Genomic DNA, 144,179 nt, shown 5'->3' with positions numbered 1-144,179 from the left:
GCCAAACATCACAAAAAAAAAACAAAACAAAAAAACTGTGGCCCCAACATACCCACGCTTGTTAAAGCTGTGAAAACGCGAAGGCTTCTTCTCACTTTTATGAGATTCTAACAGCCATATCTGGATGGTGTCAGAGAGAACCAAGCAGAGAGCCACACACCTGTCGTTACTGCCAACCAGTAATGATCCCCCACGGTGTCTGTCAATGGAGATCGCATGCAAAACTGGGAACCCCACTCCCATTCTGCACTATTAAGGAGCCCTACTTTGGGTGTCAATGGAGGCTGAATGAAAAACTAAACCTGGCCCTGGCCAGTTTTGCTCAGTGGATAGAGTGCCGACCTGTGGACTGAATAGTAGGGGCCGTGCAGGAGGCAGCCGATCAATGATTCTCTCTCATCATTGATGTTCCTATCTCTCTCTCCCTCTCCCTTCCTCTCTGAAATTAATATATATATATTTTTTTAAAACTAAACCTGCTTTTCTCCCTTTACCTGGTAGTAATGAGGTAGTTAAACAGGAAGTTTCAATAAAATCCAGTATCTAAAAGTGTGAAAATTTCCAAGTTTCAATTGAAAATTATTTTTTACAGAAACAAACAAAAACAAGAGGAGAAAATATTTTCTGCTCAATCAAATTTAAAAAGGCAATAATAAATGTAACTTAAGATGATAGAAATGTTAGAGTTTTTTCTGCTGGTGATCATAAAAATGCTTCAAAAAGCAAGTTCAAACATGCTATCAATAAACTGGAAAATATTAGTTAAGAAATAAAAACTCTCAGCAAAGAAACAGAGGCTATATAGAAGAACCAAATGTATTTAAAACCGAAAAATGCAACTAACGTTAAAATCTCAGTGGTTGGTCTCAATAGCCATAACAGAAGGGACAGAGACAGGAACTAGTGAACGAGAACATATGCTAGAAATTGCCCAGTCCGGACAACAGAGAGAAACCAGAGCAGAAAACAAGGACCATGGCTGCAGGGATTTTCGGAACTACCGCGGAATGTTCACCTTGGTGTCATCAGCCTTCCAGAAAGAGTGGAGAAAGGGGGGCGGGGGGAGCGGTGGAAAAGTGCTTAAAGAAATGAGCTGAAACTTGCCAAATATGTAAGACCCAGAAATTTATCTCCTGAGCACTTATTCTAGAGAAATGAAAACTTATGATTGCACAAAAACCTATTAACTGTTTATATCAGTGTATTCACAACAGCCTTAAGCTGGAAACAACTCTGATATTCTTTAGAAAACACAAAAATCTTGAGTATATTTTCACCTTTATTTTTTTAAATATATTTTTATTGATTTCAGAGAGGAAGGGAGAGGGAGAGAGAGATAGAAACATCAATGATGAGAGAGAATCATTGAACGGCTGCCTCCTGCACGCCCCCGTTGGGGATTGAGCCTGCAACCTGGGCTCAATCGGAATCGAACCTGGGACCTTGCAGTCCACAGGCCAATGCTCTATCCACTGAGCAACACCACCTAGGGCTATCTTCACCTTTAGATGCTAATCAATAAAAAATAATAAATATGATATACTCAACAACCAAGTTGAATCTCCAGAGAATTATGCTGAACGAAAAAAAAATTACCAAAAGCTACATCCTGTATACATCCTTTTATGTTTTTGAAATAACGTTTCGGAAACAGAAGACATGGCTGTCAGGGAGCAGCGAGAGGAGGGCTGGATGCGGCTTGGAAAGGGCACTGACTGAAATCCTGCAGCGACAGCTCTGTGTCTTCTCTCATTGCCTGTCATGGTTGTGAGACGTCATTATTGACTGTGAGATGTTACTATTGGGAGGAAGGGTCAAAGGTACATGGAATTTCTCTGTATTTTTCTTATAATTACATATGAATCTATAATTACCTAAAAATAAAAAGAGTTCAATTTTTAAAAGTAGACACGAGGTTTGCCACACCCTTAAATAAGACATGGGTGTCATAAAAGCACATAAAGGCACACTCAACATCATTAGTCTTTAGGGAACTGCAAATTAAAGCCATACTGTAGTAGCACTGCATGCTCGGTGGAATTGCCAAAATTACAAGACTAGTCAACAATTAAAATAATAAGGTACTACTATCAGAATGGCAAACATTCACAAGTCTGGTAATGCCATTGCTGGGGAGAATGGGTGCTCTCATTGCTGGTGGAAATGCAAAGTGGTATAGACACTTCGGAAGACTGTTCGGCAATTTCCTATGACTAAGCATAGTCTTACCTTAAACCAAGCAGCCAGACTCCTAGGCACTACTCAACAAACTTGAAAACGTGTGTCCATATGCTGAACTTTAGATCCCCATGACTATTTTTTATATTCAAAAATAGTTAATGAGCACCTTCTATTTACCAGATCCCATTCTAGTTGCTAAGATGAGGGAGTGAACAAGCAAACTATGTATTACATACTTTGAATTGCAATGCAGTATAGGAAATATGGTAAAAAATATTGTAATAGCTATGTATGGTGCCAGGTGGTTACTTAAACTACCAGGGGGACTAATTTATAAATTATATACATGTCTAACCACTCTGCTGTACACCTGAAACTAATATAAAATAATATTGAATGCCAACTATAATTTTAAAATAAAATTTAAGAAGAAAACTTATGCCCATAAAAATATATAATTTGCACATGGATGTTCATAGCAGTTTTATTTATAATTAGAGGCTCAGTGCACAAAATTTGTGCACAGGTGTGTGTGTGTGTGTGTGTGTGTGTGTATGTGTGTGTGTGTGTGTGTGTCCCTCAGCCAAGCCTGCACCCTCTCCAATCTGAGACCCCTCAAGGGATGTCTGACTGCCCTCTCACAATCCAGGACTGCTGGCTCCCAACTGCTTGCCTGCCTGCCAGCCTGATCACCCCCTAACCACTCCCCTGCCAGCCTGATTGATGCCTAACTGCTCCCCTCCTGGCCAGATTTTCCCCAACTGCCATCCCCTGCTGGCCTGGTCACCCCTAACTACCCTCCCCTGCCAGCCTGGTCACCCCTAACTGTCCTCCCCTGCAGGCCATCTTGTGGCGGCCATCTTGTGTGTTGGAGTTATGGTCAATTGACATACTGGTTGTGGCTAATTAGCATATCTAGTCATGACTAATTACCATATCCTGGCTAATTAGCATATCCCTCTATTATTACATAGGATTGCCCCTAACTAGAGGCAACTAATTTGTCCTTCAATAGGTATGAATAAACAGAACATGTTTCCAAAATAACAAGTAGAAAAGTAAATAATATCCATACAATGGAACACTATTTATAATAATAAAAACATAATATGCTAATTAGACCAGATGACCTTCTGGACAAAGCCGGGGCTGCAAGGGAAGCCCGAGTCCCTGGTGCCAGAGGGAAGCCAGTGCCAGCAACCGGAGGAAGGAAAGCCTACTCTTGCGTGAATTTCATGCATTGGGCCTCTAGTTCAGCAATAAAAGAAAATGAGTTATTGACTTATATACCAACATAGATTACTTTTAAAAGTATTTAGAAGCAACATTTAAAAGGCAAACTGCTATATGATTCCATTCATATAATATTCTAGAAAAAGCAAAACTCTGGAGACAGAAAAAGATAGATCGTTGTTTTCCAGATGTTTAGGGAGTTTCAGGGTGTGTTTGACTTGGGGAAGCGTAGAAGATTTGGGGGAGTATTAAATGTAATCTGTATGGTACAGTGTGGTGCTGGAGGATATCGACGCTATGCTTTTGTCAAAACCCTGGAATGTTACTGCACAAAGAGCAAAACTTAAAAAAACACCTTTGCATATAAGCATAACCGATGGACATAAGACACTGGGGGATAGGGGAGGCCAGGGGATTGTCAAGGGTGGGGAAAAAAAAAAGGAGACATATGTAATACTCTTTGTAATACTTTAAGCAAAAAAAAAAAATACAATCATTGAAATTAGAAAAAAAAAACACCTATTTTATTTAGAAGCAGAAGTTAGGGGGAGTTCAGGATGTAAGGCAGACTGTGACAAAATAATTTAAATGTATTACAAATGTATGACATAATGTCACTGAAGGGGGTGAGAGGAAATCTTATGTGACTGTACATAGCCCTGTACCCTGGCTGGTAAAGCTATTCTTATGAAGATGCAGGTTAACACTTCTGACACTAATGTGCCTGGTACTGCGACTGGTCAACCAGATAAATGGGTGCCAAATGGTGGGAACCAGGATTCTCAGTTTCAATAGCGAGAGGTTACGTATAAGCAAGGGAACACTACAATGAAACATGCGTTATTGTTTTAGAGTTGGAGGCTGTAGTGACTTATCTTTAGCTTAATATAAATATGGATAGATTAATTAAATGGTTATGGGAGTAGCCCTGATCGGGTGGCTCAGTTGGTTGGAGTTTTGTTCTGTGCACCGAAGGGTTGTGGGATGGATCCCACATTTCGGAGGCAACTAATGGATGTTTCTCTCTCTGGCTTTCTCTCCCTTCCTCTCTCTCTAAAATTCAATGAAAACATATCTTCAGGTGAGGATTAAATTTAAAAAATGATTATGAGATTACATAAGTCAGTATAGATATATTTTCTTGTTCTTTCTACCGAGAGTCACTAGAAGCAATAACAGTCCCGTAGCAAGCACACACTCAGATCTTGGTTTGTACTATATTTCCCCAATAAATGCAATCAGGCTGCATGCAGAAATAGTGAATTCAAGAGCTGAAGCTGGTAGGACACCATGATTCTGGAGCATCCTGTAGTTCCGGTATGAAATGAACTGCTTAAACAAACAGGTGAGCAAATAAACAAAAAAAGTTGAGGGCATTTCAAAAACAACACAGAGATTAATCTTACACAGCTTCCAATAGCCAAGGGTATAACAATTTGAGCAGCAAAGTAAATGACATAGAATTGGATTACAACCCAAAATAGAAAACAAACACCCAAGTCCATTTTGATATAAATAAGTGATTAAATAACAAAGAAGAGACTAATCTTTGTGCAAATGAGTTACATAGATACTCCCTCTCAGGTGGAGCTTAACTCCCAATCCCTCACGTGTGTGTTGCTGTTAGTGTCTTGCTTCCAAACAGTAGAGTGGGGAAGGCAGGGACAGCAACTGTCCAGTGAAGAGACCTGGGAGCCACCACCTCAGCCAGGCCAGGCTAATAACATCAGAGGGAGGTCATGCTGATGGCATGCGTTCTTGATATGATGTGCTGTAATTTCCTTCACTCTAATCCATACCCTGCTGGACCATAAGGAAAACATCAGACAAACCCAAATCGAGGGGTATTTTACAAAACATGACTGGTACTCTGAGATGCTGCCACAGACCTGAGGAAGCTAAGGTGACAGCATGGGGTCCTGAATGGGGTCCTGGAAAAAAAAGAAGCAAAAGGGATATTGAGGAAAAATTAGTGAAATCTGAACAAGTGGATGTTAGTTAACAGTAATGTGTTGGTATTGTGCCTTAGCTATGACAAATATACCGTAGGCTGGCAACACAGAGTTTTGGAGAGGATATCGAAGTCTGACATGCTGGTGGTGAAAATATAACATTGTACAAACAGTTTGGAAAATGGTTTGTTTCTTTAAAAGTTGAACTTAAACATTCTAAATGAAATAGTATACAGCTCCTCGATTAAAGCAAAGGCTCACACAAAATATTGTACTCAAATGTCCATAGCACTTTTCTTTATAACAAGCAAAATGCCCATAAACAAATAGAACGATCAATCATGGTATATCAATAAAATGGAGTACTCCTCAGCAATAAATATAAATTAAATATGTTTTATTTGTATACACTGGAAGATGGATGAGTCTTAAAATGCATGCTTAGTGAAAGAAGCCAGAAAAAGACAAATACATATTGTATAATTTCATTTGTATAAAACTAACAAATGTCAGGAATTGGACAGAAAGCACGTCAGTGGTTGCCTGGGACCAGGTGAGTGACTGGGGAGTGAGGTATATTATGAAGACTGCATGGGAACTTGTGGAGATGACAGAGATGTTCATTATCTTAACTGTGGTGATGCTTTCATGGGTATATACATATATTAAAATTCACCAAATTATATATGCAAAACAGGTGCAATTAATTATGTTAATTACACCTCAATAAAGCGGTTAAAAAAATAACCACAGGCGACTCTATACTAGGGTTTCTGTTCTGGGTCAACTTCCCCAAGCAAAGAGACAAAAGATTTTCCCTCCTTAAAGTCAGAGCCTTTCCCCACGGCACCGCAGAATGACTGGCATGGCTCATTTGATTTGCTTCAAGGAAAACCTTGCTCTCACCTACAGAGATGTGCTCTGCTCCTGTGTCCCTCAAAAGAAAATCAAACAATTATTCAACATCAGAGTACTCTCTATTATCTTGGTTATTCATTTCTAAGACCCCATGTGAGGCATCAAAAAGACTGGAATAGTCTGGGATCACCACTATGCATTTCTGTCTCTCCCATCCAGAGCTTCAAAAAAGTCCAAGTTATTACTTTAACTAGAGTGACCTACTTACACATATAATCTAAATCTACAAATATAACGTCATTTCAGATACATTTTGACTAAATGCTTTAACATTTCCATCTTCGTTATGTTTTATTGTAACTATTGTCTCAAATTTTAAATTTTTATAAACATATGTTGTTAGTATATTTCATTGCATTTCATTCAAACTATTTTAATGCTCTTTTGCTGGTCTGGAATCAACTCTCTCAGTGTATCAGCTAATGACAAAAAGCACTTTTACCTGGCTGGTGTAGCTCAGTGGTTGAGTATAGACCTGTGAACCAGGAGGTCACGATTCAATTCCTAGTCAGGGCACAGGCCCAGGTTGTGGGCTCAATACCCAACAGGGGGCAGGGCAGACAATCAATGATTCTCTCTCATCACTGCTATTTCTATCTCCTTCTCCCTCACCCTTCTTTTCCCTGAAATCAATAAAAACATATTTTTTAAAAAGCACTTTATTGGATACTCCAAAATAGATGTTTATTTACGTATTTCTGCTGGAAATTTGCTCTCTTTGACTTCCCAAAATTCAACCACATTTTACTTAAATTTAAATATAGTTAGTATACAAAATTATATTAGTTTCAGGTGTAATATAGTTATTTGACATTTATATACCTTATAATGTGATCACCATATTAATTCTAATCAGTATCTGTCACCATGAAAACTTATCACAGTATTATTGACTATATTCCCATTCTGCTTTTTTATCCACCCTTCACCAATATCCCCTCTGGCAACCATCTGTTTGAAATCTGTTTTTATGAGTCTGTTTCTATTTTGCTTTGTTTATTCTTTTTAAAAATATATATTTTTATTAATTTTAGAGAGGAAAGAAGAGGGAGAGAGAGGTAAAAAACAATGATGAGAGAGAATCATTGATGGGCTGCCTCCTGCACACTCTACATTGGGGATCAAGCCTGCAACTTGGGCATGTGCCCTGACCTGAAATCGAACCTCAACCACTGAGGCACACTGGCCAGGTTCATTTGTGATTTTTAAAATATTTATTTTTTGTGTGTGTATGTGTGTGTGTGTGTGTGTGTGTGTGTGTTTACATTCCACTTATAAGTGAAATAAATCAGGCAGATAAAGATAACCATGTGGTTTCATTTATATGTGCAACCAAAGTTTTTTTTTTTTTTATGTGTTTTCTTTTTTTTTTTTTCCCATTGATTTTTATTTTTATTTTTATTTTTATTTTTTTTATTGCTTAAAGTATTACAAAGGGTATTAAATATGTGTCCATTTTATCCCCCCGCCCTAGACAGTCCCCCAGCCTCCCCTATCCCCCAGTGTCTTATGTCCATTGGTTATGCTTATATGCATGCATACAAGTCCTTAGGTTCATCTCTTACCACCCTACCTCCTGCCCCCCAACCCTCCCCGGCCTTCCCGCTGCAGTTTGACAATCTGTTTGAGGCAGCTCTGCCTCTGTATCTATTATTGTTCAAAAGTTTATAATGGTCTCTATTATCCATGAATGAGTGAGATCATGTGGTATTTTTCCTTCATTGACTGGCTTATTTCACTTAGCATAATGCTCTCCAGTTCCATCCATGACGTTGCAAATGGTAAGAGTTCCTTCCTTTTTAGAGCAGCATAGTATTCCATCGTGTAGATGTACCACAGTTTTCTAATCCATTCATCTACTGATGGGCACTTAGGCTCTTTCCAGATCTTAGCTATGGTGAATTGTGCTGCTATGAACATAGGGGTGCATATATCTTTTCTGATTGGTGTTTCTGGTTTCTTGGGATATATTCCTAGAAGTGGGATCACAGGGTCAAATGGGAGTTCCATTTTCAGTTTTTTAAGGAAACGCCATACTGTCTTCCATAGTGGCTGCACCAGTCTGCATTCCCACCAGCAGTGCACAAGTGTTCCTTTTTCTCCACATCCTCTCCAGCACTTGTCGTTTGTTGATTTGTTGATGATAGCCAGTCTGACAGGTGTGAGATGGTACCTCATTGTTGTTTTGATTTGCATCTCTCGGATGATTAGTGACTTTGAGCATGTTTTCATATGTCTCTTGGCTTTCTGAATGTCCTCTTTTGAAAGGTGTCTATTTAGGTCCTTTGCCCGTTTTTTGATTGGATTGTTTATCTTCCTTTTGTTAAGTTGTATGAGTTCCCTATAAATTTTGGAGATTAGGCCCTTATCAGATATGACATTGGCAAATATGTTTTCCCACACAGTGGGTTTTCTCGTTGTTTTGTTGATGGTTTCTTTTGCTGTGCAGAAGCTTTTTATTTTGATGTAGTCCCATTTGTTCATTTTCTCTTTAGTTTCAAGTGCCCTAGGAGCTGTATCAGTGAAGAAATTGCTTCGGCATATGTCTGAGATTTTGTTGCCTTTGGATTCTTCTAGAATTTTTATGGTTTCCTGTCGTACATTTAAGTCCTTTATCCATTTTGAGTTTATTTTTGTGTATGGTGTAAGTTGGTGGTCTAGTTTCATTTTCTTGCATATATCTGTCCAATTTTCCCAACACCATTTATTGAAGAGACTATCTTGGCTCCATTGAATGTTCTTGCCTCCTTTGTCAAATATTAATTGAGCATATTGGTTCGGGCCGATTTCTGGGCTCTCTATTCTATTCCATTGATCTATATGCCTATTCTTGTGCCAGTACCAGGCTGTTTTGAGAACAGTGGCTTTGTAATACAACTTGATATCTGGTATTGAGATCCCACCTACTTTGTTCTTTTTCAGGATTGCTGCAGCTATTCGGGGTCTTTTTTTATTCCAGATGAATTTTTGGAGAGTTCGTTCTAGATCTCTGAAGTATGCCGTTGGTATTTTAATGGGAAGTGCGTTGAATTTATAGATTGCTTTGGGTAGTATGGACATTTTAATGATGTTGATTCTACCAATCCATGAACACGGTATGTTCTTCCATCTGTTTATGTCTTCCTCTATATCTTTTTTCAACGTCCTGTAGTTTTCTGAGTAGAGGTCTTTTACCTCTTTAGTTAAGTTTATTCCTAGGTAGCTTAATGTTTTTGGTGCGATGGTAAACGGGATTGTTTTTATAATCTCTCTTTCTGAAAGTTCACTATTGGTGTATAGAAATGCCTCAGATTTCTTGGGGTTAATTTTGTATCCTGCTACATTGCCAAATTCATGTATTAAGTCTAGTAGCTTTTTGATGGAGTCTCTAGGGTTTTGTATGTATAATATCATGTCGTCTGCAAATAAGGACAGTTTTACTTCCTCTTTTCCAATTTGGATGCCTTTTATTTCTTCTTCTTGCCGAATTGCAATGGCTAACACTTCCAGTACTATGTTGAACAGGAGTGGTGAGAGGGGGCATCCCTGTCTTGTTCCTGTTCTTAGGGGAAATGGTGTTAGTTTTTGTCCATTGAGTATGATGTTGGCTGTGGGCCTGTCATATATGGCTTTTATTATGTTGAGGTATGATCCATCTACTCCCACCTTGCTGAGAGTTTTTATCAAAAATGGGTGTTGAATTTTGTCAAATGCTTTTTCTGCATCAATAGATATGACCATGTGGTTTTTTTCTTTCAGTTTGTTTATGTGATGTATCACGTTTATTGATTTGCGGATATTGTACCATCCTTGCATCCCTGGGATAAATCCTACTTGGTCATGGTGTATGATCTTTCTGATGTACTGCTGGATCCGATTTGCTAAGATTTTGTTGAGGATTTTGGCATCTATGTTCATGAGGGATATTGGCCTGTAATTCTCTTTCATTGTGTTGTCTTTACCTGGTTTTGGTATTAGGGTGATGCTGGCTTCATAGAATGAGCTTGGAAGTGTTCCTTCCTCTTGAATTTTTTTTAGTAGTCTGAGGAGGATAGGTTTTAGTTCTTCCTTGAATGTTTGGTAAAACTCCCCTGTGAAGCCGTCTGGTCCTGGGCTTTTGTTTGATGGAAGCTTTTTGATGACTGCTTCAATTTCTTCCATAGTTATTGGCCTGTTGAGATTTTTAGATTCTTCCTGATTGAGTTTTGGAATGTTGTATTTTTCTAGGAATTTGTCCATTTCCTCCAGGTTGTCTAGTTTGTTGGAGTAGAGCTGACCATAGTATTTTTTAACAATCATTTGTATTTCTGTGGGGTCTGTTGTTATTTCGCCTCTATCGTTTCTGATTTTGTTTATTTGGGTCCTCTCTCTTTGTTTCTTGGTGAGTCTGGCTAGAGGTTTGTCAATCTTGTTTATCCTTTCAAAGAACCAGCTCTTGGTTTCATTGATTTTCTGTATTGTTTTTTTGGTCTCTATGTCATTTATTTCTGCTTTAATCTTTATTATCTCCTTCCTTCTGCTCACTCTGGGGTTTTCTTGTTGCTCTCTTTCTAATTCTTTGAGTTGTAGAGTTAGCTGATTTACTACCATTTTTTCTTGTTTTTTGAGATAGGCCTGTAGAGCTATAAACTTCCCTCTCAGGACTGCTTTCATTGTGTCCCATAGGTTTTGGATTGTTGTGTTTTCATTGTCATTAGTTTCCAGGATGTTTTGAATTTCTTCTTTGATTTCATTGGTAATCCAATCAATATTTAATAGCATGCTATTCAGCTTCCAGGTGTTTGAGTATTTTGGGTTGTTTTTATTGTAGTTTATTTCTAATATTATGCCATCGTGGTCTGAGAAGATGCTTTTTATGATTTCAATATTCTTGAATTTGGGGATACTTTGCTTGTGACCCAATATATGGTCTATTTTTGAATATGTGTCATGAGCACTGGAGTAGAATGTATATTCCGTGGCACTGGGGTGAAGTGTTCTGAAGATGTCTATTAAGTCCATCTGATCTAGTGAGTCATTTAGGATTGCTGTATCTTTGCTGATTGTTTGTCTAGAGGACTTATCCAGTGCTGTCAGTGGTGTATTAAAGTCCCCTACTATGATTGTATTGTTGTTGATCTCTCCTTTGATATCTTCCAGGAGTTTTTTTATGAATTTGGGTGCTCCTGCATTGGGTGCATATATGTTTACCAGGGTTATATCTTCTTGTTGAATTGATCCCTTTAGTATTATGAAGTGGCCTTCCTTATCTCTTGTTATGGCCTTCACTTTGAGGTCTATTTTGTCCGATATAAGTATTGCTACCCCAGCTTTCTTTTCCTTTCCATTTGCCTGAAAGATATTTTTCCATCCTTTCACTTTCAGTCTGTGTGAGTCCCTTCTAATGAGGTGGGTTTCTTGTAGACAGCAGATGTATGGGTCATGTTTTTTTATCCATTCAGCCACTCAATGTCTTTTGTTTGGAGCATTTAGTCCGTTTACGTTTAAAGTTATTATTGAAAGGTACTTATTTGTAGCCATTTCTTTTTGTGTGTGTGTGGCTGTTTTCTTTCTGAGCTTTTTATTATTTTTATACCAGTCCCTTTAGCATTCCTTGCATTGCTGGCTTGGTGGTGATAAACTCCCTTGGCCTTTTTTTGTCTGTGAAGCTTCTTATTTCCCCTTCAAGTTTGAATGATAGCCTTGCTGGATAGAGTATTCTTGTATTCAGTCCTTTGCTTTGCATCACTTTGTAAATTTCTGTCCATTCTTTTCTGGCCTGATGTGTTTCTGTTGAGAAATCATTTGACAATCTAATGGGAGATCCCTTGTATGTAACTTTCCGTCTCTCTCTTGCAGCCTGTAAGATTCTCTCTTTGTCCTGAACATTTGCCATGGTAATTATGATGTGTCTTGGTGTGGGTCTTTTCGGGTTCACCTTGTTTGGGACTCTCTGGGCTTGTGTGACTTTTTTCTTCCCCACCTCAGGGAAGTTTTCTGATATTATTTCTTCTAATAGGTTTTCTAATCCTTGTTCATCCTTCTGTTGTTCTGGTACCCCTATTATTCGTATGTTGTTTCGTTTCATGTGGTCCCAAAGCTCCCTTAGGCTCTCCTCCTGTCTTTTAATTTTTTTCTCCAATTGCAGTACATTTTGGCTGTGTTTTGCTTCCTTGTCTTCTAATTCACTAATTCGGTCCTCCGCTTCTCCTAGTCTACTGTTGATACTTTCAATGGAGTTTTTCATTGCAGCTATATCACTCTTCATTTCTTCTTGGGTCTTACTTAAGTTGTTGATTTTTTCATCTGTTTCTTCTAGCTTCTTCCATATGTTATCGATTTTTTCATCTGTTTCTTCTTGCTTCTTGCAGAGGATGTCGATTTTTTCCTCCATCCGGTTTATGCACTCTAGGACCCTTATTCTGAATTCTTTGTCTGTCATGTTGCATGCCTCTGTATTACTTAGCTGCTTTTCTGGAGAGTCCTCCTTCTCTTTCCTTTGGGGGTTTCTTTGTCTACCCATGTTTGATCTCACTGACATATGTAGACGTTGAGTCGTTCAGTGGTTGCTCCCTTGGTGGCAGTGACTCCTTGGTCTGTGGTTGCTCTTCGGGCGGTTGCGGTAGCAGCTGCTCTTCAGTTGGCAGCAGCTCCTCTGGTGTGTGCTGTTCACAGCTGAGGTGGCTCTTCTGGCTGGTGGGGCGAGGCTTCACATACAGCTGCTGTTCCTCAGCAGAGGGTGTGGTGCTCTGGAGGTTGCTGTAGCTTCGATCTGCTGCATTGATTTAAAGGCACAAAATACAACACAACAAGGCACCACGTACCCGGCAGTATACACAAATATATTCACGATATTAATAACCCCAAATAAAGGTGACCACCCGAATTAAGAGAATTAGGGGATAAGGAGGATGGAAGGGAAAAAGATAAAAGAGAAAAAAGAAAAGAAAAGTAGGGACCAAAAAAAGGAGTGCAAAAATGAAATTGGGAAAAAGGAGGGGGGAAAAAAAGTGAGAAAAGAAAAGACAAGAAAAAAAAAAAAGAAAAGAAAAGAGTGAAAAGAGAGAATGAAGTGGAAGAGGGGAAGAGACTTTTAATATGAGGAGAATACTCCTATAGAACCACCATTAATCCCAACAGATTCCAGCAACAGCTCCCTGGAGATGAATGCAATCTAGAAACAACCAATAATATAACGATGAAAATAGAATGAGAACACTAATCCCAAAATAAAATAAAGAGAAAATAAAATGGCACTTTAAAAAATGGTAAAATGGTAGCAGTAATAATACTGGTTAAAAATAAGAAGGTAGTAGTTAAAAGGGTAAAATGTGGTGATGGAAAAAGAAGAAAAAAAAAAGAAAAGAAAAAAAGAAGAAAAAAATTGGTTTCTTAGTTAAAAGGTGAAAAAAGAAAAAAAAAATTGCAGTAGTGAAGGTCCTTCGGTTCTTCTACTTGTCAGTCTGGCTCGCCTTAGACCTGCCAGGTATTCAGGAGAGTGTTGGGTTTCCCTGCGATACACTGTTCCTCTGTGTTGTAAACCACAGTCCTTATTTTAAAGCAAGCCGCATTTGTTTCCCAGACTGCCTTATTTTGTGTTTAGCAAAGAGTCAGTTTGTGGGTCAGCCTCTGGGTGGCAGTGTTCTGGGGTTGGCCTCTGAGGCTATAGGGCCTCTCTGTCCAGTGGAAGTTCACTGCCCAGAGCTGGCTGCGTAATAGTTAGTTACTGGCGCTGTGTTGTTGCTGGGATTGAAAATCCCTCTATAGGCCTGACCCTGTTAACTCCCAGGGACTGATCAGGTTATTTTAATCCTTGATCTCCTACAGGGTGGAATCTGGGTGTGGCTGTGCTCCTTGCCTGGGGGCTGGGGGGAGGAGTCTCACTCTCCGGAGAGAATGGCTGCCCCAGACCTGGGCTCAGGGGTGTCTCAGCACTCAATTCGCTGCCACCTCTCCCGGCCCCCCTCTCTCTTCAGTCTCTCCCCAGATTCCACTCCTCCGCACACTCTCCCTCTCTTCAGCACAGGTGAGTGTCTGTATCCGAAATGTCCCATGAACAGGATTCAGTGAAAACAAACAAACAAACGCCGGCCGCGGAAACGGGGAAGGCTTGGTTTCTGTAAGCTTCTTCTCCTACCGGGACTGCATGGTCTGGTCAGCTCTTCAGGCTGCCCCCTTTAGGTTCAGTCCTCTGTGATCACAGAACCCAGCTCTCAATTCCCCCGGCGGCGCCAGGAATCCCGCGGTTCTCCTTTCCCCCGTCAGGGGCTGTGCCTGTCCCAAGGGACGCGGCTGTCTGCCACGCGGTCTCTCTCCGACTCTCTGGGCTCAGAGATCTGGCAAACTTTCCTGCCCACAGCCCTGTTTTTTTTTACCTTTCCAGGAGAGTTCTGCTCTTCCCAGCTGCAAACCGTCTCACCAGCTGAGCAATTTCGCCAATTCGGGGTGGATGCTATTAGTTTCAGCTGCTCTCTCCATTTGCTCCGGAACAGGACCTGGGACGCGTCTGCCTATATCGCCGCCATCTTCTCCCCTCCTCTATATATGTGTCGCAACCAAAGTTTTTATTGGAAGAATAATCCATGGCAGAAGTCAGGGACAGAAACCTTCTCTTCTCATACCTTCTAAGGTAAAAATGCAATCAATTGACTCATTGTTGGCCATTTATATATTCCTTCTTAGAACTTTTAATCTTGGGTTTAGCATTCATGTATTGTGCAGCACCCAGTAGATTAGACATTTTGCTATGACAAAGGAGATATTACCAATGGCAATATCTGAAAGCAAGTATTCCTGCCCCATGACCTTTACTGAAGCTTTGCCTGTGCCTCATGTCTTGTTGGTAGGTCTTTATCACATATTGTCTTCTATATCCTTCTAGTGAAATACAGTTCAGCTTAATTACTTCCAATGGTCTCTGTTGCACACAATTATGAATCTTGAATGACACATGTATGTCCACGCTCAGATCCAATTGATGCAGATCCGTGTTTCTTGCTGGGCCTTGCAAGGCAGCTGCTCTGTATTTTGGCATCAGTGGGAGTGGGAAGGAGGTTGCTCTGGGAGTCAGGCGACCTCAAACGTCTTGTTGTAGTAGTTCAGAGGGTGTGCTTTGCAGTCAAGTACCTGAGTCTGTATTTCAGCTCCATTATTCTGTATGACTTGGAGCAAGTTACTTATCATCTCAGCATCAATTTCTCCATAAATAAAATGGGGATATTAAGATTCCCCCCTTGTAGGTTAAGGTAGGATTAAAAATTTAACCCCAAATCTTGCATAGAGTAATTGGTGTGGCTAGACATTGAGTCCAAGTTTGTCTGACTCAAAGGATTGAGGTAACTTTAATCATTACATGAATCCTGGTGGTGGTCTGTGTTTTAGAGAACTGTTTATGTGTTAAAATCAACTTTAAAAATGAAGCCTACTTTAGTAACTTTTGCTCCTAGGCAGAAAAAAAATGAGATTTTAATGCAGAAAATACTTTCCAAAATCTATATAAATAAGTTTTCCAATCTGTATATCTGGATGCAACTTCGTATTGAGGGGAAAGAGAGGGAGTAGGGAATATTCAGCAGGACAACAAATACAACATTAAACCCTTAGTCACAGCGGCTCTTAGACACCTGGCTCTGTGACATCCAAGCTGAGGCCAGGGCCCTCCTTCATGTCTGCTCAGAAAATGGTTGTTGGAAAGACAAGTGCCACCCAACCACTAATAAACCTCAAATCATTGTGTTACATGGAAAAGACTACAAATGAACTCATTACTTACTTGTGGAAGAAGTACTGCAAGAAGTTTCCACAAGTATTTCAATAATTTCTCCTAAAATTATTCTTACATGTTTCTGATACTGTAAAATTTGAAGATAACTGGTAACCATACAAATCAGTAGTAGCCTTAATTCTTCAAAGTTACAATTTTTTAATTTATTTTTAACTTCTAAAGGTATTTATGAAATCAAGGTGCCTCTTGCTAGTACTTGTGTATGACCTTCAGACAGGTATTAAACTTCATTTCAGTATTTCAATTTCATCATCTCTAAAATGGGAATAATAATAATAATAATGCTTAATTCAGTAGATGGCTCTGAAGAATAAACAAATTAAAGAAGTAAAATGATTATAAATATGTCTAATATATAGGAAGACCAAAATAATATTTCTAATTTGTGCTTGACTCAATAACATTGACAATATCAAGTTCCTATTATTATTACTGTTGCTGTCAGTACCACAGATGGAAGGCAGCTGTAAAGACGCTGCCCGTGTACGTCTGAAAGAGTGTGTAAAGAGGCTGAGGAGGAAAACATCTCCCAGAGAATAAAAGCGTCAGCATGCTAGAATCAGTTGCTGAACTATTGACCCATTCTTGAATATAAAGCAAATAAAGCAGCCCAAGGCTTCGGTATGATTCATACTCTAGTGAGAATCATGGACAAGGAGCTCATGAAGACATTCTAGGAAGTTCTACCGAAAGGTTGTGCTCAGTATACTCTTTCTTGTTCTAAATCCTTGCAAACCAATTTTCTTGAATATGTATGTATGTATGTATGTATGTGTATAAGATATATATACACTATAACCAGTGACAACCCCTATTAAGAAATAGGGTGCTTCTCAGAAGTTAACTACACATGACAATCCATGGACGTTATCAGGAAAATATGCTGTTTGAAAGGAGAATCTCTGTTGATCTCTGTCCCACCAAGGCTAAGTTCAAGTTTTATACATTATGTTTTCTGGTGATACAACATATCTAATTTGGTCATTTAATGAATAAGCATTAGGATGAAAAACAAAAATCACCAGTTACCCTTGAAACGAGGTCATTTTCAAAATATTTAGTCAATTCTAAAAATACCAAGTAATTTCAGTGGTCTAGAATACCATGAACTTCCTAAACCTAAATTATTAAAGATGGTCTTACAATAAGCTTATTCCCTCTTTCCTGTTTTATGGATATGATATTAGTATGTAGGTGTAATAACTATGTTATTGGAATGATGGCTATTTTAAAAAGTAATCTGCTTTTGTTAAGATTTTTCAGGCTCCTTTAAAAATCTAACTATGATCTATTAACAATATTTGAGAACTAAAGATCTCTTCTTAGCCTGATTAGTAAATATGAATTTCACAGTTAAATACATAAAGTAATGATGACATCCAATGTTCTCGAGGGACGTGTTCTTAAGAGTATACTAATTAAACTACATCCTTCAGACAACATGTTTCTACACTTCCCAGCAATGAACCATATCTGATTGGTCATTAAGTAATTAGGAATGCTAATGTAAATAAAGTGTCATTTAAATGAGGCTTCAGACTGGAGATGAATCATAGATTTTGTCTTCTGGTCTGAGCTATACACAGATCAATCAAATAAAACAAATAAGTAAAAAGTATATAAAGACAAAAGGAAAGGTGGTCCCACCTGTCATCTACTGCTTAATAGATACCATTATTTTAAGTAGGATTATATTTAAATTTTACTGACAATATAAAAGTGATTTTAACTTGAGAAAAAAATGACTTAGATTATGATGCTACATTTTTTTAATGCCTATTGTAATTTACATTTGTGTGTGTGTCTGAGAGGGTATCTAGTTTACATGAAATAGGACAGATGAGAGGTCCAAGAATATACAAAGTCATGAAGATGGTGAGATTAAAATAGAAAATTAAATGACACTGAACCTGAAAAAAAAAAGAGGAATTTTGACTAAAGGCTAAAACTAGGGAAATGAAGCAATTAGAAAAAAATGAGAAAAATGGAAATGTGTTTGAAGTTATTAAAAATACTATATAACGGGTTGGAACTAGAAACATTCAGGATGCTAGACTGTAAATCTGGAATATGTGTTTAGAATTTTTTAACATTTATTTTTTAATTTTTATTAAATTTATTAAAGTGACATTGATTAATGAAATTATATAGATTTCAAGTGTACAATTCTATAATGCATCACCTGTACATTGCATTGTGTGCTTATCACTGAAAGTGAAATCTCCTTCTATCACCATATATTTGAGCCCCTTTAACCTCATGACTCTCTTTCTCTCTGATAACCACCGTACTGTTGTTCGTGTCTATGAATTTCTCTTCACTTGTTGCTTTCAGTTTTACATCCTACATGAGTGAAATCATATGGTTCTTGACCTTTTCCATCTGATATATTTTACTAGCATGATACTCTCAAGATCTGTCTAGTTTGTCTCAAGTTTCAGTTTTAATCTTATTTTTGAGCAGTATTTAATTGTATATATGTACCACATCTTCTTTATACAGTCATATATCAAAGGACACTTCAGTTGTTTCCATGTTTTGGCCATCGTGAATAATGTTGCAATGAACACTGAAGTGCAGAAAACACCTCTGATAAGGTATTAATATCCACAACATATAAAGAACTCATACAACTCAACAACAAAAACAAACAATCCAATTAAAAAATGGACAGAGGACCTGAACAGACATGTGTCCCAAGCAGACAAATGGCCAACAAATATAGGAAAAGATGCTTAACTTTACTTCCTATTAGAGAAATGCAAATAGAAACTACAATGAGATACCCCCTCACTCTTGTTACAATGACTATTATCAATAATAGGAATATCAAATGTTGGAGAGAATGCGCAGGAAAAGGAAACCTCATTCACTACTGGTGGAAATGTGAACCGGTACAGTCACTATGGAAGTCAGTCTGGAGGTTCCTCAAAAAATTAAGTGTGGAGCTACTATATGACTATGCAATCCCTCTTCTGCGTATCTACCCAAAGAATTGAAAACATTTACGTGTTAAAATATGTGTTTACAAAATTTAATAAAAATTTTACTTAAGTGTTAAAACACAGGGAAAGTGATACATTGTTCAATAGTTCCCATTGTCATATATATAGTACGTATGCATATATATGTTGTCATATATATATATATGTATATAATGTTTATGTCATACATACACTATGTATATATCATATACACACAAAAAGTAAGTTGTTCTTTTTTATTGCTGCAGAGCATTTTGTTGTATAAATACATTAAAATTTGCTTATCCATTCTCATTTTAAGGGCAGTTAATCTGTATCCAGTTTCGGTTATTAAGGACATCTCTATACAAGCCTTTTACTGGACACTTTTACTCTTTTCTCTTGAGTATGTGTCTGAGTGTACTGGTAGGATATAGAGATGGATGTGTTCAATGTTGTTTGAAACTGTCACTCTTTCTTACAATGTCATGGTACCATTTTACAATTGTACCAAGTATTTACTCACTTCATACCCACACTGATATTTTAGATTTTCTGTTATGGGAATATGTGGCAATGACTCATGGTGGTAGTTTTAATTTGCATTTTTCTCATGTCTAATGATTTATATCAAATGTTCATATGATATTTTCACAAGGACACTTGTATATCTTCTTTACGAAAGAAATTTTTGTGCATACATTGGTGCTGTAATTTTTGTTAAATCTGGACAATTTTACCTCACACAATTCATTATAATTCATGAAAAAAAATGAGATGGGTCATAAATATAAAAGTATAAGTTAAATTAATAGACTTCCAGAACCTGTCTTTTTATTTATTTTAATGTTGAAGTACTTGTTGATTCATAAGTGGTAGTAGGGATGATATAGATACTTCCATAAGAAAAAAATATACTCAATACACTAGTAATAGAAAGGACTTCCTTATCTGTTAAAAATGTATCTTTATTATTGAAAGTATTACAGATGTCCTCTTTTTTCCCCATTGACCCCTTCTAGCCCACACCCGCCACCCACCAAGGTTTTCACCACACTATTGTCTGTGTCCATGGGTTATGAATATACGCATAAAAGGTTCTTTGGTTAATCTCTTCCCACATCCCCCCCCCCCGCCAACACCTTCCCTCTGAAACTCATCAATCTGTTCCATGCTTCTGTCTTTGGGTCCATTTTGTGCATCAGTTTATTTTGTTCATCAGATTCCACATATGAGTGAGATCATGTGATACTTGTCTTTGACTGGCTTATTTCGCTTAGCATAATACTCTCCAGGTCTCTCCATGCTGTTTCAAAGGGTATCAGATCCTTTTTTTTTTATAGCTGCATAGTGTTCCATGGTTTAAATGTACCTCAGCTTTTTTATCCACTAATGGGCACTTTGACTGGTTCCAGATCTTAGCTATTATAAACTGTGCTGCTATGAACATAGGGTGAGTACATTCTTTCTGATTGGTGCTTTGGGTTTTAGGATATATTCCTAGAAGTGGGATCACTGGGTCAAAAGGAAGTTCCATATTTAATTTTTTGAGGAAACGCCACACTGTTTTCTATAGTGGCTGTACCAGTCTGCATTCCCACCAGCAGTGCATGAGCGTTCCCTTTGCTCCACATCCTCTCCAGCACTTGTCATTTGTTGATTTTCCTGATGGTAGCCATTCTGACAGGGTTGAAGTAATACATCATTATTGCTTTAATTTGCATCTCTCTGATGATTAGTGACTTGATTATTTTTTCATGTCTCTTGGCCATCTGTATGACCACTTTGGAGAATTGCCTATTTAGGTCCATTGTCCATTTTTAATTAGATTGTTTGTCTCCCTTTTGTTAAGCTGTATGAGTTCCTTATATGTTTTCCATTTTAACCCCTTATCAGATGTATCATTGGAAAATATGTTCTTTCATACAGTGGACTCCATTTTCAAATTTTAATGGTTTCTTTTGCTGTGCAGAAGCTTTTTCTTGTGATATAATCCTACTTGTTTATTTCCAGCATAATTTCCCTTGCTCAAGGAAATGTATCAGTAACCTACTGCTACATAAAATGTCTGAGATTTTGCTGCCTGTGATTTCTTCTAGGATTTTTTATGGTTTCACAACTTCATTTAAGTATTTTATCCATTTTGAATTTATTCTTGTGTATGGTGTAACTTTGTGGTGTAGTTGCATTTTTTAATGTATCTGTCCAATTTTTCCAGCACCAATTATTTATATATCTACTAGAGGCCTGGTGCACAAAATTTGTGCACGAGGGCTGGGGTTCTCCTCAGCCCAGCCTGCACCCTCTTCAATCCAAGACCCCTCGGGGGATGTCTGACTGCTGGTTTAGGCCCGATGCCCAGTCAGACATCCCTCTCACAATCCGGGACCACTGGCTCCTAACTGCTCACCTGCCTGCCTGCCTGATCACCCCTAATGGCCCCCTCTGCCAGCCTGGTCAGTCCCAACTACCTTTCTGCCAGCCTGGTCACCTCTCACTGCTCCCCTGCCAGCCTGGTCACCCCACACAGCCTGTTTGGTTGTCCGGTTGTGATGGTTATATACATATATATATATATATATATATATATATATATATATATATATATATATAAATTCTTTATGGTTTAAAGTATTACATAAGTCTCCTTTTCCCCCCATTGATCTCTCCCTGGCCACGCCCACCCTCCAGCACATGCCCTCACACCCTCCTCCTACTGTCTGTGTCCATTGGTTATGCTCATGTGCATGCATACAAGTACTTTGGTTGATCTCTTACCCCCCCCCCCCACCCCGCCTCCTGCCCACATAGATTGGACAATCTGTTCAATGTTTCTATGACTCTGGTTCTATTTTTATTCATCAGTTTATGTCATTCATTGTATTCTACAAATGAGTGAGATCTTGTGATACTTTTTTATTGATTTCAGAGAGGGAGAGAGAGAAACATCAATGATGAGAGAGAATCATTGATCAGCTGTCTCCAGCATGATCCACACTGGGGATCAAGCTCTCAATCTTGGCATGTGCCCTGACAAGGAATAGGACCATGGCCTCCTGGTTCATAGGTTGACACTCAACCACTGAGCCATGCCAACTCAGTTTCCCAACACCATTTATTGAAGACAGTGTCATTCTCCATTGTGTGCTTTGATTCCTTTGTCAAATATTAATTGAGCATAATGGCCTGGGTCAATTTCTGGATTCTTTTTTTCTGTTCCATTGATCTATCTGCCTGTTCTTGTGCCGGTACCAGAATATTTTTATTACAGTGGCAATGTAATATAACTTGATATCTGGTATTGTGATCCCTCCAACTTAGCCATTCTTTCTCAAGATTAATGCTGGTATTTGGGGTCTTTTTTGGCTGCATATAAATTTTGAGAGTATTGATTCTAAAACTGTGAAATAGGCCATTGGTATTTTAATAGGTATTGCATTGATTTTATAGATTGCTTTGGGTAATACAGATATTTTCATGATGTTATTTATACCAATCTTGTTGTAGGGGTAGATAGTTTATTTTTTTATTATTTTTTAATGATGAAATGTATTTATTTATTTATTTGCTTTTATTATTGTTTTTTTTTTAATTTTTTATTTTTTAAAAAAATTCTTTATTAGTTAAGGTATTACAAAGTGTTCTCATCCCCCCATTAAACCCCCATCCTCCTCCCCCCCACCCCACTCATGCTCTCATCCCCCTTTTGTCCATGTTCATTAGTTTGGCTTATATGCATGCATATAAGTCCTTTGGTTGATCTCTTCCCCTTACCCTCTCCCTTCCCTACTTTCCCTCTGGGGATTGATAGTCTGATCACTGTTTCTCTGTCTTTGGATCTGTCCCTGTTCATGAGTCTATGTTGTTCTCTATATTCCACAAATGAGTGAAATCATGAGGTATTTATCTTTCTCTGACTGGCTTATTTCACTTAGCATAATGCTCTCCATATAGTTTATTAATAACTAACTAGACGGTATATTCTTTCACTTGTTTATATCTTCCTCTATCTTTTTTCAATGTCCTGTAGTTTTCTGAATACAGGTCTCTTACCTCTTTGGTTAGGTTTATTCCTAATAATAATATCTATATTATTTGGCTGTAATGGTAAATGTAATTGTTGTGGTTTTTTTTTTTTTTGTTTCTCGTTCTCTGAATTCATTATCGGTGTATAAAAATGACATTGATTTCTGAGTGTTAATTTTGTATCCTGCTACATTGCTGAATTCATTTATTAAATCTAGTATTATTTTTGGTGGAGGCTTTATGATTTTCTATGTACAATTTCATGTCATCTGCAAATAATGAGTTTTATTTCCTTCTTTCCTTGGATGCCTTTTATGTTTTTTTCTTGTCTAATCGCTGTGGCTAAGACTTCTAGTATTATCTTATATAATACTAGTAGCCCAGTGCACGAAATTTGTGTACTCGGGTGGGGGGGGTAAGGGCCCCTCAGTCTGGCCTTCACCCTCTCCAATCTGAGACCCCTCAGGGAATGTCCAACTGCCTGTTAGTGCCCACATTTTAACTGATAACAGCTCCATTGTTGTTTCTTTCTTATGCTTAAAACCGTTGGAATTAGTAGGTATTCAAAGTGTGTATACATTTTGGGGGGACACCCTGTATATCTCTAGTCAGCGGTGAATGAAACCAACAGCAGATTTGGAACCCCTAGACAGGGAACCTCGCTCACTCCCCACATATCTCCCCACTTCACTTTCCACCTTCGTGGGCAGCAGAAGAATCAACATTTTCTCTCATTAATTCAGAAAAGCATGTCCTGTCACCCACTCCCCAGCAGGAGTGCACTAGGCCCCAAGCAAGCGAGGCTCAGTCAGGGCAGCCTTCGCTCATGGGTGCTGGCACCCAAAGTGCACATTCCTTGTCTACAGTCGCTCCGACTATCCCACTGTTTCACTGAGAGGACGGAACTCCTCTCCACCTCTGGGTTCTTGATCTTGAACGCTGACCGAAGGCACCTCAGTGAGGGCTGCCTGCGCCCACCAGGTGTGTCTGTCTGCACCTGCTCCCGCCTCAGCACCTGCATTAACCCCCCAGAGATGATCTCGTAGCTGCACTGGCCTCCGTGGGAACAGGGCATCACCACTCCGCCCTCTCACTGTCATCTCACAGGCGCCCACCCTCAGCACCCAGAACACCCAGACACTCTCCAAAGGGCGTGAGCGCATCAGAGGGGATGTGTGCAGATCCTGTGGGGGTGTTAGGTGTGCCGTGTTGATGGAGCATTTTTCCATTTCATCCACATTGTCCAGCTTGTTGGTATATGGTTGTTCACAGTATTTTTTTTTTTTTTTTAACAATCCTTTGCATTTCTGTGGTGTCAGTTGTTACTTCGCCACTTTCATCTTTTAAATTTTATTTATTTGGGTCCTCGTTCTCTGTTTCTTGATGAATCTGGCTAAAGTTTCATCAACATTGTTTGTCTTTTCAAAGAATCAGCTCTTGGTTTCATTGATCTTTTGTATTATTTTTTCAGTCTCGATGTCATTTATTTCTGCTCTGGTTTTTATTATTTTCTTCCTTCTACTTTGGTCGTTTCTTTTTGTAGGGGTAGATAGTTTATTAATAATATTTCTTGTTTTTTTAGGTAGGCATGCAGTGCTATGAACTTCCCTCTCTCAGGATTGCTTTTGCTGTGTCCCATAGATTATGTGTTGTTTTGTGTTCATTTTCTTTTCTTTCCAGGAAGATTTTTATTTCCTTTTTATCTCATTGGTAACCTACTCATTGTTTAACAATATGCTATTTAACTTCCATGTGTTTGAATGTTTTTGAGTGTTTTTACTATTCTTGATTTCTAATTTTATGCTATTGTGATCCAAGATGAGGCTTTATATTATTTCAAACTTCATAAAAGTGTAGAGACTTGTTCGGTGTAACATGTTGTTTATTTTTGAGAATGACCCATATGCACTTGAGGAAAATGTATATTCTTCAACTTTTGGGCGAAATGTCTTATGAATGTCAATTAAATCCATCTAACCTAGGGTGTCATTTACAGTCACTTTTTCCAGGTTGATATTTTGACTGGAAGATCTATCCAGTGAAGTCAGTGGTGTGTTAAAGTCCCCTATGGTAACTGCATTGCTGTCAATCTCTTTTAAAATCCGCCAGAAGTTTCTTTGTTTTGTTTTTTTTTTAATATATTTTGGTATTTTTATATAGGGTGCATATATGTTTACAGAGGTCATATCCTCTTGTTGGATTGATCCCTTTAGTATTATGTAGTGGCATTTTCTGTCTCTTGTTATGGCCTTCATTTTGAAGTCTATTTTGTCAGATATGAGTATTGCTACCCCAGATTTTTATTTGTTTCCATTTGCAAGAATTTTTTTTTCATCCCTTCACTCACATCCTGTGTGAGTCTTTTATTCTTATGTGGGTCTCTTGTAGACAGAATATATTTGGGTCATGTTTTCTTATCAATTTGGCTATCCTATGTATTTTGATTGGAACATTTAATCCATTTACATTTGAAGTTATTATTGATATGTACTTATTTATTGCCATTTTAATTTGTTATGCCTATGTTTCTCTCTCTATTTCTTCATATTATTATTACAATAGTTCCTTATAGTCCCTTTAACATTTTCTGCATTGCTGATTGAGTACTTATACACTTCTTTAGCCTTTTTGTGTGTGTTTGGAAAGCTCTTTATTTCACCATCTATCCTTGCTGGATATAGTACTCTTGGTTTTAGCTTTTCATTACCTTAAATGCTTCATGCCAACCCTTCTGGCCTGTAGAGTTTCTGATGAAAAACCAGCTGGAAATCTTAAGGAAGCTCTTTTTTAGGTAACAAATTGCTTTTCTCTTGCTTCTTTTAAGATTCTCTCTTTGTCTTTAATTTTTGTCATTTTAATTATGATGTGTCTGGGCCTGGGCCTGTTTGGGTTCTAATTGCTTGGGACTCTCTGTGCCTCCTGAACTTGTGTGTCTTTTTCCTTCAGCAGGTTAGGGAAGTGTTGTGCCATTATTTCTTCAAACAGGTTATCTATTCCTTGCTCACTTTCTTCACCTTCTGTTACTTCTATAATATGAATATTGTTACATTTAATGTAGACCTACAGCTCCCTTAAGCTGTCCTCCTGTTTTTTAATTGTTTTTGTTTTGTTTTGTTTTTTGGTTCTCTGATTTAGTGATTTTTTTCTACCCTGTGTTCTAATTCTTTGATCTAATTCTTGGCTTCCCCTAATCTGCTATTTATTCCTTACAATGTGTTCATTACTGCTATATCATTCTTCATTTCTGGCTGGTCTTCTCTCAGGCCAGTGAGCATCCTTATAATCATTATTCAGAACTCTATATTTCAAAATTTCTTATCTCCATTTCATATAGTTCTTCTCCTAGAGAATTCTCTTGTTCTTTCATTTGTGAATTGATTTTTGTCTCTCCATTTTGGCTTTCTGTTTGAGTTTGTTTCTACATATTAGATAGATTTGCCAGGACTCCCAGTCATTTTGGAGGCTCTCTGGTGCAGAACAATGTTAGGTGCTGTTTGTGATTACCCCTGAGTACTCTGTTTGGAGGTATCAGCAGTCCATGGTCTGTGGCTTCCTCCGCTGGGGCTTGGTGCCTTTGGAGAGGACCAAGATATACATGAAGGTTTGTTTTTCTTACCCCCAGGTCCATAAGCAGATCAACACATCCAGAGTTCTGGCTCTGCCTGCAATTTGTCATTCTCAGTCTTGTAATGAGCCTCAGGCTATAGACCACAGCAGAGGAAAAACTCTACAAGATGGGGCAATTGGGTGGGGCAATTGCTTCCCCCAGGCAAAAGCTGTCTGCATGGCAAACATCTGCCTGAGAGAGATATCCTCTGCAGTATAAGGGAATGACTCAGCACGGGAATCCAGGGTGGCTGCCTTCTGAGCTCTAACCCCACAGCTCTCAATCCTGGATTCTCCTCACACAGCTCTAGTCCACTCTGCCCTCCCACAGAGTAGAGTGCAAGGTGAGTGGCTGCACACAAAATTTTGTGTGTTGGCCCTTTAAGAGGGTGCCTGCATTTCTAGCCTTCTCTCCCTGGCACACAGCAACCCTGCTGCTTTTCACAGCCAGACATTATGTGGGCACCTTTCTCAGTTTTGTATGATCTGGGCTGGGGGGCCCAGCTTGCAGCTTAGACTCCAGAGTTCTCAGTGGCAGCGCTCCACAGCAGAGATGTCCCTCCGCTGAAGTCTGTGGGAGCCCAGCCAGCCCTCTCAGGCCTCCCCAATTCTTACCGCTTTCTATGTGGTCTCCACTTGGTTATCAGGGTTCTCTCCAGCTAGTCTTCAGCTGATTATTCAGGATCATTTCTCTATAATTTAGTTTCAATTCCAGATTGGTCCCAGGAAAATGTCAGCATAGCTTCCACTTAATCCACTGCCAGTTGGAACCTTGGACTTCCTTATCTTGATTAAGCACCTCAACTAAATTTTTTAAAACCTACAACTAATATTATATTTAAGGGTGAAAGTTCCAAGCTTCCCCCATGATCAGGAACAAAACAATATCTGTTCTTACCATTATTATTAAACATTTTACTGGAGATTCCAATCAAGGCACTTAAGAAAAAAATCTATATGATAAAGCCTAAGCAACTGTTACAATGGAACGACCAGAACGACTGGTCACTATGATATGCACTGACCACCAGGAGGGAAGACGTTCAATGCAGAAGCTTCCCCCCCTCCCCCACAGGGGGAGCACCACTCATCCAGAAGCCGGACTCACAGCTGGCAAGTGTAGCAGCGGTTGCGGGATCCTCTCCCACCTCAACAGCAGTGCTAAGGAGCAGTGAGCTGAGTGGTAAGGAGCAGCAAGCAGGCGAGCAGTAAGGAGCGAGGGGTCCCAGACTATGGGAGGGTGCAGGCCGGGGTGAGGGAACCCCAGCAGTGCACAAATTCCGTGCACCAGGCCTCTAGTAAAAAAATAAAATAATAGAATGCATCTCAACTGATAAAGAACAATTATAACTACATCATTTGTAGATAGCATGATTTCATTTATTGAATACCCTATGGAATTTATGAAAAACTACTGTAACTAATAAATAAGTTAATATCAATATACAAAAATCAATTTTACAGTTGACACTTAAATAACACAGATTTGAACTGTGTGGGTCTACTTGTACATGTATTTTTTTTTCCAATGAGCATATTGAAAAATTTGTTGAAGATTTGCTATAACTTGAAAAAAACTCAGATGATCTGCATGGACTAGAAATACATTTAAAAAAATTAAGATAAAATGTAGGTGTGTCATGATTGCATAAATTGTATGTAGATACTACTCTATGTTATCATTTACTACCATGAAATATATACAAAACTATTATAAAAAGTTAAAGTATATCAAAACTTATACACACAAACAGTTATGAATCTTGCATGGCATTATTCCCAGTCAAGAGAAATGTAAACAAACAAAGAGACAGTATTAAATTATAATTGCATAAAATTAACTGTAGTGCACACTGTGATACTGTAGTAATTTTGTTGCCACCTCCTGTTGTTATTGCGGTAGCTCAAGTGTTGCAAGAATCTGCTTAAAAGGCATCGCTGTACTAATTATTTCCACGTGAGCAGTTGTCTATCTAGTAAATTGTGTATCACAGTAAAAGGTGATATTTCATGGTGCTGTTGTATTTTTCATCATGTTTAAGTGCAATAACTTAAACCCTGAATAACACCATGTGACCCATCCAAAGTGGCACTAGTGATGCTGGACGTCTTCCCAAGAAGTTGAGAAAAGTTGTGACATTACAAGAAATAGCTGAACTTCTTGAATGAGTGGTAGACTGAAGTCTGCAGCAGTGGTTGCCACCCATTTCAAGATATGAATCCAGCCTCAGGACGATTATAAAAATGGAAAATAAACTTTGTGCAGCCTTCTCTGCAGCTAGGCTAGCATGTGTGAAAACCTTGCACGTTTTGTGAAATATTTGTCATGTTGTATTGAAGATGCAGCATTTATGTGGGTGCAAGATTACTATAAGAAAGGCACACTGGCACACTCTATTATAATTCGAGAAAAAGAGTCATCATATGGTAACCTAAAGGAAAAGGAGGGCGAAAGATCTGAAGCTGGAGAAATTAATGCAGCAAAGGATGATTTGACAACTTTAGAAAGTGGTTCAGCTTTAAAATTGTCCAGATAACAGGAGACACAGCTCCTGTTACCAAGAGGCAGCAGACGAGTTCCCAGACACTATGAAAGGTGTGTGTCTGAGTGGGTTGGTTTGTTTGCTTGTTTGTTTGTGTTTAATTTATTGGGGTGACACGGGTTAACACAATTACACAGGTTTCAGGTGCACAGTTCCACAACACATCATCTGCACACTAGATTTTGTGTTCACCACCCCAAGTCAAGTCTCCATCTATCACCATTTGTCCCCCTGCACCCTCTTATACTTCCCTCGATCCCCCCTCTCTCTGCAATCTCTACACTGTTGTTAAAGTCCAACTGAGTGTGCCTGTCTCTGTTGCCTCCCCTTCCACCTCCTTCACCTCTTCCTCCGCTGCCACCCCTAAGAAAGCAAGGCTAATCCTCCTCCTCATCAGCATCCTACTCAACATGAAGATGACTAGATGAAGACCTTTATGATAATCCATTTCCACTTAATAGTAAATAATCATCATGCCGGTTAATAAGCTTGGCTGTTGTGAAGGTGCGTATGTCTTTGTGTGAAACTCTGATAACTGTACAGCAAGAATTGTATGAGACAATTTGGTCATTATCATCGCCTAAGGGTTCATTGTGTAGCACGTCATGTGCAAGATTTGTACTGAAGTATAACCTATCCTGACATAGGTAGAAGGTGAGTAATATTTTATATAAAATAAATGATAGTTTAATTTTCTTAGTTTTATGACTTTACTTTAAATTACCTAACTATATGCCTCTCTCATACTTGAAGAAACTTTGCATCAGCCTATCATTATAAGTAAGTTTTTAAAAAGTATAACTATGTTTCTAATACTATCTTATGAATATGGCTGTAATAATGTATGTTATAAAATTTTATGATTCATTCATTAGTGTATAGTTATTGCTATGCTATACCATGTAATAAATGTATCAGTTACACTAGGCTACCATAAAGCAACCATATTGCTGCTTTTTCATTATCAGTGCATGAATCATTGCACCTGTAAATAAATATGAATTTCTTTTGCACATTATATTTCATTTCTGATACCTAGTGATAGTAACTCATATAAAATATGCAGTGTTTTATGTCCTATAAGACAATAATGATATAGTTACTGATAAACAATTCATCTTGTAAATGTACATTATCAATAAATGCAATACAGTGCTGTAAATGCATTTTCTCTTTCTTATGATTTTTTAATAATTTTTTTCTCTAGCTTACTTTATTGTAAGAATACAGTATGTAATATATATAACATACAAAATATGTGTGAATTAACAATTCATGTTATCTATAAGGCTTCCAATATATAGTAGGCTATTACTAGTTAAGTTCTTTTGGGGGGAGCCAAAAGTTATCTGAATTTTCAACTGCATGAGGTATGATGTACTTAACCCTCTCATTGCTCAAGGGTCAACTGTATATGTATACATTAACATTAAAATTTTGAAAAAAAATTTGAAAAAATTAAGAAAAGTTCATGTATAATTGCATAAAAACCAAAATACTTAGAAATCAATTTAACAAAAGATATATAAGATTTGTACACTGAAAACGACAAAACACATGTGAAAAAAATTAAAGAAGACCTAATTAAATGAAAAAAAAACACATATCTTTATTATTCATTGAAAGATTTGACATTACTAAGATGGAAACATTGTTCAAATGGATCAGCACTTTCAATGCAAGCCCTAGCAAAATCCCAGCTAGCTTTCCTGCAGAAATTGACAAGCTGACTCATATGGTAATTCAAAGGATCCAGAATAGCCAAAAAAATCTTGGAAAGAAGAACTTTTCTGGAGGACATACACTTCCTGATTTCAGAACTTACAGCAAAGCTACCAAGACCAAGACTGTATGGTAGTAGCATAATGATAGACCTTTAGATCAATGATATGTAATTGAGAATCCGGAAAAAACTCTAAGATTTATGGTCAGTGATTTTCAACAAGGTTAAAGAGAACTCAGTGGTGGAAAGAAGAATCTTTTCAAAAATAATGCTGTAACAAAAGAATATCCACATACAAAATATGAAGTGGGATTCCTACTTCAGACTATATTTGTCTGAAATTAAGACAAAAATTAAATCAAAATGAATGAATGCCTAAATGTAAGGACTGAAATACTAAATTATTAGAAGAAAACATAGGCCTGTTTATGACTTAGATTAGTCAATAGTTTCTTAGATAAGATACCAACTCACAAGCAACAAAATTAAAAAATGGATTATACTTAACATAATTAAAAACTTGTTTACTTTAAAGTACATTATCAATAAAATACCCACAGAATTGGGGAAAATATTTGTAAATCATGTATGTTTATAACTATAATAATCAAAACTCTTTTTTTTAATATATTTTATTGAATTTTTACAGAGAGGAAGTGAGAGAGATAGAGAGTTAGAAACATCGATGAGCGAGAAACATCGATCAGCTGCCTCCTGCACACCTCCTACTGGGGATGTGCCTGCAACCCAGGTACATGCCCTTGACCGGAATCGAACCCGGGACCCTTCAGTCTGCAGGCCGACGCTCTATCCACTGAGCCAAACCGATTTTGGCAATCAAAACTCTTAAAAATAAAAAAATGAAAAGAAAACAAAAGATGGGCAAAATACTTGTATAAACATTTCTCTAAAGAAGATATACAAATATCAATAACCATATAAATGTTCATCATCATTAGACATTAGAAAGATGTAAATGAGATACCACTTCATAGCCACTAGATGGATATAATTACAAAGAAGGGCAAGAGCAAGTATTGGTAAGGATATGGAGATACCGTAATTCTTTTACATTGTAGGAGGGCATGTGAAATGGTGGATTCACTTTGGAAAACAGTTTAATAGTTGCATAAAAATGTAAAGTTGTCTGATGACCCAGTGATTTTACTCCTAGATAAACATTCTAAGAGAACTGAAACTGTGTTCTTACAAAAACCTCCACACAGGTTTCACCACCATTCATATTTCCCAATGTCACAGCTGGGGTATTGACTCTGACATAATCCACTGATTTTGGTTGGATTTTTCTAGTTTACCTAAAACTCTGTGTGTGTGTGTGTGTGTGTGTGTGTGTATTAATTCTTATACAATTTTTTATCACCTGCCAACACGGTCAGATTACAGAAGGGTTCCATCATCATAAAGGTTTCTCATGTTGCCTTTTTCAGCCTGACCCACCAGCTTCCCCTCTGCTTGTCCTGGGCAGTGGAGAATTTGGAGGCGGGGGTCAGGCTGTGAGGTTGGGGATCTTGGACACATAGGGCCTATTGTTGCCACCCATTGACAGAGAACATGCTGCTGTTACCTAGTGTGGGGTGGGGGTGGATCAGCCTTCTCGGTTCCTCGGCTGCCACTGCTGCTGTCAGGAGGTAGACGGTAATGGGTTGCCCCACACCCTACCTCTGCTGGGATGCTCCCATCACTGCCATTAGGTAGGTCCGTATTGGGCTTCCCTTACTAGCTCTGACCAAAACGAGCAGGCTGTCTTGTGAGTGTATTTGTTTTGTTCATTCTTGTTGGCATTCTGTGCTGCAGGCCTCCCTGGTGACCAATTGAGGACCTCTGAGAGATAAAGAGAAAACCCAAGAAACCAAGGTGGTGTCATCCTTCAACTCCTGAATTCCCGGTCTAGTCCACCTTGTTTCCAACTTTAGAGTCCTTTTACGACGGTTTGCTGAAAGATTTTTAAGCATATAGTTGTAATTAGAGAGAAGAACAGGGAAAATTGAGTCTATGCATTCTTGCCCCTGAACAGAAAGTCTTTCCACTTGTTTTGGTAAATAAAGTTTTATTGAAGCATAACCATGCACATACTTATTCTTTAAGTAGTGTCTATAGTTTCTCATGAGAGAATGACTGAGTTGAATATTTCCTATAAAGATAAGGCCCACAAAGCCTACAATATGCTACCTACTGCTTTCCAGAAAATGCTGGCTGCCTCTTGCTTTGGAAGAAAACATAGGAGCATATGCATGACAGGCAAAGGTTTCTTAGGACACACACACCAATCATGAAAAAAAATTATAAACAGGACTTCAGAAAAAGTAAAAATTTATGACCCTCAAAAGATATCTATGAAGAATTAAAAAATGCAACCTATAGGATAAAGTATTTTCAATTTAGATATCAAAAAAGCTCATATCCAAATTAAACCAAAAAATCCTAAAATCAATAATTAAAAAATCATAAGGGCATGCAATTTTCCCTGAATTTCATAAAATATGCCATGTATCTTTGAGCTCATCTTTGGTGCTATGTAAAAGTCTTTCTACAGTTACCCATGGGAATGCACAGCCTGCAGGGAAGTTCATAGGAGGCCTGACATTCAGGCAGCTAGCCATTTGCTTCAGCAGGGGCAAAACTGGCACAGTTATCACTTAAACAAAATCTTTCAGTTTTACATTTTCACATGTTTCAGATAATTTACGTAGTTGTGCTTGATTATGTTATTGCTGTCATTAGAAATCCAAGAGGTAAGTATAAAAAAAGACTATTGATCAGAACAAAGAAAAGCTAAGTAAGAACACAGTAAGAGAAATGAAGACAAAATTCTAAGAACTAGAGAAAACGTTAAAGTCTGAAGGCTGAATGAGACTTTTAGGAAGCATTTTTCTACCTGTACTCTAAAATATAAAAAGCCCCTTAGAGGAATACTGAATACTTTGGAAGAGAATGCCATAATCAGTCCATTTTTCAAACCGAAGTGTTAAGGAATCCAAGTGATACATTGATTTTTGTATTCAGAATCTTTGTTGTGAAATATAATATGTGTGTTTCATAGTTTTTGTCAACTTCTGAATGTTCTCTTTTAGTATCATTAGATTCCAGTGCCACTGTACTTGTGAATATGTACATATGTGTGTATATGTGACATTCTCATTTTCTATATGCAGGGTTTCTTTTTTTTTTCTTTAAAAAAATCATATATTTATATTGAGATTCAACTCAAGTCCTCTCTTTTGTGTTGAAGGCTTTCCTGTGGTGCTCAGGGTTTGAGGGTAGGTGTGAATCAGGACAGCAGTCTCAGCTGAGGGCTCTTGTACTCCCATTGTGCTGATTAATTATTAAAAATATGACCTCTACATCTAGTCACCTCTCTAGAACTTTCTGTTTTATTGTCCCCGTATCTTGGTCAGCTCTGTCCTTTTCTCCCAGAGTAGGGGCCAGAATAATTCCATTTCTATTGCCATGAGTTTCTCAGTAGTGCCAGGCACAGTCCTTCCAGAGAACATGGAAATCGCTGCCCCTGGACCATCCAGCTGCCTTAGGTCTCTTTGGAGTAAGAGCTTCTTGGAGAACTTTGTGGTCCTCAGAACCTAGGACCTTTTCAAATCTGTCCTCCATCCTTTATACACGACAGTCCCCTTGCAGCTCTTGAGGCTATGATTTGACTCCAAGAATTGCTACTATAGAGTTTAGAGCAATAATTCTTCCCTATTTATATACTAGAGGCCTGATGCACAAAATTCCCACAAGAGTAGTCCTTCCTTCCCCAGGCTGCCAGCACCGGCTTCCCTCTGACACCGGGACCTGGGCTTGCCTCACAGCCCTGGCTTCATCCAGAAGGTCATCTGGAAGGATGTCAATCTAATTAGCATATTTATGCTTTTATTATTATAGATATTTATATATTTAAAGTTGCCTATACAAGTTGTTCTATCTTTGTGAGGGAATTGCCTTGAGTTTCAATAGAGTTTTAAGGGAATGTTTTAAATGTTTCTCTTATTAGTGTGATTTGAACTACAACACATTTGCTAGGTCTTTTTTTTTTAGATTAAGAAAGCTTCCATTTCTATTTTACTAAGGGTTTTGCTGTGTTTTCAGATTGCACTGAATTGTTTTTCAGCATCTTTGAGATGATTATATGTTTTTTCTACTTTTATCAATGATTGTAGTACCTTTTAAGATTTCTAATGATCCTCATTTACACTTTGCAGATTCAATAGTTTCTATTCAGAATAATATTGTCTACATTCTCTTATTCTCTATTTTATTTTTAATCTGGTTTTGCTATCAGTTTTATATTTAACTAAAAAGTGATTTTGTTCATATGACTTCTCTTTTAATATCAGAAAGAATAGAAATTATCAAAAAAAAAAATCAAGCATCACTTAAGTGATGGTGGAAATCCAAGTAAAAATGTGGCTCCATTTACCCATTGCTTCCTCAGAAATATAGTCATTGTATACATTCAGTTATAATGTTATAAAATGTCAGAAAAATAATAAGAATTGCTCTGGCATAAATACTGAACATATTAATGTGACAATTCTAAGAAATAAAATATAATGCTTTGATTGATGTTCAATGAAAAAAAAGAATCTTCTAGAAACCTCTAAAACAATGGAAAAGGGCCAATCAGAAAAAAAAGAAAAGAATAGAAATGATCTCTTCTTTGAATGATTGGTATGATTTGCTTATAAACCCATCTGAGCCTAAGGTTTTCTTGTGGGGAGATATTTACATACTGACATGTGTTAATGGATCATAAAATTATATATGTTTTCTGTTGACTTTTTTTACATTTATGTAACTATTTTTCTTTTCTTTTTCTTTTTTTATTTTATTTTATTTTTTTTATTGCTTAAAGTATTACAAAGGGTATTACATATGTGTCCATTTTATCCCCCCGCCCTAGACAGTCCCCCAGCCTCCCCTATCCCCCAGTGTCTTATGTCCATTGGTTATGCTTATATGCATGCATACAAGTCCTTAGGTTCATCTCTTACCCCCCTACCTCCTGCCCCCCAACCCTCCCCGGCCTTCCCGCTGCAGTTTGACAATCTGTTTGAGGCAGCTCTGCCTCTGTATCTATTATTGTTCAAAAGTTTATAATGGTCTCTATTATCCATGAATGAGTGAGATCATGTGGTATGTTTCCTTCATTGACTGGCTTATTTCACTTAGCATAATGCTCTCCAGTTCCATCCATGACGTTGCAAATGGTAAGAGTTCCTTCCTTTTTAGAGCAGCATAGTATTCCATCGTGTAGATGTACCACAGTTTTCTAATCCATTCATCTACTGATGGGCACTTAGGCTGTTTCCAGATCTTAGCTATGGTGAATTGTGCTGCTATGAACATAGGGGTGCATATATCTTTTCTGATTGGTGTTTCTGGTTTCTTGGGATATATTCCTAGAAGTGGGATCACAGGGTCAAATGGGAGTTCCATTTTCAGTTTTTTGAGGAAACTCCATACTGTCTTCCATAGTGGCTGCACCAGTCTGCATTCCCACCAGCAGTGCACAAGTGTTCCTTTTTCTCCACATCCTCTCCAGCACTTGTCGTTTGTTGATTTGTTGATGCTAGCCAGTCTGACAGGTGTGAGATGGTACCTCATTGTTGTTTTGATTTGCATCTCTCGGATGATTAGTGACTTTGAGCATGTTTTCATATGTCTCTTGGCTTTCTGAATGTCCTCTTTTGAAAGGTGTCTATTTAGGTCCTTTGCCCATTTTTTGATTGGATTGTTTATCTTCCTTTTGTTAAGTTGTATGAGTTCCCTATAAATTTTGGAGACTAGGCCCTTATCAGATATGACATTGGCAAATATGTTTTCCCACACAGTGGGTTTTCTCATTGTTTTGTTGATGGTTTCTTTTGCTGTGCAGAAGCTTTTTATTTTGATGTAGTCCCATTTGTTCATTTTCTCTTTAGTTTCAAGTGCCCTAGGAGCTGTATCAGTGAAGAAATTGCTTCGGCATATGTCTGAGATTTTGTTGCCTTTGGATTCTTCTAGAATTTTTATGGTTTCCTGTCGTACATTTAAGTCCTTTATCCATTTTGAGTTTATTTTTGTGTACGGTGTAAGTTGGTGGTCTAGTTTCATTTTCTTGCATATATCTGTCCAATTTTCCCAACACCATTTATTGAAGAGACTATCTTGGCTCCATTGTATGTTCTTGCCTCCTTTGTCAAATATTAATTGAGCATATTGGTTCAGGCCGATTTCTGGGCTCTCTATTCTATTCCATTGATCTATATGCCTATTCTTGTGCCAGTACCAGGCAGTTTTGAGAACAGTGGCTTTGTAATACAACTTGATATCTGGTATTGAGATCCCACCTACTTTGTTCTTTTTCAGGATTGCTGCAGCTATTCGGGGTCTTTTTTTATTCCAGATGAATTTTTGGAGAGTTCGTTCTAGATCTCTGAAGTATGCCGTTGGTATTTTAATGGGAAGTGCGTTGAATTTATAGATTGCTTTGGGTAGTATGGACATTTTAATGATGTTGATTCTACCAATCCATGAACACGGTATGTTCTTCCATCTGTTTATGTCTTCCTCTATATCTTTTTTCAACGTCCTGTAGTTTTCTGAGTAGAGGTCTTTTACCTCTTTAGTTAAGATTATTCCTAGGTAGCTTAGTTTTTTTGGTGCAATGGTAAACGGGATTGTTTTTATAATCTCTCTTTCTGAAAGTTCACTATTGGTGTATAGGAATGCCTCAGATTTCTTCGGGTTAATTTTGTATCCTGCTACATTGCCAAATTCATGTATTAAGTCTAGTAGCTTTTTGATGGAGTCTCTAGGGTTTTGTATGTATAATATCATGTCGTCTGCAAATAAGGACAGTTTTACTTCCTCTTTTCCAATTTGGATGCCTTTTATTTCTTCTTCTTGCCAAATTGCAATGGCTAACATTTCCAGTACTATGTTGAACAGGAGTGGTGAGAGGGGGCATCCCTGTCTTGTTCCTGTTCTTAGGGGAAATGGTGTAAGTTTTTGTCCATTGAGTATGATGTTGGCTGTGGGCCTGTCATATATGGCTTTTATTATGTTGAGGTATGATCCTTCTACTCCCACCTTGCTGAGAGTTTTTATCAAAAATGGGTGTTGAATTTTGTCAAATGCTTTTTCTGCATCAATAGATATGACCATGTGGTTTTTTTCTTTCAATTTGTTTATGTGATGTATCACGTTTATTGATTTGCGGATATTGTACCATCCTTGCATCCCTGGGATAAATCCTACTTGGTCATGGTGTATGATCTTTCTGATGTACTGCTGAATCCGATTTGCTAAGATTTTGTTGAGGATTTTGGCATCTATGTTCATGAGGGATATTGGCCTGTAATTCTCTTTCATTGTGTTGTCTTTACCTGGTTTTGGTATTAGGGTGATGCTGGCTTCATAGAATGAGCTTGGAAGTGTTCCTTCCTCTTGAATTTTTTTTAGTAGTCTGAGGAGGATAGGTTTTAGTTCTTCCTTGAATGTTTGGTAAAACTCCCCTGTGAAGCCGTCTGGTCCTGGGCTTTTGTTTGCTGGAAGCTTTTTGATGACTGCTTCAATTTCTTCCATAGTTATTGGCCTATTGAGATTTTTAGATTCTTCCTGATTGAGTTTTGGAATGTTGTATTTTTCTAGGAATTTGTCCATTTCCTCCAGGTTGTCTAGTTTGCTGGAGTAGAGCTGTCCATAGTATTTTTTAACAATCATTTGTATTTCTGTGGGGTCTGTTGTTATTTCGCCTCTATCGTTTCTGATTTTGTTTATTTGGGTCCTCTCTCTTTGCTTCTTGGTGAGTCTGGCTAGAGGTTTGTCAATCTTGTTTATCCTTTCAAAGAACCAGCTCTTGGTTTCATTGATTTTCTGTATTGTTTTTTTGGTCTCTATGTTATTTATTTCTGCTCTAATCTTTATTATCTCCTTCCTTCTGCTCACTCTGGGGTTTTCTTGTTGCTCTCTTTCTAATTCTTTGAGTTGTAGAGTTAGCTGATTTACTACCATTTTTTCTTGTTTTTTGAGATAGGCCTGTAGAGCTATAAACTTCCCTCTCAGGACTGCTTTCATTGTGTCCCATAGGTTTTGGATTGTTGTGTTTTCATTGTCATTAGTTTCCAGGATGTTTTGAATTTCTTCTTTGATTTCATTGGTAACCCAATCAATATTTAATAGCATGCTATTCAGCTTCCAGGTGTTTGAGTATTTTGGGTTGTTTTTATTGTAGTTTATTTCTAATATTATGCCATCGTGGTCTCCGAAGACGCTTTTTATGATTTCAATATTCTTGAATTTGGGGATACTTTGCTTGTGACCCAATATATGGTCTATTTTTGAATATGTGTCATGAGCACTGGAGTAGAATGTATATTCCGTGGCACTGGGGTGAAGTGTTCTGAAGATGTCTATTAAGTCCATCTGATCTAGTGAGTCATTTAGTATTGCTGTATCTTTGCTGATTGTTTGTCTAGAGGACTTATCCAGTGATGACAGTGGTGTATTAAAGTCCCCTACTATGATTGTATTGTTGTCGATCTCTCCTTTTATATCTTCCAGAAGATTTTTTTATGTATTTGGGTGCTCCTGCATTGGGTGCATATATGTTTATCAGGGTTATATCTTCTTGTTGTATTGATCCTTTTAGTATTATGAAGTGGCCTTCCGTATCTCTTGTTATGGCCTTCACTTTGAGGTCTATTTTGTCCGATATAGGTATTGCTACCCCAGCTTTCTTTTCTTTTCCATTAGCCTGAAAGATATTTTTCCATCCCTTCACTTTCAGTCTGTGTGAGTCCTTTCTAATGAGGTGGGTCTCTTGTAGACAGTAAATGTATGGGTCATGATTTTTTATCCATTCAGCCACTCGATATCTTTTGGTTGGAGCATTTAGCCCGTTTACATTTAAAGTTATTATTGAAAGGTACTTGTTTGTAGCCATTTCTTTTTTTTGTGTTGCTGTTTTCTTTCTGGGATTTTTATTTCTTCTTTTTACACCAGTCCCTTTAGCATTTCTTGCATTGCTGGCTTGGTGGTGATAAACTCCCTTAGCCTTTTTTTGTCTGTGAAGCTTCTTATTTCCCCTTCAATTTTGAATGATAGCCTTGCTGGATAGAGTATTCTTGGATTCAGTCCTTTGCTTTGCATCACTTTGTAAATTTCCGTCCATTCTCTTCTGGCCTGATGTGTTTCTGTTGAGAAATCATTTGATAATCTAATGGGAGATCCCTTGTATGTAACTTTCCGTCTCTCTCTTGCAGCCTGTAAGATTCTCTCTTTGTCCTGAATATTTGCCATGGTAATTATGATATGTCTTGGTGTGGGTCTTTTCGGGTTCACCTTGCTTGGGACTCTCTGGGCTTGTGTGACTTTTTTCTTCCCCACCTCAGGGAAGTTTTCTGATATTATTTCTTCCAATAGGTTTTCTAATCCTTGTTCCTCTTTCTGTTGTTCTGGCACCCCTATTATTCGTATGTTGTTTCGTTTCATGTTGTCCCAAAGCTCCCTTAGGCTCTCCTCCTGTCTTTTAATTTTTTTCTCCAACTGAAGTACAGTTTGGGTGTGTTTTGCTTCCCTGTCTTCTAATTCACTAATTCGGTCTTCCGCTTCTCCTAGTCTACTGTTGATACTTTCAATGGTGTTCTTTATTGCAGCTATATCGCACTTCATTTCTTCTTGGGTCTTACTTAAGTTGTCGATTTTTTCATCTGTTTCTTCTTGCTTCTTGGATAAGTTGTCGATTTTTTCCTCCATCCGGTGTATGCACTCTAGGACCCTTATTCTGAATTCTTTTTCTGTCATGTTGTATGCCTCTGTATCACTTAGCTGCTTTTCTGGTGAGTCCTCCTTTTCTTTCCTTTGGGGATTTCTTTGTCTACCCATGTTTGATCTCACTGACGTATATAGATATTGAGTCGTTCAGTGGCTGCTCCCTAGGTGGCAGTGGCTCCTCGGGCTGTGGTTGCTCCTTGGGCGGTTGTGGTAGCAGCTGCTCCTCTGTTGTTAGCGGGTCTTCTGATGGGTGCTGTTCACAACTATTGTGGCTCTTCTGGCTGGTGGAGGGAGGCTTCACCCACAGCAGCTGTTCCTCAGACAGAGCGTGTGGAGATCAGGAGGCCGCTGTTGCTTGGATCTGCTGCGTTGATTTAAAGGCACAAAATACAACACAACAAGGCACAACGTACCAGGCACTGAACACAAATGAATTATGGTATTAATAACCCCAAATAAAGATGGCCACCCGAGCTAAGAGAGTTGGGGGGTAAGGAAGAAAGAAGAGAAAAAGATAGAGAGAAAAACAGAAAAAAGAGAAAAAAAAGAAGAAAAAGAAAAAAAAGAAAAAATAGAATGAAGTAGAAGAGGGGAGGAGACTATTCATATGAGGAGAAAACTCCGATAGAACCGCCACTAATCCCAACAAATTCCAGCAACGGATCCCTGGAGTGAATACAAACTACAAACAGCCAATAATATCAAGTGAGGCAAGGGAAAGCAGAAGCACAAAAATAACTGGCCGGTGGGGGGAGGGGAATGGGAGACAGAAAAAGAAAAAGAAAAAGCAGAACAACCTCACATAAAATCCTTAAAGAAAAGAAAAGAAAAAAAAAACCCAATATACTCAACAATCAAGTAAGGAACAACAGAACAATAGAGAAAAGGAGAGAATAAAAAATTTGGATAGTGAAGAAAGATAAGGGAGAGGTGGATAAGGATTTAGAGCAGGTGACTGGAAAAGGGATATATAAGTAGGATGAAATTTAGACAGGGCGTATGAAGAATAGGGAAAATCTAAAGCAGGAATAGGGTAAGAGAAACAGGACAGCAAAAGGGGAAAAGTGGGGAAGAGAGTTTTAGCACGGCAGCACAATTGAGGTAGAGGAAAATGATGCTAAAGGAACGATGAAAATAGAATGGAGAACCTTAGTCCCAAAATAGAATACAGAGAAAATAAAATGACACTTAAAAAAAAAATGGTAAAATGGCAGCAGTAATAATACTGGTTAAAAATAAAAATGTAGTAATTAAAAGGGTAAAATCAGGTGATGAAAAAAGAAAATAAATGGTTTCTTAGTTAAAAGGTGAAACAATAATTAAAAAAAATAATTAAAAATAAATGGGCTGTAATGAAGGTGCTTCAGATCTTCTGCTCCTCTTTTTGGCACACCAGGTATTCAGGAGAGTGTTGAATTTCCCTCTGATACACTGTTCCTCCGTGTTGTAAGCCACAGTCCTGATTTTAAGGCAGGCTACATTGGTTTCCCAGACAGCCCTTATCTGTATTTACAGAAGAGTCAGTTCGTGGCTCTGCCTCTGGGTGGCAGTGCGTCGGGATTGACCTCTGAGGGTATAGGACCTCTCTGACCAGGTGTTCTCTATTGTACCGGAAGCTGGTTTGGAATGTCCTCCACCCAGAGCTGGTTTTCCAGTAGTCACTCCCTGCTCTGTTTCCCAGGCTCCCCCAAAACAGCTTTCCCTTACAAGCTCTGTGACTGACCCCAACTGGGTAGTCCCTTGCACTGGGTTCAACAATCAAACGCACAGATTTAAGAGCCTGGGAAGTTGTGTGAACTCGCAACACTTCACCTTCCAAATCTGCGCGAAGTCTCTGCGGGCGCTCTGGCTCCTGGCACCGAGTAGCCGGCAAACTGGCATAATCTGAGGCTGCAAGGTTTGTGTCCCGTCCAACTGTGGGCTTATTTATAGCGTTCCCTTCTGCCAGCAGCCCTGGGGGTGCCCTTCCACACTCGTGGGTCATGCTGGCTCCAACGGCCGTGGTCTTTGTGGGGCGCAGAGCCCCCATCCCCCTGTGCGCATTCCACTCTCCAACCTAAACTGCAAACCGCACCTTTGGGGAAAGTCTAACCTTTCTGCGGGGAGAAGCAGAGTTCCTCTGAGTTCACGTAGTTACGCTGCTTGAGAGCCGTTGTTGCTGGGTTAGTAGCTGGTCTCTGGATGCTGGTGACAGTCACCCAAGATGGCACAGTCTCCGCGGCTGTGCCGGCGCACCTGGAGAGGTTTCAGCCTCAGCCTCTAACCATTCCCTTTATCTAGGATTTCTCTGTCTTTCCTGGCTGCAGACTGTCTCAGCTGAATCTCCTCTGCTTATTCGGGCTGTATGCTACCCGTTTCAGCTGCCCGCCCTTATCTGCTCCGGGACAAGGCACTGACACGTCTGTCTAAACCTCCGCCATTTTCTTCTCCTGTAACTATTTTTCTAAAAATATTTCTATTTATCTGTTTTTAAATTAATTGGCATGAAGTTATTGAGGATATTTATCCCTTTAATCCCTGCCTACTCTCTAATTGTGACTCTTTTTCACTCCTAATCATATTGATTTTTCATATAAGTATCCACTTATGCATGTAGAGTAGATTTTCTGTATTTCCCAGTAACCCATTGGTAGGAGATATAGACTTTTCAGTTTTGTGACTTGCAGAGTATTTGAAGTAATGTTACGGAGTAGTTGATGCTCTATCCTATATAAAGAAAGCGTAATATGCTAAGTGTCTGACCCATCAGTTGACCATTCAGTTGACTGCTCAACCAGTCACTATGACATGCAGTGACCCCCAGGGGGCAGACACTCTGACCCGTAGGTTAGCTTGCTGCTGGGATCTGGCCAATCGGCACTGGGTGAGAGGGCCAGACATGCCCTGGAGCCCTCCTGTGGTCCCTCACTGGCCAACCCTCATTGGCCCCCGATCAGGACTGGTCGAGACGACCCAGATCATCCCTGATTGCCGGCCAGGCCAAAGGACCCCACCTGTGCAGAAATTCATGCACCAGTCCTCCAGTTACTGTATAAGTGACTTAAAATAGATTAAAGGGGAAAATAATATTCAGCCTTCAGCACCCTGCAACTTCTTGATCTTCCACCCCTCCAACACTAACAGGAGAATGACGGATAATGTGGAAGATTTGCACCCACTCAACTAACCTTACTTGGGAGCACTTTGGAATGGAGATGGCTTTGTTGAGCAGCTTCTCTTGTCTTAGTTAATTCCTCAATCAAAGCCAGTTTGAATATTTTAAAGGTAAGAATGATTCATTAATTTTTACATAAATCTAGATGGTGCATTTCAAATACTATTTAACTGGTCTGTCAAAAGTGTTAGTGGTTTTAAAACTATGGAGACGTGGTAATTTCAAAGTATAGCTAGATATTTTATATTCATTCTTATGTAAGTAATTGAGCACAGATTGTATTTACCTGGAACCCAATCTCAGTGTATAATGATTACTTTATATGAACATATTTCTTTGGAGAAAACTGTATAAATAAACACTACATTGTCAGAATTCTAGAACTCATTAGTAAAAACTTTCTACTTATCAATTTGCAAGAAATGTAAGTTGATTTACTTTCTCATTACCTAGAAAATGTTTTTTATACTCCTGACTCATCTTTGTTCTTTTCTTTGTATGAGCAATGAAGTTTTAAGTCCTGTGAAGCAATATACTACAAATTATAATGCTTCATTGCATAAGCAAGTAACAGGAAATGAATTATGAAGAACAAAGTCCTTGTTACACAAGCTTCAGTAATTTTTAATTCTGAACAGGAAAATAGCCAAAAGTTGTATAAGGTTCTATGAACAAAGTAGGATAATATGCATTTGAATTGACTAAGTTTTCATTTTAGTAGAAGGAAGAACTATTCAAAGTATGTGTAGAAGTCAGCTTATTAACGTTACACAAAATTTGAATTCAATTATTTTAAATTTCTACTAAAAATTATTTTTCAAATGACAAGGACCTAGTAAAAATAAATAAGAATTTTCTGTGTATGGAAAATAGTAAAATGCCATTTCTATAGGAAAAAATGTAAAAATGACTCCAAAATAATTTTAGATATTGTACTGTCTTTTTTTTTTCATAAAGACCATTATGAACATGCATGTGACAATTCCATACAGGTGGACCTTGATATCCACATGACATGATATATTCATGAAACGTCCATACCCTGGATTCAACGCCAGGTCGTTCTGAGGTAGGGAAACAAAAATAAGAGAGATGATTTGTACTATTTTTGCATGTGTGCATTTGTTCTCTCTTTTGACTGATTTTATTAATAAATATATTTTAATATCTACATAATAAAAATAGTGTTTACATACATACTTTTTAGCAAAGAAAAATATAAATACTGAAAACACCCCCATGTCTAGGACTTCCAAGAGAATGAGGATTCCAGGCCTGAGTAGAATATGTATAAACAATCCCAGAACATCTAGTTATACCTCAAAACACACACAGTACTAAGTATCATGTAAACAAAAAATATATTAGACTCTATAAAAAGACACACACTGGCCAAAGATAGAATGATTTAAATATTAAAAAGAATCATATTATCAAAGAATTTAAAAAAAACAATATGGAAAAATGTGCATCTTCAAAATGATACCCGAAAGGAAAATAGACACTCATTGGTCACTTATCATTATTTTTTAAAAAATAGTAAATAACTGAAATTTGTGTTTAATTATTTATCCTACTTTTTAGGAAGAAAATGTATTGTAGGGTAAACAAAAAATATTAAATCAAGCACCAACTAATAAATGCAAATTGAATGATAGAAACTCACCATTTTGCTATTCTCAATTTATAACTAATCTAGACAGTTATCATCTCCAGATGACAAAACTATTAGATTATTATTTGCTTGGAAACTTGGTAAGGAATGCACCATCTCCATGAATACCTGATGGCACCTGAATCCATGGATCGATCTTAGAACCACTAAATGTGAGCCACCAACTCAGGTATTGGCTCTGACTTGATGCCATGGAAAGTGTAAGCCACCTCCCATTGTCACACACACACATGATGAACTGGAATCTGGGTCAAGACACAAGCATATTACCAAACAGAAGGAACATGAAAATAAGAAAAATGACATTAACAAGAAAGCAATCAGACAAATACAGATATTCAAATGGCAAAGAATTCAGTTTCTCCAAAAAGTAAATATAAAAGATAGAGGGTGTTGAGGGAGCAAAGCTATTGTGAAGTAAAGAATATTTAACAGACATTTCAGGAAGATACATTGTGTAGATTTTGTTTTAACATGAATTCACACATACCTACCTCATATATATATATATATATATATATATATATATATATATAATCCAAGAAATTGCAATATGTAATGGATTTGTAGTCTTTTTTTCCCTTTAGTTTCTGATCTGTTAAAGATGAATACATGTGTGTTGGTTAGACAATATGCTTATGTGTTTTGCATTATAAATCATTGCCTTATAATAATTTTTACCTCATAAAGTATTTTTAATTATTGAGAGCAATCATTTTAAAAATATTGAAGTGAGAAAGATGATTGAATAAAAAAATTGGTTTAAGAAAGTAAAGCTAGAATGAGAGACAAAATGGTGGCTGAATAGGCAGATGTGTCCTGCACCTTATCATGGAGCAGATAGAAAAAACAAATTGAATAACATCCACCCGGAATTGGCAAATTTAACATAGCTGGTGTGACAATCTGTGGCTGGCAAGGGCAGAGGATGCCTGTAGAACATTAGGATTGGAGATCAGGGCTGGAGAGAGAGACGCCTGACTACCAGAACAAGAGGGTCAGGAGGAACCTACACTGCACCAAGTCTGCGTCCCTTGGGGACACGAGTAACACTCCACTGTGGAAAAGGGGTCCACAGAGATGCTGGCAGCAGGGGGTTCTAGATCTAAATCCAGGGCTGTGAGAGGCTGAACCCGGAAAGGCAGCCTGAAGAACTGCCCTAGACATGCAGTCCAGGGGGGTAGGAGGAAAACGTGCAGCAGTGTGGTTCTTTTGCCTTTATGTTTTCCTTGCTTTTACTCATAAACCCAGTTCATAGGACATTTCAATTACAAACACTCATCAAGGCTGTGGTGCAAGTAAAGGTGCACTTTTGTGGAGGCAGGAGAGAGGCTGTGAAAAGGGGCAGGACAGGGAGAGGTGACCAGGAATCCAGCACTGGGACATTCCCGACCCTCCAAGCCTAAACAGCCATTTTTCTCCCGAAGAGCCAGCCTCTCCCAGCACCTGCAGGAAACTAGTGCAGCTGCACCCATCCTCAAGTTCTGCAGAGGAACTGAAGAATCTGAATAGCCCCAGAGAGCCCTTGGGAACTGGGATGAGGGACCATTTGGTCACAGAAACTAATATAGCAATACCCCCACCTAAAGCCCGAGTCAGAAATAGACACGTGTGTAAATAAGACTGAAAGCCCAAGGCTGTGGAGTCAGACACAGAGGGGTGGTGGATCGCTGGGAACTTCAACACGGGGCTGACTACCTAACAGGAAACTGAGAAGTGGCAGACAGAACAGGGTGATCGGGGGCCACTGCTGGCACCCAACTTGGCTGGTGGCCTGGCGCCACCCATTGGCCAGCCCCAGCCCCCAATTACTGCTGCTGCCAGTTGCCTCCCTCTCAGGAGGCAGATGCTCAATGCAAGAATGTCCTGCATTGAACATCAGCCCCCTGGTGATCAATGTGTGTCATAGCAACAAGTTGTTCTGCCAGTTGATTTGCATATTAGGGTTTTATCATATAGGATACTTAAGAAAAAAAAGGGTTTTTTTTCTTTATTTTATTTTACTTTTTTTAACCTTTTATTTTGTTGGATTATTTTTCTTCATTCCATTTTTATAGTTTTTTTTTATCATTATTTTACTTTATTTTACTTTTTGCCACCCTTTTCTTCCTCACTTCTCCTTTTTTCATCCTGTTTCTTTTCTCCTATTCCTGCTTTAGTTTTTCTCTCTCCTTTGTTTTTTACCCTTTGTTCAAAATTGATCTTTTTATCTGCTTTATTGACGTTATTATTATTATAGTCTCTGTTGACTTACTCATATATCTAATTTCATCTCCCCTGCTCCAAGCCCATGCACCCTTCTCTTTTCAATTACTTCACTATGAATTTTTTTATGCTTTTGTTTTTCCTCTTCTCTCTTGCTCTCTTGTTCTCCTAATTGCTTAATTAGTTTCACTCACTAAACTCAAGCTTATCTGCTCTATTCTCCTTTTCCAAAAATAGAAGAGTATGTAGATAAATAAATTAAAGATAAAAAAATTAAATCTTTTCTTATTGATTATTTTGTTTTTAACTTTTCTTTTTCTCTACTCATTCTCTTTCTACATTCTCCTTACTGAACCATGGCCATTCCCCTATTCGTTCAATTCCTTTACCTTGCTTTCTGGAAATAAGCTCTGCCTCCACAGATTCTACTCCCACCCCCCTTTCCAGGTATTTGTTGTTTGGATTTTTTTGTTTATTTGTTTGTTTTGTGGAGTTTTCTCCCCATATATGTATTTTCCCCATTACCTTTTTGTTCCATTCCTCAATATCATTTTTTCTCTCTTTTCTTTCTTAATTCTCTTTTCTCTGGTATGAAGCAGGGGATCCCTCGGGGGTGAGGACGACGGGGCCCCAACGCGCTAGGGCGTCTGCATGCACGACCCCGGGGACCAGGTTCATTGACGCAGATCCGTTTAATTGAGGAACTTCAGGGGTATATATAGCATGAGGGGACCAATCAGAGGGAGACACGTTGCTATAGGCGACCAATCAGAGGGAGACACATTGCTATTGGCGACCAATCAGAGGGAGACACATTGCTATAGGCGACCAATGGCTAAAAGGCTGGGATACTATGCATGTGGCTCTAGGAGTTAGTTCAGGCGGGCATTGCTACTTCCTGGTGTGCCGAGGAAGCATGTCATGGTGGAGTGTGCTCACACCATTGCAACAGCCACAGCGCTGAGACATACTTCCTGAGCTCTACTACATCCTCTACTATATCCTTCTGAGTAGTGACAACTCCTTTGCTTTGGCGCTAATTAGAAAGGAAGGGGGAGATGTAGTAGAGCTCAGGAAGTATGTCTCAGCGCTGTGGCTGTTGCAATGGTGTGAGCACACTCCACCATGACATGCTTCCTCGGCACACCAGGAAGTAGCAATGCCCGCCTGAACTAACTCCTAGAGCCACATGCATAGTACCCCAGCCTTTCAGCCATTGGTCGCCTATAGCAATGTGTCTCCCTCTGATTGGTCGCCTATAGCAACGTGTCTCCCTCTGACTGGTCGCCTATAGCAACGTGTCTCCCTCTGATTGGTCCCCTCATGCTATATATACCCCTGTAGTTCATCAATTAAACGGATCTGCGTCAATGAACCTGGTCCCCGGGGTCGTGCATGCAGATGCCCTAGCGCGTTGGGGCCCCGTCGTCCTCACCCCCGAGGGATCCCCTGCTTCACTGGTAGTCACTTTTATTGGGGTTTTAATAGTGTGAGTACATTTGTGTTTTGTTCCCTCTGTGTTATGTATTGTCAACCTGTATTTTGTGCTTTTCAGTCAATATGGTAGAGAATGATTCACATAACCAGACACCCTGAGAGGAGACACCATCTATAAATGGGAAATATCACTCAAGACCCAAATACACCAAGAAAATCCAAATATTCCAAGGGGCATCCCTGGAATACCCAGCCCAGAAGACCTGAGAGATTGCAACACTGGGTCCCACAAAACATCTACTGCATAAGACAAACTCTAAATATTCTGAGTAACATAGAAGTTTTATCTAATACATAGAAACAACCACAAAGAAACAGAAAAAATGGGGAGACAAAGAAACAACTGTAATACAAAAGGAAAGGAGGCATTACCAGAGAAGAAAGTAAATGAATGGAGGCAAGCAATTTGTCAGAGAAAGAATTCAGAGCAATGGTCATAATGACTCTGAAAAGGATGGAAGACAAATTCAAAAAACTATGTAAGAATCAAGAGAAAATGAAGAAGAACCAAAAGGAAATGAAGAATGATACAGCTGTAATAAAAAACACAATGGAAAGTATCAACAGTAGAATAGAAGAACTGAGGACTGCATCAGCAAACTAGAAGACAAGGTAGAAAAAACACTCAAGCAGATCAGCACCTGGAAAAAAAACTTAAAAACTAGGAGAGCCTAAGGGAGCTTTGGGACAATACGAAACAAAGGAACATATGCAAAATAAGTGTTCCAGAAGGAGAGGAAACTGAGCAAGGAATAGAAAATCTGTTTGAGGTAATAATGAAAGAAAACTATCCTGATATTAGGAAGAAAAAACTCACAGAAGCCCAGGAAGCACACAGAGTCCCAAACAAGATCAACCCAAAAAGACTGACACCAAGACACATCATAATTAAATGGGCAAATACCAATGACAAAGTAAGAATCTTAAAGGCTGACAGAGAGACATAAAGTTACCCAGAAGGGATCTCCCTTTAGATTATCAACTGATTTCTCAACAGAAACACAACAGGCCAGAAGGGAATGGAATTAAATAAACAAAGGGATGCAAAGCAAGAGACTGAATCCAAAAATACTATACCCAGCAAGGCTATTATTCAAAATTGAAGGTGAAACCAGGAGCTTCACAGACAAAAAAGGGCTAAGGAACCTTATTACCACCAAGCCAGCAATGCAAAAAATGCTAAATGGACTGCTATAAAAAAGAAAAAAAATAGTAAGGAAACAAGAAACACAGGCATAAAGAATAAAAATGGAGAAAAACAAGTACCCATCAATAATAACCTTAAACCCAAGTGGATTAAATGCTCCAATCAAAAGACATAGGGTAGCTGAATGGATAGGAAATCACGATTGATATATCTGCTGTCTACAAGAGTCCCACCACAGAACAAAGGACTCACACAGATTGATAGTGAAACGATGGGGGAAAATTTTTTCAGACAAATGGAAATGAAAAAAAACCTGGGGTAGCAATACTTATAACTGACAAAATAGACCTCAAAGTGAAGGCCACAACAAGAGATAAAGAAGGCCACTTCATAATACTAATGGGAGCAATTCAACAAGAGCATATAACTCTGGTAAACATATAAGCACCCAATAGAGGAGCACCCAAATACATAAAACAACTTCTAAAAGGCATCAAGGGTGAGATTTACAGTAATACGGCCATAGTAGGGGACTTTAGTATGCCATTGACACCACTGGATAAAGCTTCTAAACAAAAAATCAGCAAAGTAACAGCAATCCTAAATGACTCATTAGATCAGATGAACTTAATTGACATCTTCAGAACATTTAGCCCCAAAGATACAGAATATACATTTTTCTCAAGTGCACACAAGAGATTTTTGAAAATAGACCACATATTGGGACACAGGCAAAGTCTCTTCAAATTCAAGAAGATACTAATCATATCAAGCATCTTCTCAGATCACAATGGCATAAAATTAGAAATCAATTATAACAAAAACAATTGCAAAAAATCAAATACTTGGACACTAAATAGCATGCTGTGAAACAATGATTGGGTTACGAAAGAGATCAAAGAAGAAATAAAAAGCCTCCTGGTAACAAATGACAATGAAAACATAACAATCCAAAATCTATGGGACATAGTGAAAGCAGTCCTGAGAGGGAAATTGATAGTTCTACTGACCTACCTCTCAAAAAATAAGAAAATATTATAATAAATTATCTAATCCTACAACAAAAGAATTAGAAATTGAGCAACAAGAAAAGCCCAGAGTAAGCAGAAGGAAGGGAATAATAAAGATCAAAGTGGAAATAGAAGACACAGGGACCGAAATTCAATACAAAAAATTAATAACACCAAAAGCTGGTTCTTTGAAATGATAAACAAGATTGATGAACCTCTAGCCAGGCTGACCAAGAAACAAAGCGAGAGGACCCAAATAAATGAAATCAGAAATGAAAGAGGTGAAGTAACAACAAACCCCAAAGAAATACAAAGGACTGTAAAAATAATACTATGAACAACTCTAACAAACTGGACAAACTAGACTAAATGGACATATTCTTAGAAAAATACTAGCTTCAAAAACTCAATCAGGAAGAATAAAAAAAACCTGAATAGGCCAATAACTACCAATGAAATTGAATCAGTAATCAAAATCTTCCAGCAAACAAAAGCTCTGGTCCAGACAGCTTTACAGGGGAGTTCTAGCAAACATTCAAAGAACTAAAACCTGTCTTCCTCAGACTAGTCCAAAAAATTCAGGAGGAAGACATACATCCAAGCTCTTTCTATGAAGCCAGCATTACAACAAATCCAGAACCAGATAAAGACACCACAAAAAAAGAGAACTACAGGCCAATATCCTTGATGAACCTAGATGCTAAAATCCTCAACAAAATTCTACCAAATCAGATCCAGCATTACATTAGAAAGATCGTATACCATGACCAAGTGGGATTTATTCCAGGGATGCAAGGATGGTACAATATCTGCAAATCAGTAAATGTGACACATCACACAAACGAATTGAGAGACAAAAATCACATAATAATATCAATTGAGGAAGAAAACACATTTGACAAAATCCAACATCTTTTCTTGACAAAAACTCTCAGCAAAGTGGGAATAGAGGGATCATACCTCTACATAATAAAAGCCTTATATAACAAACCTACAGCCAATATCATACTCAGTGGGCAAAAACTAAAACAATTTCCCCTAAGAACAGGAACCAGACACTTTCACCACTCCTGTTCAACATAGTACTGGAAGTGTTAGCCGTTGCAATCAGACAAGAAGAAGAAATAAAAGGCATCCAAATTGGAAAAGAAGAAGTAAAACTGTCATTATTCGCAGTTGACATGATATTGTACATAGAAAACCCCAAGGACTCCATCAAAAAACTACTAGACTTAATAAATGAATTTGGCAACATAGCAAGATACAAAATTAACACCCAGAAATCTATGGCTTTTTTATACACCAATAATGAACTCACAGACAGAGAAACTAAAATAAATAAATAAATAAATAAATAAATAAATAAATAAATAAATAAATAAAAAATATCCCAATTTACCATTACAACAAAAATGTTAAGATACCTATGGATAAACTTAACTAAGGAGGTAAAAAACTTGTACTCGGAAAACTAAGGACATTGAAAAAGAGAGAGGGAGACATAAACAAATGGAAGAATATACTGTGTTCATGTATTGTTATAGTCAACATCATTAAAATGTCCATACTACCCAAAGCAATCTATAGATTCATGGCAATCCCCATTAAAATACCAATGACATATTTCACAGTCATAGATCAAACTCTCCAAAATTCATCTATAATAATAAAACTGTAATATGCTAATTAGACCAGACAGACGAACAACCTTCCAGACATCCTTCCAGATGACTTTCCGGATGAAGCCAGGACTCTGTGGGCCAAGGCAGCCACCTGGGCTGCAAAGGCCAAGGAAAGCTGCTGTGGCTGTGAGGGCCGAGGCCCTTGCAAGAATTTCGTGCATCAGGCATCTAGTATGAAATAAAAACAGACCCCAAATAGCCACAGCAATCCTGAGAAAGAAGAACAAAGTTGGAGGGATCACAATAACTGATATCAAGCTATAGTACAAAACCACTGCTCTCAAAACTACCTGGTACTAGCACAAGATCAGACATGTTGACCAATGGAACAGAACAGAGAATCCAGAAATCAACCCAAGCCATTATGCTCAATTAATATTTGACAAAGGAGGCAAGAGCATACAATGGAGTCAAGACAGTCTCTTCAATAAATGGTGTTGGTAAAATTGGACAGACACATGCAAAAAAATGAAACTAGACCACCGAGTTACACCATACACAAAAATAAACTCAAAATGGATAAAGGGCTTAAACATAAGATGGGAAACCATAAAAATCTTAAAAGAATACATAGGTAGCAAAATCTCAGACATATGTCATATCAATGCCTTTACAATATAGCTCCTAGGATCATGGAAACTAAGGAGAAAATAAACAAGTGATACTACATAAAAATGAAAAGCTTCTGCACAGCAAAAGAAACCATCAACAAAACAAGAAAGCATGGGAGAACTCACTGCATGGGAGAACATATTTGCCAATATAATCTCTGATAAGGGTTTAATCTCTGACATTTACAGGAAACTCATAAAACTTAACAAAAGGAAGATAAACAATTCAATAAAAAAAAAAATGGGCAATGGACCTAAATAGATACTTTTTTGAAAGAGGACATAAGGAAGGCCAAGAGAGATATGAAAACATGCTCAAAGTCACTTATCATCTGAGAGGTGTAAATCAAAATGACAATGAGGCACCATCTCACAACTGTCAGAATGGCTATCATCAACAAATCAACAAATTACAAGTGCTGGCAAGGATGTGGTGATAAAGGAATCCTCATGCACTGCTGGTGGGAATGCAGACTGGTGCAACCAATGTAAAAAACAGTATGGAGTTTCCTCAAAAAATTAAAAATGGAACTCCCATTTGACCCAGTGATCCCACTTCTAGGAATATATCCCAATAAATCAGAAACACTAATCAGAAAAGACATACTCACCCCTATGTTTATAGCAGCACAATTTACAATAGTTAAGATTTGAAAACAGCCTATGTGCCCATCAACAGATGAGTAGATTAAAAAACTGTGATACATCTACACAATGGAATACTATGCTGCTATAAAAAAGAAGGAACTTTTACCATTCACAACAGCATGGATGGACCTGGAAAGAATGATGCTAAATGTAATAAGCCAGTTGGAGAAAGATAAATATCACATTATCTCATTCTATTGTGGAATATATTGAACAACATAAACTGGTGAACAAAAATAGATCCAGAGAAAAAGAAACACCGAACAGACCATCCAACCTCAGAGGGAAGGCAGGGCAGGAGGAGCGCGTTGAGAGATCAACCAAAGGACTTATATGCATGTATATTAGCATAACCAGTGAACATGAACACTAGGCCAGTGGGGGCTTCTCTTGAGGGTGGGCGTGGCCATGGAGGGGTCCATCAGGGAAAAAGAAGACATGTGTAATACTTTAAACAATAAAAAAGGATAAAAGGCACCCTTAATCATCACAGCAATAGCTAAAAAAAAAAAAAGTATGACTAATGATAAATGGAGGTTCATGGTATTTTTTTTATTGCTCTAATGTAATATTGAAAATATTCACAAAATAAGTAAAAAATAATCAGAACCAGAAACTTTTTGGGAATAAAATGTTTATTTTCCAGGTTTATAAATTTATTAATTACCCACTGCTGTGTAACAAATTACCCTACAACTTGGTAGCTTAAAACAACAAATGTTTATTATGTTCTTCTGTTTCTGATGCCAGAAATTTAATGGAGATGTGGCTAGGTGGTTCTGACTCCAGGTCCCATGGGGTGTCAGTGGAAATGTTGCCAAGCCTTCAGGTTTTTCAGGTTGTAGGAGGTTGGGGGATCCAGCCCAAGGTGGTTTACTCACCTGGCTCTTGTATGGAGATCCTGTTATTCCTCAGGCTTTTGTCAGAGGCCTGAGCTCCTTCCCTTGTGGATTTCCTTGAAGAGCTTCTTCCCGTACCTCTCAAACAAGCAATCCAAGACATAGCAAGAAGGAAGCTCTGATGTCCTTTCTCACCTAGTCTCAGGCAGACATGACATGACTTACACCACAACCTATTGGTGAAGAGATCGACTATGACGATACGGAAGGGTAATACACAAAAGTTGAATTCCAGAAGTCAAGGATAATCAGTCACCCTAAAGCTGGCTACCATGATGGATTTATTATTGTTGTTGTTGCTGTTACTTTCTACTTTCATTGCATTATAGTCAGAAAACTTGATTTGCATTGCATCAATTCTCTGAAATTTTTAGATTCTGTGACCTAAAATTTAAACATTAAAAAAGAATCATTCCATAAACCTTCTGCAAATGTTACATGTGACTTCTATGAACTACATACTCTCTATTTATTGATTGTAAGTTTCTCTCTGTATAAGTCTGCCGGGGTCCAACCCCAGCAGGTCCAGGGTTCCCCAATGGCGTAGACGGAGTCAGCGAAGAAGGAAGGACACAGAGAGAGTGTTCAGTTGATCAGCAGCCTAGCCAGGATCTCCAGCCAGGATCTCTAGCCAAGTTCTGGTCTGGATCTCCAGCGAAATTCTGTTTAGGATCTCCAGCCAGGTTCTGTGTTCATGTTGTCTTGCTAGGTTCTCCAGCCAGGTTCTCCAGGTTCTCCAGCCAGGTTCTGTAGCCAAGTTCCCTCACTAGGTTCTCTAGCCAGGTTCTGTCCAGGTTCTCCAGCCAGGTTCAGTCACCAGGTTCTAGTCAGGTTCTCTTGCCAATTTCTGTAGTCAGGTTCAGTCCAGGATCTTTTGCTATGTTCTCTTGCTAGGTTCTGTCTCTAGTTTCTGAGGCCAGTTTCTGTCCAGGATCTTTTGCCATGTTCTCTCCAGCGAAGTTCTTCTGTCTCTAGAGAACGTTCTGTGTAGGTTCTGTGCCAATTTCTGTCTCTTTCGGTTCTGTCTTCTTACATCTGTATTTATACCAGTTGATTCCAATCGTATCAATCTCTATTTCAAAGGTTAGGGCGTTTCTTATCTCCATTCCAGGGAGTAAAGATTATGTAGCTTAAGCATGATTGTTCGTAGTTAAAGTGATTAATTTCCTGCCTGGCACTTAGTTAAGAGATTTTTATTCCCTCCCTAACTTCAGGGGAAAATCCCTACCTGGGGAAACAACCTTTCTCAGAGACCTTGGTTAAAACACATAGTGCCAAGAAGGTGAGCAAACATATTAAGAACCGTATGCCATATATGCCAGGTCCCTTGAAACAGCAAGGATGGACCGGCTCCCGGCATAAGTCATTTATTAGGTCACACTTTTTAACTTTGCTTTCCAAGCATTTTATGCTATCATAAGTTATTTGTTGGTTGATACAAAGTTATTGATAGAGCTGCATTAAAATCTCCCATGTGGACTGTGAATTTGTCAATTTATTTTGTAATGTTATTTTTCTGCTTTTTATATTGGGAGTTTAATTTGTTTGGCTGTAAATTTTAATTTTATGATAAAAGTATTGATGTGACAGCTATATTTTGATAAAGTTTTGTGTGGTATGTATTTTTGCATCCTTTTAGTCAATGCAAACATATTCTCACTTTTCTATCAAGTATCTCTAATTCCATCAATTACTACTAGTTGTAGATCTCAGTTCTTTAAAAGACAAGTAATAAAATTGCTCAAATACGAAATGGTCAGTACTAACTACCAGCTAGGACATGGTGAACTTAGAACTTCAAGCCACATCTTCTGATGTGTCCAGTGGTTCTAACTTCATACCAAGTTAATCTATATTATAAGCATCAATGTCATTGCTGTGATTTAATAATTTATGTTATTAGTCACTATCTTAATAACCAAATTTCTGAAAGCAAATAGCAAAAATTTCAATAAAACTGATAAAATTTTTGGGAAATTGTGCACAGTAACTATATTTATAGCCTAATTTTAACAAGTAAATAATAAAGACCACAGACTGTCTTGTCCAGATTGTCACAAATGGCTATCAGATATCTAAAGAAGCACGTTGGAGATAATGATTTTAAATCAGTTTCCAATTTGAGAGTAAACTGCTGGAACTTATGAAATAAGTGTTTTTCACAAGAAAATGTCCTGATGATTAAGCTGGGAGAAAAAATGCATGTGACTGGTCTGTCAGTAAGAGAACCTTCAATATCTTATATTTATACTAGAGGCCCTGTGCACGGATTCATGCACCGGTGGGGTTCCTTGGCATGGCCTGTGGGGATTGGACCAAAAGTGGCAGTCCGGCATCCCCCAAGGGGCCCCAGAGTGCTAGAGGGTACTCTACAAAGTTACTGTTGCTAGGCAGCAGCTATGTTGAGCGTCTGCCCCCTGGTGGTCAGTGCTCATTATAGCTACCAGCCAGTTGACCAGTTGGCTGGTTGCTTGGGCTTTTACATATATAGATTTTAGACACAGTCCAACAATACATGAATGCATGCTTTTCATAGAACAAATGACATAACAGCTCTCCTGCAGTAGGGCTTACTCAAGACATTCCAATAGAAACATAATCCCCTTTGTGCTTCTGAAATTAAAATGAATCACATGCAAAAATAGAGCTAGCCGAGAGGGTCTATGGAGGCCATTATGACTACTGTGCATTGTAGAACTGTACGCTGTGCTCTGCAATAGGTAAATTGTACTAAATAAAGAATAGCTCTGCTCCTCTATTATAAGCACGTTCTACAAAATGCTTATTGTCCAGCAAGTGTTTGGAGCAAGAGGAAAAGATTTAGATGCATAAGAAAAGTTTATTTTTTAATAGAAGGCAAAGTTAACATCAGCACCATCCATTAAAAGTCAATTCATGCTGGATATTAGAAAAAGAGGAAGCATAAAAATAATGAGGCAATCTGAACAGGCCACAAAGCTGCTCAGCCTTAGTAACCAAAATCCAACATGCAGATGGTGGAAACCTCAACAAAATGGACAAAACTCCAAGAATTTTAGTATTTCTATGCAGATTGGTAAAAAGTCCTTATGACAAAGAAAATGTTCTAGCACCACTTAAAATATATTTTGTAAATATTTAGAATATAAGTTTATTTTCTATCAAGTTCTAACTTAAAAATATGCTAAGGTCATGATAGAATCTGTTATGAATTGAGGAGATTTCCAAACTAAGAAAAACAAGATAGAAAGTCATTGACTTCTTAATGTTCTTTCTCTAAAATAAATTAGTCTTGTAATGGAAACTTATCCACATGCCTCCTGTCTCCATGCCCCAGCCAGCCTCTTCCCTGTGCCCTGAACAATCCGGGTTTAATATATCCCGGTCAGCCAAAAGCCTTGTCCACTTGTCCACTCAGTGTAATGTGAAGGTCACTTCATTTTTCAAAATATAATCCCCAATTATGCTTTCGTCTGTAATTCTCACGTTTCTTAGGTTTCTCCTAAATGAACTTTTCATTTGGTAGCTAGCCCCTCTCCCATTGTTGTCTCCATGCTTCTCCCACATGGGAATTTGGGAACCACTCCAAGTTATAACAACCCAGTTCACTCCCATTGTTAGAGGAAAACAAAGACAGACTGGACACTTGATGCAGCATCAAACTAGGAAGATGAGATGCTGGACAAGTAGAAGTATGTTATTCTAGAATAATCAGTAACTGACAGTTTCATTTGTTTGTTTTGTCAATGGGTTAATGAGAGCTGTGCTATTTACAGTCCATTTATCTATTCAGCAGATATTTATGGAGAGAACCTGTTATGTGCAGCACATTCTTATACAGTTAAATACAAACTTCAGACAAACAAAAATTCCCAGGATAAGTCCGTCCCAAATACTGTGTAGGCCACACTTATACTAAAAATGACTCATCATCCAAATTCAAACTTAACTTAGCTCCCTGCATTTTGCGGGAGAGCCTTAGATATACAGAAAAATTATGATGACAGTACAGAAAATTCCCATGTACCCCACTCTCAGTGCCGCTAGTATTATAATCTTGCATTACATTTGTTACAGTTCAACCCGTATTCATATAATATTAGCAAATCAAGCCTCTGGAAGTTTTTGGTTTTCACTGGCTGTGGCCTTTCTGAATGTAGTGCTGATGTGCTTTCATTTCCTTTACTGCTACACACTCATTTCCTGTTTTTTTGTTTGATTTTTTTTTTTCTGGAGTAAACCATTTTTAAAGGTACTTTGGTCAGAACCTTTTCCCCTGCCCCTTTCTCTGAGGTAGCTCCATACATCTGTAATACTGTTAAATGGCTTTCACACATTCTGCATATCTTTGTGGGGCTCCTTTGACTTTCTAAATAATTATTTTATTTGAACACATTATGGTTCACACTTGGTGCTATAACTTTCAATTGATTTTGTCAGAAACGCAGGGTCACGTATCCATAATTATAGCATCATACGAAATCATTTCATGTAAGAACAAACAAACAAACAAAACTCCCAAACAAACCTATCAACATACTTGCATTATGCTGGTGCAAGTATAGGCATATAATTAATGTTCAACATAGGTACATAAGTAATTCAAAAGAAAAGGAAATTTAATAACAGTGCTGGGACAGTTCACCTGTAGCAACAGGTGGGATTAAGGAGTATAAGAGAAACATTCTGATGAGGTAACTGGATTTGGAAAAAGCATAAACAATACAAAACCCTGTGTTTTTTTCATTCCATCCTCTCTCCCCATCCCACCAAAAGCTTGGCAACCACTTATCTTTTTACTGGTTCTAGGGTTTTACCTCTTAAGACGGCCATTTAAACAAAATCATACTGTATATAAACATTCAGATTGGCTTCTTTTGCTTAGAAATCTACAATTGATCCTTGAACAATATGGGGGTTAGGCGTGCCACAGTCCCCAAGCAAAAATAGCGTGTATACTTTTTTTTGGCTCTCCTACAACTTAACTAATAACCTGCTATTGACTGGAAGCCTTATTGACAACATAGTCAATTAATATATATTTTGTATGTTATATGTATTATATACTGTATTCTTATAATAAAGTAAGCTAGAGGAAATATGTTATTAATAAAATAATAAGAAAGATAAAATGTATTTACAGCATTTGTGGAGAAATATATATGGATAATTGGATTGGCACAGTTTAAACCTGCAAACCAGTGTTGTTTAAGAATCAAATGTAGAGGAATGGCAGTGTGAGAAATCCCCCTGGCCTCTCCCCACTGGGACTTCAACAAGTTACTCAACTATGACTCAACAAAGGGTCCCCTGCTCAGTATAGAGGCACACCTGACAGACCTGCACATTGAAGCATTGAAAGGTGGTCAACCAGGAATAAACAGGAAGGTGAGAAGGGAGGAGAGCCCAGAAGGCCATGGACTCAGTCCTGCAGCCAGGAGCTGGCAAGCTGGCAACCGGCTCAGCCCATAGAAGGGAGGAAGCCAGCAGTAGCAGGCATTGCTGTGGACTGGGAGGAACAGAGTCTTGATAGGTTCTTCAGGAGGGTGAGTGGTATGAATGGTGGCTAAGTCGGCAGAGGTGCCTGGGCAAGGACAAGGTGCAGGAGCTCTGCAGTGGCTGTCTGCTGTAGGGCAGTGGTATTTCAGACAAGGAAACAAAGCCACAGAGCCCTGCTGCCCCTTGGATTCCCAAAACTCACTCCCCGTTGTCCTTTGTGTATGGTCAAGGAGTACATTATCTGTAAATTGAGAGATATTGCAGCAGAGTTGCTGTTTCTCTCTGTGATTGATCCCCAGGGTCAGGCATTTGGGGGGACCTGGTGAAGGTCCAGGGTCGCCATTACAGTGAGGACAAAATAAACACCACCTGCAAGCAACTCAGCTATACTGTCTGAGGGAAGCAAAGAGAGGCAGCTCTGGGGGGTCGCAGAGGTAATAACCTTGTGATTCACCAACAGGAAAATAGTAGAAAGACCTCTTCAGAGAAAGCCTAGACCAAGGAGACCAGTAAATGCCATGAAAAAACACATAATGAGGAAGCTCAGAAAGAAAGTCGAAAATCTCCAGAAAGTAGGCTGGGACACATGGAAATATGTGATATAAATGACAGAGAATTGAAGATTGCAATTCTGACAATATCCAAAGAGATGTGAGAAAAAACAGTCAGGCAATTAAATGAAAACAATAATTAACAAAGTGAGTACTGTACAAAAGTGATTGAAGCTTTAATAAAGAACCAATCAGAAATCCTGGAAATGAAGCATGCAGTTAGGAGATTATGAGTGAACTACTGATCATAGGAAACAGCTGACCAGATGGAGGAATGGATTAGAAACACTGAAGATAGAAATGATGAGAGGGAAGTAGAGAGAAAACTGAGCACATATAAAAGTGAAAGAGCTTTATAAGAACTCTTCAGAAAAAATAATATGAGACTAATAAGCATACCAGAAGAAGAGCAGGAGAAAGGGATAGAGAGCCTATTCAGACAAATAATAAGAACTTCCCAAACCTATGGTGAGAACTAGATCCTTAAATCCAAGAAACAAAGAGAACATCTAGTTACCTCAATCTAAAGAGGCCCTCTCCAAGGCACATTGTGTTAAAACTGTCAAAATTAATGACGAAAAAATTCTCATAGCAGCCAGGGAAAAGAAGGAAGTGACCTACAAAAGAAAATCCATTGGAATATCATCTGACTTCTCAGCAGAAACTCTACAAACCAGAAGAGACTGGAACCAAATATTTAAATGATTGATAGAGAAAAATTACCACCCCTGAATAAGATATCCAGCAAAATTATCCTTTAAATATGAAGGAGAAATAAAGACTTGCCCAGGCATACAGAAGCTGAGGGATTTTATCACCAGAAAACCTCCATTGCAGGAAATATTCAAGGGAGTTATTCTACCCAAAACAAAGAGCATAAGGTCACAATACTATGAGTCATAGTCATATAACCAAAAAACTTACAGCATAAACAGAGATAATTTGTGACAACAAAAACTCTAAAGGGGAGGGCTAAAGTTCTGAATTGGCAAAAGAGGATGGAATCAGATGCACTCAAAAGAAAATTAACAACTACTATTTATATGTAACTTTATTTTTGATAAACCTAATGGTAACCACACACACACACACACACACACACACACACACACACACACAATTAAGTCACATGGCCTAGAAAAAGAGAACACAGAAAAAAAGTATGGAATACCACAAAGTAAAACAACAGACAGAAAACAAAGGAAAAGAACCAATGGATGCACAACGCTGTCAGAAAACAAAAGATAAAATGACTATCCTCATAAAGGAAACCCTCACACACCAACAATCACCCTACATGTAAATGGACTGAATTCACCAAAAAAGAGGCACAGAGAAGCAGAGTGGATTAAACACACACACACACACACAACAACAACAACAACAAAACTCAGCCATGTGCTGACTTCAAGAGACACATCTAAGCCACAAAGACGAAGATAGTTCAAAGTTAAAGGTGGAAAATGATTTTCCAAGCAAATAACATCCACAGAGAAGTAAGTGTAGCCATACGTATGTCTGACATAATAGACCTCAAGAAAATGAAGGTAATAAAAGACAAAGATGGATATTTTATAAACATAAAAGGGACACTAAATCAAGAAACCATAACACTTCATAACATATACATCCAATCAGGGAGCACCAAAATATATAAATAATAACTCACAGAACTAAAAGGAGAAACATATCAAAACACAATCATAGTTAGGGACCTTAATACTCTATTGACAGCTCTAGACAGATGAACCAAATGTAAAATCAATAATGAAATATCAGCCTTAAATGACACACTAGACCAAGTGGATGTAATTGACATTTACAGAGCCTTTCACCCCAGAACATCAGATTATACATTCTTCTCCAGCACACAGAACATTCTCAAGGATAGACCATATGTTGGGTCAAAAAACAACCTCAACATATTAACGAAGTTTGAAATTATACCAAGCATATTCTCTGATCACAATGCCTTGAAATTAGAAATCAACTGCAAAAAAGAAATAAAGAAACCCACAAATATGTGGAGATTAAACAACGTACTACTAAAAACTGACTGGGTCAGAGAAGAAATAAATGTCCAGATTAAGAGATATATAAAGACAAATGAGAAGGACAATACAACATATCAAAACTTCTGAGATGCAACAAAAGCAGTGATAAGAGGGAAGTTTATATCATTACAGGTCTATTTCTCAAGAAACAAGACAAATCAAAGAAAACAATCTTAAAGTACTAGAAAAGGAAGAACAAAAGCATTCAAAAGTCAGCAGAAGTAAGAAAATAATAAAAATTAAAGCAGAATTAAATGAAATAGACAATGAAAAGACTATATAAAAAACTAATACAACAAAGAGCTTGTACTTGAAAAGATTAACACCATTGACAAATCCCTGGTGAGACTCTCTAAGGAAAAAAGAGAAAAGACCCATGGAAACAAAGTCAGAAACGGAAGAGGAGAAGTCACTACAGACATCACAGATATACAAGGGATCATATTATTAAAGACTATATGCCACCCAATTAAATAACCTAGTAGAAATGAAAAATCTAAATAGACCAATAAGCAGTGAGGAAATTGAAGCAACCATCAAAAACCTCCCCAAAAATAAAAGCTCAGGACCAGATGGCTTCACCAGTGCATTCTACCAAATGTTCAAAGAAGATTTAAATCCTATTCTTCTGAAACTCTTCCAAAAAATTTAAGAAGAGGTAATTAATACTGCCTAACACATTTTATGAGGCCAACATAGTCCTGATACCAAAACCTGGCAAGGATAACATAAAAAAGAAAACTACAGACCAATATCTCTGATTAATAGATATGCAAAGATCCTAAACAATATGTTAGCAAATTAAATACAATACATCAAAAAATACATCAAAAATAATAATACATCGCAAGCAAGTGTGGTTCATGCCAGTGGCATGAGGATGGTTCAATATACACAAATCAATCAATAAAATAGGAATAGAAGGAGCGTACATCAACATAATAAAGGCCATATATGATAAACCCTTAATTAATTTGTTCAATAGTGAAAAATGGAAAGCTTTTCCTCTATAATCAGGAGCAAGAGAAGGATGCCCACTCTTACTCAACTTCATGCTGGAACTCCTACTGAGAGCAATAAGGCAAGAGAAAGAAATAAAAGGCATCCAAATTGGGCAGGAAGATGTAAAAGTGTCACCTTTTACAGACAACATCATTCTGTACATGGGAAACCCTAAAGATTCCACAAAAAACTATTAGAAACAAAAAACAAATACAGTAAAGTTGCAAGATAAAAAACTAATCTACAAAAATCTACTATCTTCCTGTATACTAATTAATCTTCAGCAAAAGAAATGAAAAAAGCAATTCCTTTTACAAATGCAACAAAAAAATAAAATAGGAATAAACTTAACAAAGAACACGAAAGGCCTGTATACTGAAAAATACAAACCACTATAAAAAGAGATTGAAAAAGACATAACAAAATGAAAAAATATCCTGTGTTCATAAATCGAAAGAATCAACATAGTTAAAATAGTCATATCACCCAAAGCAACATACAGATTTAATGCAATCGCCATCAAAATTCCAATTTCATTGTTTAAAGAAATAGAAAAAAAAATTACCAGGTTTCTGTAGAACCACAAAAGACCCCAAATAGCTCAAGCAATCTTGAGGAAAGAAATGAAGCCAGTGGTAACACACTACCTGATTTCAAATTATATTACAGAGCTATGATAATCAAAACAGCATGGTACTGGCAGAAAAACAAACCAATGGAACAGAACTAAGAGCACAGGTATAGAAACACGTGTAATTTTTTTACAAAGTAGCCAGAAACATACAATGGATAAAAGATAGCCTCTTCAATAAATTATGCTTGGAAAATTGGAAAGCCACATGAAGAGAATGAAACTTGATTGCAGTTTGTCCCCATGTACAAAAATTAACTCAATGGATCAAAGACCTAAATATAAAATCTGAAACAATAAATTACATAGAAGAAAGCATAGGTACTAAATATATGAACCTTGGTCATAGAGAACATTTTATGAACTTGACTCCAAAGGCAAGGGAAGTAAAGGCAAAAATAAATGAATGGGACTATATCAAAATAAAATGAAACCAGCAACAAACAAAGAGGCATAAGACTGAGTGGGAGATATTTGCAAACAATAGCTCCACAAAGGTTTAATATCCAAAATATATAAAGAACTCATAACATTCAACACCAAACAAACAAACAGCCCAATTAAAAAGTGGGCAGAGGACCTGACCAGACACCTCTCCCAAGAAGACATACGAACAGCCAACAGATGCATGCGAAGATGTTCAAGCTCACTAGCAATTAGGGAAATGCAAACCAAAACTACAATGAGACACTACCTCACAACTGTTAGAGTGGCCATAATCAACAAGACAAGTAATAACAAACGTTAGCGAGTTTGTGCAGAAAAGAGAACCCCTATTCACTGCTGGTGGGAATGTAAACTAGTACAGCCACTGTGAAAAACAGTCTGGTGATTCCTCAAAAAATTAAGAATAGAACTACCATAAAACATGCATTTGCAAAGATATATACACCCCTATGTCCATTGCAGCATTATTCACAGTGCTCAAGACATGGAGACAACCAAGGTGTCCTTCACTAGAGGACTGGGTAAAGAAGATGTGGTACATATACGCAATGGAATACTACTCAGCCATAAGAAAAGATGAAACGCTACCATTTGTGACAACATGGATGGATCTTGAGAACATTGTGTTAAGTGAAATAAGTCAGGCAGAAAAAGCTAAGGACCATATGGTTTCACTCATATGTGGGATATAAAACTGAAACTCGTGGACACAAACAGCAGAGTGGCAGTTGCCAGAGGGAAGGGAGTAGGGGGGTGAAGGGAAATGATTTGGTGACGGAAAATGATTTGACTTTGGGTGGTGGGCACAGAATGAGATATACAGATCTTGCAACATAGAAATCTACACCTGAAACAGATGATCCTATTAACCAGTGTCACTCCAATAAGTTTAATAAAAAATAAATTAATTTCTTTAAAAAAAAACTAGTCAAATGTACATTTAGGGTTTCTCCATGGTGGTTTGTGGCTTGAGAGCTCATTCCTTTATTTTATGGACACAGTCTATTTTTGTATCCACTCACCTATTCAAGGACATACTGGTAACTTCCAGATTTTGGTAATTAAAAATATTCAACTGCAAATTTTTGCGTGGACATTAGTTTTCAAAACAGTTGGGCAAAAACCCAGGAGTGCAATTTCTGGGTTGCACGGTAAGACTAGGTTTAGATTTATAAGAAGCTACCAGCTGTCTTCAAGTGTCTGTACCACTTTTCATTCTACCAACAAAGAATGAGAGTTCTTCTTGCTTTATATCCTTACCAGTGATTGATATTGTAAATCTTTAAAATGTTAGCCATTCTATATGTAGTACTATCTCATTTATATGTTAATTTGCATTTCCTATGGACAAATTGCATTGAATATCTTTTTATATGCTTATTGTCCATCGTAAACCATCTTTAGTATGGAGTCTATTTAGATGTTTTACCCAATTCTTAAAAATATTTATTATTTATTGTAGTGACATTGGTTAATAAAATTATATATGTTTCAGGTCTACAATTCTATATACATCGTATTGTATTGTGTGTTCACCAGCCCAAGTCAAGTCTCCTTCCATCACCAGGTATACCGGTGTTATCCTCTTCTTCCTCTGCCCATCCCCCCTCAGCTCTGGTAATTGCTATACTGTTGCCTATGTCTGTGTTTTTTCTCTTCTTAACCCGTCACCTTTTCATATAGCCTCCTAACCTCCTCCACGCTGACAGCTGTCAGCCTGCTCTCTGTATCTGTGAGTCTGTTTGTTTTTTTGTTGCTGTTTTTGTTTTTTTGTTACTTTTCCCCCCATTAGATTCCCCATATAAATGAAATCACATGGTGCTTGTCTTTCTCTGACTGGCTTTCTTCACTTAGCATAATGCTCTCCAGGTCCCTCCGTGCTATTGCAAAGGGTAACAGTTCTTCCTTTTTTATGGCTGAGCACTATTTCATTGTGTAAATGTACCACAGCTTTTTTATCCACTCAGCTGCTGCTTCCAAATCTTGGCCGTTATAAATGACACTACAATGAATATAGAAAATTAGTGTTTGGGTTTCTTTGGATATATTTTCAAAACTGAAATTGCTGGGTCATTAGGTAGTTCCATTTTTACTTATTTTATTTTTTTTTAGGAAACTGCATACTGCTTTCCACAGTGGCTGCACCAGTTGGCATCCCCACCAACAGTGCATGAGGGTTCCCCTTTCTCCACACCCTCACCAACAGCTGCTGTTTGTTGATTTATTGATGATAGCCAATCTGACAGGTGTGTGGTGATTAACTGTGGTTTTAATTTGTATTGCTCTGATGATTAGTGACTTTGAGCATCTTTTCATATGTCTATTAGCCACCTGTATGTCCTCTTTGGAGAAGTGTCTATTCAGATCATTTGCCCCTTTTTAAATTGGATTGTTTTTGTTTTTTTTTAATATATTTTATTGATTTTTTACAGAGAGGAAGGGAGAGGGATAGAGAGTTAGAAACATCGATGAGAAAGAAACATCAATCAGTTGCCTCCTGCATGTCTCCTACTGGGGATGTGCCCACAACCAAGGTGCATGCCCTTGACCGGAGTCAAAACTGGGACCCTCCAGTCCATAGGCCGATGCTCTATCCACTGAGCCAAACTGGTTAGGGCGATTGTTTGTTTTTTTGGTGTTGAGTTTTATAAGTTCTCTATAAAATTTGGAAATTAAATCCTTATCAGATGTATCATTGGCAAATATGTTCTCCCATTAAGTAGGTTGTCTTTTTATTTTGATGATAGTTGCCTTTGCTGTGCAAAAACTTTTTATTTTGAGGTAATTCCATTTGTTTATTTTTTCTTTTGTTCCTCTCATCCAAGGATAAATATCAGAGAGAAAAAATTGCTACAAGAAATGTCCCAAATTTTACTGCCTATGTTTTCTTCTAGAATTTTTATGATTTTGAATCTATTTAAGTTTTTCACCCATTTTGAGTTTGTTCTTGTGTAAAGTGTAAAAATGTGGTCTGGATTTGTTGTTGTTTTTTGCATGTATCTGTCCATTTTCCAACACCACTTATTGAATAGACTATCTTTACCCCATTTTGTGCCCTTGCCTCCTTTGTCAAATATTAATTAACCATAAAGGCATGAGTTTATTTCTAGGCTCTCTATTCCTTCTCATTGTTCGATATGTCTGTGTTTATACCAGCACCATGCTATTTTGATATCATGTAGCAAGATCTCTACAACTTCGTTATTCTTTCTCAAGCTATTTAGGGTCTTTTTTGTTTCCATATAAATTTTTGGAATATTTGTTCTAGTTCTGTGAAATACTTCATTTATGTTTTGATACAAATTTTGTTGGATCTATAGATTGCTTTGGGTAGTATTAACATTTTAGTGATGTTAAATCTTTCTATCCATGAACATGGTATATACTTCCACATATTTGTATCTTATTTAGTTTTTCTTCCGTGTCTTATTATTTTCCATGTACAGGTCTTTTACAACGCTGGTTAAATTTATTCCGTTTTTGATGCAATTGCACATGGGGTTGATTTCTTAGTTTCACTTTCTGATAGATCACTATCCATATATATAAAACCCTAAACAACTAGTTTCACTATTTGACTGGCCACTATGATGCACAGTGACCACCAGGGGGCAGATGCTCAATGCAGGAGCTGCCCTCTGGTGGTCAGTGTGCTCCCAAAGCAGGAGCACCACTCAGCTGACTCAGCTGCCTGAAGGGTGCCAAATGCTGGGCTCATGGCTGGCGAGCGCAACTGCAGCGCTACAAGCCTCTCCCGCCTCCCCAGCAGCACTACTGCGGGGGGGGGGGGGGGGGGGACAGGGGGGTGTGCACGGGGAGGGTGGCAGGCACAGCAGGGCTGAAATGAGCGGGAGTGGCTTGGTGCTCAGTCTGGGTTGGGGTTCCTCCCCGGTCACCTACTGCTTTGTGCACTGCTACATCCCTTGAGGGATGTTAAACTGCAGGTTTCGGCCTGTGGGGAACAGGGTGAAACCAGCAGCCTGACATCCCCTGAGGGGTCCCAAATTGCGAGAGGGTGCAGGCCAGTCTGAGGGACCCTACCAGTGCATGAATCCGTGCACCGGGCCTTTAGTTGGTGTATAAAAATCAAATTTATCTCTAGATACTTATTTTGTATTCTTTAGTGAGTTCATTTATCAATTATAGTAGCTTTTTGGTGTTATCTTTAGGGTTCTCGATATATAGTATGTCATCTGCAAATAGTGACAGTTTTACTGCTTTCTTTCCAAATTGGATGCCTTTTATTTCCTCTTCTTGTCTGATTACTATGGGTAGGACTTCCAGTACTATGTAGAAAAAGAGTAGTGAAAGTGGGCGTCCTTGTCTTGCTCTCAATCTTAAGAGAAACATGTTTAGTACAGTGCTGGCTGTGGGTTTGTCACGTATGACCTTTATTACATGGAGGTATGTACTCTCTGTTGCTAAGAGTTATTACCATAACTGGTTTCTAGATTTCATCAAATGCTGTTTCTATATCTATTGATATGATCATGTGGTTTTTCTCCTTTATTTTGTTAATGCAATGTATCATGTTTATTGAATTGTGGATATACTAACCTTGCATCCCTAGAATAAATCTGCTTGATCATGATGTATGATCTATTTAATGTATTGCTGGATCAGGTTTGCTAATATTTTGTTGAGGATTTTACCATCTATGTTCAGCAGGGATATTGGCCTGTAATTTTATTTGTAGTATTTTTATCTGGTTTGGAATTAGGAGCATGCTGGCCTCATAAAATGATCCTGGGAATCTTTCCTCCTCTTGTATTTTTTGAAATAGATTTAGAAAGATAGTGGTTAGTTCTTAGAATGTTTGGTAAAATTCACTGTGAAGCCATCCAGTCCAGGACTTCTGTTCACTGGGAGCTTTTTGATTACTTCTTCAATTTCATTAGTTGGAAGCTGGCTTGCTCCTTTTTATTTTTTTTTATTGTTTCGTTTTAAGAGTTCTTCATATGTGCTATACAAAACTTTTATAAACTATGTATACTGAGAATACTTCCTCCAAGTCTGCGGCTTGTTTTGGTTTTGGTGTGTGTGTGTTGTTGTTATTGTTTTCATTTCATTTACTTAAGTTTTAAATTTTAATAAATTCTATTTTATCAATTTTTTCATTCATGGACCATGTTTTGGGTACATTATCTAAAAATGCATCACCGATCTCAATATCACTGAGATTTTCTTCTATACTTTTAAAATAATTTTTCATTTAACATTTAAATCTGTGATCTATTTCTACTTAATTTTTGTACAAGGTGAAAAGTTTGTGTTTAGGTATATTTTTTTACATATAGATAACCAGTTTTTCCAACATCATTTGCTGAAAATACTACTCTTTTTCCTTTGAATAACCTTTTTTCCTTTGTCATCAATTAGTTGGCTCCATTTGTGTGGTCTATATCTGGGCTTCGCTTCCTCTCCAGCTGATCTACATGTCTAATATGTTTATTGATACCACGGTGTCTCGATTACCATAGCTTTACAGTGAGTCTTAAATTGGATAATGTGATTCTTTCAACTTCATCCTTCTTGTTTAGCATATTGTTGGATATTCTTGGTCTCTGCCCTTTCCATATAAACTTTATTTTTTAATTTGTATGAATTTACTATTCTGAATATAAGTCTTTTGTTATGCTTTTGTATTTTTGAACAATTTATCACAGACTTGCCTTTTCATATTTTTAATATTACTATTTACACTCAATATTATTCCATGTTAGTTTCAGATGTACCACATAGTGATTAGATAGCCAAGGAACACTCTGTAAAGTACATGATTGTTTATGTAACTTTTGAGTCAGTTATTTGATACATACTAAATACCTTTCTGGAATTTCTCCATTTATTTAGATCTCTTTAATTTTTTTCATGAATGTTTTATAGTTTTCTGCATTTAGTTTCTTAACATATTTTGTTAGTTTTATACCTAAGTATATAATTTATTTGTAAGTGGTATTTTTTTTAATTTCAAACTCTAATTTTTTATTGCTTGCACATAAGAAGGAAATTGAGTTTTTAATATTAACCTTGTATTTTATATTGGTATAAAACCTTTTATATTGGTATACTCATATCAGTTCCAGATGTTATTTAGTCAATTATTTAGATACTCTATAGGCAATTAAGTCTCCTGTGAAGAATTTTATTCCTTCTTTCTCAATCTGTATACCTTTTATGCCTCTGAATTATCTTATTATGTACTAGAGGCCCGGTGCATGAAATTTGTGCATTGGGGGGAGGGGGGGGGTGTCCCTCAGCACAGCCCGCACCCTCCCAATCTGGGATCCCTCTCACAAGCCAGGACTGCTAGCTCCAAACCATTCACCTGCCTGCCTGCCTCATTGCCCCTAACAGCTTCTGCCTGCCAGACTGATCACCCCCTAACCACTTCCCTGCCAATCTGATCAACACCTAATGGTTCCCCTGCCGGCCCAATCGCCTCCAACTGCCCTCCCCTGCCAGCATGATTGCCCCCAACTGCACTCCCTTGCAGATCATCTTGTGGTGGCCATCTTTGACCACATGGGGGCAGCCATCTTGTGTGTTGGAGTGTTGGTCAATTTGCATACTGGTCGTGACAAATTAGCATATTTGGTCGTGGCTAATTAGTATATCCAGTTGTGACTATTAGGGCATCATGACCAATTTGCATATTACCCTTTTATTAGTATAGACTGGAGGCCCGGTGCACTAAAATTTGTGCACTTGGGGGGAAGGGGGGGTCCCTCAGCCCGACCTGTGCCCTCTCGCAGTCTGGGACCCCTCGGGAGAGAACGCCCTGCTGGCTTAGGCCTGCTCCTGGGTGGCAGAGGGCAGGCCCAATCCCTAGCTGCAGCCCCTGGTTGGGCTCAGAGCAGGACTGATTGGGGAGTTGGGGCACCGTCCCCTGTCATACACAGAGCAGGGCAGATTGGGAGGTTTCGATGCCACCCTCAGTCACACTCAGGGTAGGGCCGATTGGGGGGTTGGGGCACCTCCCCCTGTCACACTCAAGGCAGGGTCGATGGGCAGGTTGCAGCGCCACCCCCTGTCACGCACAGAGCAGGGCCGATCAGTGGGTTGGGGAGCTCCCCCCTGTCACTCATAGAGTAGGGCCGATAGGGGAGTTGGGGCACCGCCCCCTGTCACACACAGAGCAGGGCGGATCAGGGGGTTGGGGCGCCGGACCCTGTCACACTCAGGGCAGGGCCGATGGGGAGGTTATGGCTCTACCCGTCACACACAGAGCAGGGCCCCTGGAGGGGGGGAGGTTTGGGGCGCCGCACCCTGTCACACACAGCGCAGGGCCTATCAGGGGGTTGGGGCGCCGGACCCTGTCACACACAGAGCCGCAGGGCAATCAGGGGTTTGGGGAGCTCCCCCCTATCAGGCACATAGCAGGGCTGATCAGGAGGTTGGGGTGCCTTCCCCTGTCACGACCAGAGCAGGGTGGATAGGGAGGTTGTGGCCCGCCCCCTGTCACACACAGAGCCGCAGGGCGATCAGGGGGTTTCGGCGATGCCCCCTGTCATGCTGCTCCCGGTGCTGGGAGGCTTATTACCCTTTTACTATATAGGATAGAGGCCTGGTACACGGGTGGGGGCTGGATTGTTTGCCCTGAAGGGTGTCCTGGATCAGGGTGGGGGTCCCCACTGGGGTGCCTGGCCAGCCTGGGTGAGGGGCTGAGGGCTGTTTTCAGGCTGGCTGGTGACTGAAGCTCCCAACTGCTCCTTTTTTTCTTTTTTTTAAAATTCTGGGCCAGCTTTAGCTCTGGCTCCAGCTCTGAGGCCTCTCCTGCTGAAAGCAGGTTTCTGGCCTTTGTTTACCTTCTGTATTTGAAACAATGTTGCGATCCTGCTGGCTGAAACCTGGCTGACTAAAGCAGGTTTCTGGGGTTTCGTTTAGCTTCTGTATTTGTAACATAGTTGCTTAGAGTTGCAGCTCAGAGGCCTGCAGTGGCAGGCGGGGAATGTTGGTTTCCTCCATCACTGAAGCAAGCAAACCTCATGTTCGATTTAAGCTGCCTGGCTGCCAGCCACCATCTTGGCTGGCAGTTAATTTGCATATCGCCCTGATTAGCCAATGGGAAGGGTAGCGGTCGTACGCTAATTACCATGTTTCTCTTTTATTAGATAGGATTACAATAGTCAGAACTTACGTGTGACATATGGAGTCATACTGCAGAAAGAGTATTCTTGCTTTGTTACTGATCTTATAAGAAAGGCATCAGTTTCTCAATATTAAGAATTATATTAACCATAAAATATTTTAGAGATCTTTTAACAGGTTCAGTATATTTCCTTTCATTCCAGTTTGCTAAAGAATCATTTTCCACCCCCAGGAATGGGCATTAGAATTTGTCAAATGATATTTCTCATTAAGTGATGTGATAATTCTTCTTTAATCTATTGATATGGTGGATTATACTGATAGAGTTTTGAATCCTGAACCAACCTATTGTAAAAACAAGAATAAAATCCCCAAGCTCTTTATGTGTGGAAGCAGGAAGTGGGAATCTTGCCCCACCCACTTCCCTGCATGTGCCTTAGGGCTCAGCCTTGCCCAGGCTTGCAGTGACAGGGGAGAAATCTGTAGCTACACAGCTCCACCAAAATGAAGGAGGAGAAATAGCATAAAGGCACATTTCTGTTCAAGTAGGCTTTTGTTGTTTTTGCTATTCTTATATACCTTTTAACATTGGATACACCCTGGCCTTTCTCCTACCTTGTTTTGCCTTTTTTTTAAAAAAAAAAAATATATTTATTTATTTATTTATTTATTTATTTATTTATTTATTTTATTTTTTAATGAAGGCCCATCAAAAAGTGAGACACTGATAAGAAAAGAGAGAGGAACATGACAGGGAGTTGGAAATGACCTTTGGGTCATGTAGTCAAACCTCCTCCTTTTACCAAAAAGGGACACTTTTTCATGGTGGGGCGGTAGGCAGAGAAAAGGAGCAGGGTTTAGCCAAGGCGGTTTGGCTTCTCAGTGGTAAAGTCAGGGGATCTGAACCCAAGTTTTCTGACTCTTTTCACTCTGAGAGAGAAGAGCAGAACTACAAGGAAACTGCCAATTTACTAAGTGACATCCCGTAACTAATTGCAATATACAGAATTCATATGTTTTTGAGGGTCCTGAGGGATCGCCTCCTCTTAATGGGACATTATGCCGTCTTAGTAATGCGGGCTGAAAACGCATGGGTAGACATGTGGACTCTGCAGGACTGTCTCCATGAATCCATGTCAGCAGGAATGGAGGTTGCATTCTGATGCAAATGTTAATTGACAGACTCTTTTAATGTGTATTTGGGACTCAGGTAATAGCAGTGAGGAAAACTCATTATAAGCTCTGAGAGAAGAAGCGTGTGGCACTGTGACATGCCACCTGATGTTGGAAAGAGGTTTTCGCTGACTCGTAGAGCTTTGCCCGAGGACAAAACCACCCTTTCACCAGCAAGGGTGAGGAAGGCTGCGTGGCCCATGCAAGCGCCCCTAGGCAGTGGGGTCCCTGTCACCTGCAGCATCAGCCAGGCTTTGAAAAGCACTTCTCTTTTCTTTAAGGATCTAAACCTTTCACTCTCACTTTGTGCACCGAGGAGAGCTGCCGAGCATTATTCTCATGTCTCAGTGTTTAAAAGTGCTTCCTGTGTGACAGATCTCCTTGTTCCCAGATTAGTGGGTAGAAGCGTTACCCCTTGCAAGTCTGCATCAATGAAATCATTTAAATTTCTTTCTCAAGTTTTTGTGGCAGTGCGAGCCTGCCAACAATGTCCTAGCTGGTAAGTGAATACTAAAAAATCATATTTTACTTTTCACAGGACCACACAAAGTTCAATAAAAAACAAATTGGTAATTAGCTTTCAAAAATGAAATAAATAAACCAAAATGACTAAGCTGATTTTTATAATCATTTTAAAAAGCAGTTCTAATATGGCATCACTGTTGATTTGGGGGCAGTAGATCAATGTCAGAATGGCACTGTATAAGAAAAGTAAACGAATGCCTATACACAAGTGCCGTAAAGTTTAACTTTTTAAATTGGTTTTATACTCATTTAATTGAGCTAATTTTCTTGATCCTTCCCTACTATGGTTGGGTTCTCCCAGAAGCTGAATCTTAGCCATTTACTTGTGAGTAGCTCTATCATGAGGGTATTTGGGGAAGCATGGGTAGAGAATTAGTGAAGTGACACAGAAAGGGAGAGAGCCAATAGAATCCATTACCACGCCAATTACTTATCTGCAGTCAGTTTTCTTCCTTAAGGGCAGGAAAGCTTGGGTGTGTGTCAGCAGCTCCCTGCATGGTGAGGACTGTTGAAATGGTGCCACTCTGGTTTTCCTTTGGCAATTGAGTTGATGTTTTTATTTGCCAAATAGCACACTACAGTAGTTTTCTAGGAAAAGATATGTGGGAGGTCATGCTATTTCAGTCTTGGCACATCTGAAATATATTTGAATGTTGGGAAAATGTTTATTCAATTCAACCCTTATTTCACTGTTTACCTGGGTATAAAATTCCAAGACAAAAGAATTTTTCCCTTAAAATTTTAAAGGTAGTTTTTTTACTTTGCTCCAAAGCATAAATTAATGCTTGAGAAACCTGAAGCCATTTTGATGGCAGTCATTTCTGTGTGAGCTATTCAATCCTTCTTTTGGAATGTTGCTTTCATGCCCTGCATTCTGAAATTTATCAGTGCGGTTGATTTCTGCCCTGAGCACTTTAAATCTAGAGTCTCATGCAAACTCTTTGTTTCTGGAGTATGAAAAATTGTTCCTAATTTTTTTGAGGGGGTAATTACCTTCTTCATTTTCCAAAATTCTTTTAGTCAGGTGGTGCACCACCTTAATTACTCTATAATTGTATTATCTTTTCTGTTTCAAAAACTTTAAAATTTTTGTTTTGATTTTCTTTTTTTTTAAATATATTTTATTGATTTTTCACAGAGAGGAAGGGAGAGAGAGAGAGAGCTAGAAACATCGATGAGAGAGAAACATCGATCAGCTGCCTCCTGCACATCTCCCACTGAGGATGTGCCCGCAACCCAGGTACATGCCCTTGACCGGAATCGAACCCGGGACCCTTCAGTCCTCAAGCCGACGCTCTATCCACTGAGCCAAACCGGTTCCGGCTTTCGTTTTGATTTTCAAAGATACTTTTTGCCGGGATTCTTGTCCCAGCATCAAGAAGGGTTCAGGAATCTGGAGAAGGCTGTGCGTGGATGATATAGGAATCCAGAGACTAATAAAGAGTCCGGAGACGAGATATAATTTTATAAGGCATTTGGAGGTCAGAGGAGCTCAGCTAAAGGAGCTAAGTTCTAAGATCTTAAGTCTAAGGTTTTAGGTTCTCTCGTCATCCCCAGGACCCCATGCTTTATATTAACACAACTTGTCCTGAGGCGAGGCAGAGATATACACTTCAAAGGGTATACAGAAACATTGTCAGATGGAGGAATTAGCCTATGGCTGTTCAGGTGTTTGGCCAACAGGAGGCAATAACATGTAGATTAAGATGCCTTTTAGCTGTCTGGCAGCCACAATCAGTTTCCTATTCAGTTTGGGGAAATGCCTTTAGCCATTCCCAACAGGTGACTACATGTGTGACTCAGCCCTGCTGAGTCCCCAAGTCTCATCAACCTTTTGATGAAACTCTTGAAATTATGACATGCTGGAATTGGTCTCTGGCAGTGGATAAGCAGGGAACAGGCGAATAATGGTCACCTGCGACTTGCAGTTCTCTCATTTGTAAAATGGCCATTATCATTCTTACCATAAGAGAGTCCCCAGATTCTTGAAGGAAGCAAATTAAATAACTTGTCTGAAATGTCCTTGAAAGCTTAATTGCTATAAATGTAAGATTTGGAAAAGGTGTGATTTTTACACAAAGTCCTTGTGAGTCCATGGTATCTCGGTAAAATGTATATACATATATAATTTATCTTCCTATTGCAGTTGGCATACAATACTATATTAGTTTCAGGTGTACAACATAATGATTAGACATTTATATGCCTTACAAAGTGATCACCCGATAAGTCTAGTACCCTCCTGGCACCTTACATGGGCATTATAATATTATTATATTCCATATGCTGTCCTTTACATCCTTGTGACTTTGATCTGCAAAAGCAAGTGTAATATTGTTTATACTAACACAAAAAGTGTGGGGGATGGGGAGGAAAAAAGATATTGCTGAATAGTGAAAGGAAAATTCAAGGTGTGTCCAATATTCTCTGAGGAATTGAGGTCAAATTATTATTGGTATCCTTTATTTCGATATAATATCAAACTTTGAGAACATGTTTTAGAGTTGCATCGAAGACTCCTATGTATCTCTTACCCAGATTCAACAGTCAATGCCAGTTAGTTCCAATTGCTGTATTGTTCTCTTCCCACCTTATGTTGTATATACTTATGCATTGTGCACACAATGCTGTCAATCCTTAACTACTGTGGTGTATTTTCTCACAACAACAGTAAGCAAAATCATGAAATAAAATATTAAGGCACTACTCTTTTCTAACCCAATTGTTCCCAAATTTTGTTAAAGATTTAAAAAGATCTGATGAGACTTTTAAAAATATCTTAATGCCCAGGTCATAGATAGAGAAATTAAGTCAGAATGTCTAGGAGTGGGAGTTAGATAAAATAATATATCAAATAATTTAATTATGAATATTCAAAATGATTCAGCACATCAATTTATAAAATTGTGTTACATCAACGATGCTGGCAGTGGCTATAAGAATGAAAGTGGCATAAAAACAGTGTGAGCAGGCAGTTAACTTCAGTTGAAAAGTCACACACAAAATAGATAGTTTTCTTTAATTCCAAAGCAAAATAATATCCCCCTAAGAAGATAAACGCAGTTTATCTTCTTTTTAATGTATATGTAACTTTGAAATACCTGGGGAGTGACCTGGGGAAGTGGCCACCCCATGCTGGGCCATCCAGTGTCATCTCATGTCAGGTGTACTACCCAAGGTCACCCCTGTGGCAGAGGCTGCGCTCACCACAAGCACCCAGGAGGCGGAGCAGCTGGCAGGAGGGAAGACCCCGGAAATGCTTCTGAGGAAACAGATTCAGTCCCAGGAAGAGCAGCAGTACAAACAAAGTCCACAGTTCTAACCAGGGGCTTAAAAAATATTTTAAGCAAGATTTAACACTCAGTACGTTAGTCACATCTATTAAAGAGGTAACTATTCTTCAAAATTATTATTTTTTTCTGTTGCCAATCAAGGAGTTCTGTGGTCCTGAGCCTTAATGCATTGCATCTTATTTCTGATGGCTTAAGATCAGATTCAGACTTTATTTTTCTCTATCAACTTGGAGATCAGAGAGAAGTCCAATATAGGACAGAGATGCCTCTTAGGATGACTCGCGCGCTCTGATTCCGGCCTTCCTCACACCCATCAGCATTCCACTTTCACCCGCTGTGCTCTCTGGGGAGACTGTATCCTGTGACATGTGGGCTGAAAAACTGGATTGAAGTATGAGCTGTACATCCAATGTCAAGTAATAGTTTTCCCTTTGTTTGTTAGCAAGTGAAAATAATTTCTGATTTCTTACATAAAATAACACAGGAAGTAAAATGCATAGTGTTCCGTCTCATTTCAATGCAAAAACACACAAGAAAAAGCACTAAATTGAATATTGGGAACATATAGAGGTGGGGAAAAAATGAGGGAGAAAAATCTTTTAAGAGGCTTTTAATCATTACCTATCCAGGGGAAGGTGATTATTTTCCCCCGCTGGAATGCCCCTTGCTATCCGCTGCTTTATTATTACAGGGGGGATAGTTAGATCTGCATTTATGAGGGACAGGCATTTATCACAGGGTCACACTTTCTTTATACACAGGGCCCCTATTCTGGAAGACAGTGCTGTGGGAGAGGCTATGCAAATGTAGTGCTCTCGCCGCTGTATGAAGTGACAAGGGGCCTCATACATCATGCTGGGGGATTTCGGAGCACAATCAATCCTTCTAGCAAAGAAAAATCCAGGGTTGATTGCATTGCACAACTGGGAACATCCCCAACTTTTCACTGCACTCTGCGACCACTCAAAGCTACTGCTGACAGTCCTTAATGGTGTTTGCAGGCCACTTCTCCAACAGGAAGCCTGCATTTGTTATTTCACCAAAGTACTTGTCAGAATTTGAGAGGCACAATAAGTAAACAGAGATATCAAGACCTTTTATTTGAAGGTATATCAATGTATGTTAAATAGGCTGAAATGCGTATTAAACCTTTAAAAGTTTTAAGACTTTTACAGGCAAGTTTACCACAGGAAGCCACCAGCCCCTAGAAACTGAGAGCCTTGTTCCCAGCATGGCCATTTCATCTGCGGTCACACAGGTGACCATGGGAGTACAGTGAGAAATATTAAAATATCGATTTATATTTATTTTTACTCAATCATTTTAGTTATTTTCACAACTTTTTATTTTGGAAAGTTTACAACCTACAGCAGGAAAGTCATAAAGACAGTAAGATGAGCCATGGCCTGTGTGTTCAGTGGTTAGAGCATTGGCCTACACATGGAAAGGTAATGACTTTGATTCCCTGGTCAAGGGCACATACCTGGGTTGTAGGTTCCTTTCCAGGCCCCAAGTTGGGGCGTGTGCAGTAGGCAACCTATCGATGTGCCTCTCTCACCTCTCTCTCTCTCTCTCTCTCTCTCTCTCTCTCTCTCTCTCTCTCTTTCTCGCTCTCCCCCTCCCGCCCTCCCTTCCACTCTCTCTAAAAAGAAAAAAAAAATCAATGAAAAAACATCCTCAGGTGAGGATTTACAACAACAACAAAATAGTGAAATGAACTCCCATATACTTCTGCCTAGATTCCCCCAAAGTTAACTAACATTTCACTACATGTACCTTATCTCTATATGTGCTATTTTTAAAAAATATATTTTATTGATTTTTTACAGAGAGGAAGGGAGAGGGATAGAGAGTCAGAAACATCAATGAGAGAGAAGCATCAATCAGCTGCCTCCTGCACACTCCCTACTGGGGATGTGCCAGCAACCAAGGTACATGCCCTTGACCGAAATCAAACCTGGGACCCTTCAGTCTGCAGGCCAACGCTCTATCCAGTGAGCCAAACAGGCTAGGGCTATATGTGCAATTTTTAAGTTTATTACTGTTGGGCCATTTGAGAGTTACAGACGTCAGAGCACCAATCAATCCCCAAAGTACATAAGCATCTGCGAAGCACAGATACGTTCCTGTGTGAGCATAGAACAAGGTTCATGCTCAGGAAATGAAAGTCGATACCTTTGATACAATATAGTATCCCGTACACAGTGCCACTGCCATACTGAAGCCATCCACTTTTCTATTTTTTGTAAAGGTTTAATTGAAGATCATGTGTTGCCTTTATATACTTTTTAAGCTAGAACACTTTGCCAGTAATTTTTGTCTTTTAGGATAGAGACATTTTAAAAGAGATTAGACTACTTATTTCACAGAATGGCCCTTAATTTTTATTAGAGTATAATTTTATAATTTATGTACCATAAAATCTATTCTTTCAAAGACTACTGTTCAGTGACTTTCAGTATATTCACAAAATTGTAAAACCATATTCACTATTTAAATCTAGAGTATTTTATTTTAAAATTATCTCCTAATCTATTCATGCTCTTCCTGGTAATTCATAATTTTACTTATTTAATTTTATAAAATGCTTATTTACATTTTATATTGTTTTGATTTAGTTTCAGGTTTACAGCAGGGTGGCTAGATAATCATACACTTTACAAAGTGGAACCCCTGGTATTCAAGTACCCACCTGGCACCACACATAGTTATTACAATAGTATTGCCTATATCCCTATGCTGTAATTCCAAAACATTTAAATTGCCTCAAAAATAAACCCCCTTAATGCATAATAACAGTCACTTCTTATACCCTGAGCCCTTGGCAATGACTAATCTACCTGCTATCTCCATAAATGTGCTTATTCTAAGCATTTCATACATATGAAATCATAAAATATGTAGCTTTAGTGTCTGGCTATTTTCACTTCAAGAAGTGTTTTCAAGGTTCATGCATGTTGTAACAGGTGTCAGCATTTCTTTCCTTTTTATAGCTGACTAATATCTCATGGTATAGATATATATTATGTATTCCTTCATCAATTGATGCAAATTTAGATGGGTTTCATGTTGTGGCTATTATGAAGTATATTGCTATGAACATTCAGATACAAATTTTTGTGGGGGCATATGTCAATTATTTGGGGTATACATTTGGGGTATGAATTTCTGGTTCATATAACTATGCTTAACTTTCTGAGGAACTGGAAACCTGTTGTAACAGTGGTTTCTCCATTGGACATTCCCACTGGCAATATATGAGTGTTGCCATTTCTCCACACGCCCTGATCCACACTTGTTATCGCATGATTCTTTGAACAGTGTGCTAAGGTGGTATTCATGATATCTGTCCATTATAACAGTAATGACCTTTTCCTTTTTAAGAGTGAGTAATTGTGGAGACATTCTTTGTGACAATCTATCTCATTCTTTCAGATTTTTGATTTTGCAAATTTGAAAAGCTCATGACATGTAACAGTAGTATAATTTAAAAAGAAATAAACATGCTTATTTGGGAGTACATACACAAAATTGTCTTATTGAAGAAAGCCAGCATTTTATAAATCCAACTCTCCTCCTGCCCGTTTCTTTTAATCTTGTGTACGTGTGTGTCACCCCACCCCGGAAGTCAGAATCTTGGCTCCTTACTAGACACGCCTCAGCCCTGCTGGCATCTTTGGGTTTGGTGACACTGCAGGCTCCTGTCCAGGTTTGCGGAAGCCAGTCCTTCTCTTGCATCGCTTTACTTTTCCAGGGTGTATTCAGTAGTAACATAGCTTAGTTCAGATTCCCACCTGCCCCATCCCCTTCACCTCTCCCACCCGCTCCCTGCACACAAACATCCGTGCACACCAGGGAGTTAGTTCCCTTTGCTCCAAGAAAGAAGTTCTAACCCACAGGATATGTTTCTTTTCTGAAGTAAAGCAAAATGTGCTGATGACACTTAGTATAAACAACCTCTTTGTGAAGTTCAATAAATTTATCTGGATTGGTAATGCCTTTTATATAATCACTGGAGGCCTGTGAAGGGGGGCCTGATCACCCACAACTGCCCTCCCCTGCTAGCCATCTTGTGGCAGCTATCTGTGGCGACCATCTTGTGACAACGTGAGGGTGGCCATCTTGTAGCAGTCATCTTGTGACGACAGTGCGCAAGGGTGACACGCGATGCCACCTAGGCTTTTATTATATAGGATACTTTATCAATACTAATAAAAGCCTAGGTGGTGTTATGCCCTCACGCAATGTCATCACAAGATGGCTGCCACAAGATGGCCTCCACAAGCTGGCCGCATGCACAGCAGAGACGGGGCCCAGAGGCCACTCCGCACAGTGAGGCCTGGTGGTCTCGCAGCTCCATGCAGCCCAGAGGAGGCCGGTCCTGATGGAGGAGGTGGGTCGCGGCAGGGGAGGGCAGCTGTGGGTGATCGGGCTGGCAGGGGAGCAGTTAGGGGGCAATCAGGCCAGCAGGGGAGTGGTTAGGGGCAATCAGTCAGGTAGACAGGCAAGCAGTTAGGAGGCAGCCATCCCAGATTGTGAGAGGGTACAGGCCGGGCTGAGGGACAACACCCCCCACCCTGCACAAATTTCATGAACCAGGCCTCTAGTATAATATAAAACAAATGAATTCATACATGTTATATATGATCATACATACATATATCTGTATATGTATGTATGTGTATATATATATATATATATACACATATGTGTTACTCCTGAGGTTAATTGGAGGACTATTCATGCTTTCCAAGCAAATGTTTGGGAGATTACTCTCAGCATGATAATAAATGCTACCGTTCAGAAAACAGTTTAACACAGAACTAAGATATAATCTCTCGAGACACACTAGTGTGTCGAGTGCTTCCTTCCACGACTCGCGTGGAGTAGGGTTCGGTATCTGAAAGAGGAGCCGCACAGCAAATGAGAGAAAAAGACACGAGATAATTTTGCAATGTTGGGGGACCAGGCGGCAAGTCCTGAAGGACTTCCTCTGTGCTCAGGCCTCACCAAGATTTTATTCATCTGGGATGCACCCATAGCATAGCCCTAGGCAGGTGACCCGCTGCAACAGGCAGACTAGCCCATCAGCAAGGATTTACATAATAATAAATGGGGGAGTAGTTTCAGCTACCACTGTCTGGACAAACAGAGGTGGCGCCTAGCTCCGACCTTTGGGAGGGCTTCAAAGTCACCCAGCCTTGGGGGGGGGGGTTCTCTGTCTATGCTTATCAGATAGTGAAGGCAATAAACAGTTTCCCACACTAGTGCGCCAATGCTTAGGGAGAAAAGCAAGCACACCCACCCATTTATTTACTCAGTCAAGATTTATTTAGGCCCTTTTAACTGCTAGACACCATGTGAGGCAAAGGGTACAGACAGAATATCAATGAATGGGTGTTGTGTTGGTTCCTTAGACATCATGGCACAGGCAAGGAGCGCCAAATAGCATCTGGAGGGAACCAGAATTCTGCACATAATGGCATATAATAAAAGTGTCCTAGAGGCGGCCTTTAAACTTGGACTTGATGAATAGGGAATGGCTACTGGAAAGGGTGTGGGCAAGAAGAGCAACCACACACAAGGTTTAAAGTGAATCTCAAGTCATTTGGAAAGGATATTTAATTATTTATAGTTTCCAAAATTGTAAAATTATCACATTTTTGGTGAAATGATATATTTTTATCCCAGTTTTTTAGCTTTCTTGAGGTGTAGCTAATAAATAAAAATTATATATATTAAGCCCTAACCGGTTTAGCTCAGTGGATAGAGCATTGGCCTGTGGACTGAAAGGTCCCAGGTTCGATTCTGGTCAAGGGCATGTACCTTGGTTGCGGGCACATCCCCAATAGGAGGTGTGCAGGAGGCAGCTGATGGATGATTCTCTCTCTTCAATGTTTCTAACTCTCTATCTCTCTCCCTTCCTCTCTGTAAAAAATCAATAAAATATATTTTTAAAAATTATATATATTTTAAATTGTACAATGAGTTGATTGCTATACATACATATTGTGAAATAATTACCACAAACACACACATGCATTAACTCACATAGTGACTTATGTGTATGTTTTGAGAATACTAGAGATTTACTCTCTGAACAATTTTGAGATACATAATACAGTATTGGTAACTTTAGTCACCATTGCCCTGCTGTACATTAAATACCTCAAAGATACTCATACTATACCTGAAAATGTGTACCCTTTGACCAACATCTCCTCCGTTTCCCTCACCCCCAGCCCCCAGAAACCACTGTTTTACTCTCTGCTTCGATGAATTAAAATGTTTAAGGTCCCATATGTAGTGAGACATGCAGTGTTTTTTTCTCTGTCTGGCTTATTTGAGTAAGTACAATGTCCTTCCGGTCCATCCATGTTGCCTCAAATGGCAGGGCTTCCTTCTTTTCTGTGGCTAAGATTCCATTTTATATATGCCAGTTTGTTTAGCCATTCACCCTGCAACAGACACAGATTAAGGCATTCTTACCTCATTCCAGTTCCACCACTAAACATCCTATCCTTTTAAAGCCAATCATCAGTCCTGTTGCTTCCTACCAAAGGGAGAACTCAAAGTGCTTATTGCTACCTCCCCGGTTATAGCTCTTTTCTTACTTGGGCTTCTACTTTATAGAAGGACGTGAGAGGCCTTGAGACCGTTCTTTGTGGGCAGAGAAATGCATGGGTAGTGGAAGAGGCACGTGCTTCTGTTAGGATCCAAGGTGATAGTCCCCAGTGTGTTTCTTCACCATATAAATAATCTTCATGGGTGTTAGGGGGTAGACAAATGGCGATTATAAACCATTCATTATCACTGTGTCATCTTCTGCAAGCACTAAAACTCAGGAATAAATTTTGGGCCCAAATATAGCCATATACCAAGTGCTCTAAGACCCGGGAACTTGCCCTCACTTTAGTTATGTGCTTAGTTCCTTGCAGGTTATGGCAGGTTGACAGTCCAGTTGAATCTATTCTCTGAGGATTTCAGAGGGTTCGCAGTTAGAGATGTTACATTTGCACTTCCTTCTAGTTGTCACTATAAGCAGTGGTTCTCAACATGTGGGTCGTGAACAATGAAAATACATCCTGCATATCAGATATTTACATTACGATTCATAACAGTAGCAACATTACAGTTATGAAGTAGCAACGAAAATAATGTTATGGTTGGGGGTCACCACAACATGAGGAGCTGTATTAAAGTGTCGTGGCGTTAGGAAGGTTGAGAACCACTGCAAGCCTAGTAGTAACCGTTTGCATATTCGATTATGCCAGTACAACACTAGGCATCCGTCTCAGAAACAATGTCTGTGCTCTATGCGTATAAAAACACCCTATGAGCCAGATCAGAATCTCATTCCTTTTTATTCCAAGGACAGATTAAGAAATTTCCCACGAACAGATCCTGGTGATGCTAAAACGGGGATTCCATCAGCTCATAAAATTTTAAGGCAATGGATATAGTGTTGCCATTGTTGATGAACTCCATTACGTATATTGTAGTTCTTGAGACATCTGGAAGTTCAATGAGCATTTGTAGAATTTATCAATTACAATGAAGTTTAGAATATTTCCTTTTGAGTACTGAATTGTTATTTCTGTCAAACAGGCAGGCTACTGAAGCTCCATTTGTCATTTTTGAGACTAGTAACAGAATATTATGCAGCTATGTGGAATTTGCTATATTGCTTACAAAGTGTTGAAAATGTGTGTTTATGAAATTCCAAAGGATCTGAACCATGTTATTTTTCTTTGTATTTTTAGTACCACCATAATAAGGGTATTTTTTTTTCTTTGGTTCAAAAATTTTTTTAAGAAAATACTGTGTCATTTGGTCAATTGATTAGAATATAAATTTGTACTGTGTGGGCCATACTAGTTCATTCATTTGGGAGCTGGAAGAATCTGAAGATGGTCCTCCTGGCTCGTACTGCTGTTCAGTTTAAGTGGTTGTAGTTCCTCTTTTTATGACAAAAGACATGAGAATGTGTGAGAAAATTCTTGCTGCTGATAAGCAAAACGGGTTTAAGAAAAGAAAACGTTACTGATTAAAACAGCAACAACACCTACGTGCCCAATGTCCGGCAGTCCCAAAGGACATTTGGTTGTTAAAGAAATAGGTTTATAACCATAAAAACCCTTTTATAATTTACCGTTAAATAAAGTTAGAGAATGTCTAAAACAGGTCTAGTCGGATGGCTCCTTGGTAAGTAGCAGTTCTCAGGAATATGACAGCCACCCCACAGCAGAGTAAGTCTCATCGCAGACAGTCATGCTGCAGAGGGAAGGCGGGCATGGACGAGCAGTGGACCGAGGTCTGAGGACTTCCCTGCCAGCCCCGCCTGTGGAAGGGAGTGAACCCGGGTCAGCGCGCCTTTCACAGGCTGAGGGATTTCTGTGGTCAAAGATACCATTCTCCGGTGAGTGCAGTTGGGATTCACTAGGAGTTTCCATAAGTCTAAGAGAAAAAATATTGCAAAGCAGATACCGTTAGCCAATATTAAAGCATAAGTTATTGAAACTAGAAAAGCTAAGTTCTGTACTGCACAGGGAAGCGCGCATTCTTATTGCAGAGAGGGGCATGTTTCAGGCACAGTCCCACCTAAGGTTCCAGCCGCGGGGGCTGGGGCCGGGCCGGGCTGGGCCTGAGCACAGAAAGCAGCGGGCATGGGGGAGCTGCCCCAGCAGAAACCCTCCCGGAGCGCTTCTCCTCCAGGGAGGATGCGGCTGAGTCTCCAGGGCCGGCTCTCAAGGTCGGCACCGGGGCTTTCGGGCTTCCCCGTGGGGTTGCTCCCAGGCGTGGCTGGATGTTGAGCAGCCTCTGGTCTTTATACACTGGATGCCAGTCGCACCTCGCTACCAGGTTGTGACACCAAAAATGAACTCAGATATTGTCAAATATCAGACGTTCCCTGAGGGAGGAAGTCAGCCTGGCACAGGAGAAAGGCTGCTCTGGGGAACAGCAGCTTGAGAGAGCCGCGGGGAGGAGCTGGGCCGTGGAGTCAGGCCTGCAGCCTGAAGGGGTGTCCTGAACTATCACAAGCGAAACCTCCCTGGGGTGCAGGGGGTCTGACGTCAGTGTGGCAGGAGACACAGCTTATGAATAAGCAATTGCATATCAGGAGCATGTTATAGCCTCCTATGTGAATAAGAATGTCTAGACTGTAAAGTGCTGCATTTGTGGGATATGCTCTCTATTGATCCAAGGGAATGCTGGGATATAACACTTGATAAAAGTGGTCCAGGCACAGGGGGGCTTTGGAGATCATAGGCTGAACAGTGTAGTTGTCCATAGACTTCTCAACACATCTAATATGCCAAATGCACTATGAATCTCCAAACACGTGGCCTATTGCCCACACTTATCGGACCACACCTTAGGAAAAATTACTACACGATAAAGTATAAAGATATTGGTTAGTTTGTATTGTTTTTATATTTTATCTTAGAATGATACTTTATGGAGCAATCCCGCACACTTTTATTTTATATTGCAAAGGATAAGACAGTGCCATCCCCCAAATCGGTCTGAGTCTGTGTCCATATTTCCTTTAATGCCATAGAGTCCGTGCAGAATACCAATTAATATTTAGATTTTTAGGCCACAATTTTATTTATATTTGTTCCAATACTGCTTTTTACGTGCCGTATGTCCACTTTAAGTGTCAAGTAAGCTATCAAGGCAATGTAAGTTAATATAGACTTATTACTGTTAATGTTCTATTGGTAAACTTCTTGAGAAGAGCATGTACACACACACACACACACACACATGCAATGATTATCAAGAAACACAATAAATGCCAACTGCTCTTAGCATGAAAATGTGGGGCAGACAGCTGTGTTTTACCTTACAGAGAAGCGGCTGCTCTGAGGAAACAGATTTCTCTACTTCATGGCCTGCTTTACAATTCTCTCTCCACCTGAAAAAATAAATGCGGATTCTCCCTGAATTAGTTTTAATACATTTACAATATATATGCACTCTATGTATCTCAACAGAAAACATAAATCCCATCTGAAATCACATCTGGTTATAATTTGAAATAGTATTTTATACAAAACTAATAAACAAATAAACACACTGGTTTGATCTGCTGCGCAGATATATTGAGAAGGGAGCGTGTTTTTAGGGAACACGAATTCACTGTCGGTGGAGGTTCTAGTGGAAGGCGTGTGTGGAGAATTTCTGGCCTGTGCGCCTCTGAGCGGCTTTCATGTAGCAGCTTCCCTGGCTGGGAGCTGGAAGAGGGGAGAGTGAGTCTCAGTGGATCAATTAACAGAGGGACCTGTCCTTCAACAGCGGAAGATCTATTTCAGGATTTGCATATCACTGAAAAAAATTACAAAGCTGAGATAAATACAAGCCCGATAATAACTCACTGCAAACTTGGCTCCCTTCCTAGATTTCCTTGGCTGTTTGTCCTAATAAAGTGTCTCCATGGCACTTAGGGCAGGAAGGTTATTAGTAGCTGTCAATCAAGGGAGGGAGTAGACATCAGCAGGAGGAGGAAGAGAAGAGAGGTGACATTCATCCTCCCTTCTCACTGATATTGGGTATAAAAGTCATTCAGAGCAAGTGGTTAAAAAGGGACAGGTCCCTCTTCATCCCCATGGAAAAAGCTGCCTTGGTTACCAACAATTTAATAATAAAACGAAATACATCAATCATCTTTTTTTCTACCTTATTGATGCCTGAACATCCATTAATTCTGAGGAAATGAAGGACATATGAAAGAGATCTTTAGGGGAGACTTTTGGCTTAATATTGTTTTCTCATGTTTTCATGCAATGCATCCTTATAGAAGCTTAAAATTAAAGGAGAAAAAATTTACTATTTCAGACACCTCTGGTGATTTTTTGTTTGTTTATTTTTTGTTTAATTCTGAAAGTTTTCTTACGGCATAGCAAGTAAATGGCTTGACTAAAAAATATGGCCAAACATTTTCTTTAGTTAATTTAAAGCAAAGACAGTGATTTTTAATTTACCAGGTTGCTAATCGAAACCCACCTAAATAGCAATTAATTGATACTTTAAAAGTGTTTAATTTACTGTCTATATTCTTAATTAAAGTATATCTACGACTTGAGCACACTGCCTCTCTCTACGCATATTTTCATAAGTAAGGGAGTCCATAGAGTGCTAATTGATCTCCTGGTCTCCAGACAATACTTTACTAAATGAAATGACAATTATAGCCAATTAAAATTCACTTTACATACTACTTCGCCTGTGTGGAATGGATTATGCATGAAGACGGAGAGTGCACTGCCTCACTGCTCAGGGTTTCCGTGTGTCTTAGAAATTGATGGACAGCTCCAAGATCTTCTGGTTAGTGCATTTCCCCCCTAAACTAGGGGTCACTTGGGGGCTTATCAGAAACCTACATTTTGGTGTTTCTTAGGTGAAAGAGCTAATAAGAACTGTTTTTTTTTTGTTGCAGATAGAGACTTCTTTCATATTTGCCTAACATACTTCAAGAGTACTTATCTCCAGAACTACTCCTGTGATGAGGAGATTTTTTTGACACACTACTGTGTGATTACATACCCAGCTTTCCAGCTCCTTGCTGCAAGACATCCCACGTAGATGCTACTCCTATCTATACCCTGAAAACAGTGATGCACTAACTTGTCGCTCTTTACACAACTGAACTTGGAATGGCCAAACTTGCATTATTTTGCCAAGGCCCAGTTGACCTTGCAATAGCATTAAAAGGCACAGTGGGTGTAATGAGAAGGAGAGCACTACTAACCTTTGCCTGTTTATTGTATAAAAGAGATTTTCATTTCCTGTCATCTCTCTTTTTAAAATTTTGAAATCAGAAATAATTTGAAAACAAACATTAAAAAGACAGGAATGTGAACATAATAATTCTGGGACAAAAATAATATCCTAAAATTAAAAATGATTTCTAATTTTTAAATAAATGTTACATTTAAATTGGCGGTCAAATCTATTAGGTAGTGAGCATTTGACTATGACTGTGCCCTTTTCTACTATTATCTGCCCTACTGTGACTACACGCTATCTTCTTGTAAGAGAATGGGATCTTTTTTTAAAATGTATTTTACATAGAAACTATTAAAATGTGATGGGAAATGTAGAGTCCTGTGTTCAATAATGTTTCTTCACATTTTACACTCTCACAATGAGCAGCAGATCGTAATGTTTTCATAATCTTGATATCTCTTCACCTATTTTGCATGGCTTTTGCATTTGACTAATTTTTGAGCAATAATGTGCAATCAATTTTTAAGAAACTAGGGTTTGGAGCTGTAAACTGAATATAATTTTTTTTTTGCAAAAAGGTTAAACAATAGAAAAGTCAATAGAGTAGCAGTTTATTTATATAAATTTTTTATTGATTTCAAAAGTCTAACTGCTTCCACTACAATTTATGTTTGTATTTGGTTTGCTTATTTTTTACTTTTAATGAAAGGTCAGAAGGTAATTGTCTGAAAAAAAAAAGAAAATTTTATGTTCTTCTGTAAAACAGTGTGGTGAAGGCCTGGGGAGGGGGCAGAGCAGGGTGGAGGGGCCTGTAAGGGGACATCTGTAATACTTTCAACAATAAAGATACATTTTAAAAACTGATAAGAAGAAGAACTTCAGGGTTCTTGGAGTCTTAAAGTTTAAAATAAAATTTAAAAAAGTGTCTGTGTTAATAAACATCTAATGCAGGGGTCGTAAAACTACGGTCCGTGGGCCACATGCAAATACAGATATTGTATTGTATTTGTTCCTGTTTTGTTTTTTTACTTCAAAATAAGATATGTGCAGTGTGCATAGGAATTTGTTCATAGTTTTTTTTTTAAACTATAGTCTGGCCCTCCAATGGTCTGAGGGTCAGTGAACTGGCCCCCTGTTTAAAAAGTTTGAGGACCCCTGATCTAATGTAAGTCAGCATCTTCCATCAGTCTTGAATTATATATTTAAGTAGGACTTAAGATTAAATATCATTATTATTTACAACATTTTATTGAATGTTAGATTTCAGCAACTATTGAACAGTTTGCCAATATCAGAGAAGGTAGAAAAAGAACTTCTAAATAGTACTATCCAGAATTTTTATTTAACTTCAAGTACAAAATAATGCTAAATAATTGTATATATACTTATAATTGCATATAGTACATTATGAATTAGATTTTATAATCATGAGTTTCAATTTTTATAGCAAGGTATTTTTTTCTTTCCTCCCTTTCTTGTTTAGTTCTTTTCTTTGCCCCTGTTGTCTGGAATAGCACATTTTATGCTCTGAAACATGGAAATTAGAAAATCATCTATTAAAATATGCCTTGATCCACATAAAATTGTTGGAAGTCATTTTGGTTTAGTCATTTTGACTAAATGTCCCAATGAAGTAATGTGAACTTATATAGTCTCCTAAAATGGTAAACTTTAGACATTTTCCTTTAATTTTTATTGTTTGCATTTTTAACTTTTTGATATATTAAATATTACTAAATATTTCTGAGATGCAAAAGTAGTTGTATAGTATTTTTTCAATTATGAGGATTGATTTTTTTCCTCTTGGTTTTGTTTTGGTTTGTATTTTTTAGAAAAGTTGTTTTGTGCAGTAAATGAAGTGCCAGTGCAGACAAATGTAACCAACATGAAGCTGGCCAATAGAACGCAACTAACGGCTGAGGTCATTAGTATAATTTGTTTTGGCACTGTTACATTTCCTAGTGCTCCTCTGAATAGTGTGCTGGGCACATCAATTTGTTTTCAGCTATTGTGAAATTGGATATCTTGGCTTTTATCCAAAGCACCCTCTCAATTTGCATATCTTTGTTATCATTTCAGGTTCTCAGAACATACTGTGGACTATCACACCATCTGCACCAAGATCCTCACATCCAAACACAAATTAAAAATGAAACTGTAAAATTTGCAAGGAAACAATACAGACCTTTTATCTCATTCTCCCTCTGTTCATTTTCAAAAGAGAAACTTGCTTGTAGCCAAGCATAGCAAAAAAGGCTTTTATTAATTGGACTGGCATCAAGCATGCATACATAAAATTGTTTATTTTTTCCCTATAAAGGGGTTGCCTGACATAAAAGGGTCTTTGAAGATGACATTCAGATTTTGACATTTGCATGATATTGTATAAATATCAGAGGTAGGAGACTTTTCTGACAAACCAGATGGGTCAAAAGAAAAAAAAAAAAAAGAAAAGAAAAAGAGAAAGGCACTTCCATAGAAAGATATTAATCTTTACTTAAAGGATATTAACTTCTCCTCTAGACTGGGAATTATTAGGCAACATAAACAAAACAAACATATTTGCTACAAACAAGAGCTTTATTTTTTTGAAAGAGATTTCTGATCCTGCAAAAATATGAAGTTTATTTTTGATGTATTCTATATTTTGAATAAGAGTATATAATGTAATTGGATCTTGTCCTCCTGAGCACTGTAAGAATGTAGTGTTGTTGAGCTCATTCCTGCCTCTGGTCTTAATTTAGATTGTAGGTTGTGCACTGGAATGTTTTTGAAGGATGGAAGGGCATTCTGGGCTTTTGTATTCATCAACATCTGGATTATTCAGGCATAGCTTTTTTATTTCCCTTTGTGATTTCTGAATGCAGACGAAGGCAGGTTATAATTTCACACAGTAATGAGTGTCCAACCCCCAGCTTTATATCTGTCCATTAAAATATAAGAAAACCACCCACATGGCATTTAGGGGCAAAGGCAGGAGAGGAGAGAGGACAGATGACAAGGGAATTTGCTGATGGTGTGCTTCCATATGGATTTCAAATGCCAGCGGAGGGAATCTCCTCCATCTGAGTGTATAATAGAACAGCACAAATTTGATTAGACTTTTTGACCCTTATATCAACCAAGAATCAGACACAGTCAGCAAGTTGTGCACAAAAGTCAGTTTATGTATTCGGCCTTCAGGCCCTTGAGCCTGCACCACTGCTCTGATGTCTCCACTCTCTCAAATCATCTCAGTACTTATTCCAAACCTCTTGAAGATACACCTATATTTTGTTCTTTGAAAGTCTTGCCTTGAATAATAACACTCTTCACCCACTCTCCAGAAGAGTCCAAAATTGAAAGAAATTTGTTCTGAGGTTCATTCAAATGTGGCCTGGATGTGAAGGTCAATGCAGATTGTAGCTGAGGAGGGTCCCAGAGGCTTTTGCACATATGAGCAATTCATCAACTCAATCTCTTTAAATCATCTGCTGCAACACCACTGAAAGTTCTCTCTTAACTGAACATCCTCCTTTCCACATTTGTGATATAAACTGTGCATCTCTTTCACTTCTTTCTTGCTCAGAGTCCTAATGGCTTCTTCACTGTTGATCAGATGATCTAAAATTCACTTCCAGCACACCTTCAGATACCTTAAGATTTCCATAGTTCTCAATGTCTCCTTCCCCTTAAGCTCTCCTTCCTAAATTCTCCTCTTTATACTTTTCTGTTTTAAATCATGTTAACAGGAAATGAGCTTAGGAGTGAAATTGCATGAGAAATAGAGTCAAGCAATACTAGTTCTACTTAGAATAATTCCCTCCTCACATCACCTGGTTGTTTCCACTCACAGCCAGACCCTGCAGACACTACTCACAATGAGTAAGAGCATCTATTTACTATGTCGTTTTCCTATTGGTGTTTGAGACCGAGGGAGAATATTGCCAAAAGGTTTATGTTGTTAAGCCGCTTTCTTCTCTGTCCTTCATCTAGGGGGAACAGGCTTCTGTTGGGCCATTTTTTGTCAGTGACGACTGGCAGTTGTGGTTGGCTGCTCCTACAGCTCCCTGTCCAGGATATGTGGGAGCAACAGAGAAAGCCAGGGAGCTTGGGCATGTTGTTCCTCAAGGCTGAAGGTGCCAGTGCAGCTTGTCTTCTTTCCACCTGCCAGAGTCTTTCTGTGCTGGTTTTTGGTGTTATGTCCAGTGTTTTAGAATTATAAGAGGGAGGACCAAGGGAAATGGAGCTATTTTGTATTAAGATAACTTGCTAACCCTTTTTTTCATCCTTGATTACTTCTCTTACTATTTTTAAATTATTGTGTTAGTTGCAATAATTATTAATAAACATGCACTGATTACCAAAATTGTACTGGGCACCACCCATTCATTTAAATAAGATACAATTCTGTGTCTCGTGTGCAGGATTAAAATCCAAAACTTGCCAGTTTTGTTCAATGATTAGAGTGTCAGCCTGCAGACCACAGGGTTGTGGGTTTGATTCCCAGTCAAGGGCACATACCTCAGTCACAGGTTCTATCCCTGCTAGGGGCATGTGTGGGAGGCAACCTGCTTCCACTCTCTCTCTAAAAGATCAATGGAAAAAAATGTCCTCAGTGAGGATTTAAAATAAAAACTCCAGAACAGTCTTTATCTCTTCTACATCCTTCTCCCTCTCCATTTTTGTTTCTTCCTTTATTCCTCTAGCCTGTAGTACTACTTGACTTGAGCACTGTTTTCACTACTGCTGGTCATCAACCTATTTGTTTACCAAAAATCTCAACTTCTTACTTGAAAAAAATTAAACAATATTATTAGTTCAATTAATTATGCAAAAAACTTATTTTTTCAAATTATTTATTGTTGAAAGTATTACATGTCTCCTTCCACTCCCCCACCCACCATTGACTTCTCCCCAACCACTCCTACCCCCAGCACAAGCCCCCACCCTCCTATTGTCTGTGTCCATTGGTCATGCTCATATGCCTGGATGTAAGTCCTTTGATTGATCCCTTACTCCCGCCTCCCTCTCCTGAATTCTCTCTGAGGTTTGGCAATCTGTTCCATACCTCTATATCTCTGAGTCTATTTGTGTTCATCAGATTACATTGTTCATTATATTCCACAATAAACTGAGATCATGCGATACTTATTTTTCTCTGGCTGGCTTATTTCACTTAGCATAATTCTCTCCAGATCCATCCATGTTATTGCAAATGGTAAGAATTCCTTCTCTTTTATAGCAGTGTACTATTTCATTTTGTAGATGTACCACAGTTTTCTAATCCATTCGTCTGATGATGGGCACTTAGGTTGTTTCCAAATCTTAGCTATTGTAAATAGTGCTGCTATGAACATAGGGGTGCATATATTCTTTCTGATTGGTGTTTCTGATTTCTTGGCATATATTCCTAGAAGTGGGATTACTGGGTCAAATGGGAGTTCCACTTTTAATTAGTTGAGGAAACTCCATACTGTTCTCCACAGTGGCTGCACCTGTCTGCATTCCCACCAGCAGTGCATGAGAGTTCCTTTTTCTCTAGATCCTCACCAGCACTTGTCATTGGTTGATTTGTTGATGATAGCCATTCTAACAGATGTGAGGTGGTACCTCATTGTCCTTTCAATTTGCATCTTTTGGATGATTAGTGACTTTGAGCAAGTTTTCATATGTATCTTGGCCTTCTATATGTCCACTTTTGAAAAGTGTCTATTTAGGCTTTTTGCCCATTTTTTGATTGGGTTGTTTATCTTCCTTTTGTTAAGTTTTATGAGTTCCCTATGAATTATGGAGATTAAACCCTTATCAGATGTAACCTTGGCCAAATGTGTTCTCCAATGAAGTGGGTTCTCTTGTTGTTTTGTTAATGGCTTCTTTTGCTGTGCAGAAGCTTTTTATTTTTATGTAGCATCATTTGTTTATTTTCTCCTTAGTTTTAATTGTACTAGGAGATGTATTGGTAAAGATATTTCTATGACATATGTCTGATATTAAGCTCCCTATGGATTCTTCTAAGATTTTTATGGTTTCCCATCTAACATTTAAATCTTTTATCCATTTGAAGTTTATTTTTATGTATGGTGTACATTGGTGGTCTAGTGTCATTTTTTTTTTGCATGTATCTGTCCAATTTCCCCAACACCATTTATTGAAGAGACTGTCTTGACTCCATTGTATGCTCTTGCCTCAATTGTCAAATATTAATTGAGCATAATGTCTTAGGTTGATTTCTGGGTTCTCTGTTCTGTTCAATTGGTCTATGTTTGTTCTTGTGCTAGTACCAGGCCATTTTGAGAACAGTAGCTTTGTAATATAGCTTGATATTTGGGTATTGTGACCCTCAAACTTTGTTCTTCTTTCTCAGGATTGCTGTGGCTATTCGGGGTCTTTTTTATTCCATATAAATTTTTAGAGGGTTTGTTCTAGGTTTGTGAACTATGCCATTGGTATTTTAATTAGGATTCCATTGAATCTGTAGATTGCTTTGGTAGTATTGACATTTTAATGATGTGGATTCACCAATCTATGAACATGTTATATTCTTCCACTTGTTTGTATCTTCCTCTATCTATTTTTTCAATGTCCAATAGCTTTCTGAGTAAAGGTCTTTTATCACCTTGGTTAAGTTTATTTCTAGGTATCTTACCTTTTTTGTTGCAATGTTAAATGTTTTTTTTTTGTTTGTTTGTTTTTATTTTTGTTTTCTGTGAGTTCATTATTGGTGTATAAAGAAGCCATAGATCTCTGGGTGTTAACTTTGTATCTTGGTATGTTGCCAATTCATTTATTAAATCTAGTTTTTTAATAGAGTCTTTAGGGTTTTCTATGTACAATATCATGTCATCTATGAATAATGACAGTTTTACTTCTTCTTTCCCAGTTTGGATACCTTTTATTTTTCCTCCTTGCCTGATTGCTATGGCTAGCACTTCCAGTACTATATCAAACAGGAGTGCTGAAAGTGGGCATCCCTGTCTTGTTCTCATTCTCAGGGGAAATGTGTTTAGTTTTTGCCCATTGAATATGATGTTGGCTATAGGTTTGTCCTGTAAGGCTTTTATTATGTTAAGATATGATCCCTTTATTCCCACTTTGCTGAGAGTTTTTTATCAAAAAAAAGGGTGTTGAATTTTTTCAAATGCTTTTTCTGCATCAAATGATATAATCATGTGCTTTTTGTCTTTCACATCAGTTTATATGATGTACTACCCTTGCATCCCCAGACTAAATCCCACTTGATCATGGTGTATGATCTTTTAAATGTATTTCTGGATGTGATTTGCTAATATTTTGTTAAGAATTTTAGTATCTATGTTCATCAGGGATATTGTCCTATAATTCTCTTTCTTTTTAGTATCTTTATCTGGTTTTGAAATTAGAGTAATGCTGGCTGCATAGAAAGAGCTTGGAAGTGTGCCTTCCTTTTGAATTTTTTGGAATAGTCTGAGGAGAATAGGTTTAAGTTCTTTGAATGTTTGGTAGAACTCTTCTGTAAAGCTGTCTGGACCAGGGGTTTTGTTTGCTGGAAGATTTTTGATTACTACTTCAATTTTATTGGTAGCTGTCTGCCTATTCAGGTTTTCTGACTTTTTCTGATTGAGTTTTGGAAGATTGTATTTTTTTAGGAATATGTCCATTTTGTCTACGTTGTCCAGTTTTGGGGTAGAGTTGTTTGTAGGATCTTTTATAATCCTTTGTATTTCTTTGGGTTGGTTGTTACTTAACCTCTTTTATTTCTGATTTTGTTTATTTGGGTCCTCTTTATTTCTTGGTGAACTTGGATAGAGGTTCATCAATCTTGTTTATTCTTTCAAAGAACCAGATCTTGGTTCTATTGATCTTTTGTATTGTTTTTTTTGTTTTTTTTTTTTTTATCTCTATGTCATTTATTTCTACTCTGATCTTTATTATTTCCTTCCTTCTACCTACTCTGGGCTTTTCTTGTTACTCTCTTTCTAGTTCTGGGTGAGATAACTTATTACCAGTTATAAGTTATCTCTGGGTGAGATAACTTATTATTCAGTTTCTGGGTGAGATAACTTATTACCAGGTTTTTTTTTGTGTGTGTGTGTTTTTGAGGTAAGCCTTTAGTGGTATGAAGTTCTCTCTCGGGATTGCTTTCATTGTGTCCCATAGATTTTGGATTATTGTGTTTTCATTTTCATTTGTTTCCAGAATGTTTTTATGTCTTCTTTGATCTCTTTGGTAACCCATTTGTTAATTAATAACATGCTATTTAGTCTCCATGTGTTTGATTGTTTTTTACTGCTTTCATTGTAGTTGATATCTAATTTTATGCCATTGTGATCTGAGAAGATGCTTGATATGATTTCAAGCTTCTTGAATTTATAGTGACTTAACCTATGTCCTAAATATGTGGTCTACTTTGCAAATATCTCAAGTGCACTTGAGAAGAATGTATATTCCTTAGCTTTGGGGTGAAATGTTCTGAAAATGTCAATTAATTCCATCTGATCCAATGAGTCATTTAGGATTGCTGTTTCTTTGCTGATTTTTTGTCTAGAAGATTTATCCAGTGTTGTCAATGGGATATTAAAATGCCCTACTGTGATTGCTATTGATCTCTCCCTTGATATCTTCTGGGAGGTTTTTTTTATGTATTTGGGTGTCCTGCACTAGATGCATATATGTATTCCAGACTTATACCTTCTTGTTGAATCAATACCTTTAGTATTATGAAGTGGCCTTCCTTATCACATGTCATGGCCTTCATTTGAGGACAGTGTTTTCAGATAAAAGTATTGCTACCCCAGCATTTTTTTTACTTCTATTTGCCTGAAAAAATTGTTTTTCCATACCTTCACCTTCAGTCTCTATGAGTGCTTTGTTCTAAGGTGTGTCATTTGTAAACTGCATATACATGGGTCATATTTTCTTATCCATTCTACTACCCAATGTCATTTGATTAGAGCATTTAATCCATTTACATTTAGGTTATTATTGCAGGTACTTGTTTGTTGCCATATTCTTTATGCCTGTGTTTCATCTTCCCTTTCTGTTTCATTTTTTTCATCAGTCCCTTTAGCATTTTATGCATTGCTGATTTGATAGTAATAATCTTCCTTACTTTTTTTTTTCTCTGAAGCTCTTAATTTCCCCTTCTATTTTGAATGATAGTCTTGTTGGATAGAGTATTCTTGAATTCAGTACCTTGCTTTGCATCACTTTATATACTTCTACTTCATTTCATTCCCTCTTGGCCTGATGTGTTTCAATTGAGAAATTAGTTGATAGTCTAATAGGATGCCCTTTGTAGGTAAATTTCTGTCTCTCTCTCTGGCAGCCTTTAAGATTCTTTCTTTGTCATTGATGTTTGCCAATTTGATTAGGATATGTCTTGGTGTCAGTCTTTTTGGGTTCATCTTGTTTGGGACTCTGTGTGCTTCTTATCCTTATGTAATATTTTTCTTCCCAAACTCAGGGACTTTTGGGGGCATTATTTCTTCAAACAGATTTTCTATTCCTTGCTCAGCTTCCTCTCCTTCTGGTACACCTATTATGCAGATTTTGTTTTGTTTTGTGTTGTCCCAAGGACCCCTAGAGTCTCCCCCGGCTTTTTAAGTATTTTTTTGTTTGTTTGTTTGTTTTCATTGATGCTGTTTTCATTGATTGTTGTTGTTTTTTTCTATCTTGTCTTCTAAGTTGCTGATTCGGTCCTCAGCCTCTTCTAGTCTAGTGTTGAAATCTTCCATTGTGTGCTTTATTGAAACTATGTCATTCTTCATTTCATCTTGATTGTTATACATGTCAGTTAATTTCCCATTCAGCCTTCTTTGTATCCTTATAACCACTACTTTGAATTATTTCTCTGACATATTGCTTGCCTCCATTTCATTTATCCCCTTTTCTGGTGATTTCTCATTTTCTTTCATATGGGTTTTTTTTTTTTCTTTGTCTCTCCATTTTTGTTGTTCCTTTGTAATTATTTGTATGTATTAGATCAAACAGCTATGCCACTCAGAATTTTTGAATTTGTCTTATGTAGTTGATGTTTTGTGGGACACAGTGGTTCAGTATGTCAGATCTTCTGGGCTGGGTATTCAAGATATTTGGGTTCTCTTGATGTAGTTGGATCTTGAATGTTATTATCCCATTCGTGGATATAGTCTTCTCTCAGGTTGTCTGTTTATGTGGCTCACTCTCTACTTCATTGTGCCAACTGTTGTGAAGGTGCTAACCAAACAGTACAAAATACAACATAAGACATACACAAAAGAACAGAAGACAAGACAGCTATAACCCCAATAGAAGTGACCACCAGAGAAAAGAGAATTAGGAGAGAGAAAAGGAACAAAAATTATAGTTTGAAAGATAAAAAGAAAAGAAAATAAAAAGAATGAATATGGGGAGACAACATGACAAAACAAACAAAACAAAAATAGCAAACAAAAAACACCCAGAAGAAGAGGGCTTGCAGAATCTGTTAGAGGCAGAACTTAAATACAGAAAATAAGGTAAGGAATTGAATAAATAGGAGAAGAACCTATTAATATAGAGGCAGGAGAAAGAGAATGAGTAGATGAGAGATAAAAATAAAAAATAAAAGTATTTATTTATTTATTGAAAAGGAGAATAGAGGAAAGAGCAGATAGTCTTGAATTTAGGAGGTGAAACTAAAAAAAATAGGAATAGAAAGGAGAAAGAGGAGAGGAAATTTTTTAAAAGAAGAAAAAAGATTTGTGAAGAATGAGAAAAGAGAAGGGGAAATGGAGTAAAGCAGAGAGGAGGAAATTAGATATTTAAATAAGCCAACAGAGACTACAATAGTAATAACACATCAATAAAGCAGATAACAAAGATCACTTTTTAACAAAAGATAAAAAAAAAAAAAACACAAGGGAAAAGCTAAATCAGGGAAAGGAGAAGAAAAAGAATATAAGAAAGGAAAAAGTGAGGAAGATAAAGGTGAAAGGGGAAAAATTAAAAAAAGAAGAAAATAAAATAGAATAAAAATAAAATAAATATAATATTAAAAAAAGTAAAAATAAAACTTAACAAAATTTAAAAGTGAAGTGTTCACTTCAGCTGCATTTTAATGCCCCATGCAGGCTGGTTTAGGACCCCACTCTTCTGTTCTGTCCGTCAATTCTAGGCTCCCTGTTAGGTATTTAGGTGCTGACCACTGTCAGACATTGTCTGGTGATCCACTGCTCCTTTACTTGTGTCTGTCTCCACAGGACTGGGCTGCAAGAAGGCAGGGCATGGCAGGCTATATTCCCTGCTTTGAGGCCACTGGGAGGGGCTAGCTCTTCTGGGGAGAAATGGCCGCTTGTGTTTGGAGGGTTAGGAAGAATCTTGGGCACGTCTTGCTGCCCTGCCTCCCTTCCTAGCCTCTCTTCAGTCTCCACAAATCTGTGCCTCTCCCTGCACTGGAGCCTTGAGTGAGTTTTTACAGCTGAAAGTCTTATATTATGGGTTTAGCAAATAAAAGCAAAGACAAAACAAAACAAACACAAAACTGCGTGTTTCTCCCCTCTCTCTCCTCCCAGCACCATGCCACTTGGGCCATTTTTCAGGGTGTCTTTTGGGGTGCAGCCCCCTGTGCCTGTGGTCTCAGGTCTAGATTCCCTGGGCTCCAGCAGCTCTGTGGGGTTTTCCTTTTCACAATTGGCTGCCTCTTGCATGCACCCCAAACAGGGATTGAACCTACCCTTACATATAATTCCCAAGTGTACACAGAGCATTCATGAAATTAACCTCTCCAATAAGCCATAAATAATCAATAAAGTTTGAAAAATAAAAATCATATGAATTGTATACCCTGACCACAATGCAATAAAACTAGGAATCAGTAACAATAATCAAACACACATGTCTATGCACTCAGGAACTAAAAATAAAATAATTTCACTATTAAAATACATTTGGATCAACTGGATCAATGGAGAAGTGCTAATAAAGCAATGATAATAAAAACATGTCACTATAAAGTCTGTAGACCATTAGTAGTATACTCAAGGCAAGACTGTAGCATTGAATATCTAGAACAATAAAAATTATATATAAATATATATAAAAGCTAAGTGACCAACTGTATGTCCATGGGACCATCCAACTGACTGGCCAGGACATATGACACCCACTGCAATTTAAAATAAATGTTGACTTGCACATGCACTATACATATAAAGCTCTTGCTGGGGTCAATTGCACCCTTGTGTTTCTCGAAGCTGAAGTATTAACAGGATCTGCGGAAGGAGAGGTTGTTCTGATTCCAAGAATTGATTTTTCCCCATCTGACATTGGCCTTCCATTTAAATTAATTCGAAGACAGTTTTACCTGATGCCAGCATTTGCGATGACTATTAATAAATCACAAGGACAAACTCTAGACAGAGTAGGAATATTCCTACCTGAACCCGTTTTTGGACATGGTCAATTAAGTGTTGCTTTCTATCAAGTTCAAAGAGCATGTGATATTAAAGTTGTAAATACTTCATCACAAGGTAAATTAGTCAAGCACTCTGAAAGTGTTTTTACTCTTAATGTGGTATACAGGGAGATATAGAATAAGTTTAATCAATTTTTCAGTCATTGTTTTTATCAATGTTGTTTTTTATATCATGTTTTTGTTGTTTTTATATAATGTCTTTATTATTGTTATTGTTTATTTATTAATTAATTTATATATTATTTCATATACATTTTACTAATTTCATTTCATCTTTGACACTTCTATTATAAAGGGAGAATAGCAATATTAAAATATTTCTTCTAATTAATTTCTTTTCAATGTGTATGAATCTGTTCACTGGGCCACTAATATATAGAATAAGCTTCTAACTCAAAAATCTAGGAAAAGAACAAAATAGACTATAGGAACACAGAAGGAAATAAAAGATAAAGAAGCAATTACTCAGGAATTATTGAAAACTAATGAATGAAACAAATGCCAGTTCTTTGAAAGATCACTGAATCAGCCAAATACCTCACTACTTAATCCACACAGGAGAGAAAGCTCAAATACACACTAAAAAATGACAAAGAGAAAAAGTTGTTTTAAACAAATGAATTAAAATAAAAGAAGCCTTTCTGTACAAATATATTCAAATGAATTTTAAAATCTAGATGCTAGAAATTGTTCATGGAAAATGTAACTTAGCAAAACAACCATCATCGAAGTAGGAAGTCTAATTTGACCAATATATATAAAAGGAAGAAAGACAAACGAGAAAGAAATTTGTGATAACCCCCAAAAATTTCATATGGAAATTTTACCAAACTGTAAAAAGCAGCTAGAAGTAATATTGCTTAATGTATTTCAGAAGATAAAGAAAGAAGGAAAATGTTTGTCTTTAAATAAATTGACTAGAACAAGGATTAAAATAGTACAAAATCTGACAAAGGTTTCCTAACTAAACTACAAAATGTGTCACTTGTAAATACTAATAAAACATTTTACAAGCCTTCTCCCCCAAAAGCAAACTGAAAAGACAGTGATAAAGATTTAAAAATAAAAAAGGGTTAATATCAATAATGTATTTTTTAAACCTGTCAAAATGGACAGAAAAAGACCAACAACTCGCTGAGAAAATTGTAAGAGATATGAGATAAGTAGAGTATAATGAATGTCCATGACCCTTGAGCTCTGAATGCACACTCCATCTCCCTCAAAGAGAAGAAACAACTGCACTGATAGGGCAATTTTGATGACTTTTTCTGATGGCAAATTTGAGGGGAATGCTTGCTTCTCCTACATAAATACTGAAAATAAAAAATGGTACAGTCTGTGTGGAAGAGAATTTGGCAACATTGAACAGCACTAAATACACAGTTACTCTGATTCAGCAATCCTGCTTCTAGTATTCAAACCCAAAAGTACATCTGCAAAAATAAAAGAAAACAAATGTTCAATTTTATTAAATGTGGCTTTATTTTTATCTCAAAAGATTGTAAATTCAAATGCCCAGTGGGGCTAGTTGAATAAACTATGGTATATTTACACAAAGGAGTACTATCTATATATATAAAAGGCTAGGTGTCTATCTGACTGGTAGCTATGACGTGCACTGACCGCCAGGGGGAAGATGCTCAACATAGGAGCTGCCATGACGTGCACTGGCCATTTAAGAATGTCTTGCATGCATACAAGTCCTTCGGTTGATCTCTTAGCCGCCCCCTCCCGCCTCCCAACCCTCCCCAGCCTTCCCGGTGTCGTTTGACAGTCTGGTTGATGCTGCCCTGCCTCTGTATCTATTTTTGTTCATCAGTTTATAATGGTCTTTATTATCCATAAATGACACTGGGGGGTAGGGGAGGCAGGGGGAATTTCAAGGGGAAAAAAAAGGAGACATATGTAATACTCTTTGTAATACTTTAAGCAATAAAACAAAATATAATATATTTAAAAAAGAGAGAATAAACAGCACCATGGACCAGGTGCCAGAGCAACATCCCACCAAATCGCAGCCACCACTGCCAAGACTCATGGTGCCAAATGTGGCACCCAGCCCAGCCCAGCCCAGCCCAGCCCAAACAGTGGCTGTGGGCGCCAGGTAATGACATCACGTAGCAACGCCTGGCTTCCTCTTCCTAGTGACTAGCTTCCTGGGTGTTCCTTCAGCCCAGGAACCCAGCTTGCTTTATAGCCAGGTGAAAACAATTTACAGTTTAACCAAATGTTTGTGAAGCATTTTCCCGTGCCTCATCTCATTTGGTCCTCACAGAAGTCCTGGAGCAGGTAGATAGGAGATTTGGTGGAATCCTATTTTCTTTTCATTGGCTGGAAAACAGAGATTTAGAAAATTTAGAAACTTGACCCGACTGGAAAGCAGTAAGAAATGGTGGACCTTGAAAATGACTTCAGGTTTTCTCACTGCAGAATATAGTCAAACACTGCTGCCCTTTGTTCTCCCTGCGTGATCTACAATAATAATCTGCTTCGTGTTGATTGATACTTACTGCTGTGTTGCTGACAATTACCTGAAAGAGAAGTTGGGGTGCTTCACTGGGCTGGAAAAAGTTTAACTAAATCAGAAAGCAGGTCTAATTAAGCAAGTTTATTATATATATGGCTAAGTTGATTTGCGCATGCGCGATACATATAAAGCTCTCGCTGGTTTCAATTGCACGTGTGCAATTTGATCTGTCATTGCTGATCGTGAATTTGGTTGACACTCCTATTATAAAGAAAGGGTGAAAAGCGATAATAAAATATTCCAATTAATTTCCTTTTAATGTGCATGAATCTGTGCACCGGAATCCTAGTGTAGCTATAAAAATGAAGTGATTTCCATATACGAATATAGAATTATTTGCAGAATACATTCTAAAATAACAAAATCAAGAAATAGAAAAAATGTATATAGTATGTCACCATCTACATAAGAAGGGGAAGGTGTATGCATATAATTATTATTTTAAAGTGTTGAAATGTGTACTTATTAAATTGATCAATAGTTCATCTCACTAAATGTGAGACAATGAGGCATCGTGTGGCTAGTGATGCGATGCATTTGTAGTACATGGCTCCAGGGCATACTTGAACTTGCATCTAATGAAGCCTTCAGATCCACCTTCTAATCCAGTGGTTCTCAACCTTCTGGCCCTTTAAATACAGTTGTGACCCAACCATAAAACTATTTTCGTTGCTACTTCATAACTGTAATGTTGCTACTGTTATGAATCATAATGTAAATATCTGATATGCAGGATGGTCTTAGGCAACTCCTGTGAAAGGGTCATTCAACTGCCAAAGGGGTCGTGACCCTCAGGTTGAGAACCGCTGGTCTAATCTCTTGATCTTCCTGAGCTACAGGAACAGGTTAAAGATTACACAAAGTAGTAGTTAGCCAAATCTAGCATGTGACATAGTTTCATGGGACAAGGAACCCAATATCAACAACTCGAGGTGCCTCATTTAATTTCTGAGAACTTCCAGGGCCAAGCACTGGCTGACGTCTTGGTTTGATGTTCACCAGCACTGTGGCCTCTCTAAGTTCCGGTCTCCTCAGTTGCAGATGGTAATACCCAGCTCCTCCGCCCCCTCTGTGAACAGTGAGACCAGAACAACTGCCCTTCTAGGGTGCATTTCATCTCTTCAGTATTCTATGACCCTTAAAAATTGCTGATTGTGATTTCCGAATCACAGCACAAGGTTTTTCAGTAGCTTGAGGTATTATTTATCTGGAACCAAGGGAGCATTCCCAGCCTTGTCTGAACATTGCCATCACCTAGGGAAAGGTGAAACCTGGTCCCCACCAGCAGAGAAGCTGACAGGATTGCCAGTGGAATGCCCTTGGTATCCATCTGTTAACTTTCCCTCGGGTGACCCTAAGGGACACCCAGTGCTGTTGAGAACCGCTAGTTTGGAGATGTGTGCTATTCAGAGCAGACAGATGATGATTCTCTTCCACTTCATGTCTTTCTTGGGCTAAAATTTTCTATTGACTTTAAGTTAGAACAGTTGATTACACAGAGCTGTGAGTCCTCAAGCCTCATGCAGAGAAAAGGGTTTATTGAAAAACTATAAATGGTAATATAAAGGAAAATCAAAATGCTGGGCCTGGCTTGCTTCTGGAGTCCTAGCAGCCAGGTCAGTTCAGCAAAGCTCTAGTTCAACGACTTCCAACCTTTTCATCTCATGGCACATAAACTAATCACTAAAATTCTGAGGCACACCAAAAATATAGTTTTTCCTGGTCTCACTGATAATAGGTATATTTTTTATTCACTCACACTAGAAGGCTATTGTTGTATTGGCTGTTGTCATTTTTTTTTTTTTTAAATTGACGCAGCGGTTCTCAACCTGTGGGTCACAAACAATGAAAATACATCCTGCATATCAGATATTTACATGACGATTCATAACGGTAGCAAAATTACAGTTATGAAGTAGCAACGAAAATAATTTTATGGTTGGGGGTCACCACAACATGAGGAACTGTATTCAAGGGTCGCGGCGTGAGGAAGGTTGAGAACCACGGATTCTGGGGGAAAAGAGGTCAGTGCCCCCGACTAAATAGTCATGTCCTGCATGTTTTAAACATGCTTGCGGTGCACGGTTGAAAATCGCGGCACTAGTTCATTGGTTCTCAAAATGCGGCCTGCGTTAGAGTGATCCTTTGGGTTTGTTGGACACACTTTGCTGGGCCCCACCCTCAGGGTTTGTGGTCAGAAGACTCCATGATGAGCCCAGGATTCTGCGTTTCTCCTCAGCTCCCAGGTGGCACACCCACTTTGGAGACTCTGCTCTAGTTGTGTGCTCCCCTGGAGCTCCTTGAATTCGCTTCATCTGCTTGTCCCTGATGCTGCTCTCATCCCCTCTGCGTGGCAGTGGTTCCCAGCCCTGCCGGCTAAGCTCTCTTTCACAGGTGGAGTTCAGAAGCTCTGGCTCAGCCTCCGACTTGCTCACTCCTCCCTCAGGTTTTGCTCTCACCGATCACTGGTGGGCATTCAAATTGCCTTGAAAAAAAAAAACCGATTGGTCCAGTTCATCTTTTAAAACCAGACAATAGGCCACTGGTCACTGGCTAGTTTGGTTTGGCTAAATCCTCAATCTGCCGGGTAAAGGCGAACCCTCTCCCCCAGATTTTGACTGGAGAAGGCTGGTGCCTCCACAGGAGGAACTATTGCTGCAGGACGGGTGCTGAGGCGGGGTCCTGGGACCAGTAGCAGCAGCATCACCTGAGAACGTGATGGACATACAAGCTCTCAAGCTGTGCCCAGGACCCTGAATCCGAAACTCTGGGTGGGGCTGGCAATCTGCGTCTTAGCCAACCCTGCAGCTGAGGGTGTGTGCACAGACATGGATACATTCTGCTATAAAAGAGGAATCTAACTCAAAGCTCCAGACCTCATATTAACTTCAGCTCACTTCCAATCTCATACCAAACTGGTGGCAAGATTTAGAAAATACTTCAAAAAATATAAAATCTTGCCACTAAATTAGTACTTCTCCAAACTCCACATTTTACAAGCTCAAGTTATCCATTCCTTTACGGGTATATTTAAAAACCAACAAAATAGTAGACCTGTCTGCAAGGCCAGGGGCCCTGCTACCACACTTCCATACCGTCTACAGCTGAAACCTATATAAACAACCTTGCTTCAGTTTATAATTGTGAAATCCACAAGGGCCACATCGGCAATAAAATACTCCACAACTTCCATGGCAGCGAACATCTGGTATGTAATTTTACATAAACAAATTCTACTTTGATGAAACTTAACCTATGGAATTTAAACAAAATGGTGTTAGTGCTGAATCCCAAAAGCAAAAGGAAGGAATGTGGGTTTCTGTTTTTCCTTTTTGGAAACCCAGGTGCACACTGAAGTCGGTGCCAGGACATACACTGTGAAACTTGGCTCAAGTGCAGGCTTTCCTGTCTAATGACACTGGGCTGCCTATATCAAAGGATCCAGCCTCAAGCAGAGCTCAGGACGCCCCACCCTCCCAAAGGGGCGCGGGGGGAGGAGGAAGGAACTTGCTTAGGTGGCCAGTAATGTGCTCAGCCACACCACAACCTTCAACTTGACATCAAGAAAAACATTGAAGGAAAGCACTTTTTTCTACTTTGGATTGAATTACTTATTGAGGAAGCTGGTGCAGGCAGACACCTACATCTAGAAACCAAAATGTTACCCTTAACTTTCTCTTTATAAAATAATTAGGCACCGGGGAGCAGGGGGTCAGGTGGACATGTTCATCTGTTATAACTCTACAGTTTGTGATCTGTAATGAGGAAGTTAGATTTTTATATTCATTAAAATGCATTTTTCCTAAAGCATGTTATCTTCAACTATTAGATGCTCATTAAGTAATGAAACATAAATCTTAGAGCTTTGGATTACTGTCATTCAACTGTAGTCATTGTACTTTTCAGTACCTATTTACATCGTCATTTTGTACCTTTAATCACTACGCCAGCCCAACCTCTGCGAAGTAGAGGCACTGTGCCTGGCAGGTGCCCTCCTGGCTTGGCCAGTGAGCCGCATCCGCAGGGGTGGGGAACCACGTCCCTCCGCGCCTGCCTGCCTGAGTCCACCTGGCGCCCTCTCAGGCCGGACCTAAGGCAGCCCACCTGCTGATCTCACACCACTTTTCACCTGTACTTACTGCAGGCACCTCTGCCTTAGAATTCCCAGATAGACCTCAATGCCTCTTCTCCCTCCTCACCACAGACTGCTCATCCCCAGTGCTCTAACTTAAGCAATGGCTCCCATGGTTATCCCTGGCTCAGTCCTCAACCTATTTTCTACATATTCTATATTTGTGATTATATATATATATATATATATATATATATAAAATCAATTCTACTTTGTTTTTTTTTTGTTTTGTTTTTTCTGATGATGCTCAGCACTTTATTGGTCTTTTGGCTACAACTGCACATTAAGATAATATCTTTAGGGAAACATCCTAAGTGATTTCTTGGTGCCTTTTTTGTAAGGAAGTTCTTGTTCAAAGCCCTTTATCTTATAAATATAATTTAAATTGTATTTCAAAATCTATTACATTCAAACTCATCTGCCAATTTTCTGCTGACCTATATACATATGTTCTGCCAGCATTTTAACATCATTAGCTTATTTCACTAATTTAAAAATGTTAGTATAATTTACAAACTTGGAATTTTCATTATATATTCTCATTGTTAGAAATATGTTGACTAAGTTAGGTACTTTTATTGATCCCTGAGGAATCTCACTGTTATATATATTTTGTTCAAAATATTTATTCATTCAAACTTTTTTCTTGTTTTGAATTTGTTTCTTTTTCTTTAACCAGTGATTCTCAGGATGATTATCTAGAAGTGGAGGTGGGGGCAGATACTGTTGGGCAAAGAACACCCTTCAGGTTTCAGGATTACTGGGACTTTTTAAAACCACATATATATTCCATGAAGATTCTGGTACTTCCCCTCTTCCTGTCTTTGGAAAGTTATCCCCTGCACAATCTAGCACTCGAGGGACTTACCACTGTAAGTAGCCAATGATACAATAGATATGTTTGAAATAAGATACCTTATTTCTTGGCCACATCAAATAATTGAAGGTCAAAAAAACTGTCTTCATGCTTTTTCTTCATAGAGCTTTAGTAAAGAGGTATAATTTTCCCCTTACAGAAACTGCCTTGCCTACTTCCTCAACATCTATTCTACAAATATCTTGAGTACTTCACAGCAACACAGTAGTGACATAGGGAAGATGAGGCAGAAGGAACTCTATGAGAAAGGCACAGAAGCATAAAATACCTGGCATGTTGAAATTAGTGTGCTGTGCTTAGAGCAGCGGTTCTCAACCTGTGGGTCGCGACCTCTTTGGGGGTCGAATGACCCTTTCACAGGGGTCACCTAAGACCATCGGAAAACACATATATAATTCCATATTGTTTTTGTGCTTAATCACTATGCTTTAATTATGTTCAATTTGTAACAATGAAAATACATCCTGCATATCAGATATTTACATTATGATTCATAACAGTAGCAAAATTACAGTTATGAAGTAGCAACGAAAATAATTTTATGGTTGGGGGTCTCCACAACATGAGGAACTGTATTAAAGGGTCGCGGCATTAGGAAGGTTGAGAACTACTGGCTTAGAGCATATATGAGTCAGACTGCCAAGAAAAGAAACGAAATATAATTAGGGACCAAATTATAAAAATCTTATTGCTGGAGTCCAACCCCAGCAGGTCCAGGGGTCCCCAAAGGTGTAGACGGAGTCGGCGAAGAAGGAATGACACGGAGACAGCGTTCAGTTGATCAGCAGCCTAGCCAGGATCTCCAGCCAGGTTCTGGTCAGGATCTCCAGCGAAGTTCTGGTTAGGATCTCCAGCCAGGTTCTGTGTCCATGTTCTCTTGCTAGGTTCTCCAGGTTCTCCAGCCAGGTTCTGTAGCCCTGTTCCCTCGCTGGGTTCTCCAGCCAGGTTCTGTCCAGGTTCTCCAGCCAGGTTCAGCCACCAGGTTCTAGTCAGGTTCTCTTGCCATGTTCTATCCAGGTTCTGTAGCCAGGTTCTGTCTCTAGGTTCTTCAGCCAGATTCTCTCACTAGGTTCTGTCTCTAGGTTCTGTCTCCAGTTTCTGTCCAGCATCTTTTGCCATGTTCTCTCCAGCGAAGTTCTTCTGTCTCTAGGTTCTGTGTAGGTTCTGTGTCTAGGTTCTGTGTCCAGTTCTACTTTGGAATTGCCTTTTAAATCTGTCCTTCATATCAATTCTCTATCATCTCACCTAAATTATTGTACTATCCTCATATTTATTTCTGCCATTTTCTCATTCTAAACTATGTACCACTTGCACAGTTTCTTTCTTAAAATGCCCTGATTGTTTCTTAAATTCTTTCACAGGAGTCAGTGGTGCTTATGAGTGGAACCGAGCAGCATTGTATATGAGATATGAGGCTCTTCAAAACATTGCACTGTGTGTTAAAATTCACCTGTACAGTTACTTTATGTTCCAACCACGTGCATTTCTTACCATTGTCAGAGCAAGCCACACTCCAACATGCCTCCCTACACTGCCACAGGGCTGCTCTCTCTGACTGCTATGCCCCTGTCCTTTCTCTGTTGGCCTGGTCCCATCTGTCCTGTCACAGGAAGTTCAGTTCTTAGCTCACCTAAGCAGCCTTCTTGACTCACCCAGAGTAGAACGCATTTTTATTTAGTTGAGCACTTTGCACATTATGTTGTGAGGCTCTGTGTCACAGACAATTCTAGTGCTCACCCATAGAGTTCTCTTCTCTCGGGGCATGTGGGAAGATTACACAGTTCCACACACGTGCAGGCATCAAAGCCATATCACACGGGTTAAGTAAGGGCCGGGGAGCAGGAGCGAAGGAGCCACTTCCAGCACAGAAACACATTTATGCACCTGCTGCAGGCCAGGAGGCCTTTTGTTGTGAAAGGGGTAGCTACAACAAGGTGGTCACTTCTGTTGATCTGGGTTTCCAGCTGGCCCTATGGGGCAGAACTTCCCTGCCAACCTGTGATGGGCCGGTAGCATGAGTGAGGGTAAACCTGGCCCTGTTTCAGTTATCTCTTGCTCAATAACAAAATCCAGGCTAAAATGTAGTAACTTAACAGCAATGTATATCTTCTCCAGGGACTTTCTTCAAAAGAATTAAGTGGCCCTCCTGACAGCACAGTGGCTGTGTCTCAGAGGGCAAGAGGCTGCCAGGCCTCCTAAGAACTATGTCTGAAACCAGGGCTTGTTGTTGGTCACAGCAAGTCATAAGTCCAGCCAGATGCAAGGGCTGAGATGACCACACCTTGATGGGAGGTTCACCATGGACATGCACAGAAGGGAGGTGTTACTGTCATTCATCTTTGGAGACAACTACCACATAAGATTAAGCCACTGAGATTTAGCTTAACTATAGCAGACACTAGCCTTTCCTGGGCAATATATTCTGCTCATATGTTTGTTTTATGAAATAATTGTATGATTCTCTGTTCAAGGAGATTCATGAAGTTGTATTGTACTTAACCTATTTCCACAATTCCCCAAGTAATGGTTGAGCCATAGTCAGCAATTCATTAAAAACTTACTTGGTGAAAGAATGAAGGTTTCAATTACAGAAACAAAGGAAATATAGCTTGAGAACAATAAATAGAAATAATGTGGTAGAATGATACTGATATACATATTGCTTGATTGCTAGTACTTTCTATAGGATATGAAAATTGGTTATTATCACAATAATATTATAAGTCAAATATTTGAGTCACAGAAAGCTAGAGAGAATATTCAAGATCAAATAACTGGGGAGTTACAGATATTAGCCCTGTGATGTAAAATTCAGTTCTATATTCATACATTATTATAGTGTTACACTGGAATTTGGGAAATTGTTTGAAAGTGAAAAGAAAATAAATTATATGAATATGTAAGAGTGAAGGTCAAGCAAAGATTTAAAGGGGGATAAACATATTCAGGGGATGATAGCTTTATGTCATCAAGAAAAATATGAGTAGGTAGTAGATGCAATGGGTAATCTCATTAGTTGAAATGGATATGTATGTTCGAGAGGATACAAAAACAAAACAAAACAAAAACACTCAGAAGGAGCAATCAGATACGCATTTGTCTGTGTACAGAAAGCAGTGGCACAGATCACGAATTTTCTCTGCTAACTTCAACATTAACAAATGAGCAGTGTATAGTCTATTTTTAAAGAAGTAGTTACTTGTCAGGACTTTGGAGGCGTATGGAAGAACTGGGGTGCATGATGGTGAAGGGCTCAGAAGGGAGAGGGAACACAGCTCACGGAACCCAGCTTGCTGTGCTTGACTCGGCTCTTCTTTTTACAATAATTGGCCACTCCTCACATCAGTCTTAAATGGCAGCAAGACGTCCCCATTCTCCACATCAAAAAATCTGATGCTCCAAACCCACACCCTCTCTACCCCATACTCAGTCTGGTTATGAACTCGGATTTCTCTGTATATTATGTTATTTGCAGATCTGCCCACTGTCAAATGGAAAGAAAGTGCTGCAGTGAATTAGTATAGACGTTCTCAAACATTTGATCTCTGGACCCTTTTTACATTCTTAAAAGTCATTGAGGACTTCAGAGAGCTTTTGTGTATGTGGATTATAACTATTGATATTTATAATATTGCAAAATAAAACTAAGACTTTAAAAAGATCTATTTATCACCCTAGTTGGTTTCGCTCAGTGGATAGAATGCAGACTAAAAGGTCCCAGGTCCAATTCCAGTCAAGGGCGCATGCCCAGGTTATGGGCTCGATCCCCAGTGTGGCACATGCAGGAGGCAGCTGATCAATGATTCTCTCTCATCATTGATGTTTCTATCTCTCTCTCCCTCTCCCTTCCTCTTTGAAATCAATAAAACTATATTTAAAAATAAAAAAAAAGATCTGTTTATCAATGCACTTAAAATAAAAATAGTGACCCTAATATATGTTTATATAAATAACAATTAAAAATAGGTATGCATTTGATAACAAAAATAATTAGTGAGGTGAATTGCATTGTTTTACATTTTTACAAAACATTTAATGACTGGCTTAATAAAAGATAACTGTATTGTCTTATCAGCTTCTACATCAATTCTATTGTGACCTGCTGGGTTCTGTTTGGTGGAAGTTTATGGAGTTTGTACAGTTATTTGACAATGGTGGCTTATAGCCCTACTGAGCTGGCCTCAGAAACTCTCAGGTTTTCATAGAACATTTTGAGAAATGATGTGTGTTGTGGGAGTTACATTCAAGTGTTTCACGGATGATTTAGTTTTTGTAATTAAAACTCATCCTATATAATAAAAGGCTAATATGCAAATAGACTGAATGGCGGAACAACAGGGACAACTGAGAAACTGAAGAACCAGTTGCCATGACGTGGCTGACTACCAGGGAGTGGTGTGGAACATGGTGGGCGTTGGCCATGGTGGGATGGTGGAGCAGGTGAGCAGGGGCGCCAGACCAAGGCGGTGTGCCAGTCGCTGTCATTGGGGTGAGCCTCTGGTGGTTTCTGAAAATTCTTTGCTCCTGTACACCATGGTCCCACCTGGCGCTCACACTTGCTGCTGGTGCCTGGCATCAGTCCCTATCACTTGGTGCCATCAGCAGGTGCGAGTGACAGCTGCTGGCCCTGATTGCCCCTGAGGGCTTCTCCATCTCCCCCTGCTCCTGAGGGGTAATCGGAGCAGCAGCCACCACTGGTACCCGTTGATGGCATGACAGCCCTACTCACACCTGCTACTGGTGCTGGCTCCGATCTCTCTGTGCTGTCAGTGAGTGTGAGCAGGGTCAGTGCCATCAGCACGTGGGAGTGGCAGCAGCAGGAGTGGGGTTGCTGGCAGACAGGGGACCAGGGGCCACGATGGTAGGGGCTAGGCAGGGGCACAGAGGATGAGCCAAGACTCACCCCTGTGCCTACTGCAGTGTCTCAGCCCACAGTTCCTTTCAATGTGCACGAATTAATGCACTGGGCCCCTAGTAGAAAATAAATAAGCAATATATGAAGATATACCTTGAAGTTTTAAGTTTTGGGACATATCCAGAATTTTCAGTTAAGAGAGATCACTGGAAACAAATAAGTCAGATGAAGTTTTTAAGAAGTAGGAGGAATTTAGCTGGATATTAGAAATTAGGTAGGACTTGGATTATCAAATGTGTTTGGGACATCCCAATGGAAACAGCATGGAAGTATAGCGATAGATTCTAGCAGGTCCAAGGCAACAAAAATACCTGCCTGCTTTCTGATGTCTATAAATCTTTGTGTGTGTTCTGACTTCCATTTTTTTGAGGAATCCAGTGTGTCCATCATAATACATTTACACCATTACATGCTCTGTACATGACGTGTGAGGGAGCACAGATAGTCCTTCCTATCCAAAATGGAGAGTATGGCTGCCTCTTGTGTCCATCCTGGGCTGTGGGAGGGTGGAGCTGGACCATGTGAAGGATGACTGCTTTTCCTCAGGCTGTATAACTCCAGACAACTGGGGACTATTATGTGACAGCCTGACACACCAACTCAGTTCAATATTCAAATTCTAACATTGTCACCAACCCCCTCTCTAGCTCCTAAATCAAGCCACAGCCCTCTAAGAGCTCCCAGCATGGTCATTTCTAAAATAAGTAAATGTCAAGTAATTTCTATCATGAATAGGCATTCTAAAAAGGCAACTGGTATCATTGAATAATTTACTCTCTCAATAATAATAATAATGAAATAATGTATTGCTCCTTGCATTTAGATATGTTGAGGCTGCCCTTGGTTGGGGAAGTGCTTAGTTTATGCCCTTTAGAATACAAGCCCAGTCTCCCTTGGCCTAGAATGAGCAACTGATTCCCACAATTCCACACGAGAGAGGACACAGTTTGCTTCTGAGGTGGTGCTGACATTGGAGTTGAGGGCACTGGTAGGGGTGCAAGGGACATGGGCAATCCCAGTATCAGGAAGAATTGGTGGGGAGGAAAGGGGTAAAGGACTTATTGATCAGTCAGTCCTATACCCAAATTGGCACCAAAGGAAGCACAGCTCATGCGGAACTGTAGGTCACAGGTTAGAGAAGCCTGACTTACTGGTCACAGCCATATGAAGAACAGATATTTTTGGAGATTTGTGACTAGTAAACCATTGATTTAAGCATCATTTTATTTTATCAACAGGGCACTCCTGTGAAGTAAGTTTGCTTCAGCATTATTTCTTATAGTAATACAGAGGACATAAAAATCCAGAGAGAATTAAGCCTTATAAGAAATTATTTACCTATTTTCTTTTTAAATATTTATTATTTTAGGAGGTAATAATGCTTAATAAAATTATATATGCCATTGTCTGTAGATTGTACTGGGTATTCCCAAAGAAAAAAATCAAGTCTCCTTCTGTCACCATTTATCCACACTTTACCCTCTTCTACCTTCCACCCACCCCCTTTTCCTCTGGCAAACAACATACTGTTGTATCTGTGTGTTTTTTGTTTTCGTTTTTTGCTTAATCCCTTCATCTTTTTTCACCAAGCCACCTAACCTACCCCTTTTCTCTGTCAGCTGACAGACTGTTCTCTGTATCTGAATCTTTTTCTATTTTGTTCAATAGATTCCCCATATAAGTGAAATCATATGGTATTTGTTTTTCTCTGACTGGCTTATTTCTCTTAGAATAATATTCTCCAGGTCCACCCATGCTGCCCCAAAAGGTAAGAGATCCTTCGTTATATGACCCAGCAGTATGTCATGGTGTAAATGTACCATAGCTTTTTTATCCAATCATCTACTGATGGGCACTTAGGCTATTTCCAAATCTTACATATTGTAAATAATGTTGCAAATATTCTTTTGAATTAATGACTTGGGTTTCTTTGAATATATTCCCAGAAGTGGAATTCCTGGGTCATAAAGCAGTGTCATTTTTAATTTTTTCAGGAAATGTCATACTGTGTTCCACAGTAGCTACACAGGTAAGAGGGTTCCTACCAACAGGCAAGAGGGTTCCGTTTCCTCCACATCCTTGCCAAAACTTAGGTTTGTTGATTTATTGACAACAGCCCATCTGACAGGTGTGAGCTGATATCTAATTGTGGTTTTCATTTTCATTTTCATGATGATTACCGACATTGAGAATCTTTTCATAAGTCTTTTGGCCATTATGTCCTTTTTGGACAAGTGTCTATTCAGGCCCTTTGCCCATTTTTAATTGGATTGTTTGGGGGGGGGGTGGTTTGGTGTTGAATTGTATATGTTCTTTATAGGTTTTGGGCTGTATTTCCATTTTGTGGATGGTTTCCTTTGCTGTGCAAAACTTTTTAGTGTGATGTAGTCCCATTGTTTATTGTTTCTTTTTGTTTCCCTTGCCTGAGGAGATATATGAGAAAAAATATTGCTATGAGAAATGTCTGAGATTTTACTGCCTATGTTTTCTTCTAAGATTTTTATGGTTTGGATTCTAACATTTAAGTTTTAAATCCATTTTTTAGTTTATTCATCTGTATGGTGTAAAAAGATGATCTAGTTCCATTTTTGCATGTATCTGCCCACTTTTATTAACACCATTTATTAAATAGACTATCTTTACCCCATTGTATGTTCTTGCCTCCTCTGCCAAATATTAATTAACTTTTATATGTGGGTTGATTTCTGGGCTCTTTGTTCTGTCTCAGTGATCTATATTCCTGTTCTTATGCCGGCACTTTGCTGTTTTGACTACTAAGTCCTTGTAGTATAGTTTAATAGAAGGTAGTGTGATACCTCCAAATTTTTTATTCTTTCTCAAGATGGCTGTGGCTACTCGGGCATCTTTTCTGGTTCCATATAAATTTTTGGAATATTTGTTAGAGTTCTGTGAAATATTTCATTGGTATCTTGATAGGAATTACATTGAACCTATAGATTGCTTTGGTTAATACAGACATTTTAATAATGTTAATCCTTCTTGTCCATGAACACGATATATGCTGCCACCCCTTGGTATATTTTGCAATTTATTTTTTCAGTTTCTTATAATTTTAGAAGTACAGGTCTATTACTTGGTTAAATTTATTCCTAGTTGTTTTATTTGCTTTGATGCAATTGTAAGAGGTGTTTTGTTTTGTTTTTTTCCTTCAGTTTCCCTTTCTGATCATTATTAGTATATAAAAATGCAAATGATTTCTGGATATTTATTTATTTTGTATCCTGCTACTTTACTGAACTAAGTTATCAGTTCTGTTTTTTTTTTTTGGTGGAATTATGTTGAGATATGATTTCTTTATTCCCACTTTGCTGAGAGTTTTTATCATAAATGGTGTTGGTTTTTATGAAATGCTTTTTCTACATCTGTTCATGTATGTAATTTTTTATCCTTCATTTTGGTTATGTGGTGTATCATGTCCATTGATTTGCAAATATTGGACCAATCTTGTATCCCCAGAATAAATCCCACTTGATTATGGAGTATCATCTTTTTAATATTTTGCTGGATCCAGTTTGCTAATATTTTGTTGAGGATTTTAGCATCTATGTTCATCATGATTATTGGCCTATAATTTCTTTCTTTGTAGTGTCTAACCTGGTTTTGAAATTAGAATAATGTTGGCCTCCTAAAATAAGCTTTGGAGTCCTTTCTCCTTTTGAATTTTTTGGAATATTTTTGGAATATTTGTTTGAGTTCTGAGAAGAATAGGTGTTAGTTTTCTAAATATTTGATAAATTCCCCTGTGAAGCCATCTGGTTCAGGATTTTTGTTTGGTTTTGATAACTGCTTCAATGTCATTAGTTTTATCAGTCTACTCAGATTTTCTTATTCTTCCTCCTTTTAGGAGATTGTATGTTTCTGGGAATTTATTCATTTCACTTAGATTGTCCAATTTATTGGCAAATAGTTGTTTATAAAATTTTCTCATAATCCTTTGTATAACTGTGGTGTCAGTTGTCACTTCTCTTTTATTTCTGATTTTATTTTGGGGGGCCTCCTTCCTCATTTTTTTCTTGATGAATCTGATTAAATATTTGTTAACCTTGTTTATCTTTTTAAGGAACCAACACTTGATTTCAATAATATTTTGTATTGTTTTTTAGACTCAATTTTTTTTGTGCTCAAATATTTATTATTTTCTTTCTTCTACTCACTTTGGCCTTTGTTTATTGTTCTTTTTCATGTCTAAGTGTCAAGTTAGATTGTTTATTTGAGATTTTTCTCCTTTCTTGAGATCAGCCTGTAATCATATGAAATGGCCCTCTTAAGACTGCTTTTTATATTGTATCACTGTCAATTTCTCCCTTTATATCTATCAAGATTTGCTGTATATAATTAAGTGATTTTATGTTGTGTGCATATATGTTTATAAGGGTTATATCCTCTTGTTTAATTGCTCCCTTCTTTGTCTTTAACTATAGCCTTTGTATTAAAGTCTAGCTATTTTTTTTCTTTTTCATTTGCATGATATATATTTTTCTCTTACTTTACTTTTATTTTTTTCCATATGAGCCTTTTAATTTTTTTAATTTTTTTAATTCTTTATTAGTTAAGGTATTACTAATGTGTCCTTATCCCCCCCCCCCCATTAACCCCCATCCTCCCCCCACCCCCTCATGCTCTCATCCCCCTGTTGTCCATGTCCATTGGTTTGGCTTATATGCATGCATACAAGTCCTTTGGTTGATCTCTTCCCCTTATCCCTTCCCTCCCCTACTTTCCCTCTAAGGATTGATAGTCTGATCGCTGTTTCTCTGTCTTTGGATCTTTCCCTTTACTTTTAGTCTGTGTCTTTTATTCTGAGATGGGTCTCTTTTTCTTACTGTTTTCTTCTCGTTTTCAGCTACCCCATATCTTTTCATTGGAGCTTTTAAGTAGTTTACATTTAAAGTGATCATTGATAGGTATGTATTTGTTGGCATTTTATTCTTTATAATTATGTTTCCCTGTTTTTATCTCCTCCTCCTCTTCTTTCTTCTTCTCCTCCTCCTCCTCCTCCTCCTCCTCCTCCTCCTCCTCCTCCTCCTCCTCTTTCTTCTCCTCCTCCTCTTCCTCCTCCTCCTCCTCCTCCTCTTTCTTCTCCTCCTCCTCCTCCTCCTCTTTCTTCTCCTCCTCCTCCTCCTCCTCCTCTTTCTTCTTCTTCTCCTCCTCCTCCTCCTCCTCCTCCTCCTCCTCCTCCTCCTCCTCCTCTTTCTTCTCCTCCTCCTCTTCCTCCTCCTCCTCCTCCTCCTCTTTCTTCTCCTCCTCCTCCTCCTCCTCTTTCTTCTCCTCCTCCTCCTCCTCCTCCTCCTCCTCCTCCTCCTCTTTCTTCTTCTTCTCCTCCTCCTCCTCCTCCTCCTCCTCCTCTTTCTCCTCCTCCTCCTCCTCCTCCTCCTCCTCCTCCTCCTCCTCCTCCTCCTTCTCCTCCTCCTCCTCCTCCTCCTCCTCCTCCTCCTCCTCCTCCTCCTCCACCTTCCTCTCCTTCTCCTTCTTCTTCTTCTCCTTCTTCTTCTCCTCCTTCTTCTTCTTCTTCTTCTTCTTCTTCTTCTTCTTCTTCTTCTTCTTCTTCTTCTTCTTCTTCTTCTTCTTCCACTCTAACATTTCCTGTAGGACTGGCTTGGTAGTAATAAACTCCTTTAGCTTTCTTTTTTGTTTGGAAAGTTTTAATTTCTCCTTCAATTTGAAATAATAGCCTTGTGGACAGAATAGTGCTGGCTGTAGGTCCTTGCTTTTCATGCCCTTGAATATTTTATGCTAATCCTTTATGATTTGAAATGTTTCTGTTCAGAAATCAGCTGACAGTCTCATTGGAGATCCTTGTCAGTAACTAACTTAGGTTGTTTCTCATAGATTTTGGGTTGTTTGTGTTCATTTTCATTTGTTTCTGGGAAGTTTTTGATTTCTTTTTTTATCTCATTGGTAATCCATTCATTGTTTAATAACATGCTATTAAGCTCTATATTTTTCATGTTTTTGAGTTCTTTTTAATTGTGATTGATTTCTAGTTTCATGCCATTTTGATTTGAGAAGATGCTTGATATAATTTCAATATTTTTAAATTTCTTTACTTTTAATTGTTTAAAGTATTACATATGTCTCCTTTTCCTCCGATTGCCCCCCCCCCCTTAAATTTATTGATACTCATTTTGTATCGTAACCTATGATCTATCTTTGAGAATGTTCTATATGCATTTGAAAAGAATTTATATTCTGCACCTTTGGGATGAAATGCTTTGTAAATATCTATTAAATCCATCTGATCTAGTGTGTTCGTTATCATCATTTTCTTGTTAATTTTCTGTCTGAAGGGTCTATCCAGTGATGTCAGTGGGATATTAAAGTCCCCTACTATGTCTGTATTGCTGTCAATCTCTCCCTTCAGGTCCTCTTAGAGTTTTGTTTTGTTTTAAGTATGTTTAATTGTTCCTATACTGGGTGCATATATGTTCACAGGGGTTATATTTTCTTGTTGGATCAATCCCTTTAGTATTACATAGTGACCTTCTCAGTCTGTTATTGTGGTCTTTGTTTTGAAGTCTTTATTGTCAGATATGAGTATTGTTACCCCAGCATTCTGTTTGTTTGTTTCCATTTGCTTGGAATATTTTTTAGTCTGTGTACATCTTTTGTTTGAATTGGGTTTCTTGTAGACAGCATATATGTGGGCCATGCTTTCTTATCCATTCAGCTATCCTATGTCTTTTGATTGGAGCACTTAGTCCATTTACATTTAAGGTTATTATCAATAAGTACTTATGTATTGACATTTATTTTCTTTATACCTATGTTCCTCTCTCCCTCTTAATTTCTTCTTCTTAAAGCAGTCTCTATAACATTTCTTGCAATGCTGGTGTGGTGGTAATGTAATCCTTTGTTTTGTTTTGTTTTTTATTTTTATTTTTGTCTGGGAAGACTTTATTTCACCTTTAATTGTAAATTATAATATTGCTGGATAGAGTAGCCTTGGATTCAGGTCTTCACTTTTCATCATTTTGAAAACTTCATGCTACTCGCTCTGGCCTGAAGTGCTTCTGTTGAGAAATCAATTGATAGTTGATGGTAGGTTCTAAATAATACTAATAATAAAACATATAAGAACATGATATTTATAAACAGATCAGATTAATTCCATTCTGAAATTCTCTTTCAGATTTTATTTTTGTTTAAATGCAAAAAAAGAGAGCATTTCAAGGTGTATTTTTATTTGGTAAGTGAAAATTTTAGTTTGTGTGCAATTACAAAATGTGAATATATTTAAATTTAAAAATTATCACTTTAAAATGTTAATGTTTTGTTTTAAAGCTAAAGTAAGCCAGAGCACATATTTTTTAAAAAATTTTTCTTTATTGCTTAAAGTATTACAAAGAGTATTACATATGTCTCCTCTTCCCCCCCCCCTTGACATTCCCCCAGTCTCTCCTACCCCCCAGTGTCTTTTTATTTAATATATTTTATTGATTTTTTACAGAGAGGAAAGGAGAGGGATAGAAAGTTAGAAACATCGATGAGAGAGAAACATTGATCCACTGCCTCCTGCACACCTCCTACTGGGGATGTGCCCACAACAAGGTACATGCCCTTGACTGGGACCCTTCATTCTGCAGGCCAGCACTCTATCCACTGAGCCAAGCTGGTCAGGGCTCCCCCCCTCCCAGTGTCTTGTGTCCATTGGTTATGCTTATATGCATGCATGCATACAAGTCCTTCAGTTGATCTCTTACCCCCCCACCTCTCAACCCTCCCCGGCCTTCCCGCTGTAGTTTGACAGTCTGTTCGATGCTGCTCTGCCTCTGTATCTATTTTTGTTCATCAGTTTATAATGGTCTTTATTATCCATAAATGAGTGAGATTATGTGGTATTTTTCTTTCCTTGCCTGGCTTATTTCACTTAGCATAATGCTCTCCAGTTCCATCCATGCTGTTGCATATGGTAAGAATTCCTTCTTTTTTACAGCAGCATAGTATTCCATTGTGTAGATGTACTACAGTTTTCTAATCTATTCATCTGCTGATGGGCACTAATATTTTTGTTCATTATTACTGTTTTGTTTTTTTATGGAGGAATGGGTGTTAAAACGTGACACTCAGCTGTCAGTAGGAACATCATTGTGTGTAGCTCTAATAGGCTACTAGAGATGAGTCAAAATTTATATCTGAATTTCTCAGCAGCTGCCACAGAGAACAGACTTAGTGAATGTTTGGTTATGTGAGTGTTTTGGTTATGTGAGTTTTTGGTTATGTGAGTGTTTGGTTATGTGAGTGTTTGATTATATGAGTGTTTGATTTTGCTTCGAGAAAAAAATAAAGTTTCTAAGTGCATTGCTTTCCCTGGTGATGTACCCTAATAGTGTCCTCCTGGGTTACTGTAAAAGTTTTACTAGTGAAATTGTGGACAGACAACAACATTCTCATAAGACATTAGATAGCAAGGGTCATGGGTATTTTTGTGGTAATGCCTTTCAGACAGAGATGATGGCATGAAAATTTAGAAAAAAAAATATTTTTTTAAAATAGCCAAAATGAAACCATCTAGGTAGAGAGTCTTCTTACTTATTCCTGACCCAATGGAACAATTGTTTCCCAAATTGTCATATAGGGAACATTTAAATGACCCTTAGAGTTAATTATCTGTAGGTAAATAAGCTTGGAAAATGGGGTGTTCTCTGTAACGACCTTTACTTCTTGGAGATTTACAAAGCACATTAGCATGTTAGAAGCTTAGAGAAGTCATGGGCTAAAGAAGCTTATTGAACTTTAGTTCAATGTTTTGCATATTTAATTTGAAATAACCTCCACTTTTCCCCCAAAGTATCATACCTTAGAAGTCCTGTTCTTTAGAAAACAATTTAGAATTAAAGGCATTTCATATTCTTCAAGAATTACTCTGTGATGCTCTTCTCATTCTTTGTAGAGTGGCGGAGGGTCTCTGCTAACAATTATAACAATAAGGGCTAAAGATCCACAGATCTGCACTAGTACTAGTAGACATGTCTTCAGTAATGCTCACTTGAAAAAAATGTCCACTAGTGTTACATTGCCCTCCAATTTCGTAGTAACATAAAATTTCTCCAAGAAAGCTTTCATACTTTCTCCGAAGGTAGACATAGACAATCTCTCCTGTAATCAGAACCTAGTACTTAGTAAGAAGTTTCTGCTCTTCCCTTTGCTTAGAAGAATAGCTTCCTTGTGCCTATGATTTATCATTTACAAGAAGATTTCTGAAGGAAGAAAGCCAAGAGAAGTAGAACGAGCATACTAAATAACAGTGAAAAAGTAAAACAGAGTGGTTATAAACATTTCTATTTATGGTAAAAAATAAAACAATACCCATAAATTGTATGTATGTGGAGGGGCTTAGAAAATGGAAATTCTTTTTTACCAAAGTAGAATTGTCCTTAAAATACAGAAAGTATGATTATATGCATAACTTCTTTTTCATTTAGATCATGAATGTCATCATTGGATATTCATTTGAAGAAATCTAGGACAGAAACTTGTCAGGAAAAAGAACTGAAAGTATTCGAAATGTTCTCCAGAGGAAATTTGTGAATTAAAAGAAGTAGTCAAGCTACCAGAAACCTAGGATTCTGGCAGAACAACTAAAATGTCGCAAAGAACAAAGTTGGGTATTTTTATATAATTTGGTTACAATGTTGGAAATTTAGGGAAAGTCCCTCCTATTAAGATTTAAAGTATAAATCAAAACTGTGGGTTGAAGCCCTGAGGAAGAGCAACAGCCTGGCTGGGGAAGGTGTTTGGGTTGAGGTTGGGCAGAGAGAGAGCTCCTTCTATGATTACCCCAGGAGAAACTGAAGAGGCTGCTGAAAGGAGGGCACTAGTGAGAGAACTCCCGGGCAGGCACTAGAGCAGCAGTTCTCAACCTGTGGGTCGAGACCCCTTTGGGGGTTGAATGACCCTTTCACAGGGGTCACCTAAGAGCATTGGAAAACACATACATAATTACACATTGTTTTGTGATTAATCACTATGCTTTAATTATGTTCAGTTTGTAACAATGAAATTGGGGGTCACCACAACATGAGGAACTGTATTAAAGGGTCGTGGCGTCAGGAAGGTTGAGAAGCACTGCTCTAGAGGATGGGTAACAAGAGGGAGGGCAGTCTGGATGTGTATTCCAACTCAAGGCTCCTATTGCCAAGTAGCATGGTTTTGAAGTTCCACAGCATCTGACTGGTTTCAAATCACCAGACATAGCTGGAAAGACAAAACATAAAAGAATATAGAGATAAGTGACTAGAGAAAATAATTCAAGACAATGAATAGAATAGAAAACAAATTACTGTGTAGTGCTGAAGAACACTTATTTTATAATCAGATGATTCACTTAATTCCAGCTACAGAACCTTGCTAGCTGTGTGATCTTGATCAGTTTATTTAATTTTTAAACTTAGTTTCCATATATATAAAATTGGAATAATAATGTCATCTACCTCTCAGGATTGCAAAACTAGATTTGAAGTATTTAAGACAATGCCTAGCATGTAATTTTCATTTTTTAATCAATTACCACTCATAAAAAAGTGAAAAATTCATCAAAGATAAAAGCCAGCTACAATTTTCAAAGTCATCTAAATCTAAATTTTTGTTTGTTTGTTTTTTTTATTATGGTGAGAATTCATCATTAATCTACCCTTTAAATTTTTTAAAATATATTTTATGATTTTTTACAGAGATGAAGGGAGAGGGATAGAGAGTTAGAAACATCGATGAGAGAGAAACATCGATCAGCTGCCTCCTACACACCCCCTACTGGGGACGTGCCCGCAACCAAGGTACATGCCCTTGACCGGAATCGAACCCGGGACCCTTCAGTCCGTAGGCTGATGCTCTATCCACTGAGCCAAACTGGTTAGGGCTACCCTTTAAATTTTTTATGTGTATAATACAATATCATCAACTATAGGCACTTTGTTGTACAGCAGATCTCTGGAACTTACTTATCTAGCATGACTTAAACTTCATGCCCACTAATAACATCGCCTCATTTCTCCTCCTCCTGGTCCCTGCACCCACCATGCTTTCTCCACTTCTGCATTGCAGCACTGTTCACATTAGCCAAGACATGGAAACAACCTCATGTCCATCGACAGATGAGTGGATAAGGAAAATGCGGTATATACATAGAGCAGAATATTATTCAGGTTTTAAAAATTAGGAAATCCTGCCATATGTGACAACATGGATGAACCTTAACATTACAGAAATAAGCCAATCACAGAGGACAAACCCTATATGACTCCACTTAGATAAAGGATCTAAAACCGAATGGAAACCCAACTGTTGAGGGCCTTTTAACATATGTGTAGGATTTTTATTTCAGTATTGTTTTGTTGTTAGACATAAACAAATTAAAAATAAAAAATAGAGTAAAAGGTGATTTCTAACTATTTTTAACCTGAAAATCTTAATGTAAAAGAAATCTTTTGAGAAAGCACTTGAATTTTGACATTTTGCTCTTTTCTTTTTCTGAAGAAAAGTCAAGGAACACACTTGGATGTTGGAACGCCGATATGAACTTAGCGCTGAGCAGTAAAGTTAATTTTCTGGTAACTGCCGTTAGCGCTGAGCATAGCATCCCCACAGAAGGAGAGGCATATTCAAACTGATACACAGAAAACCCAAACATCTGAGTTATCCATTTTCCTAGTATAACATAGCTTGCCTCTATATGGGCCCAGATGTTACATGAATCTCTCCACGAGAAAAGGAAGCAAAACAGAAACGCTGTGCTTAGCGAGTAGTGTATTAAACTTTTGGGCAACTGAGACAGCTTGTCTCCGCTGAGAGGTTGGGAACATGCTGCTTTCCTAATCAAATTTTGAGCTGGGAGTCCATGTTTGCACACCTTCTTCCCTAACAGAAGGCGGCTGATGGCAAGTGCCCTGCACATCGGGACGCGCCCTCGCTGGGCAACCGTGCATTCAGGAAATGTGTCCTGGGCACTTATACTGTGCCACGTGTGGCCCTGGGATCTAACCGTGGATAGTGCTGCACTCAACAGAGCTTATGTTCTCATGTTAAAAGACACACAAAACAGGGGGACAAGCAAGATTATTCCAGATGAGCATACGTTTCATGAAGAAGTAAAACACAGGAATGAGATAGAATAGGCCGCCAGGCATTTTCTGTGACACGGAAGAAGGAAAACAGTTCCTCTCATATGTCTCTGGGCAATGGCTCCAGCAGCACAGTGCCCTCTCCTGAGGTTACTGGTGGGGAATGTTCTTCCTTGCCAGCTACGCAATAAAAGTCCCAAAAGAGAGTCCCTGGCCTCCGTCCTGACCTTCACCCCCCTCGCCCCACTTCACACACAGTTTCATCATAAAAGACTATGTAGTTTGTCTTAGAAAAAGCTTCAATTGAGGCATGTAGGTCCTGTCCCTCAAACTCTATACATTTATTCACTTTCAGTGCACGTGCCAGCTGTATAATCTCGGTGCTATTCTCACCCCTTTTTACTTCAAGGAGGATGTTGAGGCACTGAGAAATGTTGTCACTGGCCTAAAGGTCATACATCTGCTAAGTGGCGATTCGAGACGTAAACCAAGGCAGTTGGCTCCAAGATCTGAGCTCGTTCCTCCATGTCATGGTAAATGAAGGGCCGAAAATAAGGAGCCTGCATTTTCCTTCCACCCCTTTCCTCAGCATGTACACACACTTCCTACCCCAGCCTCCGAGTGCACGCGTGTGCTTATTTGCACGGAGGGTGGAGAGAGCCATGTACCATACCTGCTAGGGGGACAGTCTTCTTTCCTTCCCTATGTTCCTCAGTGTACTTCTTTTAGACCAGGGGTGGGCAAACTTTTTGACTCGAGGGCCACAGTGGGTTCTTAAACTGGACCGGAGGGCCGGAACAAAAGCATGGATGGAGTGTTTGTGTGAACTAATATAAATTCAAAGTAAACATCATTACATAAAAGGGTGCGGTCTTTTTTTTTTTTTTAGTTTTATTCATTTCAAATGGGCCGGATCCGGCCCGCGGGCCATAGTTTGCCCACGGCTGGGTTAGACACTCAACATGACTCATGCCTTCCTGATGGTTTGCACCTCTGGACTGCAGAAAAGAGCAGTGTTATGCTGCTGGGGATATAAAATTTTGCTACATGAAATTAAGTTTTAATTTGTAATGTCCCCTACTAAACTATAAATTGCTAGAGGGCATAATCTATGTCTTGGTTAATGTTATAACCCTTGAATTTAGGCAAGGGTTATAAATACACAAGATTATTTATTAAGCACTCATGAAATGAATGAATGAATGAATGAATGAGCAATGGCCTTATAATTCTAAACCTACATATAATTATGACTTCTTGATTCATTTTCACTCTTCCACACTGGAACTGTCATTTTTAGAGAGCAATGAACCATTAAGTAGTAAAATGATGATGCTCTCAACTGGACCATCACTGTCAGGAACAGAAAAAATAAGATAATGAAAATAATTGTTGCTTTGAAACCTTCACAGCTGAGGAACTTTATTTAGATCCTCTTCTAAAGTAACTATTTATAATAATAAAAGGGTAATATGCTAATTAGACCAGACATCTTCCAGGCGTCCTTCCTGACAAAACCGGGGCTGGAGAGAAGCCAGCGTGGGTCACGGGTGCCTGTGAGCGGCTGGAGGAGGGAAGCAGCCCGGGTCCGAGGTGCCAGAGGGAAGCCAGTGCTGGCAGTAGGGGGAAGGAAGGCTTACTCTTGCACGAATTTTTGTGCATCGGGCCTCTAGTCTTTTTATAAACATACATTTGATCTCATCTGCTCTTCTGCTCTTTCATGAGTCATCCTTGTGTTTGGTGCTCTGTTTTGACTCCAAACTACCTTCTGGGCCCCCATCTGTCAATAGCGAAGTGTTACAATTATGACTTCCCCTCAGTCAAATCTGCTAGTTTCCTCCTACTCAGTTGCTATAGCACTTCAGCCTCCCTCCAAAGATCTTTGTTTTAATACTGCACATTTTTCTCTACTATTCACTTACTTACACTCTTTCACATATTTCTGTTGACATGCTACTGACTTTGACACTTGACAGTTTTCTGAAGCTTTTGCTAAGTAAATTGAAAATTGGGATAGTACAGCAGAAACCCAGCCTGTATTCGTACATGCTGTACTTCTCCTTCACTTTCTCTGAGATCCTGTAGTGTCACCTCTACCATGTAGGGTTGATGATTCAACTCCACTGGTTATGTGTTTGCCATGTTTGTTTACTACTCTCAATGGCAGAACTTTCAATTGTAAGCATTTAAAAACTTGACTGAACTTAAAGTAAAAAACAATACTGTGAGAGGAAATATTTAAAAATCATATATATATATTAGGGGCCCGGTGCACGAAATTCGTGCACTGGGTGTGGAGGGGGGGAGTGTCCCTCAGCCCAGCCTGCCCCCTCTCACATACTGGGAGCCCTCAGGCATTGACCCCCATCACCCTCCGATCGCCTGATCGGCCCCTTGCCCAGGCCTGACGCCTCCGCCAGAGGTGTCAGGCTTGGACAGGGGACCCCCATCTCCCCCTGATCACTGGCTCTGGCCCCCGCCCAGGCCTGAGGCCTCTGGCCCAGGAATCATGCCTGGACAGGGGACCCCCATCTCCCTCTGATCACTTGCTCCACCCCCCGCTCAAGCCTGATGCCTCTGACCCAGGCTTCAGGCCTGGGCAAGGGGACCATCATATCCCCCCAATCCCCAGCTCCACCCCCAACCCAGGCCTGATGCCTCGGCCAGAGGAGTTGACCCTCATCACCCTCCGATCCCCAATCACCGGATCGGCCCCTTGACCAGGCCTGAGGCCTCCGGCAGAGGTGTCAGGCCTGGGCAGGGGACCCCCAGCCCCCCGCAGTTGCAGGCTCCACCCCTGCCCAGGCCTAACACCTCTGGCCTAGGCGTCCGGCCCAGGCAGCGGGGACCTGCAGTGGCAGCGGGGGGTGCCGCAATCGTGGGCTTCGCTTTAGGCCCAGGCAAGGGACCCCTAGCTCCCGGGACTGCCAGCTTCGACCGTGCCCAGCTCCCATCGCTGGCTCCACCCCTACTTCCTGCTATCACTGGCCAGGGCGGCAAAGGCGCCTGATTCTCCGATCATGGCTGGGGGGCAGGGCAAAGGCGGCCCTAGGGCCGCCTTTGCCCTGCCCCCCAGCTCTTAGCTCCCCCCTGGGTTTCCGATCACTGTCAGTGGCAGGGGGCTTCTTCCTGCTTTCCCTTTCACCTCCCTGCATTGTGCCTACATATGCAAATTAGCCGCCATCTTGTTGGCAGTTAACTGCCAATCTTAGTTGGCAGTTAACTGCCAATCTTAGTTGGCAGTTAATTTGCATATAGCCCTGATTAGCCAATGAAAATGGTATCGCCATACGCCAATTACCATTTTTCTCTTTTATTAGTGTAGATATATATATATATATATATATATATATATATATATATATATGCCTAAGTGACTGAACAACTGAACAACCTATCGCTATGATGTGCACTGACCACCAAGGGGAGTCTCCACTCAAAGTAGGAGCTGCCCCCTGGTGGTCAGTGCACTCCCACAGCCAACCTCCCCCTGGCTGGCCAACCTCCTGCAGCCCTGCCCCCCACCCGGCCAACCTCCCATGACCCCTCCTCCGGGCAACCTCCCACAGCCCCAATTGGCCCTGATAGCAGGCCAGGCCAAGGGACCCCACCTGGGCACAAATTCATGCACCGGGCCTCTATTATATCTCATAAAAAACTTATTTCCAGAATATATAAGTAACTCTTACAATTCTACAATAAAAAAACATGTAACCCAATTTAATAATGGAAAAGGATTTGAATAAACATTTATCCAAAGAAGAAATTCAAAAGTCCAAATAAACACATGAAAAGATGATCAACATTATTTGTCATTAGGCAAATACAGACCAAAGTTATAATATACAACTTCACACTGACCTGCATAGATATAATAAAAAAAAAGAAGACAATGAAAACTGTTGTCATAAATGTGGAGAAATTGGCCCTGGTCAGGTGGCTGAGTTGGTTGGAGTGTCATTTCACATAACAAAATGTTGCAGGTTCAATTCCCAGTTAGGGCACATACCTGGGTTTGATTCTCAGTCAGGGTGTGTACAGGAGGCAACCAATCAATGTTGTTGTTTTTTTCTTTCTCTATTTCCCTTCCTCCCTCTCTAAAAATCAATAAGAACATATTCTTGGGTGAGGATGAAAAAAACGTGAAGAAATTAAAGCCCTCAAACATTGCTGATGGGAATGTAAAATGGTGCAGTCTCTTGGAAAATAATTATAGTTCCTCAAAAGGTTAGACATACAGTAATTATATGACCAAGCAATTCCATTCCTAGATATATATGCAAGATAAATGAAAATTATGTCGTCACAAAAACTCATATATAAATGCTCATCACAGCATTATCCTAATAGGCAAAACATGGAAGCAACGCAAATGTTCATCAACTGGTAATTGAATAAACAAAATGTATTACAGCTGGGCCTTGACTTACGAGTTTAAGTCGTTCCTTGACGGAGCTCTTAACTCAAATTACTCCTATGTCAAATCAAAAGTGAATGAGTGAGACATGTGATGCTGGACTGATGTTGTGGCCTTCACTGTGACGTTCGCTGCGCCAACTAGCGGTGGGGTATCTGAAGCTGGCTCATAACCCAATTTTTAGCTCGCAACTCAAAGCAAAAAATTGGCTGAGAGATGGCTCGTATCTCGAAAAACTCATTAGTCCATTAGTCGGGACACTCGTAAGTCAAGGCCCCACTGTATATCCCTATAATGGAATGTTACTCTTCCATACAAAGGAGTAAAGTATCTGTGTCCTACAATATAGATGAACCTCAAAAACACTTGTCTGATGAAAGAAGCCAGATGCAGAAGACCACATAGTGTATGATTCCATGTATCTGAATGTCGAGAACAGACAAATCACAGAGATGGAGTAGTTTAGTGGTTGCCAGAGGGCTAAAAAAAGAATGACTAGAAATGGCATGAGATTTTTTTTAAGGATGATGAAAATGCTCTAAAATTAGATTACAGTGATGGGTGCACAAATAGGTGTATTTTATGGTATGTGAATTAGATCTCAAGAAATCTATTTTTTAAAGATTAACAATATAGTCCTCCAAACCCCAGTTGTCATTGATTCAACGAAGTTGTAAACTTAATATAAAAGGTTAAAAGGACACAATTATTTCCCAGAGTGCGTCATCAGTGACTGTGAATGAGACCAAGCCTCCTGCTCGTGGCAGGTCACCACACCCTGCACATAAATGCCAGGAACGTGTTCATCAGAGGGATGTGTATGTCTTGTATATTCTTCTGTGAGATTAATACATTTTATTAAATAACATACTTATGTTTTAAATTTACATATCTTGGAGAAAAACTGAAAACTTTTTAAGCAATGGTTTCAATTAAAAGTCATAAAAAAGAAAATTAATACATTAAATTAGTTTTTCTCATTTTCTAGATTCTGTTTCTAGGAAGACTATCGGGCATTATTTACTACTAGAGGCCTGGTGCATGAAATTTGTGCATGGAGGGAGGGTGTCTCTCAGCCCAGCCTACACCCTCTCCAACCTGGGACCCCTTAAGGGATGTCCGACTGCCCATTTAGGCCAAATCCCACACCGGGATCAGGCCTAAATGGGCAGTCAGACATCCCTTTCACAATCCAGGACTGCTGGCTCCCAACTGCTCGGCTGCCTGCCTGATTGTCCCTAACTGCTTCTGCCTGTAAGCCTTATCATCCCCTAACCACTCCCCTGCCAGCCTGGTCACCCCTAACTTCCCTCCCTTGCCAACCCAGTCATCCCTAACTATCCTCCCCTACAGGCCTGGTCACCCCCAACTGTGCTCCCCTGCTGGCTTGGTAACCCCCAACTGCCCTCCTCTGCTGGCCTGTTTGTCCCCAACTGCCTTCCCCTGCAGGTTTGATCACCCCTAACTGCCCTTCCCTGCAGGCCTGGTCCCTCCCAACTGCCCTCCCCTGATGGCCATCTTGTGCCCACATGGAGGCAGCTATCTTTGACCACATGGGGGCAGCCATCTTGGGTGTTAGAGTAATGGTCAATTTGCATATTACTCTTTTATTAGATAGGATGGGTAGAAAGTGTGGGGATTTTGTTTAGATTTATGGATTTTGACCTAATTCATTCCATGTCTCTGGGGATCATCACTGATGAGCAGAAACGATGCCCCTCTTAGGTTTTGTCAAACCTTATACCTGTAGAATTTCCTAGCAGAATGTTCCCTCTAAAATAATAAGGTCTCAAGAGATAACAAAGAACAGGCACCTGACTTATGGTGTCTTGTGGACTAGTAAATGAATGCATGGATTTCTGGGTGTATATTTTTTCTCTGTGTGTGTGTGCTTGTGTGTATGCACGTGTGTGCATATGTGTGTGTATGTGCTCATATACCCACAAGATATAAGACCCATTTCAAACTGTTAAATTGCATAGGAAGGTGACACTATATGTCAAGATGCTAATTCTCTTTATAATAAAAAAAAATGAAACTAGTATGAAACCAGTGTGTTTAATTTTGGAATTACATTTTAGTGAGAGAAACCTAGTTTCTATCGATTCAGAAGATTCTTGTCATATCTAATTTATTGTGGTAGAGTTTTGTGGAAGCAAATATATATAAGTGTATAAGTTTCATGTATAATTGGGAAGCATAGATAAAAATAATTTGACATTGATATTTATACTTAAGAAATGGCGCACTTTGCTTCAATCAATTTTTCATTATGCTGTTGAGATCAATAGCTACAAATAAGATATAAAAACACCATTATTGATGGAGCACATGTCAGTATAAAATGTGCAGTTTTCTATAGCATTTCATGGGTAGAAAATTGTATTATACATTTCCAATGATATTCATATTGCTCTGTAGAGAATGCTTATTAAATCAATGTACAGTAAGTCAACATGGGGATATTTTATAACACCAAGAAAAGGCAGATCACATATATAAAAAAGACACTGCTGTTTTATAAAAATATTACCTGAAATTCTTTTGTCAGAGGTTGAATCAGATGATTGAAATAAGGCGGACACATGAGGCTTTTTTTGTTTTTTCCATTTGAAAAGTAATCCAGCTTGGTCATTACCAAATCCAATCACTTCAGAAAGCTGTTGACCTTGTGAAAATTATTAAATAAAATGTGTTCCCCCCAAAAAAAATATTTCACATCAGTGAGGATATTGCAGAATAGCCACAGAAAATAAATGAGTTTAAGAAGGTAGAAGACTAATGCCTGGGGGAAATCTTTGGACTCCACAGAAATATGTTGCACATGATATGGTTCACTATACTTCAGGTTCCTAAACTGTGATCGCAAGCCCTGTAATCTCAGTCACTTGGAAAATAAATATCACCTATAAGATGAAGGCAATCAAAATATTTTGATGTTAGATTGCTTAAACAGTGGTGGACTTCTGTGATGACATTTCTTCCTTTTTAAAATCTTGATAATTTTTGGTTAAAATTTACATAATATTTTTTCTGATTAATAAAACAATAAGTCATAAAATTCTCAGATGTATTTTAAGTTGTCATATTTTTTATAAATTGTTTCACTCAATGACTTCTGCTTCAATGATAATCTAGTGGGCAATATTAGAAATACATTTTCACCTGTGACCAATTGTGTCTGTCTTCCCTATTTGAAACTGTATATGTTTTACATTTCTTATTATTAAAAAACATAACTTTACAAGGAGACATGTTTCAATAAGATTCATGTTATATTCATAGTTAAGTGATATATATATATATATATATATATATATATATATGTATATATATATATATATATATATTTTTTTTTTTTATTATCTGGACAATCATGGCACTCTGTGGGGCACCTGTACTTCCTTATAAAACATAAAGAAAGATGAAATTCACTAGAGAGATTGATATTCAGATTTTGAAAGGTACATATTTCCAGTGTAGACAATAATTTATTTCCAAGAAAAGTGATTGTGAGTATGCAGACTGTGAAGAAAATAAGGAGAAAAATTGACAGTGGGTAGACTTAAAGCATGTGTGTGTGTGTGTGTGTGTGTGTGTGTGTGTGTGTAAAGTAGTCATCAGTGATAAAAGTTTGTCATTCTATAAATATTTATTAAACCAAATTCCCCGAACACTGGGAGATTCAAGGACTGTATTAGTAAGAAACTTTTAATTTTATACAGGAGATGTATTAGTTCATTAGGGTGACCATAACAAAATTAAGTGTCGTAAAAAAAGAAATTTATTGTCTTACAGTTCTTAAGGCTAGAAGTCTAAAATCAAGATGTCAGGAAGGTTAGTTTCTCTGAGGTCTCTCTCCTTGGCTTGCAGGAGACTACCTTCCTTCTGTGTCCTCACATGGTCTTCTCTGTGTGCACATGCCTGGTGTCGCTTCCTTTCCTTATAAGGACACCCATCCCATTGGATTAGAAGCCCACCCTTATGACCTCACTGAACCTTAATTACCACTTTAGAGAACCTATCTTCAAATGTAGTCACATCGGGGACTGGGGCTTCAACATAAGCAACATGCACAAGTATCTTTCATTTACTTAGTGGGTGACCTAAAAATTCTATAGCATTGAGGAGAGGGAAAAAGTGTTTGAATTTTTAAGGGTCTGAACAGTTATTTCATTGCTAGGGTGAAATGGGGGTGGTTTACATAACAATTACAAACTTTTCAATTCAAAATTAGCAATAATTACTCAAAATGATTACAATAGACTTTATCTGACAAACTGCAGGCCCTCAAAACAGGAAAATTTTGCTTCCGTGGTAGTGAAACAGTGAAGGCACACGTGTGGTGGGCAAGACCTGGACAAAGCAGAGGCAGACACAGCAGCCCAGTTTGCAGAATGCTGAGCAGTACAGTTCGCTGAGAACATGAGAGACTTATGGGTAAACATTGGGAACGACACCTACACCTGGGAGCACATGGCACTTGGAAAGTTAGTCTGAGGCTATGTTCATTCAGGACTGTTCGTCTTACAGAGAGAAATGGTGAATTGATTGTAGGTGAGTTAGTGGGAGAAGGAATGCAGGGTGAACACCCTGTGGTCTCTCCAGTACTTGTGGAGTAAACTGAGGCAGTCACAGTGCAGCAAGGAACCATGGTCACTCTCAAGGTCAATCCTACCTTGCTTCTATTTATGACACGTTGTTTTGTTCTTTACAAAAAGAAAAAAATTGTTTCCTGAAAGAGCAGAGATTATGAAGTAGCTTTCTAATACTAGTTGTTCTACAACATTTGATTCTCAAAATAAAACTGTTAACTGGGGTATGGCATGATCTATAATAATAAAAGCATAATATATTAATTAGACCAGACAGCCGAACAACCTTCTGGATGTCATTTTGGATGTGCTTCCGGCTAAAGCCACAGTGGTGGGGGCCAAGGAAGAAGCAGTTAGGGGTGATCAGGCAGGCAGATGAGCAGTTAGGGGCGATCAGGCAGTCAGGTGAGTGGTCAGGGGCAATCAGGCAGGCAGACAAGCAGTTAGGGGTGATCAAGCAGGCAGGCAGAGTGGTTAGGGGTGATCAGGCAGGCAAGCGAGTGGTGAGGGGTGATCAGGCAGGCAGGCAAGTGGTTAGGGGCAATGAGGCAGGCAGCATAATGGTTAGGGGTGATCAGGCAGGCAGGCAGGTGAGTGGTTAGGAGCCAGCGGTCCTGGATTGTGAGAGGGATGTCTGACTGCCGGTTTAGGCCCGATCCCACTGGGATCCCTGACATGTACTGACCACTAGGGGGCAGACACTTCAACCAGTAGGATCCTGCACCCTCTCGCAATCTGGGACCCCTTGGGGGATGTTGAGAGCTGGTTTCAGCTTGATCACCCAGGCCAGGTTGAGGGACCCCAGTGGTGCATGAATTTGTGCACTGGGCCTCTAGTTATTTCATGAGATTGTTAAGCAAGTCTAGGGAAGCCCTAGGTCACCACACTAGTTATGAGGAATTCCTACAGATTGTTAATACTGTCTACTCAAAAGTTTTTTGCAAGGCATGGTGAACAGTTCCAGTGTTCTAACACAGAGTAGCTTGGCACAAACTGGTTTATATGAGAGAGCAGACAAATTGGAAGCAAGATGAAACCTGATGAGTGAGGCTAAGGGTCAGGAAGGGAAGAAATGGAAGTAGCAGTACTTCAGAAATGCTGATGGGCATTGGAGATAGGCGGAGGTCCAGAAAAAATCTAACAACCCAGCATCATGCAACCTCGCATCCTCATGCTACCTCATTGCATCAACCTGCCCCGTTGCAACAACCTGCCCCATTGCATCATCCCGCCCCATTGAATCATCCTGCCCTGTTGCATCAACCTGCTCCATTGCATCATCCTATCCCATTGCATTATCCCACCCCATTGCATCATCCTGCCGCATTGCATTATCCTGCCCCGTTGCATCATCCTGCCCTTTTGCATCATCCCACCCAATTGCATCATCCTGCCCCATTGCATCACCCTGCCCCATTGCATCATCCTGCCCCATTGCATCGTCAAGAATTTAGGAGGAAGGACCTGCCTAGTGCTTCAGAGGATGCAAATTGGAAAAGTGATTATGGAAAACAGATGGAGTATTCCTCAAAACAATTAAAACTACCAGGCAACCCAACAGTTCCTTTTCTATGTATACTGGTATATTCAAATGAAATAAAATCAATATCTCAAAGAGAGATGTGCACTTTCATATTCATTGCAGCATTATTCACAATAGCCAAAATATGGAAATAACTTGTATCCATTGATGGAATTATATATATATATATATATATATATATATATATATATCCACAAGAAAGAAGGAAATCCTGCTATTTTCAACAACATGGATAAACTTAGAATATATTAGGTTAAATGAAACTAGCCAGAAAAAGAAAGATACTGTATCATCTCACTTACATATGGAACCTAAAAAAAAAAAATTAAAAAAAATAATAATAATAATTCAATTTATAGAAGCAGAGTACAATGGTGATTCACAGAGGCTGGGATTTGGAGGAGATAGGTATTTGCTTGTCAAAGGGTACAAGCCTTGCCTAGCTGGTGTGGCTCAGTGTTTGAGCACTGACCCAGGAACCAAGAGGTCATCAGTTCGATTCCTGGTCAGGGCACCTGCCAGGTTCCGTGCTCAATCCCCAGTGGGGGCCACGCAGGAGGCAGCCAATCAATGATTCCCTCTCATTGAGGTTTCTCCCTCTCTATCCTGCTCCCTTCCTCTCTCTCTCTTTAAATATATATATTTTAAAAAGGGTATAAGCCTTCAGTTGTAAGAGAACCAGTTTTGGAGCTCTAATGTGCTGCATGGTAATTATAGTTAATAATGTGTAGTGCACTTGAAATTGGCTAGGAGAGTATATCATAAGTGTTTTCACCACCCACAAAAAGTTAAATATGTGAATTAATAGATATATTAATTAACCTGATTGTGGTAATCATTTCACAGTGTTATGCATATGTCAAATTATCACATTGTATACCTTAAACAGGTACAATTTTATTTGTCAATTTTACTTCAATAAAGCTGAAAAATTCTAATATTTAAATGACCAACTTAAATATAATTTAACACAATACTTTCTTTAAAACTACAAGGGGAAAGAAAACAAAAACAAAACCAACAAACAAACAAAAAAACAGGACAAGAAATATTTGTAGCCCAGAAGCCCAGAGAACTACCAAGGACTAAAGTATTCTATTATTTGCCCTTTTCTTTCACAACATATTACTCCCAATTAAGGAAGCAAATAAATGCAAGGCAATAATTGCTGTTATTGTCTTATCACTAAGTTGAAGGACATCTACAAATTGACTCTGACTGTTCTTATGTTTTCTAATCTGTTATGTGCCAGCTCCTCATTCACAGGGCAATAGAATTTTTTAGATGAAAGAGACCAGATGAATTGTCTTCTACATTTGTTTTTGTCTCTAGCAATTTGAAAAGACAATCTAGCTTCCTCATATTCACACTAACATTCTAAAACAGATGCTTGTGGCCTGAACATATCCTAAGGTATTGTCAGCATAGGCAGATAGTTATTGACATGAGGGAAAATATCTAATGATTATGATAAGGAAAAAGCAAAAGGGAACTAAATAATTTTAGTTAACCAGGAAGCAGAAGTAAGTCACAGAGCGGAATTCCCACCTAGTTTACTGGTAAAGAGACACATTGATACACTCTGGGGGACTGCCACCAGGAGATTGGATCACCGCTAAATGGGACAGAAAACTCCCCCAGGGGCGCTGAAAGCCCAGTACTGGAGAGGGCCAAGGGGCGGGGGGAAGGGATTTCTCTGCTCAGTGTACACACAATAGAAACTAGATGATGTCATAGAACTTTTGGACATGTGCAATGGGAGTCAGGGTGAGGAAACAGAAGAGCAGGGCCTAGTGTGGGAACAATTAGCTGATTGAATAGAGGGCATGAAACCCCAATAGAGTTTACTGGGAAGAGGGCCCAATCCAGGCTGGGGAAAAGTTAGGAATTTGGGTTGGATAATTTAAATGGTTCTTTGTCCTCTACCTAAACCAAGAAGATATATAGAGGATTAACAGGGGCCTCTTGGGAGTGCTTTTAGAGCCTGCCTACCGTCTGAGTCTCCAAGGGTATATTAATTCCCCTGAATTCACAATCAAATCTTACCATCACATTTAAACTTCTCCATGTGTGTGAACTTAGAAAATTCTTTCCTCATATCATTGCATTCACCAGAAAAATATTAGTATCAACATAAACTAATTATAAACAAATAGCTGGCCATAGCATTAGTAGCTGAGATTTCTAGTATTATGAAATATTACAAGTTAGCCTATACCACAGGTTTCATTTATTTCATTAAGTTTAAATTTGAATAATTTTTATTAGAACAATTTGTTATTCTATCATTATTGATTGCCCACTATGTGCTAGTCACTGAGGATGGAAAAAAAAAAAAAACCAGAATAATCTAAAACCCTAATGTTCAAGCGAATATAATTTTATGGTGACTATCCTATATAATAAAAGGATAATGTGTAAATAGACCAAATGGTGAACAACCAAATAACCAGTTGCTACGACATGTACTGACGCGGAACATGTTGGGCATGGGCAGCTGGCAGCAGAGTGTGGAACATGGAGGGTGTTGGCCGTGGCGGGATGGTGGAGCAGGTGAGCAAAGGCACCAGACCAAGGCAGGGCACCCGTCACTGTCATCAGGGTGAGCCTCTGGTGGTTACTGAAAATTCTTGGCTCCCATGCACCGCGGTCCCACCTGACACCAGCACTGGCCCGACTTGTACCCGCAGCTGGCACCACCAGAGCCGCCAATTGTACCTACTGCTGGCACCTGGCACTGGTCCCAATAGATTGGCGCTGTCAGGGGGTGTGAGCAGCGACTGCTGGCCCTGATTGCCCCCAAGGGCTTCTCCACCTCCCTCTTCTCCTGATGGGTGATCAAGTCAGCAGCTGCCACTCACACCCGCTGATGGTGCTGGCCCCACTCGCACCTGGTGCTGGTGTCAGTCCCAATCACTCCGCGCTGTCAGCAGGTGTGAGCAAGCCTGGCACCATCAGTGCATGGGAGCAGTGGTGGTGGGAGCGAGGCTGCTGGCAGACAGGGACCAAGGCCACGGCAGGAGGGGCCAGGCAGGGGTGTGGATGATGGGCCAAGACTCACCCCTGTGCCCACTGCACCCTTGAGGCCCACAGTTTCTTACAAGGTGCACAAATCCATGCACTGGGCCCCTAGTGAATACATAAAGAAATAAGAAGGGGGTTCCAGTCAAGATAGCAGCATAGGTAAATACAGTACCCAGAACCTCCCAAAACCACATAAAAATTATAACTAAATAACAGACCAAAAAACATCATTTAGAACAGTGGTTCTTAACCTTCTGGCCCTTTAAATACAGTTCCTCATGTTGTGAGCCAACCATAAAATTATTTTCGTTGCTACTTCATAACTGTAATGTTGCTACTGTTATGAATAGTAATGTAAATATCTGATATGCAGGATGGTCTTAGGCGACCCCTGTGAAAGGGTCATTTGACCGCCAAAGGGGTCATGACCCACAGGTTGAGAACTGCTGATTTAGAATGTCTGAAATCTAGCTGAACAAAAGTCTTAAAACTGAGGATATGAAGAAGATGCTTCAGTGAGTCTGGTAGGAGGGATAGAGACATGAAACTGGCTGGTCCCACACCCACATGTGGCAGATAAAAATTGGGAAGGATGTCTCAGCTACAGAGATCTCTCCTAAGAAACAATGTGTCCCAGCCACACGTTAGAACCCCCAGCCCAGGGTTCCAATGCCAGGAAGAACAGTCCCCATAACTTCTGGTTGTAAAAATCAGCAAAGATTGTGACTGATTGAGATGAAGATGTTAGAGTCCCAGGAGTTCCTCTTAAAGGGCCAGCACATAGATTTATTTGGACTCACTTGCTTTGAGCTCCAGAGGTAGGGTAGCAGCTTGAAAGGTGCCAGGGACATAAGGGGAGGAACTGAACTCTCTGGCATCAAAGTGACAGATTTCTCCCAGAACACAAGTGCTGGCAGAGACCATTCGTCCTTTCTTGGCCTTCCCCTTACAAACCCCTTAGGTGAGCACCATACTGAGTCTCCATCAACCTGGCTAACAATGTGAGTCCCCCCCCTCCCCACCCTGAGACACCACCAAACCTACCTGGGGGTCCACACAAGCCATTTCCAGTGTGTTTTTTTTTTCTATACAAAGAGCCTTTCTTGGCTCATGCTTGATACTTTCCTAAAACCTCTCAAACAAGCAGCATCTGTCCTCTGCATACCCCATACCTCTTTCTAAGTGGCCCCAGACCTGGCACTAGTGGTGGTCAGCCATGATTACAGCTTGGCCTCTCCAAGACACCTCTAAACAGAACAAAAATAGCAATCATCTGCAGATCACTCTGTATCTCATGCTGGGTGGCCCAAGGCAGAGCAGAGGTAGTGGTTGACCTTGCACCTTCTGGGATATCCCCAAGCCAGTGTACCCAGTGGACAGATTCAGACCACACAAGATTACAACTCAACCAAATCCACAAGTGAAAGACTCAAGGGGTGGACTCCACAGGAAATGAAGCCCCAGTGAAGCAAGTCCTGCTCTGTGGGGTCAGCCACTGCACAGCAATTCCTCCACTATAGCCTCAATTGTCCTTGAAGACCATTGACTTGATGGTCATTCCCTCTCAGTGATGTGCCAACAATAACCAAGGCTCAACTACAACAGAACCGTGCACACAACCCACACAGAGGGCATACCTGAAGTGCCTAGCTCAGATGAACTAGGAGGCTGAGTCACTGGGCCTCACAAGTCACCTACTACATAAGGTGAGTCTACCAAGTCCAAAAGATGTAGCAGCTCTACCTAATACATAGAAACCAACACAGGGAAGCAGCTAAAACAGGTCCCAAATGAAAGAATAAGAGAAATCTCCAGAAAAAGAACTAAATGAAATAGAGGCCAGAAAACTATCAGGTACAGAGTTCAAACCTGTATTTATGCCCTGGGCAGGTGGCTCAGTTGGTTGCAGGTTCAATTCCTAATCAGGGCACATACCTAGGTTGTGGGTTTGACCCTTAGTTGGGTGCACATATGGGAGACAACCCACCAATGTTTCTCTCTCACATGGATGTTTCTCTCTCTCTTTGAAATTAATAGAAACATATCCTGGAGTAAGGATTAAAAAAACAACAAACGGTGTTATAAAAATGCTCAAGGAAATTAGTAAAATGTTCAACAGCATAAAAAAAAGAACATGGAAACCATAAAAGAGAACTAACTGAAATGAAAAATAAATTACAGGGAATCAACATTAAAACAGATAAAGCAAAGAATCAAGTCAGTGATTTTAAATATAATGTAGCAGAAAACACCTAATCAGGATAGCAGAAAGAAAAAAAAAATAGTAAGGAGCCTCTGGGACAACTTCAAGTGTACTAATATTCACATCATGTGGGTGCTGGAAGGAGAAGAGAGAGAGCAAGAAATTGAAAACCTATTTTAAAAAGTGATGGAAAACTGTCCTAATGAAGGAAATAGACATACAAGTCCAGGAAGAATAGAGATTCCCAAACAAGATGAACCCAAAAAGGCCCACAACAAGACACAGCACAATCAAAATCTCAAAGTAAAAGACAAAGAATCTTAAAAGTAGCAAGAAAAAAGCAGTTTTTTATCTATCAGGAGCTCCCATAAGACTGTCAGATGATTTCTCAACAGAAACCTTGCAGGCCAGAAGGGATTGGCAAGAAATATTCAAAGTGATGAAAAGCAAGGACGTCCAACCAAGATTATTAGAACCAGCAAAGCTATCATTTAGAATCTAAGGACAGATAAAGAGCTTCCCAGACAAGAAAATGCTAAAGAATTTTATTACTACCAAACCAGTATTACAAGAAATGTTAAAGGGTCTTCTTTAAGAAAGAAAAAAAAAAGATAAAAAAAAACATGAATAATAAAATGGCAATAGATACACATTTAGCAACAATTACTTTAAATGCAAATGGATTGAATGCTCTAATCTAAAGACATATGTGGCTGAATAGATAACAAAACAAGACCCTTATATATGCTATCTACAAGAGACTAACTTCAGCTCAAAACACACACACGAACTGAAAGTAAAAGGATGGAAAAGAGATATTTTATAAAAAATGGAAACAAAAAAAACTGATGTAGCAATGTTTATACCAGACAAAACAGACTTTAAAGCAAAGACTATCACACGAGGCAAAGAAAGATCCAGCAATCCACTCTGAGTATTTATCCAAAGAAACCCAAAACACTAAATTAAAAAAACACATACCGGTATTTCCATATATTCATTGCAGCATTACTTAGAGTAGCCAAAATATGGACAGAGTAGCAACCAAAGTGTTCATCAACAGATGAATGGATAAAGAAGTGATGCTTATATATAATGAAATATTCAGCCATAAAATAAAAAAGAAATCTTGCCATCAGCTACAACCTAAATGGACCTAGAGGACAGTATGCTAAGTTCCAGACATCCACCTTCTCCTTCTTCCTGAATGACATCTCTACCTCATTTTGCTGGTCTTTGAAATTTCTCATCTTTGTGCGGATTCTCTATAGATGTGTACTAAATTTTATTTTCTCCTGTTTAAAAGAA

Source organism: Myotis nattereri (genome assembly GCF_964212035.1).
Source record: "Myotis nattereri genome assembly, chromosome: 10".
NCBI lineage: Eukaryota > Metazoa > Chordata > Mammalia > Chiroptera > Vespertilionidae > Myotis > Myotis nattereri.
The sequence above is the reverse complement of the archived record's forward strand: the minus strand, read 5'-3'. Positions refer to the sequence as shown.